The sequence below is a fragment of the Triturus cristatus genome, chromosome 1_1 (genome assembly GCF_964204655.1).
Source record: "Triturus cristatus chromosome 1_1, aTriCri1.1, whole genome shotgun sequence".
In the NCBI taxonomy this organism is placed as follows: domain Eukaryota; kingdom Metazoa; phylum Chordata; class Amphibia; order Caudata; family Salamandridae; genus Triturus; species Triturus cristatus.
In genome coordinates, this window is record NC_140579.1 from 1103520846 (window position 1) to 1103665024 (window position 144179).

A 144179-nucleotide genomic window follows, 5' to 3' on the forward strand; every position below is an offset into this window, starting at 1 on the left:
CTTCCGAACCATAGCCAGGCCAGGGAGAGCCTCCCAGGGCCCCGGTGGACCCCCGTCACCAGCACCCGCACCCTCAGCTGGCTTCCAGGACGGGGGGCTCCCGCACCCTGGGACGCAGCACGAGCCCCGGGCCCGGTCCCAGCTTCCAAACCCTAGCCAGGCCAGGGAGAGCCTCCCAGGGCCCGATGGACCCCCGTCCCCAGGCGCCCGGACCCTCTGCTGGCTTGCAGGACGGGAGGCTTCCGCACCCCGGGGCCCGTCGGACAGAGCACAAGCCCCGGGCCCAGGCCTAGCTTTCGAACCCTAGCCAGGCCGGGGAGATCCTCACCGGTGTACCCCGATCCCCAGCACTCAGATCCTCGGCTGGCTTACAGGACAGGGGGCTCCCGCAACCTGGGATGGAGCATGAGCCCCGGGCCCGGTCACAGCTTCCGAACCCTAGCCGGGCCGGGGGGAGCCTTCACGGGCCCCGATGGGATCCCCGGACCATCGGCTGGATTGCAGGATGCGGGGATCCGGCACCCCGGGGCCTGCCGGAAGGAGATTAAACCCCAGGCCCTGTCCCATCTTCAGAACCCTACCCAGATTGGGGAAAGCCTCCCCAGGCCCCAGTGGACCCCAGTCCCCAGTGCCCGGACCCTCTGATGGCTTGCAGGATGGGGGCTCCCACACACCGGGGCCTGTTAGATGGAGCTCAAGCCCCAGGCCCGGACCCAGCTTCCAAACCCTAGCCAGCCCAGGGAGAGCATCCCTGGGGCCTGGGGGACCCCCTGCTCCCCAGCACCCAGACCCTTGGCTGGAACCAAGGAGGTTTAAGCCCAGGCCACGTCCTCGCCCCGACGGGCTGCCCGGGGAGCCCATTTTTCTCGCTTACAGAACTTTGGGGAAGGACAAAAGTTGGAGTTTGCCCGGCCGGCCTGCAGGCCGGCTATCTGGTCACCCAGCCTGCAGGGCCAATTGGTCACCCGGCCCGCAGGCCCATCTGGTAACCTGGCCCGCAGGGCCATCTGGTCACCCGGCCCGCAGGGCCATCTGGTCACTCAGCCAGGCGACCAGATGGCCCGGGACGACCCAGCGCCCAGATGGCCTGGGAGGGTGTCGTACCCAGTCGCCCTTGCAGTCCGGCGAGGGGTGGCCAGGCGCACCGAGGTAGCCACTCGGGAGGCTCCTTCCCCGGGGCTGCTGCTCGCCTCCCTGACCAGCCGGCCCAGGCCATCTGGTCACCCTGCCGACCCACAAGGGATGGTGGCCCCCATCCCTGTACCCCGGTGGGGCAGGGACAGGAGGGGTTGGCCCCCGTGACGGAGAGCACGTGGTGGAGGCAGCCTCCCACGTACCCAAGTTACCCCCTCCGCGTCCCTCCCACCAGCCTGGTGGCAGAGGGTCCCACCCCTGGGTGTGGTGTAGGAAGGCATCCGCGGGCACCCGCACTCGGAGAGACAAAAGTTTGGCTCAAAGGATGACTTTCAATAGATCGCAGCAAGGTAGCTGCTCTGCTACTTACGAAACCCTGACCCACAATCAGGTCGTCTACGAATGATTTAGCACCGGGTGCCCCACGAACATGCGGTGCGCTAAGGGCGATGGAGGCGGCCCCCTTCCATCCGCGCTCCGGTCCCCAAGCGAGCGGCTCTACGCACCGGCCCCCCGAGAGAGGCTGGCTATCCCAGGCCAACCGTGGTTCCACGGCATTGCGGTATCGTTACGGTTTAGATTTAATGAAATTGAGTACTTTTAGAAAAGGGCTTTAAGCCCTGCCCCTCTTTTCCATTGGCTGGCATCACCGTTTATGCTAAACGGTGGCCAGCCATTGGAAAAGAGCTTTGTATGTTGCCTCCCTTTGGCTTTTTTCAGACGGGCCACTTGGACGGGCTTGCCTGCTTTCCTTTTGTCGCAAACGTTTTCTTATCTTTATGGGGCCATGTGTTTAAACACATGGCCCCATAAAGACAAGACATTGGCTGCAGCGCAGTCCTCTTTCACTTTCGGGACTGCACTTGCTGCCTACGATGCTCTGTGTGCTTAATGAAGGAGTTATTTTCATATTGGGGATTTTTCCCAGTGTGTTTCAAAGGGTTAGCAATTCACACTCAGCACCCTTCAAGGGTATAATTTTTTCTCCCTGCGTACGCTCTTTCTATTTATTTTCTCCAATCTCCCTGGTGTCCACAAAGGCCACCTTATATTTATTTTTTAGAATCTAATTTCAAAGTGAGTAGGTTTCCCTTCTCCTAGAAGCGTGCACCTGCGGCGGGTGACCGACCCTCGGAGGGGGTGCTTGGCTGGTGCCACCCCCCCCTGCCAATAGTATTCACAGGGGAGGAGAAGGCGAGAAGGACTCGTTTACGCGACCAACTCTTGTTTCAAAACTTCCTCTGGTGCCACTAACGCCGGCTGCTGCGTTTTCAGCCAGTTCACCTGCGAGGACAAAGAGGCACAGAGCGCTAGGGAGTCGTTGCACCCGCCTCAGGGTAAGTCTTAGTGGTGGGCGCGGAACTACGCTCTATCTATTTATTTTCTCCAATCTCTCTGGTGAACACAAAGGCCACCTTACGTTTAATTTTTAGAATCTAATTTCAAAGCGAGTCGGTTTCCCTTCTCCTAGAAGCGTGCGCCTGCAGCGGGTGACCGCCCTGTAGTGTTGGGGGCCCTAGGCCCTCATGCTGGGAATGACTGACGCGGACACATCGTTAGATGGTGGGTTAACTGGCCACGAGCACGTGCGCTCGGCCCTTTTATTAGCCTCGTCACCTGACCCAGTGACGTAGGTGGTGGGTGGGTGTAAAGTGTAGAGCATACACTTATGAACACTAGAACGTGTCCATGCTAGGACACTACATTCCTCCCAATCTTTAATAACAAAAACCCGGAGTCAAATGTCCAACCTAGGGGAGAAAAGACATATATATACAGATGTAATACAGTGACTAAACTTCTGCAGAGTCGCTCACGCTTCAGCAGCCTGGAGTCACAGACGATGTTCTTCCTGTCGCGGACGATGTTCTTCCTGTCGCGGGCGATCACCAGTTCACTGTGGCACCAGTCATGGGTGCTCGATGGAGTTAGTCTGTTTGACGGCTCTGCCTTGAAGTTGCTCTCACAGTCTTTCTTCACGTTACTTTCTTGGCGACAAACGCAGTTGTTGAGTTCTTTTGGTTCAGCGCTAGATGTTGCCATTTATCTTTTTAGTCCAGTCCTTTTCTTTATCTGTGGCGTGTGTTCTGTTTTGCAGAAAGACGGGTTATTCGCAAGACACCCCTCTCACCAGGATGCCCCTCTCACAGGTGTTCCCCTGCCACGGGATATCCTTGAGGCCCTCTTCCTCAGATCTGGCCTGGGTTCAGTGTCCTGTATCGTGTTACTCCCATGCCGATAAGTACGGGTGCGGAGGAGACGGCAGGTCTCACCTCAGATGCCGCAGTCAGACCTGGAGGGTGGCTGTTGGCTCCTGTCTTTAGCACGCGAAGTCTTCATCCTCCTGAGACCTTTGCTGAAGGGCGGCTGATGACCATCTCTCGTCGCGGGGATACTCTCTCTCACCGGCATCCCTGAGGCCTTTGCCCCTGAGTCACCACGGCTGGCATTGACCAGTGTCCGTGTAACCCCAAAGGTGGGTGTTTCGAATGGTCCGGCCTGCTCACCTCTGCAGATCCCAGGTGTGCTGAAAGCATCATCAAACAGATGGTCTTTTCTCCGTGCCACGGGTGTTCTTTAGGACTTGCGCACTGTGTTCTGACGCTTGTCACCTTCCTTGTCTTTGAGGTGTGAGTAGTCTTGCCACACTCTTCTCCTTGTCCTCTATTTCTTTCTCCGTGAGGCTGTCATGTCACTCTGACTTCTTCTCCTTCTTACAGTGGCAACCGTGCCACTCAGATCTTTCTTTCCCCTTTTCCTATTAGTGGCAGACGTGCCACTCTGATGTCATCTTCCTTCTTGTAGTGGCAAACGTGCCACTCAGATATCTTCTTTTCTTGTAGTGGCAAACGTGCCACTGCGATATCTTCTTTCTTCTTAGTGGCGGACATGCCACTCTGGTCTCTTCATCACTTCGCTTCACGACCTACTCTGGACCGTTTCTGTTCTCCTCTTATCAGGCCAGGCTTCTCCATGCAGCGCGCGCACTCTGCACGTGTTCCCCCTGGTCTTGTCCTCGTCCGAGAACACTCTCTTCATCTTCCTCAGCATTCCGAGTTAGGGTCGTGACCTTCTCTTCATCTTCTCCTTTTCACCAGTTACTTTGGTTGAAGTTCGTGGGGCCAAACTCTTGGTCCGCTTCGTTCTTCTCCTGTTCACCAGTTACTTTGGTTCTTCTTGAGCTTCTTGGACCACTTGACGGTCCGCGCTGCCGATCGCTGGCAGGATATCTTCGGTCTTGTCGTCAGACCTCTTGCTTTGTAGCTTCACTGACCCGTGCGTCGGTCACCTCCTTGTGCAACTCCTGGCGAGTCGGCTTCTGTGGTGCGACCATTTGGCTGGTCGGCTTGACCTTTGTGGTGCGACCGTTTGGCAGGTCGGCTTGGCCTTTGTGGTGCGACCATTTGGCTGGTCGGCTTGGCCATTTGTGGTGCGACCGTTTGGCAGGTCGGCTTGGCCTTTGTGGTGCGACCGTTTGGCAGGTCGGCTTGGCCTTTGTGGTGCGACCATCTGGCTGGTCGGCTTCACGAGGTGCGTCACGTCGTGTGACCCCCGGTGTCTTCTGACTTATCGGGCGCTGGTGCAAGCTTCTCTTCGTACCGTCGTGGTACATCTTCAGTGTCGCGTTGCTCCTTGCGCCGTGTGATCTCTGGTTATCGTGCACCCACTCTTTTCCTTCTGTAACTGAGGCGGTGCTTTAGACTGCTGCCTTTTGGTCGCTTCCGTGGACGCACTTGCTGCGCACTTCCTTCTGATCCTCTTTTGAGACTTGCTGCCTGGACGAGTCTCTTCAAACCCTTGCCACCCAAGGCTGGTGCACTCTGGTGTCTTCACTCCTGCAGCGACTACCCCTGGCCAGTAGGCGTCACCGCACTCCACGCCACCTTGTCAGCAGGCTCCTTCCTGGAGGATCCCTTGTGTGTGCACTTGTTGGCGTTTGCCACTCCAGTGTGGGCGGTCGTGCATACTCCACTAGGCTTTGCTGTGTTACAGCGTTCCCCTTTTCGGTTGTGCCGTTCAGCTGCAACAGTGCTTATGCGCTTTATTTTCCCTGCACGTTTGGGCTGTAAGAGCTCCCTCTGTGCTGCCTTATTTTCTTCTTGGCATGCTGTTGCCTCCCAGCACACTATTATATGTCTGTTTGTGTTGTTTTTTTCTTGTTTTGTGGTAGAAAACCTTGCTGCCACCGTCTTTTACCTAGTGGGTGCAATGATGCACTTTGGCCACTAGATGGCAGTGTGCTTCATTTCAACGTGTTCTCAGCCGGTCTTTTCTTCCCGACCCTGAGGCCTCACGCTGTCTTTTCACAGTGGGACACCTTCCTGATCCCCAGCTGGCACACCTTCTTGGGACCCCCACGCATACAGGCACTGCAGCCAGGTAGGTGCCCTCGTTTGTCTTCTTTTATTTATTAATGTTTTGTTTGACTTTGTGCCTGTGCACACGCGATCAGGGCACTTTCCTGCTGTAATTATTTTCGCGCCCTGCAGCGCTCCAACCGGCCTCCAGCAGCTTCCTCCATGCTGCGGGCCTTGCTCTCCTGTCTCTCGATCGTTCCTGCCGCTTTCCTGATTACTCGTGTCCCTTGGCTGCACCGGGACCTCGCAGGACACTAAACGGCCTCATTTATCCAGTTCCCACCGGCCTGGCACGCTCTCTCCTCGCAGGTGGGACACGGACTCCGAGGCTGCGTTCTTGCTCCCCCGTCGCCGGAGTCTCTCATCGGCCGCTGGCGGCCAGGCACCCTATCTTCCCGGGCACACGCAGGCTGTTGGGCATGACTGGAGGACTCCGCTTCTGGACGGCGAGTCACGTAGATGGTTAGGACCTCCGCGCCCCTTGCAGCCGGCATTTCCTTCTCCCTGGCAGCACAGGGGTGGGGATGCTGGTGCCGCTCTGCTCGGCAGCAGTCTAGATGCTGCCTTCTCACCCTTCCACCCCGCAGCCTCACATTTCACATGCTGCGCGGGGGTGGGTAGGTGTTGGCGTTATTCTCGGGGCTGCCCACTTTGAGCTATGGGCTCAGTTCAGTTTGCTGGTGGAGCGCCTCACCGCAGAGTGGCACTTGACCGGTCGCTGCTGCTGCAGGGTGGGCACCCGCTGACTGTATGCCATTTGGGTCTCTCTTCGCCGCGCTGCGTTACGCTCACCGTCTGCTTGCTCTGCCTCAGGCTCTTCCGACGCGGGGTCTCCCACTCGGCTTGGCGCACCCCCGGGGCTCTTCTCACGCCCCGTGGGATCTCAAACGCAACGGGCGCTTCCTGGGGTCAGCCACATGCAGGCACTGCGGCCTCGGGTGGGCTCCCGACCTCGCTTTCTCAGGCCCAGGGCTTTTCACACGCCCTGCGGGCCATCGGGCTTGTTCTGCGCCGGCTTCTGGGGGTGCCCTCGAAACGGGCAGCTCTCTCCCCCTTAATTCCAATCAGCTGGACTGCTGCACGCACAGCCAGCTCTCCTCCTCACCACCTTACCAAAGGCGGCGGCACACGCGGAATTAGCCCACTCGTCGCCATTGTAGTGTTGGGGGCCCTAGGCCCTCATGCTGGGAATGACTGACGCGGACACATCGTTAGATGGTGGGTTAACTGGCCACGAGCACGTGCGCTCGGCCCTTTTATTAGCCTCGTCACCTGACCCAGTGACGTAGGTGGTGGGTGGGTGTAAAGTGTAGAGCATACACTTATGAACACTAGAACGTGTCCATGCTAGGACACTACACGCCCCTCGGAGGCGGTGCTTGGCTGGTGCCACCCCCCCGCCAATAGTATTCACAGGGGAGGAGAAGGCGAGAAGGACTCGTTTCCGCAACCGACTCTCCTGTTTCAAAACTTCCTCTGGTACCACTAACGCCTGCTGCTGCGTTTTCAACCAGTTCACCTGCGAGGACAAAGAGGCACAGAGCGATAGGGAGTCGGTGCACCGCCTCGGGGTAAGTCTTAGTGGTGGGCGCGGAAATCCTGCGGAGGAGGGATGGGGACCCCGGGCAGGGGTGGCTTGTTTCCCGCGCCTCCCTTTGCGTGCGCTGAACGGGCGCCTAACAGCTTATGCTTATTTCCTACCCGCTCCAATAAGTTGTAATGTTTACCTCCTTTGCCTCTGGTCAGTTTTAGCCTATTCCTACGTGGTTACAGCGGGAATTAACTTCAGCGTTCCTGGCTCGCGGGGTTGGCTACGTGGATCTCAAATTTTATATTTTCGATTTATTGATGATTCCTGAGTTTGAGACAGGGCCTAGATAGGGCTCTGCTCCCAGGTTGTTCCCATTCTTTCTTCTACTTGACCATAGTAATGAGATGGTGGTGAGAGGGGGGAGTTACGCCACTGCTTTGAGACTTTTATAGTGCGCGCGGGAGACACCACTCAAGCGCTCATAATTCCTTACACCTACGGGCGCCACTGTTTCTTTAGTAAAGTGTTTCATCATGTGTTGCACCTGACCAGCGCTCTGTCTGTGTTTACGTATGTGGTTTAGGCGTATAGCAGAGCGCCGTCTACGTCACGTTTGCAGTCCCCGCAGATTGTGGTGGTGTTGCTGCACCCTGCACAGTATTTCCCTAATCGAAAAAAGGGTTACAGAAAAAAAGTAAAAACTCCTAATTGAACATGAAAATGATCCTCTTTCTTTGGTCCCTGACGAATTGCTGATTAGTCCCTGCGAATGTGTAAACCAATTTGTGTGTAGCCGGGTATGCTTAGCCAGCTAAAGCTGGATTCGATTATTTACGGGGACAGTCGATTAAAGTGATCTCATGTTTTATCGCTGCAGGGGGAAGAGGTGTTGTACTCCAACGCTTCCAATATCTACCGTAGGAAGGAAAATCGCACCCCTGCAGTAGGGAGTATGCAACCGCGCAATCGGGAGGCGATGCTTGGAGAGATATAAAAAAAATATATGCGAGTATCCCCGTTGTCAGATTTCTAAGGCTAATCGCGCTCTGTCGCAGCTAGAGTCGTTGTATTTATTCTAAATTATTCCAAAGAATAGCGAGACAGGTTCACTTTATATGTGGCAGTGGTCGTACAGCTGCATTTTGGATATGTGTAATAATGCAGTTGCAGTTTAATGGTCCTGGGGCCACAGATACAATGTTTACATGCACTGTTTCTGTAATGTTTTCTATTGCTGGAACTGAAAGTAGAGAAAAACGGAAAACTTTCCTAATATGGGAATCTGGATTTAGTTTGTCTTTGAACTTAAGACCTGGCTCTTCTCCTTGACCTAGCCCACTCTTTTTCCCCCGGACATCACTGAACCTCACTAGATGTTGTCTTCAGCGCCGGGACACCCCCGTTGGGGGTAGCTGAGCGCTTAACAAACTTCTAAATAATAATAATAAGTCTGTTTGCGTGTCTTGGCTTAACTATGTAGGATGTGGGTTCTGCGTGTTGCCGCCTCACATAGCGCCACCCTAGGCTCTCACTGTGCTTGTTTATTTTTTATCTGTGCTTTTCATTAAAATGCTCTTTTCAGGCCTGCCACCTAAGATCGCTCTACAGTGTTTACCACGATATCAACACTTCACAATGTTTAGTTGTGAAGAGGCGATATCACAGTAAGCTAGAAACCCTTGCGGGGAGCAGGTTCCATCTCATTACATGGCATCTGTGGCGACCAGGGCCGGACTGGAACCCAAAACCGGCCCTGGCAAAGTGCTCCCCAGACCCCAGCCCTTGAGGCACCGGCTGTTATTTATTTATTAATTTGATATAGCACTACGTGTGGCCTTGAGGGGGCGCAACACAGGCCCGCAACCTTCAGGGGGCCCCCATTCAACCGAAGACCAATTCATAAATGTAATCTATGGGATACTAGGACCCCTCACAAGATATGGGATTCCCAGACCCTTCTTCATATTCTGCAGGGGGCTCGCATCATCATACATGCCAACATTGTGGAAGAGGAAAAGGGGACATTTAAAAACAAGCATTAAAAATGCAATAGGTCTCGCCTTTCATTAAGTTAAAGCCATTTGCTTTGCTATACAATACCATTAGCAAAGCAAATGGGTTTAACTTAATCAAAGGCGAGACTTATTGCATTTTCAATGCTTATTGGTATTGTCTTAAAGTACATACAAATTTTGGCTATTTTTCTAAACTGGTGTGGTATCCTTTTGTAGTGCTTACACTGTATTACTGTTATGTACAAATGCTTTACACACTGTCTCTAAGATAAGCCTGACTGCTCGTGCCAAGCTACCAAGGGGTTGAGCAGGGGTTATTTTAGGAGTGTAACTCCCTTATCCTGACTAGGAAGAAGGGTCCCTATTTGGACAAAGGTGCAAGCCCTTGCCAACTAGAGACCCCCAGTTGTACCATTGGTTGTCAGCGGTGAGGATAGGTCTTGCGTTTGCACTTAACTAACAGTGATTGGTGTGCACTACTACCATATTGCAGACCATTACGTGCCACATACTAGTTCTTTTTCTTTTTGGCCTATTTTTGATCTCGCCAGTTTGAACTTGCTACTTCATCATGCCGGAATCAAGAGCATCATCGGTTGCATCCCTGCAAATTGCCTTTAAGGAGGATAGGTTGGAAGCCTACAATGTTAGGGATTTGAAATCATTTTGCAAGAACCTAAAAGTCCAAGTCAGAGGCCTCACTGGGAAGGACGAGCTACAAAGGGCGCTGAGGGCCTCGGTAGCTGCCAGAGATGCAAGTGGGCAATCTGGTGATCTCAGTGGTGAGGCGGAGGAGCCTATTCCTAGGATGGATGTGCTTTTGGGAGGGGGGAACCCTCCAGGCCAGGCAGCAGTAGCCTGTCCCCAGAGAAGCTGTAGGACAGGCGGGAAGCACGGAAGTTTGAGTTGGAAAAACTCAGGATAGAAAGTGACTGGGAAGATAAAAGAATAGTCATGGAGGAAAGGAAGATACTCTTAGACCATGAGCGAGGTCTTAAGGAGCTTGAGCTAAGAAGTAGGCCCAGCTCAGATGGTGGCAGCAATTAGTCAAGTCACGCAGACAGAATTGTACACATCCCTAAGAATGTATGCAAGAATTCAAAAAGGAGGAGGACATACAAAGATGGTTTCAAGGGTACGAGGTAGCAATCCACATGAATGGGGTCCCTGAGGAGCAGGATTGTGGCCTCTCTTCCCAGAAGAAGCAAGGGATACTTTAATAGCTTTGGGTAAGGGGTATCACCTCACCTATCCCAACAAGAAGGACGCCCTTTTCACTAAGTTTGGTCTTACTCCTGAAAAGTACAGGGATCAGTTCAGGTCCAGTAAGAAGAATGATGCCAACACTTGGTTGGAATGTGTGGATGTGTTTTGCCGGTTACTGGATGGCTGGGTGAAGGGCAGTAATGTGACAGATTTTCAGGGGCTCTACAATTTGATTGCATGGGAGCACTTGTCTAGTCTATGTTTTGCAGATCTGCACCAGCACCTAGTTGATAGTAAGCTGACTGACCTCAGGAAGCTTGCTATGGAGGCAGACCGCGGGGTGAGTACCAGGGTCCACAAGAATGCGTTTTGGGGAGACTCAGCCAAAGGTGGGCAGGGTCCCCAGCAGAAAAGTGGGGGGGGACAAGGGTTAATCACAGGAGTTCTCTAAATGGCCCCAAACTAACACCCAGGGTAAAGTTTCCCATTCCCCTGGAGATAAGAAACAAGGGATCTTGTAAGGAAAGCCTGCTGAGACCGTCCCCTGCAAATGTTTTGCATGTGACCAGGTGGGGCAGATGAAGGGGGACCCCAGGTGCTCAAAGGGGGCTCAGCCACTGACCAGTGGGCAGTCCAAAGTGTTGGCTAGTGTAGCGCTGGGGGAGGAGGAGTAGTACCAACAGGAGGGTGGGGACCCCGCAGAAACAACCCTCGTCTCACTAGGGGACAGCGAGATGGTCCCAGGAAACCAGGTGCCACCTAACACAAAGAAATACAGCACAGCACCTGGGTGACCATCAATGGGAAAAGGGTAGAGGCTCTCAGAGATACTGGAGCCATTGTGACCTCAGTCCGGTGTCACCTGGTCTCTGAGAAGCATGTAGTCGCAGGGGCATTCCACCAAGTAATTGTGGTAGACAATTCAGAGCGCCAGTGTCTGGCGGTGCAGGTTCCCTTCGAGTGGGGGGGGTCTAAGGTCCCTTGAGGGTGGTTGTGAACCCTTCCATGCCTGTAGATTGTCTGCTAGGTAACGACCTGGAGCAGTCCTTGTGGAAGGATGTTGAGCTCAGGTCTCACTTGGAGATGCTTGGGTTGCCAGAGTGGGCATACGTGTCCACTCGGTAAATGGCGGCTAGAGAGGGTGGTCAAGAGGACTTGGAGCCTGAAACAGTGGCCCAAGTCCCTGCCAAGAGAAAGGGCAAGGGTCGCGGGAAACCGGCCCCTGAAGTTCCCATGGACCGGAAGGAGGCGGACCTTGAGGGGTACGCCCCGGTGCCGACAGGAGAGCAGGTAGCTGAACTGGGGGACATCTCTGAGCTGACCCATTGGCAGCAAGAAGGGGGTCCCACCAGGGAGGAATTCTGCATGGAGCAGAAAGAGTGCCCTTCTCTAGAGGGTCTGCGGTGGCAGGCTGTAGACCAAGCAACTGGTGATCAGTCCGGATCACACTGGATCTACTGGGAGAATGATCTCCTGTATAGTGAGCCTGAGGTCGCTTAGCCTGGGTCAGCCCGTGTGCTGGTGGTACCCCAGCGTTTCAGGACCTTCCTACGGGGTCTGGCTCATAACGTGCCTTTGGCAGGACATTTGGGGCAGGACAAGACCTTTGACAGGCTTGTCACCCACTTCTTCTGGTCCCAAATGCGCAGGCAGTCAGATGGACATTGCCGGTCTTGCAAACTTACCAGGCAAGTGGTAAGAGTGGGAGGAAGGTCAAAGCTCCTCTCCAACCGTTTCTAGTAGTTGGAACACCCTTTGAAAGGGTAGGGATGGACATTGTGGGGCAACTGGATCCCAAGACCGCCATGGGGAACAGGTACCTCCGGGACCATGCCACCCAGTACCCAGAGGCAATGCCTCTCAGGACAATGGCGGCGCCAGTGGTGGGCCAGGCGTTAATGGGGAAATTTTCCCGAGTGTGGTTCTCCAGAGAGGTGGTTTCTGACAGGGGCACCAACTTCATATCTAAGTATATGACATCCCTGTGGAATGAGTGTGGTGTGACTTACAAGTTCACCACTCCTTACCACCCACAAGGTAACTGTCTGGTAGAGAGATTCAACCAGACCTTGAAGGGCGTGCTTAAGGGTCTAACGGAACCCATGAGGCATAAGTGGGACGTCCTCTTGCCGTGCCTTCTCTTTGCATACAGGGAGGTACCACAGAAGTCTCTTGGGTTCAGTCCCTTTGAGCTCCTATATGGTCACCCTTTGAGAGAACCTCTAAGTTTGGTGAAGGATGGCTGGGAGGCAGCTCCCAGGAAAACTCCCCAGGAGGTGTTTAGTTACATGCTGGCCTCCCGAAACCAAACTGCCCGCTTCAGGAAACTCACTCAGGCGAACCTGGAAGCAAGCCAGGAAATAATGAAGAAGTGGTAGGACCAGAATGCCACTCTGGTCGAATTTCAACCTGGACAAAACATATGGGTTATGGCCCCAGAGGAGCCTTGTGCCTTGCAGGACAAGTGGACTGGGCCGTGTGAGATGGTGGAGCGCAAAAGTGATGTCACCTACCTGGTGGATTTGCAGGCTCCCAGGAACCCTCTGAGGGTCCTCCACGTGAACCGCCTCAAACCCCACTTCGAGAGGTCCGAAGTGAGCATGCTCTTGGCGACATATGACGGGGTGGAAGAGAAGAGTGAGCCTCTCCCTGACCTCCTGTCTGCCAAGGAAGGTGATGGGTCAGTGGAAGGTGTGATCCTCTCCCCTACACTGACCGCAGAGCAGCAGAGCAACTGTCACCGGTTGTTGGGACAGTTTGCCCCACTGTTCTCCCTAACCCCCGGTGTTACTTACTGGTGTACCTATGACGTGGACACCGGTGACAGCCCGCCTGTGAAGCACAAGATTTACAGGTTGACTGACCGGGTCAAGGCCAGCATCAAAGAGGAGGTCTCTAAGATGTTGGCGTTAGGGGTGATCGAGCCTTTCAGCAGACCTTGGGCCAGCCCAGTGGTCTTGGTCCAGAAGGCTGCTGCACCCGGTGCTACTCTAGAACTGCGGTTTTGTGTGGACTACCGTGGGCTCAATGCCATCACCAGGACTGGCACACACCCCATCCCCAGAGCTGATGAGCTCATTGATCGGTTGGGAGCTGCCAAGTTCCTCAGCACGTTTGATTTAACATCTGGGTACTGGCAGATTGCCTTAACCCATGGGGCCAAGGAGAGGTCAGCATTTTCAACACCAGGAGGACATTACCAGTTCCGGGTGATGCCCTTTGGGTTGAAGAATGCCCCTGCCACCTTTCAGAGGTTGGTCAAACATGTGTTGGCTGGGCTGGAGGATTTCAGCGCCGCCTACCTGGATGACATCGCAGTGTTCAGTTCCAGCTGGGAAGAACACTTGCAGCACCTCAGTGAAGTGTTAAAGGCGCTGCAGAGGGCAGGCCTCACGATCAAGGCCAGTAAGTGCCAGATCAGGAAGGGTTCTGTGGTGTACTTGGGACACCAGGAAGGAAGCGGCCAGGTGGCACCTCTACAACCCAAGATTGACACCATTCTGGCTTGGGAGCCCCCTAAGACCAATGTAGGAGAGTAGGATCTGCTTCACATGGGTACCCCCACTTTTTGCTGGTGTTTCACTGTTTTTCGGCCTCAGTCTGGCTGTAGGCCTCTAATCAGGATCACAGCCTAGCTGCTTCCTCTCTAAAATGGGTTCCATGTACATTAGGCACATATCTAATTGGATTCTGGAGTGCCTTATAAGCCCCTAGTATATGGTATACTATGTACCTAGGGCATAGGTACCTCAGAGGCCTACCAGGGGCTGCATCATGTATTATGCCACCCCTGGGAAGCACTCCAAAGTGACACCACAGGTCTGCTACTGCAGCCTGGGTAAGGGTGTGCTTGCACCCCTTTCTGTGGTATAGGCTACCTAGATCACTACCTTATACAGAAACATATAAACCTATAAGCCACTCCTATGGCAGGCCTTGACAATCCTGAAGGCAGAGTGCTTGGTTTTATGTGAGAGGGTTGTAGGAGAGTAGGATCTGCACTTATGTTGCCCCCACTTTTTTTCTGATGTATACACTGGTTTCTGACTATAGTCTGGCTGGGTCCCTGCTAATCAGGGCCCCAGTCTCACTGATCTCTCTAAACAACTTGGTGTGCATATTAGATGCACTAGTGATTGGATACTGTGGTACCTTATGAGCCCCTAGTATATGGTACCTTAGGTACCTAGGGCATTGGTACTTGACAGGCCTACCAGGGGCTGCAGCATGTATTATGCCACCCCTGGGAAGCACTCACAATCTGACACCACAGGCCTGCTACTGCAGCCTGTGTGAGGTAGTGTTAGCACTCCTCACTGAGGTATAGGTTCCTATATCTCACCATACACACACATATAAACCTATCAGTCACCCCTATGGTAGGCCCTATCAATCCCAAGGGCAGGGTGCAGGGTTTACTATGTGAGGGGGTGCTTCTGCCTGAGCAGGGCCCCTCTGCAGCTGGCAGAGTCTATTCTCTGCTGCTGTTTGTGGATGCGGTTCAACCATATACTCTTAAGTGCATTATAACCTCGCGGTAAATGCTAACTTTGGAATGTCTGCATCAAAACATGTCGTGTTTGGTGTCAAACAACTGTGAATCCTACCCCCACACCAGTAACTGGTGTGGGAGTAGGATCCCACCCTTCTAGAGGGGACGGCATGTACCCACTGTACTACACGGTAGAAATCATCTAGAGCCCTGGCATCACAAAATGGATGCCACCAGCACAGACACCGGGCTGCCTTCCTGCTGCTGACCGAAACTCGCAGTGGAGGGAGCCCAACAAAGGGTTTCCTGTCACAAGGAGGTGTCACCACCTCCCAGACAGGATTTAGTGTATTGGAGCTGGGTGGGTGCACTCTTAGAGTGCTTTGAAGTCCTGCACTGGGGAAGCAGTAGGCTCCTCTGTGCATATGCCAGCTCAAACCGGTTCAGGGGCTACCTGCCCCTGCTCTGGCGTGAAACTGGACAAAGGGAAGTGGGTGTAACCACCCACTACCCTGACCCTCCTAGAGGAGTGGTCATAGAGCTAGTCCCTCCCATCTTTTCACTATAAAATACCACACATTGCCAATGCAATTTAGATTACACCTGGACGACGCTCCACTAAGAAGAATCCTGGCCCTTCGATGTTCCACTATCTCTGGAAGACTGAAGAATCTCCCTTGGAGTCAAGGAGTGACTCCCCTGCTTGGCAGGCACCAAAACTCTTTACAACGGTTGCAAACTTTACCACTCCCGCCGGAGCCCAAAGTCCCTGCGTCCCCTGAAGCAGATTTCCTTACCTCTCGACGGCCATTTTGAGTCCCCAGTGAAGCTGTGGCATCTGGACCCCACGAGTGACGAGGAACAGCAATACCAGGGAACCGTGCACTGATTTCGAGTGCAAGCCCTAAACTACATCCAACGAAGTTGTGCTTTGGACCACTTGTTGTCCAAGTCCCTAGCAGGTCTAGTACCGAATTTCAGCAGCCTACCCCATCCCGAGTGACCGTGGGCTGTTGTTAAACTTTTCCTGCAAAGGCGTCTTTGCAGTTGCTTGCCCGTTGGCTAGTAACTCACCTGAAGACTTGGGCTCGCCTGGTTGCTCTGGGCCTGTCCTCACTTACCCTTGCTGGGTAAGTCCATCAGACCTTGCTGGTCTGCACCATTGCCAATCTTCACTCCACACAAGACTTGCAGCTGCCAAGGTTTATTGACTCCAATCCGGGTGCCAACACCGTCGACATCTGCAGACGTTGTGGGACCTCCCGAATCCAGCTGCTGGTCATCGTCGAGCCTTCCTGGACCTCGTGAGTGAAGAGACAAAACACCATCACCAACCTGAAGAGACGCGACAGCTGTGGTCATCCATCTTGCTGGCCACCGGTCACTGGCAAGTGACTCTGAACTCTGTCCCCTCAATTTCTAGGTCTTCTGCAACTCCAATCCATCGTCGGATTCGAACGGACACCTCTCCAGTCGTCACAAGCAGCAAGTATCCAGTGATCTCCATTCGAAACAGCATCGCGACCCGACACCAAAGGACACCTATGCACCCGGCTTCCCTGGGTGAGGTAACTCGTGCACTCCGGTGCCCAAGTGTGTGTTGGCTCTCGAAATACTTACCCTGTAAGTAGCTTGCCTGTTGACTTTTGCGAAGTGCCCTAAAACTGTAAAATACAAACCGCGACATTTGCCATTGAAACGCATTGAAAACCTGCGTGTGTGTTTAGACACTGCACGCGTCTCCTGTGGGCTGATTACTTACCTGCTAACACTGCAGAAGTGAAGCCCCAGCGATTCCCAAGGCCCTAGGCCTCTTACTTTTGCAAGTCGAGTTTGTTAACCCATTATTTTAGTATATGGTCTGGTACGCCCCTAGGGCTACAGCCATATTTGTGCTTAATTTATTGAGAACTGTTGATCTTTTGAATGTTTACCTGGCTCTAATCTCATAAAGAGATTAGTAGAGTATATTTAGAAATAAATACATATATATTTGATATATATACCTGTGTGGTATCTTTTCATTTGGTAATTCAAGAGATTATAAGGTAAAACAGGCTGCTTTACATTCCTCAGAGACTTAGCCTGAAGGCTGCTCTCCACAGCTACCAATAGGATAGCTTTCTTTAAAAGGTTGTCTTTAAACCTATCTACCAAGAGTCGAATTGGACTGGTGCAAGGTGGCCACTATAACTAGTGACCAGCATATGCCAGGCCAACTTCTCACAAGGGTGCCCAAGCATGAGCTGAGCCCCTCTGCAGCATTCGTAAATACTTCCTTATGGCTGTTCTGTGATACAGCCATAGCATATACTCTTAAGTGCATTATAACCTCGCGGTAAATGCTAACTATGGGATGGCTCTATCAAAACATGTCCCCACCTCCCCAGATAGGCTGATGTGTATTGGGGCTGGGCGGGAGCACTCTCTGGTGCTTGAAGTCCTGCACTGGGGGCACATTTGGTGTCCCTGTGCATACTCCACTTCTACCTGCATGTGCTACCTGCCCCTGCTCTGGCACGAAACTGGACAAAGGAAATGGGTGTAGCCACCCATCTTTCCTGGCCCACCCATAGGTGCGGCCTTAGAGTTAGTCCATCCCCTAAACTTAGTATAAGTATAGGAATCCAGTCCCTAGGACTTTAGAGTACCCTGGACGAAACTCTGCAACATACATCCTGGACCTTCGACTTTCTATCTCGACTAGAAGACGGAAGAAATCTCCCTTGGGGTCAAGGAGTGACTCCCCTGCTTGGCAGGCAACAAAGAAGCAACTGACCAGTCTGCAATTCTGAAGCTCCCGCCGGACGCCGAAGTCTCTGCATCCCCAGAGGTGGATTTCCATACTTCCCCAAGGCTACCCTGAGTCCACAGCAAAGCTGAGGCCCGTAGCTATCGTGGGTGACGTGGAACCGTGACCCCTGGACACTGAACTTTTGCAGCAACACTACCTTCCTGGTCATCCTCGAAGTTGTGTTTTGGGCTCCGAGTAGCCCCAGCCTTGAGCATCTCCTGCACCGAAGATTGTTGGCATCCACTCCACGAGTGCCCTGTGGGCCAGCTTCAAGTGCGAATGCTCGAGGCTCCTTCGCCATCACTAGCCCATTGGCTAGCAGGTCCCCACGAAGGTGACTCCTTTTCTGATTGGGCTTACCTGGTTGCTCCAGACGTGCCCTGACTTACCCTTGCTGGGTGAGTCCCTCAGACCTTGCTGGTCTGCACCGCAGTCTTTTCTCTGCATTCCTGTGACTTGCCATTGCCCAGGCTTGTTGGGTCCTTTCTGGTCGCCGACACCGCAGCACTTGACAGACTTTGTGGGACAGCTCGAATCCGGCTCGTGCACTTCGTCGACGCCTCCTGGATCTCGTGGCTGAAGAGTCAAGACACCCATCAACTCACCTGAAGCACCCGACATCTGTGAGCATTGGTCCATCCTGCCCTAGGTCACTGGCAAGTGACCCAGACTCTGTCCCCTCTGCTTTCAGGTTCCTTACATCCTAGATCCAGGCTTGGATCTCTCCGGACACTTCTCCTCTTCACGGCAGCAGCAGTTCTTTGCAGGCTTCCATTGAAATGGACGACGCGACCCGACACCAAAAGACACCTATGCACCCGGCTTTCCTGGGTGAGGTAACTCGAGTACTCCGGTGCTCTTGTGGGTGCTAGCCCTAGAACTTCTTAAGTCCAAAAGGGTTTGGTCCAGACTCGATTAGAAGTGTCCCTAATCTTTAAAATTCCAACCGCGACATTGCCCATAGAAGATAATAGGAACACGCGGTTGTGTTTCCACACTGCATACAGCTCCCGTGGGTCCCCTGTGTCACTACCTTGGGTGGTTCCTTGGGGTCCCAGTGATTCTAGAGGCAATAGGCCTAGTGCCTATCTCAGTCGTGGTTCTTATACCCCTTTTTTAGTATATGATTTGGCGCGCCCGTAGGGTCCAAACATGTATTTGTGCTTTTACTGATGCTTTATCACTTGAAACTTTAGTACTTCGAACTCCAGTCTCATAAAGAGACTAGAGGGGTGTGTTTAATATACCTGGTGTGGTTGTCTTTTTATTTGACCATTCAAGAGATTATAGACTGGTAAAACAAGCTGCTTTACATTCCGTCAAGCCTGAAGGCTGCTCTCCATAGCTACCACTAGGATAGCTTTCAATAAAGGTTGTCTTTAACCTATCACCATAAGGGGTTGTTTGGACTGATACAAGGTGCCCACTAGAACTAGTGGACACCTTGGACAACATATATCAGGCCACCTTCTCACAACCAAGACAGAGGTGAGGGCCTTTTTAGGACTCACTGGGTACCACCGGAGATTTGTTAAGGGTTATGGCACCCTTGTTGCCCCCTTAACCGGGCTGACTTCTAGGAAGCAGCCCAAGAAGGTGATCTGGACTGAGTCCTGCCAGAAGGCTTTTGATGCCCTGAAGGCCGCCATGTGCATGGCACCCGTGCTCAAGGCACCCGACTTCTCCAAGGAATTTGTCGTGTAGACTGATGCATCAGAGCATGGGGTGGGAGCTGTGCTCTCGCAGCTGAACGAAGAGGTCCTAGACCAACCTGTAGTCTTCCTTAGCAGGAGACTATTCCCCAGGGAACAGAGGTGGAATGCCATAGAAAAGGAAGCTTTCGCTGTGGTCTGGGCACTGAAGAAGCTGAGGCCCTATCTGTTTGGGACTCACTTCTGGGTTCAGACAGACCACAGGCCCCTCAGGTGGTTAATGCAAATGAGGGGTGAGAATCCAAAACTGCTGAGGTGGTCCATCTCCCTACAGGCAATGGACTTTACGGTGGAACACCGTCCTGGCACAGAACACGCCAATGCAGATGGTCTGTCCAGGTTCTTCCGCCGTAGGGAAGAGAACTCCCAGGAGGTTGGGTAGTTCTCCCTACTTTCAGTTGGAGGGGACATGTGTTAGACTTGGCATCATTTGGCGTGTTTTCCCTGTGTTTTTGCTTTCTGCCCTCCCGGTTTTGACTCTGTTTTTGCTGGCGTAGTGTTTCTGCTCACTTTTCTCACTGCTGATCAGTGGTAAAGTGCAAGTGCTCCTGTGGTAAAATGTGTTATGAATTGGTGTTTCCATGATTTGATATTTGATTTACTTGTTAGTCCCTAGTAAAGTGCACTGCATGTGCCAGGGCCTGTAAATCAAACGCTACTAGTGGGCCTGTAGCACTGATTGTGCCACCCACGTGAGTAGCCCTAAAAAGGTAACTCAGACCTGCCATTGCAGGGTCTGCGCGCAGTTTGTAACTGCCATGTCGACTTGGCAAGTGCACCCACTTGCCAGGCCCTAAACCTTCCCTTTTCTACATGTTTGTCACACCTAAGGTAGGCCCAAGGTGTCCCTGTGGGCAGGGTGCTGTGTATGTGAAAGGTAGGACATACCCTGGTGTGTGTGGCATGTACTGATAGTGCATTACAGCCCATTTTGTTTTTCACTATTGCGAGGCTACCTGTTCCCCATAGGACAGAATGGGAAGTTTGTTTATAACATCTTATAAACATAACTGGCCCTGGGAACTAGGTGGGAAAATAAAGTTTAGTACGCCTGAACTCAGAATCTAAACATGCAACTTTTAGTGAAGGTGATTTTTACATTCAGTGTTTGAAAGTACCACTTTTAGAAAGTAGGTATTTTCTTGCTCAGTCATCCTGTGTGCCTCTGCTGGAATGTGGATTGCCTGTCTGGGTTTTGGATGACAGAAGGCTGGGGAGCAGGAGTGGCTCCAGATAGTCTAGGTAGGGTCAGGAAAGGGCTGAATAGACCTGGGCTGCAAAGGGGGGGAAGGGCGGGGAGATTTCCTTGCACCTCAAAGGGCCTGGTCTGCCTCTGACAATGCTGTCTCCACCTCCTGCCAGGAAATCACACCATAGAAGGCAGGACTGGTTCTGGCTGGGCACAGACACTCTCTGCCTAAGGAACAAAGGAATTTGGGATATAATTATTGGGGCCCAGACCCCGGAACTTTAGAACCCTTTTGCATCAAGGAGACTGCCAAGAAGAAGAGCTGGAGAAACTGTGAGAAGGACCTACCACTTTGCTGTGTGCTTTGCTGTGTTGGCCTGCAGTGGCTGCTTCTGTCTTGGGCAGTGAAAGGACTGGACTGTACTTTCTGCAATCTGCTTTGTGAGTTTCTCCAAGGACTGGAGGTAGAGCTTGCCCCCTGTTCAAGAAGTCTCAGGAACTACAAAGACTTCAAACTTTTCTGCCCGCAGCACTGGGGACTGTGTGTTTTGTGCTGCAACAGAGGAAAAGCAACTTGATGACGTCTATGACGCCACTGCCGACTCCGTGTCCAGACAGCACCGCAGAGGGCACCGCCGCAACGCCGCACCATGACCTGTGGGCACCACACTCCGCACCGCCTCACTTCACGACGACGCCTTGGTATACCCGATGACGCCGCTCCACGCTGAAATCGACGCCGCTGCTTGCAGCGTGGTTCGAGCGCACCGCTCGTAAAGTTACACGACACACCGCCCTCATCCCACAGCCTTGGCCTACAAATGCTGGCCCCATCGACTCCTGTCCGTCAGTCGACAACAGCGTTTCAGCAACGACGACGCCACGGCTTGCACCGTGACCTGCTAGCACCGTGACGAGCACCGCCTTCATCTCGCACCGCAACCCTGGTCTCACCGGCGACTCCATCTGACGCCGCCACCGAACCACTGCTCGCACCGCGCCCTGAGGGCACCGCATGCCGCACCGCTGCACTTTGCAGCACAGCACCCAACGCCTGCGATGCCAGCGCTCCTGATTCCAACAGAGAGGAGATCGGCCTGCAACGTGTGTGACTTCGAGGGCCCCGACGACTCCTACACCTACCTCCGGAACCGACGCCTGCCGACGCCTTGTTTTCGGGAAACTCAACAAAGAGGTCGCCTGCGCCCTGCATTTCTAAAAGGTACTGTTTGCGGGTCTTCCCGACACCGTAGCTGGCCCGCAACGCCGTGGTGAGCAAAAACTGTTTGGATTTGTTTGCTCGCGACGCCGTGATAGCCCCGGACGGAGCTATCGACATCAAGGGACTGTTTTTAATGCTTATTTTGACACCTGTCGATTTTTAGGTACTGTATTGTGGATTTTTATCGTTTTTGGTCTTGTCTTAAAGTATATAAAAATATTGGCTATTTTTCTAAACTGGTGTGGTGTCCTTTTGTAGTGCTTGCACTGTATTACTGTGGGTTATGTGCAAATGCTTTACACACTGCCTCTAAGATAAGCCTGACTGCTCGTGCCAAGCTACCAAGGGGGTGAGCAGGGGTTATTTTAGGAGTGTAACTCCCTTATCCTGACTAGGAAGAAGGCTCCCTATTTGGACAAAGGTGCAAGCCCTTGCCAAGTAGAGACCCCCATTTCTAACAGATGGTGATTGCCTGAGGTGCAGAAGCAAGGAGTTCCAGCAGAAGGATCTTCCTCCAGCTGTGGTCTTATAGATCTGTGGGATGGAGTCCAGGGCCAGTTGGGCGGAGCAGAGATGTCTGGTGGGAGTGTAGAAGGAGAGGCAGTGGTTGAGGTATGCTGGTCCAGCATTGTGGAAGGCTTTGTATGAGTGCATGAGGAGCCTGAAGGAAATATTTTTGTTGATAGGAAGCCAGTGAAGTTCTCTCAGGTGGTCGGTGATGTTACTGCAGCATGGGATGTTCAGGATGAGTCTGGCGGAGGCGTTCTGGATGTTCTGCAGTTTCTTTAGGTGTTTCTGGGTGGTGCCGATGTGCATTCCTATAGTTGAGTCTGCTGCTGACAAGTGCATAAGTGACCGTTTCCTGTACTCGGTGGGGATCCACTTGAAGATCTTATGAAGCAGGCGGAGGGTGTGGAAGCAGGAGGACAAGATGGCATTGATTTGGCGGTTCATTGAGAGCGAGGAGTCCAGGATGACGCTGAGGTTTTGTGCGTGATCCGTGGGTGTTGGGGGGGTAGGATTCCAAGCGCTGCAGGCCACCAGAAGTCATCCCAGGCGGAGGGGGTGGAGCCCAAGATGAGCATCTCGGCCTTAACTGAGTTGTGCTTCAAAGTGCCCAGTCAGAGGACAGTAGATACCAATGGCTACTAGAGCGTTAAGCCCTTTCCTCTAACAGAGGGTTTTGTGTGGTTTCTAGCACAGGTCCCTGCCCGGTGGTTGGTGTTGTTTGTTTGAGCTGTAGATGCTTAATCCATGTGGCCCATTTGCGATGGATGACATTTCTGTTATGATCTAAGTTTCAATTTACAGTCCAGCCATCTGGCATGGTATCAACACTTCATCTCCACTAAAGGTTGTTGTTGGTGTTTATTTTTTTTGTGGTTCATGTATGCCCTGTGTTTATAGCTTGGATTTTGGTGGTACACTGGCTGTGCTGTGTTGCTTTCTCAAACATGGTTATCTTTTCACACCAGTTAGGGGTGTTAGTAACCCTTGTCGTAGCCTTACCATCAGCTTATGCTGCTTACCTCTTGCCTGTGAGAGGATTAAGTGAGTGTATCAAAGGTATTTTTTCATCCTCCACTGGAGGACTGGTGCGTTAAGACGCCTTCCAAAGCCAACGCGATTTTAAGCAAACGTTCGGATCTTTGAATATGTGGATTTGGGACTGGTTGGCAGGTCCTGTGGGTATGAATCCTAGAGATGTAGTTGAAATGTGGGCACAGCCCATTTACTAGTTTTCGCCATCATATTTTTACCTGCTTCTGGAGGAGGTCTTTTTTATTCTGCCATTAGTTTCCCTCTGGTGCTGTCAACTGTTAAATGTACATGAAAAAAATGACTATTACCTACCACCCAAGCCATTCTTATAGCTTTGGGGGCTTGAAATAGTCCGAATTGTCACACTTGTAGGAATGTCATGTTAGTAGTTGTGTGGTTACTATCATTGACGGCATATTAGGGACAATGTGTGGTGCAAGCTGCAGTAGCCTTCTGAGGAGAGCCCTGGCACTTATTTATTTATTTTTTAATTAAGCACTGCCTTAAGGTCATCCTAGATGCTGCAGCAGGACCTGAAGAAATATGATTACAACACCACTATCCTGATGGAGCTCTGCTAGCCCCTGTGCTGACCCCCACCATCTTCAAAATCAGTTACATCATTTACAAAACCCTCACAACCTGCACCATCACCTATCTGACTGACAAACTCACCATCTTTGTTGCCTGTTGGCCAGTGGCGGCTCCTTCACACTGGCGGAGGAGCGTCACCCCCTTGCCAGCACTTTCAAAAATGTGAAAAATGAATACTCTAATGGGCAAAAGAACGATGGATTTAACCCAGATCTCTTGACTGGGGAGAATGTCTGCATTGTCAGCATTCCGTCCATCATTTGTTTGTTGTAACGCTTTTCGCCCTAAGTGGGATGGGTATTCCCAGACGTGGGACCCGTGCTCACTACGCCACTGGAGTCAAGCTATCCTGGCTGATGACGGCTGATAGCCAGAAACCGGTCCTAGGATGCTTGATTCTGGTCCAGGGAAGACATGGCTTGGCAGTTCGGGCTGGACTGTTCCCATGAGGCACGGGGTCAAGACTGATTTGCATATGGCCATGTCTAAACTGGGGTGGCGGAGTGGGCAAAAGAACGATGGATTTAACCCAGATCTCTTGACTGGGGGAGAATGTCTGCATTGTCAGCATTCCGTCCATCATTTGTTTGTTGTAACGCTTTCCGGTGGTAAGGGCCACTCCATTTATCTTGGAGGGCCCTTGGTGCCACTGGCTCCAAAACCCACACCTGTTGCCCAGGTTGAAATTCAACCAGTGCAGCTTTTTGGTCATACCAGTGCTTCTGGAGCTCCTGGCTGGCCTCAAGGTTCTTGGATGCTTTCTCCATGTACTCAGCCATTCTGGACCTTAGGCCAGGCACATAGTCCACTATGTCTTGTTTGGGCTGTTGAAGAGGCCTCTCTCAGCCCTCTTTTACAAGACAAAGTGGTCCCCTTACAGGATGACCAAACAGAAGTTCAAACGGTGAGAAACCTACTCCCTTCTGTGGCACTTCCCTGTAAGCGAAAATCAGGCATGGTAACAGGACATTCCATCTCCTTTTGAGTTTTTCAGGGAGACCCATGATCATACCTTTCAATGTCTTGTTGAATCTCTCAACAAGGCCATTGGTTTGTGGGTGGTAGGGTGTAGTAAACTTATACTGCACTCCACACTCTTTCCACTTGTGTGTTAGGTAAGCAGACATGAAGTTGGAACCTCTGTCTGAAACCACCTCCTTAGGAAACCCTACCCTGGTGAAGACACCCAGGAGGGCCTTGGCTACTGCAGGAGCTATAGTAGTCCTAAGTGGAATTGCTTCAGGGTACCTAGTAGCATGATCCACTACTACTAGAATAAATTTGTTCCCTGAGGCTGTGGGAGGTTCAAGTGGACCCACAATGTCCACTCCTACCCTTTCAAAGGGTACCCCCACCACTGGTAGTGGGATGAGGGGGGCCTTTGGGTGGCCACCTGTCTTGCCACTGGCTTGACGGGTAACACAGGAGCTGACAAACCCCTTCACCTTTTGGTGCAGCTGGGGCCAGTAAAAGTGACTCACTAGCCTTTCCCAAGTTTTGGATTGCCCCAGATGTCCAGCTAGGGGGATGTCATGAGCCAAAGTTAGGAGGAACTCCCTGTATTTCTGTGGCACTACCACCTTCCTGGTGGCTCCAGGAGTGGGGTTTCTTGCCTCAGCATACAATAATCCCTCTTCCCAATAAGCTCTGTGGGTACCACTGACATCTCCCTGTGCTTCCGAAACAGCTTGCTGCCTTAGGCTTTCAAGAGTGGGACAGTCTCGCTGACCCTGGCACAGCTCTTCCCTAGAGGGTCCCCCTGGGCCCAAGAGTTCAACCTGGTAAGGGTCAAGCTCCATGGGCTCAGTTCCCTCAGGGGTATCCAAATCCTCTCCCTGTGGAGAGGGGTCCTGAATGTTTTTCTGTACAAAAGCTGGTTCCCCAGTCTTCTTACCTTTTCTCTTGGTTGGTTGGGCCATTATTTCAGGCTCCAGACCTACTTTTTCACCCTTCCTCTTGCTCTGTGCTCTGGTTTGCACACACACCAATTCAGGGATGCCCAGCATGGCTGCATGGGCCTTTAGCTCAACCTCAGCCCAGGCTGAGGTTTCCAGATCATTTCCAAGCAGACATGCAGCTGGCAACTTTGGAGAGACCACTACCTGTTTCAGGCCAGTACACCCCCCCCAGCCTAATGTCACCATGGCCATGGGATGACTAGTGGTGACACTGTCAGCGTTGGTGACTGGGTAAGACTTCCCAATCAAATATTGCTCAGGGGAAACCAGTGTGTCTTTCACCATAGTGACACTGGAACCTGTATCCCTCAGAGCTTCTACCCTAGTTCCATTTACCCAGGGTACTGTAAATATTTCTTCAATTTGGGTGGCCACACAGCTACAGTGGCAAACTCCACTTCTCCCAGGGAGACTAGACTTGCTTCAGTGTGTTCCCAGATTTGCTCAGGGTACACTTCTGATCCCATCTGTATACTTGCTGCCCCAGGAGTAGCTGTACTGGGTGCCTTTGGGGCTTTGTTGTGGGGGCAAGATTTATCTACAGTTAGGTGTCCTGACCTCTTACAGTTATTACACCAGGCCTTTAAGGGATCAAAGGTCTTCCCCCTATAGGGTTGAGGAACATAGGGAGTACTTGGGGTCCCACCCACCTGAACAGGTTTTTGGGGCCCTTTGGAAGACTCAGACTTTTTATCTTGGGGATTCTCACCACCTTTCCCCTGGCGAGGCTTTGTGACCACCTTCTTCTGGTCACCCCCTTTGGCTGTCCTTGTCACCCTAGTCTTGACCCAGTGGTCTGCCTTCTTTCCCAATTCTTGGGGAGAAATTAGACCTAGGTCTACCACATGCTGATGCAACTTTTCATTTGTGCAGTTACTTAATATATGTTCCTTCAGGAATAAATTGTACAATCCAGTAAAATCTTGCACACCATGGGCAGCTAACCAACCATCCAGTGTCTTTACTGAGAAGTCTACAAAGTCAATCCAGGACTGGGTCTGGGTTTTGTGAGCCCCCCTGAATCTAATTCTATACTCCTCAGTAGTGAATCCAAATCCCTCAATCAGAGCTTTCCTCATGAGGTCATAACTAAGATCCTGCTTCTGGCCCAGAGAGTGTCAGAAGCCTGTCTCTGCAGTTACCAGAGAACAGTTCCCACAGGAGTGCCCCCCAGAGAGTTTTCTTTACTCTTCTGATTTCACAAGCCCTCTCAAAGGCTGTGAACCATTTGGTGATGTCATCACCTTCCTCAAATTTAGGGACAATCCCTTTGGGGATCTTAAGGTCCGAAGTTTCCTCCCTATCCTTGTTTTTATTATTGCTGCCACCATTGATGGGTGCTAAACTCATCTCTCTCCTTTCTTTTTCTAGAGCCAGGAGCCTGGGCTCTAGCTCTAATCTTTTGGCCAGCCTTACAAGGCTGTCCTCTTCACTGGTGGGTCCCCCAGTGATCTCTCTGGTAGCAGAGTCACCTGTGTGATCTCTAGGTCCCCAGATGGTAATTCTTGGGTTGAAGGGTATGGGGGCTCTCTCCTCCCTAGGGAATAGATTGTGGGGGGTTATTATCCACCTCCTCTTCTTCCCCTTCCTCATTTGACTGGCCATCACCATGTTCAGATGGGTGGTCCTTAGCATACTCAGCCAAGAGCTCCGGGAGCCCCAGTTTGGTTGGATGCAGGCCCATTGGTATATTTTTAGTTTGCATAGGGATCTCAATTCCTTGAAAGACAAGTGCAAGTAAGGTGTGAGGTCGAGCTCCTCCACCAGGTCCATGTTATTATTTTCACTAATAGCTGGGTTTGTTTGAGTCATTCTAACCTGACAGTTCTAATCCTCTACCCTGATTATAGTGACTTTTATTTTTCTAAAATTCCAATGGGACTTAAGCAAGGCCCTAGCAAGACTTTTAGTATTTTTGGAAAAGACCAATCAGAATTCTAAAGGCAATTTTAAGAGTTCTGTCATGTGATCAGATGGTAACCAAGTAGTCCAACAAATGCAAGTTTGTATCCCACCGCTGATCCACCAATGTGAGAAATTGGCTCTGTATATACTGTTCCCAAATAGGTACTGTGAGAAGTTGGCCTGGTATATGATGCTCACTAGTTAAAGTGATCACCTTGTACCATGCCAAGCAACCCTTATGGTGTGGTTGTAAGTCAACCTTTTCGGACTAGCTGCCCTAGTGGTAGCGTAGGCTAAGCAGTCTTTGAGGCTAAACTCGTGAAGCGTGTTAAGCCAGCTGTTTTACCAAATGTAACCCCCTTTTATACCAATGAAAGGACACCACACAGATATATATTCAAAATATATATGTATTTATTTCTCAAAGTAACCCCTAGTCTCTTTATGAGCACAGGAAAACAAATCGTCAAACAAGATTACAGTAGAATACACAGAAGTTGCACTTTATATGGATAGGCCCTGGTGGCCGCTCAAACCATATACTAAAATAGTGGTATAAGTACCACGAACAGAAAAGGGAAAAGGCCTAGGGCCTCTAGAATCGCTGGGCCTACAAGGAGCTAACGTCAGTTAGTGACCAGGAGGTCCACAGGTGGCGTGTGCAGAGCAAATAGTCACACGCGTGCTCCCATAGATTTCAATGGGTGCGTAAAAAGTACAAAGTTACTGCAAAGAGGATCTTCCGGATGGACTAGGAACTCAAGATTTGGAACACAGACACTAGAGATGTAATACTACACTTGGGCACAGGTGTGCCAGCTTTACCTCACCCACAGGAAGCGGGTGCATAGGCCTCGAAGTGCGTCGGGTTTCTTCTATCTGTTCCGTGGAGCTTGAAGACAAAGATGCTGCAGGCGGTCGGTCCGGGAGAGATGCAGTGGATCCAAGAGTGGATCGGAGATGTTGAAGACCTGTAAGCAGAGGGGGCAGTGTTCACAGTCACTAGCCAGTGACCAGCGTGGCACCAGGTGGGTACCAGGCAATGTCGGGTGCAAACAGGAAGAAAGGTGTAGCTTGTCTCTGCAGCCACGTGGTCCCTGGAGGTCGACGACGTCCAGGAGTCGGTTCACGAGCTGTCCCACGCAGGCTCTCGCTGTCGGCGGTGTCGGCGACTTGATCGATGCAAACAAGCCTTGGCAAAAGCAATTGTTGTAGGAGGTGAAATAAGCTGATGGTTCTGACCAGCAAGGTCAGAAGGACTGCTCCTTTGGAGGGGAGCAAGGGCCAGTCTGGAGCAACCAGACCAGCGGTGTATTTCGTAAAGTTCGTCGCCAAGATGGCTACTAGCCAGCGGGCCAGCAACCGGTTAGGCGCGTCGAGTGGCAAAATGCAGAAGGGCCCCACGCAGATCGTGGAGATGCTGGAGGGCTCACCTTTGGTGCAGATGCTGCTCGAGGGTTGGGCTTCTCAGGTCCCAAAGCACAACTTGGAGGGAGCCTCGGTTGTTGCACTTGTCAGCTTGTCGTGGTCGTTTCAAGATGGCTGGCTCCACGTGTCTCGGTGCCTCCACGGGTCTCCTCTTTTCAGGGACTGTGGATCGGGCGGTGAGAGGTCTGGAGGTCCAGGTCTTGTCAGTCTCTGGGCTCGGGCTCCGGCGGGAGGCGGCGGCAAAGCAGACGTTGATTCGCTGGATGGTGCTTGCGTTAGCAAGGTGGTCACTCCCTGACCACAGGGGAGATTGGCTTCAGTCCTCTGTGCAGCAGAGCGTCGAAGTTCCCGTCTTCTTCTTAGTGTTAAGTTGATTCCAGGATGTCTGAAGTCTTAGGACACAGCTCCTACCTTTAAGCGGATTCTAGGGGCCGGACTACCTGCTAGGTCCCTCCCTAAGGGTGGGACCAGGAAGGGGGGTGGTTACACCCCCAATCCTTTGTCCAGCTCGCCCCAGGCCCGGGACTGGTGTGCCCTAGGACCGGTTTGAACTGGCATATGCACCGAGGCTCCTTGTGAGCCACAGGCATGTCTGGTTTCTTTCAAGCCCTACCTGACCAATACACAAAATCCTGTCTGGGGTGGTGCACGCACCTCCCCTGGCAGGAAACCCTTTGTCCACACCTCCCAAGCTGGAAGGACTCCCAGCAGTAGGTGGGCAGACTTGTGTCTGTGGTGGCAGCATCCATTTTGTGGAGCTGAGGCTATGTCTGATTTTACCCGGGTTTCAGGTACTGTACATGTCGTGTCCCTCTAGAAGGGTGGAATGCTAACCCCGTCGCCAGAATTGGCGAGGGGTTAGTATTCCAATTCGTATGACACCTTACTCGACATGTTTTGATAAAGCCAAACCAAAGATAGCATTTAACCGCGAGGTTCATAATGCACTTAGGAGTATATGGTATGACGATATCTGGAAACAGTAGAAGGAAGTTGTTCCGACCACTGCAGACAGGCTCAGCTCATGCCAGAGCACCATCTCACATGGAACCAAGCACTCTGCCTTCAGGATTGTTAAGGCCTGTCATAGGAGTGACTTATAGGTTACCAGGTGTCCCATTTAAGGTTAGGTATAGGTATACTACACCTAAGTAAGAGGTGGTTACACCAACTTACCCCAGCTGAGTGATCAGCCAGTTGTGTCAAATTGTTAGGCCAAGCCTGGGGTGGCATAATACATGCCTCAGCCCCTGGCAGGCCTTGGGTACACCAATGCCCTGGGTACCTAGTGTACACTGGTACAGGGGCTGACAGGGTGATCCAACCAATTGGGTATGTACCTAGGGTACATGGAGTCCATTTTAAAGAGAGAACAGCCAGGCTGAGATCCTGAATAGCAGGATCTCAGGCCAACTAAGTCGAAAAACCAGCTAGACACTAGGCAAAAATTTTGGGGTAACCATAGTCAGATATCCACCTTCCTACAGGTACAGAGTCCACAGTCCCCAGAGGTTTGGCAGAGGCTAAAGTTAAATATAACCTTACTCTCTAAAGTGGTAGCTTGGTCGAGCAGTAAGGCAGTATTAGAGGACAGTGCAAAGCATTTGTTGCACACACTCAGTCAGCAAATGGACTCACACACTCAATAACTGAACTCTAGGCCAATGGTTTATATATAAAAAATATATGCTTGTTTTATTTTAGAACCAACAATAGGTATTAAAATATACTTTCTCAGGATGGGATGCTTTATATAAATACTTTTGCGATATGCAATTGGCTTTTGTAGAAAGTTACAAGTGGTTGCAATAGGCAACACAGTTTTAAACACAATAATGCATTGAGTTCAATGAAAGTTTCAAGTTATTTGCAATAGATTACTTTTTGGATTACTTTGGGAATTCCAGGACTGGATCCTAGATTCAGTCCTGGGACAGTACTTAGAACAACTGATAAAAGTAGACTTAATTACTGTGATAATTTTTAGACAATATTTAGCTATTTTAAAAGTTGACACTTCGAAAATATTTCATAGAAAACAGTCAATGATTCCCTATGGCAGAAAATTCAAGTTGCAGGTATAGTATGTTCTCGTTACTTTTTTAATCCAGTACTGGGTGCCTAGACTCAGTACTGGGACCTTTATCTAAAACAGGAAAGTAATTACGTTTTCAGAAATTATACGATATTTAAAGAATATTTAAAGTTTGCAGAAAGTCAGTGCTGGGCACCAAGACCCAGCACTGGGAGCTCACCTAATAGCAGGTGAGTATTTTCGTTTTCGTTACTTGGCTGATTTTTGGTGAATATTTTAAGTTTTGAGAAGTCCACACTTCGAAGAAATTTCAGGAAAAACCAGTCAATGTTACCCTATGGAGAAAATTGAGGTATCGGTTTAAAGGTAAGTATTCGACTGGCAGAGTTAAGGTTCTGGGCATAGACTCAGGGGTCTCCCAGGGTCAGGCAGGTACAGTTGGTTCACCCTCAACGGCACAAGGGCGGCCGGTGCAGAGAGAGTTGGGCCCAATGTTATCCTATGAGAGGTAGGGGGGCCTTGGTTGGTGGCTGCTGACTAGCAGGCCACCGGCTGTGGGAGCTGGGCTCCTGGTCACTTACTCAGGGCAAGTGGGGAAGTAGATAGGTGTAGAGGTTGCACTGTCAGGGCCACTCGGGCGGCTGGGTGCAGGGTGCTTTTGAGCCTTCGGGTGCTCAATTGGTTTCAATGGGAAAACTCCGGTTTAGAAAAAGACTGCAAGCTCTGGGACGAAGATTCTTCAGGTGCCACCACCACTTCGAGAGGTAAGTTGGGTAGTTGGAGGATAGGTAGTTACCCCGGGATTGGGCACAGGGGGCCGTGGGGAGCCGGGTGCAGGGGTGCCTTTAGGTGTCGGGAAATCTTACCCTCTGTTTATCGCGGTTGGGGGGCACCTGGTTCTGATGCTGCAGGCTTCTTCAGGAGTGTCGAGGGAGGTCCTTGGGTGCCGGACTCGAGGTCACAGTCGCCGTGGGGTCGTCCTCGTGGTCTTTGTTCACTCCGGCACATGCCAGGCTTGGCGGGTGCAGAGTGTGCTGGGTTCACGGTTCCGGGCTGCTGCCAGGGATTAGAAGTAGATTTTGAGGAGAGCCTCTACTCATGGGAGTCCCAGTGGGCTTAGAGTCAAAAGGTAGCCAGGTCCTCCGGGGTTTGTGAGGTTGCTGGCCACAAGAGATGCCGGGTTGGAGCAGGAGCAAGTTCGAGGGTCGACAGGCCGGTAGGGCTGGGGCCAAAGCAGTTGGTGTCTTCCTTTTTCTTTGCAGCTGCAGGGCAGGTCTTCTTTCTTCTAGCTCTTCTTCGGATTTCGGAATCTGGAATCTGGTGAAGGAAGGTTCAGGGTGCCCCTAAATACTAGATTTAGTGGCGTTACAGGTAGGTGAAGGGCAGGGACAAAAGGGTCCCTGTCCTGGGGTGGGTACACCCCCTATCCTGCCTCTCTCCTGTGGGAGGGGGGCAGTAGCCTAATCCTGAGTGGGCAAGGCTTCCCATCTTCAAGATGGCGAGAGCCCGGAGATGTGCTTCACCTCGCCTCCCCCACCTGAGGGGTGGGGTTGGCAGGCTGGCACATCCCTTGTCCTTATTTGGGGTTTCCGTCAGAGTGGGGGGTTGCAGTGGCCTGGGGAAGCTCACAGAGGCGGATTGCCTTTGAAGCTTCCCCCTGCCCATCCTGGGGGAGGAGATTTAGCACCTCGCCCAGGATGTGCATTGTTGCAGGCCCAGGAGAGCAGGGGCTCTCCTACCCAGGGGTCCAGAAACATGTCTGCTGTGTGGCAGCCTAGGCAGCCTCAAAACAAACGTGGATTGAAGGTTAGGTGTTAGGGGGCATCTCTAAGATGCCCTCTGGGGTGCTTGGTACATTAAATCCCATACTGGCATCAGTGCGGGTTTAATGTGCTGAGAAGTTTGATACCAAACTTCTTAGTCTTCAGTGTTGCCATTATGGTGCTGTGGAGTTCGTGTTTGACGAGCTCTCAGCACCATGTGCTCTTAAATGGCAGCACTGCACTTACAGTGCCCAGGAATGGACCTGGGTACTGTAGGGGCACAGGGCCCCTGCTCCTGTGCCCACACCACTGGCATAGGGCACCCTGCTAGAGGGGTGGCTAATGTATGCCATGGCAGTGTAGGTGGTGGGCATGGCACACAAGGATGTGTGCCATGTCGAATATTTGTTTTGTCTTGTACCCAGACATCCAGCCTGCAAGGGCAGTGTGTGTGTAAGGTTACAGCGCCTCTAAGGGTGGCACAATGAGTGCTGCAGCCCTTAGAGGCCTTCCCTGGTCACAAGGCCCTGGGTACCTAGGGTACCATTTACCAGGAGCTGACATGTGGCCAGGGTTTGCCAATTTGTGTTTTGTGTTTTAGGGAAGGAATATAGGCCCTGGGCACCTGATTGGCAGGAGTCGAGGGCACACTCAGTCAAAGTACATTCAACAATTCAGCAAAAAGTGGGGGCATACCATGCAAGAAAGATGGCACTTTCTCACACAACCCCCCTCCCCCCCAAACAAAAGGTGATGAGACTAACCTTGCCCTATGGAGTCTTCATTGTCTAAGTGGAAGAACCTGGAAAGTCCATCTGCATTGGCATGGGCAGTCCCTGGTCTGTGTTCCACTTCAAAGTCCATACCCTGTAGGGAGATGGACCACCTTAGTAGTTTTGGATTTTCCCCTTTCATTTGCCTTAGCCATCCGAGAGGTCTGTGGTCAGTTTGAACCAGGAAGTGAGTACCAAACAAGTATGGCCTCAACTTCTTCAGGGACCAAACCACAGCAAAGGCCTCCCTCTCAATGGCACTCCAACGCTGCTCTCTGGGGAGTAGCCTCCTGCTTATAAAAGCAACAGGTTGGTCTTGGACTTCATCATTGGTCTGGGATAGGATCGCTCCTATCCCTAGCTCAGAGGCATCAGTCTGCACTATGAACTGCTTGGCATAATCTGGAGCTTTTAGAATTGGTGCTGAGCACATTGCTTCTTTCAGGGTGTCAAAAGCCTTTTGGCAACTAACTGTCCAGTTAACCTTCTTGGGCATCTTCTTGGAGGTGAGTTCTGTGAGGGGGGTCACAATGGACCCATATCCCTTCACAAACCTCCTGTAGTACCCAGTCATGCCAAGGAATGCCCTGACTTGGGTCTGGGTTGTTGGAGCTATCCAGTCCATGATGGCCTGGATTTTGGGTTGTAAGGGTTGTACTTGGCCTCCACCTACAAGGTGGCCCAAGTACACCACAGTGCCCTGCCCTATCTGGCATTTGGATGCCTTGATAGTGAGACCTGCATTTTGCAGAACCTCTAAAACCTTCCCAAGGTGGATCAGGTGATCCTGCCAGGTGGAGCTAAAGACAGCAATATCATCAAGATAAGCTGCACTAAAGGATTCCAGCCCAGCTAGGACGTGGTTCACCTACCTCTGGAAGGTAGCAGGGGCATTCTTTAGCCCAAAGGGCATTACAGTAAACTGATAATGCCCATCAGGGGTGGAGAATGCTGTCTTTTCTTTTGCTCCTGGGGCCATGCCAATCTGCCAGCACCCTGCAGTTAAGTCAAAGGTACTGAGGAATTGGGCTGCCCCTAATTTATCTATCAGCTCATCTGCTCTTGGAATAGGGTGAGCATCTGTCTTGGTGACAGAGTTGAGCCCTCTATAGCCCTCACAGAACCTCATCTCTCACTTTTCACCTTGTTGATGAGGTTTGGGGACCAGAACCACTGGGCTAGCCCAGGGGCTCTCAGAGGGTTCAATGACCCCTAACTCCAGCATCTTGCTGACCTCAGCTTTGATGCTTTCCTTGACTTGGTCTGACTGTCGATAGATTTTGTTCTTGACAGGTGCAATGTCACCAGTGTCCACATCATGGATACACCAGTTTGTCAGACCAGGGGTCAGGGAAAAGAGGATCGCATACTGTTGCAAGACTTGCTTGCAGTCAGTCTGCTGTTGGGCAGAGAGGGTGTCTGAAAAGATCACACCATCTACTGACCCATCTTGTGGGCTTTAGGAGAGGAGGTCAGGGAAAGGTTCACACTCTGCTTCCTGTTTCTCATCAGTCACCATCAGCATGGTGATGTCAGCCCAGTCATTGTAGAGCTTAAGGCGGTTCACATGGATAACCCTTTTGGGTGTCCTGCTAGTGCCCAGGTCAACTAAGTAGGTGACCTCACTCTTAATTGAATTATATGAAATTAATTATACATTTTTAGGAATTATTAATTAATTTTAATACATTTTTGTGTTTAAGTTCTGTAGCGGGTTGTGGGTTTATAGGGGAATAGGGTGGGAAGTAATTTAATTGTAATTAGGTAATCATTTATTTTCTTTTATTGGTATTGATAATTATGTTATTGTTAATTATTAACTGGTAATTCATTTGTATTAATTGGTAACCAGTTTTTATTAATTGATTAATTGATCATTATGTTAAGTGTATTAATTTATTATTGGAGTGTGTTGTGCGTTTATAGGGGAATAGTGTTGGAAGTAATTGAAATCTAATTAAGTAATTATTAAATTTGTTGTTGGGTATTGATAATTAATTTATTGGACATTAATTATTAATTGGTAATTTTTTGAAATTATAATGTGTTGGTTATGAAAAATAATGTATTGCTTATTAATCATTAATTGGTAATTTAATATGATTAAATATTATTTATTGAAATTTCTAATCAATGTATTAATAAGTAATCATTAATTGGTAATTCATGTTTAATTATTAATATTTTTGAGTATAAAAATATTTATTTGTTCAATATTTTTTAATTGGTAATTCATGTTTAATAATTAATATTTTTGGGTATGACAAATATTTAATTCAATATATTTTAATTGGTAATTACTTTTTAATAATTCATATGTTTTTTGTTATGGAAAATATTTTATTGTTCAATATTTATGTTGTAATTAAGGTTTATTAATTTATTATTTATTGGTATTTATTATTAATTTATTGCTAATTAATTATTCATTGGTAGTTGTGTTTGTAATTATTTATTGGTATTTTTAAATAATTTAGAGTTATCTTATAATTAAATCAATAATTATTTTAAATAATTATTTTATTCATAAGTATGTTATTTTTAACTTCTACGCTATCCAACACTTTCCCTACTGTTGCACTCTCTGGAGTTGGAATAGTAATTTTTACCCCTACGCTATCCAACACTTTCCCTACTGTTGCACTCTCTGGAGTTGGAATAGTAATTTTGACCCTTACGCTATCCAACACTTTCCCTACTGTTGCACTCTCTGGAGTTGGAATAGTAATTTTTACCCGTACGCCATCCAACACTTTCCCTACTGTTGCACTCTCTTGAGTGGGAATAGTAATTTTTATCCCTACGCTATCCAACACTTCCTCTACTGTTGCACTCTCTGGAGTTGGAATAGTAATTTTTACCCCTACGCTATCCAACACTTTCCCTACTGTTGCACTGTCTGGAGTGGGAATAGTAATTTTTACCCCTACGATATCAATCACTTTCCCTACTGTTGCACTCTCTGGAGTGGGAATAGTAATTTTTATCCCTACGCTATCCAACACTTTCCCTACTGTTGCACTCTCTGGAGTTGGAATAGTAATTTTTACCCCTACGCTATCCAACACTTTCCCTACTGTTGCACTCTCTGGAGTTGGAATAGTAATTTTGACCCTTACGCTATCCAACACTTTCCCTACTGTTGCACTCTCTGGAGTTGGAATAGTAATTTTTACCCGTACGCCATCCAACACTTTCCCTACTGTTGCACTCTCTTGAGTGGGAATAGTAATTTTTATCCCTACGCTATCCAACACTTCCTCTACTGTTGCACTCTCTGGAGTTGGAATAGTAATTTTTACCCCTACGCTATCCAACACTTTCCCTACTGTTGCACTGTCTGGAGTGGGAATAGTAATTTTTACCCCTACGATATCAATCACTTTCCCTACTGTTGCACTCTCTGGAGTGGGAATAGTAATTTTTATCCCTACGCTATCCAACACTTTCCCTACTGTTGCACTCTCTGGAGTTGGAATAGTAATTTTTACCCCTACGCTATCCAACACTTTCCCTACTGTTGCACTCTCTGGAGTGAGAATAGTAATTTTTACCCCTACGCTATCCAACACTTCCTCTACTGTTGCACTCTCTGGAGTTGGAATAGTAATTTTTACCCCTACGCTATCCAACACTTTCCCTACTGTTGCACTGTCTGGAGTGGGAATAGTAATTTTTACCCCTACGATATCCAGCACTTTCCCTACTGTTGCACTCTCTGGAGTGGGAATAGTAATTTTTACCCTTACGCTATCCAACACTTTCCCTACTGTTGCACTCTCTGGAGTTGGAATAGTAATTTTTACCCCTACGCTATCCAACACTTTCCCTGCTGTTGCACTCTCTGGAGTTGGAATAGTCATTTTTACCCCTACGCTATCCAAAATTTTCCTTACTGTTGTTTTTGTTGGAGTTAGAGTAGTAGTTTTATTCTCTCTGATATTTAATATTTTTTGTATTATTTTAGCTAATGTAATATATAATTAATAATTAAAAATATTCAAATTAAATGTAATTTTTTTAATTTGTTATTCGTAATTATTTAATTTTTATTCATGTTATTGTGTTATGTGTATAGATGTATTGGTAATTTATAATATTTTTTAATAATGTATAAGTTATTAAAATAAATATTAAAACTAATTATTAAGGTGCCGATTCCAATCCGGTAAAAATAATTTGCGTACGACCCGTATCCGTATTTTTTTCCGTACGAGTCGTAGAAGCACCGTACAAACGGCCAAGTACGATTCGTCCGTGAAAAATAACTACGAATAGCATCGGGAATAGTCTACGAGAGTGCGTCGGAAAGTTTTCACGTCCGATTATCGTCGGGAAAAGTGTACGAGAGTGAGCCGGACATTTTTACGCGCAAATCGTAAAACACAAGTCCGAGCGCGTAAGTACGATCCCGACCGTCCGACCGAATACACAATCGCACGTAAAAAGGCCCGTACGGAGCCAACGAAGTAGCACACATGTACACGGGTAAACTCATGCCCGTGTACGAGCCGTACAGCCCCCCACACCCCTAAAAATGTCAGCACCGTACACCACCCTGTCCGCACTGTACCCCAGCCCCGCAACTGTACGCGCCGTACCCCCCATGTACGTGCCGTACCCCCCCATGTACGTGCCTTACCCCCCTGTCCGCACTGTACCCCAGCCCCGCACCTGTACGTGCCGTACCCCCCATGTACGTGACGTAACCCCCCCTTGTAGGTGCATCACCCCCGCATATATGCGCCGTACCCCCGAATGTATGCACTGTACCCCAGGTCCACACATGTACGCACCGTACCCCCGCCTGTAGGCGCATCACCCCCGCATGTACGCGCCGTACCCCCGCATGTGCGCGCTGTACCCCAGGTCCGCACGTGTACGCACCGTACCCCCACCGCATGTACGCGCCTTACCCCCCCGCATGTACGCGCCGTACCTCCGCATGTACGCGCTGTACCCCAGGGCCGCACCTGTACGCACCGTACCCCCACCGCATGTACGCGCCCTCCCCCCATGTACGTGCCCCCCATGTACGCGCCTTCCCCCCATGTACGCGCCGTACCTCCGCATGTACGCGCCATACCCCAGGGCCGCACGTGTACGCACCGAACCCCCACCGCATGTACGCGCCGCACTCCAACACCGTACCCCAGCACCCTCACCCAGCATCGCGTATGTACGGATCGTACCTACGCGAAAAATACTCTTACAGAACCAGGACACTGTAAAACAGCACAAGGAGGGTCAATTCGACTCGCACAACACCACAAAACACGTCTACATGACAAAATACATCCCAATGACTGACCTGGCACATCCAAACAGGCAAACAGAGGCCCCAAATCACAACCACCACTTATAACACACCCACCAAAATTCAAACACAACCACACCCAAAAATGGACCAATAAAAAGGACCCACACACACAACCCATGAGCCTTTGCAACAGACCCACTGCTGCCAGACCCCACTGAGAAACAACTCCACATAGAAACTACTCCACATCACTCATACCTCCACTACACCTTCACTCACACACCTTCACACAACCTCCTCCACAAACATCCCCCTCTTCACATTCACACACACACCGTCACATTCACACCCACACACCCACACCATGCCCACAGACAAGAATCGAAAGTTCACAACTGCGGAGCTGGACCTCCTTGTCAACGAAGTCATCAGAGTCGAGCCACAGCTGTTTGGAACATTGGTCAGACAGACCAGCATAGCTGAAAAATCTGCCATGTGGCAGAGGATTGTCGATAAGGTGAATGCTGTTGCGCCCATCCGAAGGACCAGGCATGAATGCCAAGCCAGGTGGTACGATCTACGCAGGGCGGTCAAGAGGAAAATGAATGAAGAATATGCCCAGACTAACATCACTGGAGGTGGGCCGCCCCGCAGACCCGTACACTACCATCCCTGGGAGGAGAAGGTGATGGCCCTGCTACCGCCGGTGGGAGTACACGGAGTCGAAGGAGTCGCAGAGCCTGGTGAGTACACAAACAACTTACGTAACATGGGGGCAATGGGGTCCACACCACATATACACCAAATGCACGCAACTTCCCACAAGCACTCACCGCAAGCAACCACACTCAAAAACCACGCTCATGCCACTAACTTCTCCATGCACCCTTCACAAATCAAGGCAAGCCCATGTCCAAGCCTACAACAACCACAAACACAAGACTGGATGTCCGGGAGGCTGGGAGTGTGGGCCCCACACAACACATTGTGAAAATGAGACGCAGACACCAATGCCCTTAGCCCATATGGCATAGGTACATAACCATGCACAATGCACAGGGACTGGCAAAGTAATGACAAGGTAGATGACACTTGGCCCTGCTGTATGCAGCACAAGGCCCTTCTGGGACCACTGTACACTCAAACACCAACTCCACAAGCACAGGTATCTAGCACAGGAACTCACACTCACTGTCATGCCAGCATGCACCATGAGGGAACAGACACATCACCTGGGAGACCCAATGACAACTCACACTACACACAACAGCAGGCCCGGTCACAACCCCCCCCTAACACAAGCAGACACACCCGGGGCAGGCAACGGATTTACGCACTCCCACAATGGACATGTGACACAACAAGACCGATCCCGAGCCAAATAAGCATCAGAGCAAACAATCTACAGGTCAAACACTCAGGAGAACATCCCAATCTGTCCCCCGCAACATACCCATCCCCAAGTTGACATTGAGAGGAATGCTAGGCACATCCAACTACCTGGAAGAAATGTGTCAACTTGAATATGTATGAAACATAGATGTCGCATGAAACACCATTAACATTGTCTCTCTCTCACACACAGGGCAACGTCGTCGATCTCCCCCCAACACTGGGGGGGAAGAATCACAGTCCCAGGCACCGCGTGAAGACGATCCCACCGGCAGCGACGACTCTCACCACTCCGTGGATGACCCCGACCAACCTGGACCCTCTGGTGCCCAAGCCCCTGCAGCACCTGCGTCAGGTACATCTGTGCCAACCACCACCCCCATTCCTGCCACATCCCAGGACACACCCAGGAGCCCTGCTCACACTGAACAACAGAGCCAGTCTGACCAGGAGGGACAAGGTTCTCCGGGCACCCAGGAGGAGGCAGGCAACCCTGCAAATGCCATTCCTCAGGGGTCCCGTAGACCCGATGTGCCCACAAGGACAGGGCAGGCCAGGGTCAAGTGGGCAGGGGTGTTGGGAGTGGAGGCAGGCGGAGGCACAAACCTGACCAGCCAGCTCAGGACACCGGTATGTCACACATATGCAACATCCTGGAATCATACCGGCGTGACACCAGAGGCATCAACCAGGTCGTGTCAAGACTCTCCGAGATGCAGGGGACCCTCGATGACATTAAGAACCTGCAGGTCGAGCATCATGCCAGTCATCAACAACACCAAGGACGGATGGAGGCAAGACTGGCTGAGCTCCTGGCGGTGCACAGGGACGTGAGCCAATCACTCCGTCAGATCGCCCAAAGCCTGGCAAACCCTCCCTGTGCCACCAGGCGTAGACCAGCACCAGACACAGGGAGGGAGGAGGAGGAGGAGGAGGAGGAGGAGGAGGAGGAGGATTCATCTGACGGAGCGTCCCCAGCATCGTCAAGTCCTGCATCTGAGGGTCCCCGGAGGAAGGTGGGTCGTCCACGGAAAAGACCGTGAGAGTCAGCGGACCATCCCCATCTCCCAGGTCACCTGGCCTGGCACCTGGCCCTTTGGCGCAACAGCAGCACCTCATCCAATGACATTCTCTGCCACATGGACTTGCTGGTCACAGTCTGACCAATGATGACCAACACTGTGGTCTGGACTCTGATGACTTCCAATGCCAAGGATACCATCTCCCCCTGTGAACTTTGGATTCTATTCCCCCGGTACAGCACCTAATTGCATCTACCAAACCACTTACCCCACAGTAAATAAATATTTCACTTTGGACATGAGACGTTCCTGTCATTTTGCATTATTCAACGACATATGTGTGTGGAAATGTCAAACTATGCCTGAGTGTTGAACCTACTCCAGCCATCCATACCTTGGGATCAGAGTCTGGTACAGGACACACATGGGTAACAAGGTATCATTCAATGTAGGCATGGAGCACAACACTCACCTGTGATGGCCTCTGGCTGCTGAGGGGGGGCTTGCTAAACTGTGCGGAGAGACCTATTAGGGAGATCATCATCAAGGCGTAGAGGGCATGGCTCATGTGAAGGTTCCCGGGGAGGGAGTCCCAGGTATGTGTGGCCAGGTGGGAGAACAATGTCCTGTATGCTGGAGTACAGTGGATGTGAAGAACGGTGGCCAGGGCAAGGTTGGATGCACGGAGATGGCCCAACGGGATCTAGGATGACAGACGTACAAGGTTGGTTGGGGTTGTGGACTGCCTCCTGAGTGTGGGTGGGGAGTGTGGAGGTCACCCTGCAGCAGACAGTGATCCATTGCAGCTATCCATGGTGGACGGTGAGGTGGCTGTGGCGCAGGGTGTTGAAGCTGAGGTGTGCAGATGCCCCCTGGAAGTGGACCAGTTTCCTGGGAGTTTGGATGTACTTGCTCCGTAGAGGGCAGGGCAGTATTTGACACGGATGTTGTCATGGACCTGGGGGATGGTCTGTCTTTTCTTGGAGTGGATCTATCTGTGGATCATGTGCATAATGCAGAGGGCGTTGCAGCATGAGGTACAGATGCTGTGGACTAGCATGGCATATGTGAGCGAGCCAAACATGATGCACACCATCTTGTGTGTGTGGCCACTGGGTGCTTGTGCAGGGCTCTTGCGGGTGGGACACAAGCACTTGACCCAGCTGAAAGGGGACAATCCTCAGATGTTCACCTCAGTCCTGTACAAGTCCAGCCTCAGGTGGCTCGTGTGCTGCCATTCATCAATAGATCTCATGCATACTTGAATGATGGAACTGCCAATGTCTGTGTCTTTGTTGAGGGTGAGGAGCACCTGGCTGTCAATGGCATACGAGCTGATGATGAGGTGCTGTGCGCATGTGATGGTGGAGAGGGGGGGTCCTGGACACTCTGTAGATTGACATGCTGAGAGATGATACCTGTGCCATGTCCCAGACGATGACACCATACTACATGCTGAAGCCTTGAGTCCCACTCCCATAACCTTGCTGGGCTACAGAGCCCGTGGGGAGTATTAGGGACATGACCTGGTTGATGTGACAGGGCCTGGAAGGCGGGGCAGCGCAGTGTAGGCAGTTGGAGTTGCACACTCCGCATGCAAAGGTGTCGTGTGTGTGCCCAGGGTATGTCTGACAGCAGGCGTTAGATGTGCGGATGGACATAGCTTGGAGTGTGGCTGATACATCAGACTGTAGTGTGATGTGGGTAATGCAAGGACAGGATGGTGGTGCAATGTGCACCTTGCATGTGCTGATGGTCCAGCCTTTGGCACCGCGTGGCGGCAACAGTGGCACAGACAAGCTGAGGACAGCAAAATGAATGGGTGGAGGGAGGAAGTGAGGAGCATCCTGGAGGCGTGTGTGTTGCCAAATCTGGATACTCTGTTGGCCCTTGCTGCAGAGGCCGCAGCAGCAGGCGGCATCTCCTTGCAAAATGACAGAATTTGCACACATAGACTAGGATGTCAGAAGGACAACTGCAACAGGCGCGTGTGTAAAGTAAGGAGTGTCCAGTGTCACATGGCACACCCAGAGACAATGCATGCACAATCACCAAAGAAGCATGGCACCGGATCAGGAAACTGAAGGCCTACCTGCGCACAGGAGACACACCCTCAGCAGTTGTTGATGGCCCATTGCGTGGACCAACATGCCAAAAAACATACACGACCATGTACTCCATGCCCAATAGGGAGCCTAAACCATGAGCAACTGCATGCATGTTGCTAAACTACACATGGACTCCTATGCATAATCTTCCACAACTATGCCAGATATGCCGCATGAAAAGTGGCAAGAGACCTGCATTGACAGAGATGAGGCACCTTGGAGTGTGACGAACACCTTTATTACTCAGCCTCACACTAAGGGAAATGCATCAATTGGAACAGACTCACGGGTCATTTGGCTGACCATGTGTGACCTACACTGGACACCCCCTTCAACACACAGATGTGTAAATCCTACTGAGCTGGCACACAAGTGAAGGGGTTGAGCCTAACACCTCTTGCTGCACACGGAGAGTCTTCAATTCCCCATTGAGCCTCATATGGGGATGTCCCACACTATGTCCACCATTAGTATCCCGTATGTTCCTTGGAGACGTCATACACACATTGATGCCTTCATCAGAATCCACACACCATTACAGATGACTGTCAGGAAGGGTGACCATCAATTCATGGGAGCCATGCAACACGTCATGTGGCCCATGGTGAGTCGACATGTATGCATGGTAACACAACATGCATAGGAGCAGTCCCCACATATCACAAACACGTACCACCCACAAAATGCCTTGCTGCACTCCTTATCCAAAATGACTTTTCACCATGTCTGTGCATGTAACTCTGATCCAGCACACGTTGCAATACTCATGAGGAATAGCAGGAGGGCAATGATGACATGAGCAGACGACAGCCGCAAGAACCTGGGGAGGACAGACACACAACAATTCAGCCAAGAGCTAGTAATCCGCAAACATGTACATGTACTCTACAGGAATGATGTTGTCACCATGCCCTTAACAAATTTAGTGTCCCAGCTAATATGTGTGGAATGACATCATCACTTGAATGACACATCAGAACACACCTCCAAGTCACTTAGCACACAGTCAGCACGACACACACATTGCAACACATGCCACACAAGGCTCAAAGCGTGCACACTCAGACACAGGGACTCACCATTATGAGAAGAAGTTGCGGATAAGCTGACTCCGGATGTCCTCATCCTCATCCTCCTCCTCATCCTCACTTGCCCCGTGCCCGAGCCCTTCATCCTCCACGGGTGGATGATCCTTCTCATCCGGATCAAGGATGAGTGGCACGGCCTTCTCCACTGCCATGTTGTGCAGCATGCAGCACACAATGAAGATTTTGCAGACCTTCACCGGGGCATATGGGAGGGCGCCGCCGGTCTTGTGGAGGCACCGGAATCTGCTCTTCAGGAGTCCAAACGTCCTCTCAATCACGCGCCTCGTCTGCTCATGGGTGTCGCTGTACCGGTGTTCTGCAGCTGTTCTGGGGTTGTGGAGAGGCGTCATCAGCCATGGCATGTTGGGATAGCCAGAGTCCCCTACATAGAAACATCATGTGAAGAAGTGGGTCAGGAGATGCCGTAAGATACAAAGATAGCGCTGAACACAGGACTAACAGAGTATACCCACCAACAAGACATGCTCATTCCGCGTGCAGCTGCAGCATCATTTCTGGCACCCTGCTACACCTCATGATGTATGCATCATGTGCGGACCCTGGAAAATGTGCACAGACATGGGAAATCAGCATGTTAGCAAGACACACCACAAGGGCATTAACGGAGTGGTAATGTTTTCTGTTTCTATAGGCTACCTCCTGTGCCTGTGGTGGTACCAAAGCCACATGTGTCCCATCAATGGCCCCAATTACATGGGGCATCCCTCCCAGGGCATAGAACTCACCCTTGACACCTGTCAACTGCTCACGAGTGGGAACATGGATGAATTCATCCAGGTGCACCAACATGGCCTGTATAACATCATGCAGGACACGGCTGAACATTGTCTGGGACATGCCACCGACATCAGCTATGGTCAATTGAAACGTGCCGGTGGCAAAAAAATGTAGGGCTGCCATCACCTTCACCTTGGGGGTCAGAGCTGTAGGATACCTGTGCTGTGGTTGGAGGTGTGGTGTAAGCCGGCGGGTCAAATCCTCTATCAACTCTTGCGAGAAGCGGTATCTGCGTATGCAGTCATGTTCACGCATGGCATCCAGGTCAGGGATTCGTCTGGGCAGAGGTGGTGCCCTGCAGAGATTTGGAAGGAATAACGAAGAGTGAGTACATTACCACACCAATGTCACTGAGGTGAGCACATGTTCAACAGCTAATACACATCTGCTTAATACAGAGTCTGTGCTGTGCAATACATCCAGGACACGTGGGCTAGCCAGGTGATACTCCTACGAAGAGCCAGCCACAATAGTTGCATGGCAATGTTGACGTGACATGCCATGAAATAGCTGTTGTCCAGTGTAAGTGACAAGCCAGACACATTACATGAGTGACAGACATCCACATATCAGCATTTGAAGGATGTCATCTCATACAGACAGCTGGCGGGAGTCTAGACGCACAGGTCTCATGTTAGCTGGAAATGGACAGATGACACACATTTCCATTAAGGGGTCCATGTCAAAAACTGATGTCACAGACATTGAGACAACGCAGATCTTGCCTCATGTCAGGAAGTCATCTTCGAACCATCATGACACATGTAACATGTGAGTCCATGTGGCATGGTGTGCGTATATGTGTGTCATGCACATATGCACACAGACACATGTTGGATGCTGCAACAGCAGATGGAGTTGACGGAACACCAACGGAAAGCTCATGGGAACACATGACACACACATGACATAGTCACATCGTGGCACACTGGGAGTCACATGTGAGGTGTAATTATCCGTGTACCTGCCATCAGGGGACAGTTGCGGGTGTTGCTGACTGTGCCATACCAGTGAGGCAGTGCTTGACACGTGTGTCGCACATGCACACATGTGTGAAGGGGAAGTGTGCCACGTAGTGCCCCATCACACATGACATGTGTATACAGCTCATCACACATCTATTGTGCCACAACATGAGGAGACATGTGCCACATCACTGCCTGACACACCTAGGCCCTGCACATGAAGGACTGAACTGACAATGACTTGGTGTACAGCCTTGTGCGATTCTGACACCTCCATTCCTTTCGTGTGCACCTCCTTTCACCAGTGTAAGCAGTGAAACGCAGTACACACGCTCTGAGGGCGTGTGTAGGGTCCGTACTCACACGTGTACGGGCCGTACATGCGTGAGTACGTGCCTATCACTAGGCCCTACGGTACCCCCAACGATAGTGATACGGGCCATACTCACGCGTGTACGACCCGTACACGCGTGAGTACGTGCCTATCACTATAGTTGGGGGTACCGTAGGGCCCAGTGATACGGCACGTACTCACGCGTGTACAGGCCGTACACGCATGAGTACGGCCTGTATCACTATCGTTGGGGGTACCGTAGGGCCTAGTGATAGGCACGTACTCACGCGTGTACGGGCCGTACACGCGTGAGTACGTGCCTATCACTATAGTTGGGGGTACCGTAGGGCCCAGTGATACGGCACGTACTCACGCGTGTACAGGCCGTACACGCGTGAGTACGGCCTGTATCACTATCGTTGGGGGTACCGTAGGGCCTAGTGATGGGCACGTACTCACGCGTGTACGGGCCGTACACGCGTGAGTACGTGCCTATCACTATAGTTGGGGGTACCGTAGGGCCTAGTGATACGGCACGTACTCACGCGTGTACGGCCCGTACACGCGTGAGTACGGCCCGTATCACTGTAGTGATGGTGCCCTAGGGGTACGTGTGAAAAGCGCCGTACCTGTGTGGGGATTTAAGAATTACAATGGGGACACATGAGGGACAAGTATTAGGGCCTAAATGTATGCTGGTTGTCATGGATACCGAGTTTCAAGTTCAACATTTTACATCATGTGATCTGGAAAAATCAGTTGGCCACATTTAATATTGTTGCAAAGTGGTTGTTGACTTGACATGAGGCTGCAAAATTGAAAGATGCAAAGGCTGTCACTGGCGTATGTTTAAAGGGATTGGAGGAAACGTAGGATGCAAATGAGTCTGACCAATCACTCTGTACTCCTGTAAATGAAATAGGCCAGCAAGGCAGATATAAGGCAGGCTGAACCCATGAGAGGGCACTTGCCTGCACAACATGTCAGTCGATACCACTGCTGCTGTATTGTCTCCCTCTGGCACCATGTCAAGGACTGTGGAGAGGGCCCAGCCTTTCACCCACGAGGAGAACGAGGCCCTGCTGGATGTGATCCTCCCACAGTACCCCATGCTGTATGGTCGACCAGGGGAGCAGGTGAGTGCTGACTCCAGTACCTTTGCCTGTGCACCTTTATAGTGTCTGTCACTTCTGGCATTGTGGCCAGGTGTGACAGACATGCAATGTTGGGTGGAGTGGGTTCCGGGGGGGGGGGGGGTGGCTTATGTCTCTCATGTAGGGCTTGATGTAGTTCATGTGTGCACTCCTCACTTGCATTGTGCTCACTGTGACATTCACTGCATAGTGCATGGCACATTCCATCAGTCAAATCCTCTTGGGCATTCTTGTTCTATTGTCCTGCGGTGATTCAGTGGTCACCCCGGTGTGACAGGTGACTGCGCCCACAGATGTGTGTGAGAGTTGAGTGGAGCTGTGGTGAGAGTGGTGAGAGTGTCCAAATGATGTGTACGCCCCCTGGACATTGATGTGTGTGAATGTTTCTTGTCATGTGGATGAGTGTCTATGTGGAGTGTTGCACCACAGCTGCATGGAGGAGGCAACTGCTCAATCCATCTGTTGTGTGAAGTAAGCCGTGCTGTGTGTCTGACTTGCTGAGCTCGCCCCACACCTGTGACCCCCCCCCCCTGGCAAGTGGCACATGTGCAGAGTGAGGTTTGCATCCGCTGTTGCCAATGGCAGGTGATTGATGTGTGCCTGTGTGTGTCTGTGTACTCTGCTGAGGTTTCGTCTGGGGCATGTGACTGCTTTGCGGTGCTGTCCATCAGCCTTGTGTTGCTTGGGATGCACAGTGTGTGCCATGATCAGGGATTGTTTCGCACCCCTCATGCCACCTGTGTACTTACTATGCCATGTAGTGCATTGGTGCGTCCCCAGTGGAAAAAGTCCCTATGACTAAGGTGCTATTACTTGCCAGCATACTATGCCCTGTTCTACAAATCTAAGATGTTCAACTGTGTGTCTCTGTGACATGGTGCAGGTGTAGTGATGTTGTCCCACTTTGTCATCCACACAGGTATCCCCCTACCACAGTGAACAAGAGGTGGCATGCCTTCATAGTCTTGCTGTGCTCAACTGATCCCAGACACTAGCTTCTCATGATCTTGTGATTTCAAGTTATTTGCTGTTGTGTCCTAATTTTCATTGTTTGCAAGTGGCATGGTGCGTCAACCAACTGGGGATTGTAGGGCTTACATATGTGGGGAGTATCCTAGATGTTACTCCTGATGCCTTTCCTGATATGCACTGTTGCCTATTTTGTTTGGACTCATGTGTCAGATGTATACAGGTGACTGATTTTGTCCTGTCTCATCACCTTGCCCACAGCATCATCGGAGGACACCGAGGGAGACACCGGCACGGCCGTGGAGGAGGGATCGAGCAGTGGTGCCACCACTGCTGTGGAGTCGGTGGAATCTAGTGGCACGGAGGGCGAGGGGAGTGAGGCGGAGGACCTGCCCAGTACCAACACAGACTACGAGGCAGACGGGTCCGAGGCTGAGCTCCCAGAGGGGGCGGAGGCTGCTCCCACAGCTACAAGCAGCAGTACATCTCTCGCCGCCCCCTCCATTCCCATCACCGCCCTCCCACTTGCTCGGGTCCCTTCTGTCCGTGCTAGGCCACACCGTGTCTCCTTTGTGCCAGGCACCGCACCCCTTGCCCCTGTCCCCCCTGCTGCCCTCACTGCCGAGTCTGTGGACATTCAGCGGCAGTTGCAAGTTGGGCAGACATCGATCCTGACTGTCCTCCATGGCCAGACCAGACTGCTGACCCAGATAGTGTCGTACATGGAGGGCATGTCATCAGTGATGTCTGACCAACGGATGTTGCTGAGGTCCCTGGACTCGTCACTGACGGCAGTAGCGAGTCACCTGCAGTGCTGCCTCCCCCCCCTACCCCTGGCCCATCCACAAGTCCAACACCCATGCCTGTCCCAAGCACACCCAGACATCCACACACACGCACCCCACCAGACACAAGCAGCACACCACCACGTAAGGGCAAGCGCACACCTCCTGACACGCACACTCAGGGGGTAGCAGGCACACCCACTGGGTCTGGGGCACACAGGCAGGCACGCAGCCACAGTCCTCATCCACATGACTCACTCCCCAGTCCCTCCGATGTCACTCCCCTTGGCTCCCCCGCCCCAGATTCGGAGAAGGAGGCCTACTTTGCTGGGCTGGGCCTCAGCCCCACTAGTTCACCTGGACGCAAACGGTCACGGCACTCTACCGGTAGGGGAGTTAAGTCCCCCAGCCCGTCCACCACCTCCCCCAGTAGCGCTGCAACCCATCCCTCCGACCCCCACCCCCCCGCCTTGGGGCCTGTTGCTTCTCCGGGTGCAGGGGAGACGCTTGAAGAACTGGCAGAAGTGTGCAGCGCCGAGCTCGCCTCCACCTTTGGCGCTGCCCCACCCCCTGTGGTGGAGTCGTCCGTCCCTGCACCCACAACACCTACCCTTCCCCCTCTTGCCCCTGTGGTGCCTGGTCCTTCCCCACATGATGCCCCCCCCCCCCCCCCCCCCAGTCGACGACACAGTCTTGTGATGTGCAGGCAAGCTAGGGGAGACGCATGGCCATGTGTCCCCGCCCAAGGACTGATGATATGGACTGGCCATTGGCCTTCGTGAATAGTCTTGTTTACACATTATTATATAAGTATTAATGTTGATGCTGATGCTACAGGAGTTGGGGTTGTGGGCATGTGTTATGTTTCAGGAAAATGTTGTAGTCTGCTGCTCATGGAGTGGAACCTGGTATCTGCGTGCCATCACACGATCTCTGCAAAGATTCTTTGTCGTGTCTGCTCTTTGTGTTTGGAGACATTGTCCCAAGGTGTGTTCCTTCCTCTGTGGCACCTGACATCTCCCCTGCAGAGAGTTGCACAATTGTTGTGTTGCCCTGTGTCTGCATGTCCTTTGTTGGTGATGGATCCCTTCAACTCTGGCCATGCCTGCTCAGCAATGTGTCCGGCTGCATCGTCTGTGCCATCCTTGGTACTCACTGTACTGGTGTATAGAGTATTTTGCCATGCCTTCATGGATAAATGGTCCCTTTTCCGCACAATGCATGTGTGTAATCCCAGCCTAGTACACATATGGTACTTGTTCTGCTGGGTATTTGAACACCTGACTCACAATTGTGGCCATTGTATCTGTGTGAACTCCACCCTATTCCTTCCATGACAGACAACATTTTGGTGGCTAGCCCAGCACCTGAACGTTCCTATCAGTCCTGGGATGTGCGTGACAGTGTGTGTTCTCTTTGGCTCTCTTAGTTTGTTAGGCAGTGACATGACTATACAGTCGTGTGGCATGATCTCAGTGTGTGTATTGTGCTGCATCTGCCAGGGGTGGGTATGCATGTGTTATTTGTCCTCACACCCACATGTGGTGTGTCATGCAGTGGGGGTAAGACCTCCTTCCTCCTGGGAGTGGGACACTGCTGTCAGTGATGTGTTGTTATGGCACTATCATCATTGTCCTAAGTTAGGAATACGTACATTCACCCATGGAGCTGTGGTCATCTGATAATGATGTACACCCCCCCCCATGTCTCTGTCCACTGCTGGGGGTCCTCTGCACCCACCCCTCATATGTCTGGGCACTGCTGGGAGTGATAGGCACCCACCCCTCATATGTCTGGGCACTGCTGGGAGTGATAGGCACCCACCCCTCATATGTCTGGGCACTGCTGGGGGTCCTCTGCACCCACCCCTCATATGTCTGGGCACTGCTGGGAGTGATAGGCACCCACCCCTCATATGTCTGGGCACTGCTGGGAGAGATAGGCACCCACCCCTCATATGTCTGTCCACTGCTGGGGGTGATAGGCACCCACCCCTCATATGTCTGGGCACTGCTGGGAGTGATAGGCACCCACCCCTCATATGTCTGTCCACTGCTGGGAGTCCTCTGCACCCACCCCTCATATGTCTGGGCACTGCTGGGGGTGATAGGCACCCACCCCTCATATGTCTGTCCACTGCTGGGGGTGATAGGCACCCACCCCTCATATGTCTGGGCACTGCTGGGAGTGATAGGCACCCACCCCTCATATGTCTGTCCACTGCTGGGAGTCCTCTGCACCCACCCCTCATATGTCTGGGCACTGCTGGGGTCCACTGCACCCACCCCTCATATGTCTGGGCACTGCTGGGAGTGATAGGCGCCCAACCCTCATATGTCTGGGCACTGAAGGGGGTCCTCTGCACCCACCCCTCATATGTCTGGGCACTGCTGGGAGTGATAGGCACCCACCCCTCATATGTCTGTCCACTGCTGGGGGTGATAGGCACCCACCCCTCATATGTCTGGGCACTGCTGGGAGTGATAGGCACCCACCCCTCATATGTCTGTCCACTGCTGGGAGTCCTCTGCACCCACCCCTCGTATGTCTGGGTACTGCTGGGGGTCCTCTGCACCCACCCCTCATATGTCTGGGCACTGCTGGGAGTGATAGGCACCCACCCCTCATATGTCTGGGCACTGCTGGGGTCCTCTGCACCCACCCCTCATATGTCTGGGCACTGCTGGGAGTGATAGGCACCCACCCCTCATATGTCTGGGCACTGCAGGGGGTCCTCTGCACCCACCCCTCATATGTCTGGGCACTGCTGGGAGTGATAGGCACCCACCCCTCATATGTCTGGGCACTGCTGGGAGTGATAGGCACCCACCCCTCATATGTTTGGGCACTGCTGGGAGTGATAGGCACCCACCCCTCATATGTCTGTCCACTGCTGGGAGTGATAGGCACCCACCCCTCTTATGTCTGGGCACTGCTGGGAGTGATAGGCACCCACCCCTCATATGTCAGGGCACTGCTGGGAGTGATAGGCACCCACCCCTCATATGTCTGGGCACTGCTGGGGGTCCTCTGCACCCACCCACCCACCCACCCACCCACCCACTTGCGCCCTTGCTGTGGTACACTGCTGTCCTGGGCATACACCACCCCCAATTTACAGCTGATGTGCTGCACCAAGCCGTACACCTACATCCGTGGCGTGTGTACGCCTTGTATCCATCATGTATTGGAGCTGTAGGGGTAAGCGTGTACGGACCGTACCCACGCTCTGGGGGCGTGGGTATGGTCCGTACACGCGTACCCCTACATCACCACTGCAATTGTGGTGCGGCCCGTACCCACGCTCTGGAGAGCGTGGGTACGGGCCGTACCACCATTGTGGCGGTGACGTAGGGGTCCGCGTGGTACGGCCCGTACCCACGCTCTGGGGAGCATGGGTACGGGCCGTACCACCATTGTAGTGGTGATGTAGGGGTACGCGTGTACGGACCGTACCCACGCCCTGGGGGCGTGGGTACGGTCCGTACACGCGTACCCCTACATCACCACTGCAATGGTGGTACGCCCGTACCCACGCTCTGGAGAGCGTGGGTACGGGCCATACCACCATAGTGGCGGTGACGTAGGGGTACGATTGGTACGGCCCGTACCCATGCTCTGGGGGCGTGGGTACGGGCTGTACCACTATTGTGGTGGTGACGTGGGGGTACGCGTGGTACGGCCCGTACCCACGCTCTGGGGCGTGGGTACAGGCTGTACCACCATTGTGGCGATGACGTAGGGGTACGCGTGGTACGGCCCGTACCCACGCTCTGGGGCGTGGGTACGGGCTGTACCACCATTGTGGCGGTGACGTAGGGGTACGCGTGGTACGGCCCGTACCCACGCTCTGGGGAGCGTGGGTACTGGGCGTTCCACCATTGTGGTGGTGATGTAGGGGTGCGCGTGTACAGACCGTACCCACGCTCTGGGGGCGTGGGTACGGTCTGTACACGCGTACCCCTACATCACCACTGCAATGGTGGTACGGCCCGTACCCACGCTCCCCAGAGCGTGGGTATGGGCCGTACCACCTTAGTGGCGGTGACATAGGGGTACGCGTGGTACGGCCCGTACCCATGCTCTGGGGGTGTGGGTACGGGCCGTACCACCATAGTGGCGGTGACGTAGGGGTACGTGTGGTACGGCCCGTACCCACGCTCTGGGGGCGTGGGTACGGTCCGTACACATGTTCCCCTACATCACCACTACAATGGTGGTACGGGCTGTACCCACGCTCTGGGGGGCGTGGGTACGGTCCGTACCCACGCTCTGAGGGGCGTGGGTACGTTCCGTACCACCATTGTGGTGGTGACGGGTACGCGTCCACGTCCACTTCCGTTGTGGCGGGACGTGGGATTGGTGGACACGCCCCCCGAAGTGACCAGACCATGGAGGTAATTAATGTGCAGGATGTATTAGTATTTTGTGGGGTGTGGGTTATGTTTCCATCCCCTTGCACACCCCTTCCACCCTTGGCCCCTGGGGGTTGTTCTGACCTTCTGCGGCGTCTGCGTCGGTTTCTGAACACGAGGTCGTAGGCTATGAGGGCCGGGATGACACGTAGGTTGGGGTCCATCGCTGTCCGTCGCGTACCGGTGCTCCTTGATCGCGTCGTCCTCAATTTCCCGGCAGATTTTGGATCCCGTAAAAAATGCTACGTGCGGAGTGGCGTCGGCACGATTCGTACTAGCTGGTCCGTAAAACGCTGCCTGACTCCGTCCGGACGTCGCATATGCGCCGTCCAGAATCAGATTTGTATGTATTTTTTGGCCGGTCATGTTTTTTACGACTCGTACGGAAATGGTATTTCTGTGCGAATCGTTCTTGCGAGTTTGTAAGGTGTTTTTCCCGGGTATGAGTCGGATGGAAAAAACGCTCCGTACGACCATTTGCACCCGGGTTTTACCGGACCGGATCGGAATCGGCACCTAAGTAAGTATATATATTATATTATATATTATATGTATATGTTTAATTAATGTTTTATTCAATTATATATATTAAGTATTAATTTTAAACATTATAAAATAAATTTAATTATGTTTATTTTATTTATAAGTATTATTTGGTTTATTTTAAATATTTTTTTAAACTAAAGAAACTGGCAACTTTGTTTCAGGCCAGTAACCCCCCCCCCCCCCCCCCCCAGCCTAATGTCACCATGGCCATGGGATGACTACTTTTCCCCTTCCTCATCTGACTGGCCATCACCATGTTCAGATGGGTGGTCCTTAGCATACTCAGCCAAGAGCTCCTGGAGCCCTAGTTTGGTTGGATGCAGGCCCATTGGAATATTTTTAAGTTTGCATACGGACCTCAATTCGTTGAAAGACAAGTGCAAGTAAGGTGTGAGGTCGAGCTCCTCCACCAGGTCCTTGTTAATATTTTCACTAATAGCAGGGTTTGTTTGTCATTCTAACCTGACAGTACTAATCCTCTACCCTGACTATAGTGACTTTTATTTTTCTAAAATTCTAATGGGACTTAAGCAAGGCCCTAGCAAGACTTTTAGTATTTTTGGAAAAGACCAATCAGAATTCTAAAGGCAATTTTAAGAGTTCTGTCGTGTGATCAGATGGTAACCAAGTAGTCCAACAAATGCAAGTTTGTATCCCACCGCTGATCCACCAATGTGAGAAAGTGGCTCTGTATATACTGTTCCCAAATAGGTACAGGGTGTACAGAGTCCACAGTCCCCAGAGGTTTGGCAGAGGCTAAAGTTAGATATAACCTTACTCTCTAAAGTGGTAGCTTGGTCGAGCAGTAAGGCAGTATTAGAGGCCAGTGTAAAGCATTTGTTGCACACACTCAGTCAGCAAATGGACTCACACACTCAATAACTGAACTCTAGGCCAATGGTTTATATATAAAAAATATATGCTTTTTTTATTTTAGAACCAACAATAAGGGGCCGATTCCGATCCTGTATTTTTTTTTCCTGTACGACTCGTATCCGTATTTTTTTCCGTACGAATCGTACAAGTCACGTCCAACCCGTGAAGTACGATTCGTACTGGAAAAAGTACATACGGATTGGCCCGATCCGTACGAATCGTAGAGGGAAAAGTTTTACGAGACGGACCCGGACACTTTTACGGACGAATCGTAAAAACACAGTCCGAGCGTACAAGTACGATCCGGACCGGCTTACCGATTTACGATTTGTACGGAAAACATCCGTCCCGTACACGTGGAATGACTTGTACAAATGCAATGTCTGTGTACGCACTGTACAGTAGCAATGTCGGTGTACGCACCGTACATAAGCGATGGCGGTGTACGCACCGTTCATAGCGATGGTGGTGTACGCACCGTACATAGCAATGTCGGTGTACGCACCGTACATAAGCGATGGCGGTGTACGCACCGTACATAGCGATGGCGGTGTACGCACCGTACATAAGCGATGGCGGTGTACGCACCGTACATAAGCGATGGCGGTGTACGCACCGTACATAGCGATGGCAGTGTACGCACCGTACATAGCAATGTCGGTGTCCACAACGTACATAAGCGATGGCGGTGAACGCACCATACATAGCGATGGCGGTGTACGCACCGTACATAGCAATGGCGGCCTATGCCCCGTACATACACAATGCATGGGGCCGTGTGTCTGTACGACTCGTACCCCTGTACCGTACTGAACCACGGACACTGGAAAACAGCACAAGGAGGGCCTATTCGACTCGCACAACACCACAAAACACGTCTACACTGCACAAAAAATGGAAAGGACTCACCTGGACACATCCAAACAGGCAAACTCACAACCACCTCTTATGACACACCCACCAAAAATTCAAACTGATCCACACCCACAAATGGACCAATAAAAAGGTCCCACACACACAAACCATGAGCCTTTGCAACAGACTCACTGCAGCTACAGAGCACACACCAACAACTGCACCCATCCACCTTACCATATACACCTTCACACAACCTCCTTCACACATACCCCCTCTACACATTCACACCCACAACCATCCACACCCTCACCCCACACCATGCCCACAGACAAGAATCCAAAGTTCAAAAGGGAGGAGCTGGACATCCTTGTCAATGAAGTCATCAGAGTTGAGCCACAGCTGTTTGGAACATTGGTCAGACGGACCAGCATAGCTGAAAAATCACACCTGTGGCAGAGGAACGTCGATAGGGTGAATGCTGTTGCACCCATCAGAAGGATCAGGAATGAATGCCAAGCCAGGTGGTACGATCTGCGGAGGGCGGTCAAGCGCAAAATGAATGAGGACTGCGCCCAGATCAACATCACTGGAGGTGGTGCGCCCCGCAGACCAGTACATTACCATCCCTGGGAGGAGAAGGTGATGGCCATGCCTCCGACGGTGGGAGTACATGGACTCCAAGGAGTTGCAGAGCCTGGTGAGTACACAAACAACTTGCGTAACATGGGGGTAATGCCATCCACACCCCAACTACACCAAATGCACCCAACTACCCCCAAGCCATCGCCGGCTAGAACCACACTCAAAACTACGCTAATGCCAATAACATGTATATGCCCCATTGACAAAGCAAGGCCATGCTACGTCCCATGCTACATGAAGCACCAACCCAAGAATGGATGTCCGGTATGCTGGGAGGGTGGGCGGCACACAACACATTGTTGAACTCCAAATCAGACACAATTGCCCTCATCCCATATGGCCCAGCTACATACCCATGCACCATGCGCAATGCACAGGGATTGGGAAAGTACTCACACTCTGCCTGGGTGTAGGCAGCACAAGGCCCTCCTGTGACCAGTGCCAACACAAACACCAAGACAACAAGGTCAGATATCTAGGACAGGAACTCACACTCACTGTCATGGCAGCATGCTCCATGGGGGGACAGCTACATCACCTGGGAGCCCCACTGCCAAATCACACTACACCCACCAGCAGGCCCTGTCACACACACCCCTTACACAAGCAGACACCACCAGGACAGGCAATGAATTTACCCACTGTCACAATGGACATGAACACAACAAGACCAATACATAGCCCAAGAAGCATTCAAGCCACAAATCGACATGTCAAAGACTCAGGAGAACATATCAATCTGTCACCCGCAACATACCCATCCACAAGTGAACATTGAGGAGAATGCTAGGCACATACAACTACCTGGAGGAACAGTGCCAACTTGAATGTGTATGAAACATGCATGTTGCATGAAACAGCATTAACATTGTCTGTCTCACACACACAGGGCAACGTGAGGAATATCCCCCCAACAATGGGGGGGAAGAATCACAGTCAGAGGCTCGGGAGGACCCTGATCCCACCGGCAGCGACGCCTCTCAACACTCCGCGGATGACCCCGACCGACCTGGACCCTCTGGTGTCCAAGCCCCTGCAGAACCTGGTTCAGGAACATCTGTGCCAACCACAACCCCCATTCCTGCCACATCCCAGGAGACACCGAGGAGCCCTGCCCGCAGTGAACAACTGAGCCAGTCTGACCAGGAGGGACAAGGTGCGGCGGGCACCCAGGAGGAGGCAGACAACACTGACACTGCCATCCCTCAGGGGTCCCGTCGACCCGATGTGCCCACAACAGCAGGCCAGGCTCGTGTGGGCAGGGGTAGTGGGAGTGGAGGACGGCGGAGGCGAGAACCTAACCAGCCAGCTGAAGGGACCGGTATGTCACACATCCACAACATCATGGAGGCATACCGGCGTGACACCAGGGAGTTCAGCCAGGTAGTGGTGACCCTCAGAGAGATCAAGAACCAGCAGGCCGAGCAACACGCTAGTCAACAAGAACACCAAGGACGGATGGAGGCAAGACTGGCTGAGCTCCTGGCGGTGCAAAGGGACATAAGCCATTCACTCCGTCGGATCGCCGACAACATGGGCAACCCTCCCTGTGCCACCAGGCGAAGACCACCACCAGCCACAGGGAGGGAGGAGGAGGAGGATTCGTCCGACGGAGCATCCCAAGCATCGTCAAGGCCTGCATCTGAGGGTCCCGCGAGGAAGGTGGGTTGTCCACGGAAAAGACCATGAGAGGCAGCGGCCCATCCACATCTCCCAGGTCACCTGGCCTGGCACCTGGCCTTCATGTGCGACAGCATCACCTCATTGACTGACATTCTCTGCCACATGGACTTGCTGGTTACAGTTTGACCAGTGATGCCAAACACTGTGGTCTTGACTCTGATGACTTCAAATGCCAAGGATCCCATCTCCCCCTGTGAACTTTGGATTCTATGGTCCCTGCATAGCACCTTTTCCTGTGCACAAAATCACGCCCCAGAGCTATAAATAAAAAATTAAGACATGAAATTTTATGTTGCAGTCATTTAGCATGATTACACAACATACGTGTGGGGATATGTCGAAGTATGCCTGAGTGTGGAACAAACTCCAGCCATCCCCACACTTGGATCTGAGTCCAGTCGAGGACACACATGGGTCACAATGTATCACTAAATACAGACATGGAGCCCAATCCTCACACGTGATGGCCTCAAGATGCTGAGGGGGTGGTTGCAATTCTGCTCAGACAGACCAATTTGGTAGAGTATCATGAAGGTGTAGAGGTCATGGGTCATGTTGATGTGCCCGGGGAGGGAGTCCCAGGTCTGTTTTGCGAGGTGGGAGAACTATCTCCTGCATGCAGTTTTTATGTGGATGTGATGAATGGTGGCCAGGGCAAGGTGGGCTGCATGGATTTGGGCCAATGGGGTGTTGGATGACAGACATACAAGGTCGGTGTTGGGTCTGGGGTTGTAGACTGCCTCCTGAGTGTGGTTGAGGAGTCTGAAGGTGATCCTGCAGCACACAGTGAGCCATTGTACCTATCTCAGGTGGACGGTGATGGGGCTGGGGTGGGGGATGTTGCAGATGAGGTGTGCGGATGCACCCAGGATGTGGACAACTTCTTCTGCAGTTTTGTCGTTGTTCTCCGTAGAGGCCGGTGCTGTAGTTGAGCCGGCTCGTGTCGTGGACCAGGGGGATGGTCTGTCTTGCCTTGGAGTGGATCCATCTGTGGGTCATTTGCAACATGTGGAGGGTGTTGCAGCATGAGGTACAGATGGTGGTGAGTTGCATGGTAATTGTCAGCGATGGGTCCATGATGAACACCAGCTTGCGTGCGTGGCCACTGGGTGCTGGTGCGGTGCACAGACCAGTGGGACACAAGGAGTGGAGCCAGCTGTAAGGGGACAATCATCAGATGATGACCTCTGTCCTGTCCAAGTCCAGCCTCAGGTGGCTGATGTTCAGCCATTCCTCTACAGATCTCATGCCTTCTTGAAGTTTTGATCTGGCAATGGCTGGGTCTTTGGTGAGTTGGAGGAGCATCTGGGTGTCAATGGCATACGAGATGATGATGAGGTCGTGTATGCATGTGATGGTGGAGAGGGGGGTCATGGAGACATTGAAGATTGTCACGCTGAGAGAAGAGCCCTGGGGCATGGGCCAGATGACCCCAGTGTACTACATGTTGCAGGGTGGAGGCAGACTCCCTAGGCCTTGCTGGTGAGCGACTTTCTGATTTAACTCTGGGCCCTCCTCTGGATACCAGTGTTGGAGATGTGTGAGCTGACAGTGTGGTAGCACATGGTGTAGAATGCCATTGAGAGGTCAAGGGTGGTGGCCTCACCATTGTTGAGCATGGCAAAGTTGTCGTTGGTGGTGGCAATGCTGACGGTTGCAGTGGTGTGATTACTGTGGAAGATGGTCTGGTGCCGATTGCCTGGAGAAGGTTGCATGGAGGAAAATTGTCATTTGCTTGTTGAGTGTCTTCCTGATGACATTTCCTGGGTAGGGAAGCAGGGTGATGTACCAGGAGATCCTGCGGTACTGCCGTCCGTTCTCTGAGAAGGTCTTGGGTCTCTGCATGCCTCCTGCACCCATGGAATGTGGCAAACTCAAAGGAGAAATTCAGGACACACTGGACGTGGGCTTCAAGGATGTGGAATGATGTGGTTTAGATATTGTGTGGGAAGGGGCCTGATGGAGAGCCAGAGTGTATGTTGCAATGAGCAAGGTTGTGTCATTACTGCTGATTAGAGTCCATAACCTGATGGGGGTTTGTCCTGCGGATAATAGTGCTGTCTGCGTCTGTGTGCCAAGGCTGTCGTGTATGCCCATGAGCTTGCAGTGGTACAAAGTTGCAAGGGATGTTTTCTGCCTTGCAAGGCTGGGGTGTCTTGGATGGAGATCTGCTGTCAGTTCACTCACAATGCTGATGAGCCCCTTGATGTCGTGTGTTTGGGTGTCTCGGCACTATCTGAAGGATCTTCACTTGTCCTTGCTGATGATATGGTGATGGCTGTGTGTGGTGTCTTCCAGGGCTGTAAGGCAAATGATGGCTCTTTGTGTTGCAAGGTTTGCACAAGAGTCCAGCTAAGTCTGTAGGAGTCCAGTAGGTCTGCCTTGTCCCAGGTGCCTTAACTGTTGTTGTGCTTCACAGGAAAGTCAGTCAATGTGGCAAGATTGTTGGATCAGTTGCTGATCCAGTGCGTGAGGTTGCAGGGTGTGGCAGGGGTGTTGTTTTGAGTGTCCCACACAGTTTGTCTGTGGTGACTTACATCAAGCATCTTTGGGGGATCGGGAGTGGCGTGTGGGGCAGTGTGTTGCTTGTGGGAGACGTGGAGTCAAATGTTGATGGACGAATGATGGATGGTGGTGTTGTTCCCCTCCAGCAAGAAGTTACTGGCACACAGCCACCTGTAGCCCGTGGAGGTTAGGGCTACATGTGTGTGGATTTGTGACTCTGAGGGTGTACTTGTGAATAAATAGAAATTCATACCCCGGGACTGGTGTTGCCGTCCCTGCGGGTGGTCTTGTATCCGTGTGAGATGGCAATGAAGACGTCATGTGCTGAGGATGCTTTTGTCTAGGTTACTGTCATGAAGGTGATGTGTGGGGCTGTCGTGTTGAGGAGGTAACAGAGTCCAATGGCGTGCTGGTGGACGGAGCGAGTGTGGAGTAGGAGGCACATTACCTGGTCGTTCTGACAGGGTCTTGTAGGCTGGGCAGCGCTGTGTAGGCAGTTGGAGTAGCACACTCAGCATGCGAAGGTGTTGTGTGTGTGCTTAGGGGTTGCCTGATAGCAGGAGGATGATTGTCACGATGACATTGCTTCGAGAGTGGCTGCAGCATGAGCCTGTTGGGTGACGTGGGTCATGCAAAGACTAGAGGGTCGTGCACTGTGCATGTTGCAGGCGCAGACGTACCTGCCTTTGGCACGGCGCTGGGGCTACAGTGGCACAGAAAAGTTGCTGCCTGCATTTCGAATGGGTGGAGGGGGAAGGGCAGAGCATTTCGGAGGGGTTAGAAATTAGCCAAAAAGTAGCACACAAAGACAAGGTCTGAAAGGCACAGTGCAGCAGGTGTATGTAAAGGAAGGAGTGTCAGGTTACTCATGGGTCACTACGAGAAAATGTATGAACAATCACCATAAATTACAGCCACTGGATCAGGCAACAAAATGCGGAGATGCGCAAAGGAGACACACCATCAGCAGGCGTTCACGTCCCGTTGTGGGGAGCAACCTGCACAAATACATACCCCACCAGGTACTTCATGCACAATAGAGATCATTAGCCATAAAGCACTGCATGCATGTTGTCAAAGTACACATACACACAGATGCTCAATCTTTGACTATTATGCCATAGATGACGCATGTAAACTGTCAAGAAGGCTGCAGTGACAGAGATTAGGCACTTTGGATTGTGCTGAACACCTTTATTCCACATACACACACAAAGAGATATGCATTCATATAAACAGACTCACAGGTCAGTTGACAGAACATGTGGGACATACGTTGGACACCCCCTTCACAACACGGATGATGTCAATCCCAATGAACTGGCACACAAGTTAAGGGGATGAGCCAAACCCATCCTGCTGCACACGGAGAGGCTGCAATTCCCCATGGAGCCTGTTGTTGTGATGTCCCCCACTATGTCCACCCGTAGCATCTGCATTGTTTCAGAGGCAAGGTTTACACACATTGATGCCTTCATCAGACGCCACACTTCACTACAGATGACTGTCAAGAAGGGTGACTATCATGTCATGGGAGTGATGCTACATGTCATATGCTCCATGGTGAGAAGACATGTATGCATGGTATCACAACATGCACAGAAGCAGTCCCCATACATTCCAAACCCGTACCACCACAAAAAATCCTTGCTGCAAACCTTACCAAGACTGACCTTTCCACATGTCCGTGCATGGAACGCTGATTCAGCACACGTTGCAATCCTCATGAGGAATAGCAGGAGGACAACGATGACACGAGCAGACAACAGGTGCTAAATACCTGGGAATGACAGACACACATGAAGTCACCTAAAACAATTCTCACCGCACACATGGACATTTACCAAACATGAACTATGTTTGACACATGTAAATTGCAAAGAAAGTCTCCCTGCAAAACTGTGTGGCATGACATCATCACTCGAGTGACACATCAGAACACACATCCAAGTCACTTTGCATTCAGTCAGCTGGACACACACATTGCAACACATGCCACTCAATGCTACAAGCTTGCACACTCATACCCAGTGACTCACCATTATGAGAAGAAGTTGCGTATGAGCTGACTCCGGATATCATCCCCCTCCTCATCACTAGCTTTGTGAGCAAGCCCTTGATCCTCCACGGGTGGATATTCCTGCTCATCCGGATCCAAGATGAGTGACACTGCCTTCTCTACTGCCATGTTGTGCAGCATGCAGTACACGAGGAAGATACGGCAGACCTTCTCCGGGGCATAAGGGAGGGACCCGCCTGTCTTGTCCAGGCACCGGAATCGGCTCTTCAGGAGGCCAAACGTCCTCTCAATCACTCACCTGGTCTGCCCGTGTGCATCGTTGTACCTGTGATCTGCAGCTGTTCTTGGGTTGCGGAGAGGTGTCATTAGCCATGGCATGTTGGGATATCCAGTGTCCCCTACATGGAAACATCATGTAAAAAAGTGGGTCAGGAGATGCCGTAAGAGCCAAAGATACCGCAACACACAGGACAAACCGAGTATACCCACCAACAAGACATGCTCGTTCGTTGTGCAGCCGCAGCATTATTTGTGGCACCCTGCTATGCCTCATGATGTAGGCATTGTGTGCTGATCCTGGAAAACGTGCACAGACATGGGAAATCAGCATGTTAGCAAGACACACCACAAGGGTATTTATCGAGCGGTAAGGTTTTCTATTGCGATAGACTTGTTCCTGTGCCTGTGGTGGTACCAAAGCCACATGTGTACCATCAATGGACCCAATGAAATGGAGCATTCCTCCCAGGGCATAGAAATCACCCTTGACATCTGTCAACTCCTCAGGAGTAGGAAATGTGATGAATTCATCAAGGTGCTCCAACATGGCTGCTAAAACATCACGCAGGGCATGGCTGAACATTGTCAGTGACATGTCACCAACATCAGCTATGGTGAATTGAAACGTACCTGTGGCAAAAAAATGTAGGGCTGCCATCACCTTCATCTTTACTGTCAGCTTAGTAGGATACCTGTGTCGTGGTTGGAGGTGTGGTGCCAGCCTGTCGGTCAAGTCCTCAATCAACTGTTGAGTGAATCTGTAACGTCGGATGCAGGCATGTTCCCTCATGGCACCCAAGTCTGGCATTGGTCTTGGGACAGGCGGTGCCCTGCAAGACATTGTTTGTAAGAATGAAGATTGAGAGTCTGCCAATATCAATGTCAATGAACATAGCACATGCTACACTGCTAATACACATCAGGTAACTATGGAGTCGGGTGTGTGCAATACATACAGGACACATATGCCAGCTTGCTGGCACTCCTACAAAAAGCCAGATACACCTGTTGATTGTCAAGTCAACATGGCATGCCCTGAAATGATTTGGGGGCCAGTCTGAGTGAAGAGCCACAGATATCACCGGAGTGACACACAACCACATAGCTGCATTGGAAGGACGTCATCTCATCCAGACAGCTGACTGGAAGGCACACGCACAGGTCACCTGGAATGTCAAATGTACATATCAAACACAGTGCGATGAAGGGGTACACGTGACAACTAAAAAACATAGTCATTGAGACAACGCACACATGTCTGACTGGGAAAATATGATGTCCGATGCACACAGACCCTACAGCCGTGGGAATCCACATGTGGCATGGTGTGCGTAGACGTGTTCCATGCCCATCTCCACACAGACCCCTGTTGGATGCACCAACAGCAGATGCAGTTGACGGGAAACTGACATCAAGCTCATGGGAACACATGACACACACCTGACAAAGTCCCAAAGGGGCACGGTGATCGAGACCTGTCAGTTGAGAGAGTGTCCCTGGCATCAGGAGACAGGTGCGGATGTTGATGACTGTGCCATCCCACTGCTGCTGTGCATGACCCAGTTGGACTACAGACACACATGTGACAAGTGGCAAGGGGATGTGTGCCACATAGTGCCCCATCACACATGACATGTGTCCACAGGTCATCACACATCAATTGTGCAACTAGATGAGATGACCTGTGCAATATCACTGGCTAACACACCTAGGGCCTGCACATGTAAGTATGCAAAGACAAGTACTTGATGGACATCCATGTGCGACTCGTAGCCCTCCATTCCTGGCATGTGTACGCCTGTATTACCATTGTAAGCGTGTGAAATGAGTACATGTACGGGTACGCACTGTACTACTAGTGCATGCACCGTACGTATACTACTAGTGAGTGCCCGTACGTGTACGCACTAGTAGTACACGTACGGGTACGTGTACTACTAGTGCGTACACGTACGTGTACTACCTTAGTACACGTACCTGTACGCACTAGTAGTACACGTACGGGTACGTGTACTACTAGTGCGTACGGGTACGTCTACTACTAGTGCGTACATGTACTACCTTAGTACACGTACGTGTATGCACTAGTAGTACACGTACGGGTACGTGTACTACTAGTGCGTACGGGTACGTGTACTACTAGTGCGTACACGCACATGTACTACCTTAGTACACGTACGTGTATGCACTAGTAGTACACGTACCTGTACGTGTACTACTAGTACGTACGGGTATGTCTACTACTAGTGCGTATACGTACGTGTACTACCTTAGTACACATACGGGTACGTGTACTACTCATGCGTACACGTACGTGTACGCACTAGTAGTACACGTACCTGTCAAACGTACTGTACAACTGGTGCCGTAGGGGTACGTGTGAAACACACCGTACACCCGCTATTATCGCGTGTGTACGCTTCATTTCACCATTGTACCTGTGCCGTAGGGGTATGTGTGAAACGCACCGTACACCCGCTATAATCGCGTGTGTACGCTTCGTTTCACCATTGTACTTGTGCCGTAGGGGTACGTGTGAAACGCAGCGTACACCCGCTATCATCGCATGTGTACGCTTCATTTCACCATTGTACTTGTGCCGTAGGGGTACGTGTGAAACGCACCGTACCGGTGTGTGGAGTTCAAAATTACATAGGGGACACATAAGGGACAAGTATTAGGCCCTAAATGCATGCTGGTTGTCACGGAGACAGAGTTTTCAGTTGGAAAGTGTCGATCAGGTATCCTGGAACAGTTGGCCACAAAATACAATGTTGCAAAGTGGTTGTTGACTTGACATGATGCTCAAAATTTGAACGATGTGAATGCTGTCATTGGTGTATGTTAAAAGTCATTGGTGTATGTTTAAAAGGATTGGAGTAAACGTAGGATGCTAATGAGTCTGACCAATCACTATGTGCTCCTCTAAATGAATGCCCCTCAGCAAGACAGATATAAGGCAGCCAGAACCCATGAGTGGGCACTTGCCTGCACAACTTTCCTTTCGACAACATTGCTGCTGTCTCTGCTTCCTCTGGACCATGTCGCGTACTGTGGAGAGGGCCCAGCCATTCACCCAGGAGGAGAATCAGGCCTTGCTGGACGCCCTCCTCCCACAGTACACCAGCCTGTATGGGAGACCAGGGGAGCAGGTGAGTGCTGAGTCCACTACCTTTGCCTAAGCACCTGTTGTGTGACTGTCAATATTGTGTCCAGGTGGGACAGACATGCTATGTTGTTTAGAGTGGGTCCCAGGGTGGGGGACATGCTGATGTCTCTCATGCAGAGCCTGATGTAGTCCCTGTGTGCACTCCTCACTTGCATATTGCTTACAGTGACTTTCACTGCATAGTGCATGACACATGCAGCCTGTGAAATCCTTGGTGGCTTTTTTTTCCTATTGTGCTGAGGTGATTCAGTGCTCCCCCCTGTGTGACAGGTGACTGTAGCCACAGATGTGTATTGTTAGTATCCGGGTTCTCTGGTTGGCACAGGTAGGTACTTGTGACAAGCAGGGAACCTTTCCTCTAGTCAGGGTAAGGGGTTACACTACTAAAACAACCCCATGCTCACCCTCTAGGTAGCTTGGCGCGAGCAGACAAGGCTTATCTCAGAGCGTTATAGGTTAAGCATTTGTGAACACATACAGTAACCAAGTGACAACACTACAAATGGACACCACACAGGTATTTATATTAAAAAATAAGGATTCTTTATATAGGATTATCACAAGACCATTAAACAATTAAAAATACACAATACGGTTGCTTAGTTGGTAGAAGATTGCTTAGTTTCTCTTAAGTGCGACACTTTAAGTCAATGTACCTTAGATGCGACACACAGGGCAACGAAAGTGTTGCAGCGATGCAGATGCGTTGAAGTTCTTGGTGCAAAAGAAATAAAGACGGGATCTTCCAGATGCGTTACGCTTCTCCGATGTTGCAAGAAGGCTCGACTCGATGCGTCAGCTACAGCGGCGTCACGCTTGACGAGATGCGACGACAGCGGCCTTGGCAGCGGCACTCTTCTCCGACGTTGCAAGACGCTTCCGCTCGATGCGATGCTGCAGCGGCGACACCCCTTCTGCGAGATGCGAGGACAGCGGCTCCGACGGCAGCACGCTTCTCCGTGAATGCGAGGCGCTTTTCTGGATGCGGTGCAATGCGACAACTACGATGGCTGCGATGGCGACACGCTTCCTCCTCAATGCGAGACTGTGAGAAGTTGGCCTGGTATATGATGTTCACTAGTTAAAGTGACCACCTTGTACCATGCCAAGCAACCCTTATGGTGTGGTTGTAAGTCAACCTTTTCGGACTAGCTGCCCTAGTGGTAGCATAGGCTAAGCAGTCTTTGAGGCTAAACTCGTAAAGCGTGTTAAGCAGGCTGTTTTACCAAATGTAACCCCCCTTTATACCAATGAAAGGACACCACACAGATATATATTCAAAATATATATGTATTTATTTCTCAAAGTATCCCCTAGACTCTTTATGAGCACAGGTGCACAAATCGTTAAACAAGACAATGTTATAATATACAGAAGTTGCACTTTATACGGATTGGCCCCGGTGGCCACTCAAACCATATACTAAAATAGTGGTATAAGTACCACGAACAGGAAAGGGAAAAGGCCTAGGGCCTCTAGAATCGCTGGGCCTACAAGGAGCTAACTTCAGTTAGTGACCAGGAGGTCCACAGGTTGCGTGTGCAGTGAGGAAAGTCACACGCGTGCTCTCATAGGTTTTCAATGGGTGCGTAAAAGTTATAAAGTTACTGCAGAAAGGGTCTTCTGGTTGGACTACGATCTCAAGATTTGAAACACAGACACTAGAGATGATTCTCTACACTTTGGCACCGGAGTGCCAGCTTTACCTCACCCACAGGAAGCGGGTGCATAGGTCTCGAAGTGCGTCGGGTTTCTTCTATCGATTCAATGGAGCCTGATGACAAAGATGCTGCAGGCGGTCGGTCCAGAAGAGCTGCGTTGGATCCAAGGGTGGATCGGAGTTGTAGAAGACCTGAAAGCAGAGGGGACAGTGTTCACAGTCACTAGCCAGTGACCGGCGTGGCACCAGGTAGGTACCAGGCGATGTCGGGTGCAAACAGGTGGTGAAGTGTAGCTTGTCTCTGCAGCCACGTGGTCCCTGAAGGTCGACGACGTCCAGGAGTCAAGTCACGAGCTGTCCCACGCAGGCTCTCGCTGTCGGCGGTGTCGGCGGCTCGAAAGAAGCAAACAAGCCTTTTCAAAGGCAGGAGTCGTGGAAGTTCAAGAAAGCTGATTGTTCTGACCAGCAAGGTCAGAGGGGCTGCTCTTTTGGAGAGCAGCTAGGGCCAGTCTGGAGCAACCAGACCAGTGTCGTTGATTTTCAAATAGGTCGCCAAAATGGCCACTAGCCAACGGGCCAGGGACCGGGCAGGCGCGTCGAGATGCAAAGTGCAGAGGGGCCCCACGCAGATCGTAGAGATGCTGGAGGGCTCACCTTTGGTGCAGATGCTGCTCGGGTGTTGGGCTTCTCAGGACCCAAAGCACAACTTGGAGGGAGCCTCTGTCGTTGCGCTTGCAGCTTGTCGTCAGTCTTTCAAGATGGCTGGCTCCACGTGTCTCGGTGCCTCCACGGGTTCCTTCTTTGCAGGGACTGTGGATCGGGCGGTGAGAGGTCTGGAGGTCCAGGTCTTGTCGGGCTCTGGGCTCGGGCTCCGGCAGGAGGCGGCGGCAAAGCAGACGTTCAAAAGCTGGTTGGTGCTTGCGTTAGCAAGATGGTCACTCCCTGACCATAGGGGAGATTTCCTTCAGTCCTCTGTGCAGCAGAGCGTCGAAGTTCCCGTCTTCTTCTTGTTGATAAGTTGATTCCAGGATGTCTGAAGTCTTAGGACACAGCTCCTACCTTTAAGCGGATTCTAGGGGCCGGACTACCTGCTAGGTCCCTCCCTTTGGGTGGGACCAGGAAGGGGGGTGGTTACACCCCCAATCCTTTGTCCAGCTCGCCCCAGGTCCAGGGCTGGTGTGCCCCAGGACCGGATTGAACTGGCATATGCACCGAGGCTCCTTGTGAGCCTCAGGCATGTCTGGTTTCTTTCAAGCCCTACCTGACCAATACACAAAATCCTGTCTGGGGTGGTGCTCGCACCTCCCCTGGCAGGAAACCCTTTGTCCACGTCTCCCAAGCTGGAAGGACTCCCAGCAGCAGGAGGGCAGACTTGTGTCTGTGGTGGCAGCATCCATTTTGTGGAGCTGAGGCTATGTCTGATTTTACCCGGGTTTCAGGTACTGTACATGTCGTGTCCCTCTAGAAGGGTGGAATGCTAACCCAGTCGCCAGAATTGGCGAGGGGTTAGTATTCCAATTCGTATGACACCTTACTCGACATGTTTTGATCAAGCCAAACCAAAGATAGCATTTAACCGCGAGGTTCATAATGCACTTAAGAGTATATGGTATGACGATATCTAGAAACAGTAGAAGGAAGTGGTTCCGACCACTGCACACAGGCTCAGCTCATGCCAGAGCACCATCTCACATGGAACCAAGCACTCTGCCTTCAGGATTGTCAAGGCCTGCCATAGGAGTGACTTATAGGTTAACATGTGTCCCATTTAAGGTTAGGTATAGGTATACTACACCTAAGTAAGAGGTGGTTACACCAACTTACCCCAGCTGAGTGATCAGCCAGTTGTGTCAAATTTGTTAGGCCAAGCCTGGGGTGGCATAATACACGCTTCAGCCCCTGGCAGGCCTTAGATACACCAATGCCCTGGGTACCTAGTGTACACTGGTACAGGGGCTCACAGGGGGATCCACTTCCAATTGGTTATGCACCTAGAGTGCATAGTGTTAATTTAGTTAGAGAGAACAGCAGGCTGGGGGTCTGATTAGCAGGCCCACAGCCTCAATATGTCAAAAACCAGTGAAGCAAAAAGCAAAAATTTGGGGTGACCATAGGATAGCAGACCCTACTCTCCTACACAACCCCCCCCCCCAAACGCAGGGACATTAAACTAGCCTTGACCAGTCTTGTCTTCATGTCCTAAGTGGAAGTACCTGGAGAGACCATCTGCATTCCAATGGTCTGTACCTGGCCGGTGCTCCACTGTAAAGTCCATCCCCTGTAGGGAATTGGACCACCTAAGCAGTTTGGGGTTTTCACCCTTCATCTGATTTAGCCACAAGAGGGGCTTATGGTCGGTCTGAATCTTGAAGTGAGTGCCAAACAAGTATGGCCTCAGCTTCTTCAGGGCCCACACCACAGCAAAGGCCTCCCTCTCAATAGCTGACCAATTCTTCTCTCTGGGGGTCAACCTTCTGCTAATAAAAGCAATGGGTTGGTCTTGACCATCTACATTAAGTTGTGACAGCACAGCTCCCACACCCAACTCAGAAGCATCTGTTTGGACAATAAACTCTTTGGAGTAGTCAGGACTTTTCAGGATAGGTGCAGAGCACATGGCCTTCCTCAGGTCTTCAAATGCCTTTTGACAGGTTACTGTCCACTGAACCTTTTTGGGCATCTTCTTGGATGTCAGATCATTAAGAGGAGTCACAATGGACCCATAGTTCTTAACAAACTTCCTGTAGTACCCAGCCAAGCCCAAGAAAGCTCGAACTTGAGTCTGGGTGGTTGGAGGGGACCAGTCCTTGATGGATTGTATCTTACTCTCCAGTGGTTGAACTTGGCCTCCACCTACAAGGTGGCCCAAATACACAACCTTACTCTGCCCTATCTGGCACTTAGTAGCCTTGATAGTGAGGCCTGCCTTTTGCAGAGCCTCAAGTACCTTCTTCAGGTGGATCAGGTGATCCTCCCAGGTGGAGCTAAAGACAGCAATGTCATCAAGATATGCTGCACAAAAGTCAGCCAACCCAGTAAGGACTTGATTCACCAACCTTTGGAAGGTGGCAGGTGCATTCTTCAGACCAAAGGGCATCACCAAAAATTGATAATGCCCACCTGGGGTTGAGAATGCTGTTTTGACCTTAGACTCCTCAGCTAATCTGATTTGCCAATAGCCAGCTGTCAAGTCAAATGTGCTCAAAAACTTAGCAGAAGCTAGTTTGTCTATGAGCTCATCTGCCCTTGGAATAGGATGTGCATCTGTCCTAGTGACAGCATTGAGTCCTCTGTAATCCACACAGAACCTCATCTCTCTCTTGCCATCTTTGGTGTGAGGTTTGGGGACCAGAACCACTGGGCTAGCCCAGGGGCTCTCTGAGGGTTCAATGACACCCAGTTCCAGCATTTTGTGTACCTCAGCCTTTATACAGTCCCTGACGTGGTCAGGTTGTCTGTAAAGCTTGTTCTTTACAGGCAGACTGTCACCAGTGTCCACCACATGGGTACACCAGTCAGTTTGACTAGGTATCAAGGAAAACATGTGTTGAAATGATTGTAGAACCTGTCTACATTCAATCTGCTGATGCTCAGTGAGGTTGCCTCCAAGGGTCACTCCTTCAACTGAGCCATCTTCAGGGTTCTGAGACAACAGGTCTGGGAGAGGGTCACTCTCTTCCTCCTGTCCCTCATCTGTAGCCATGAGCAAGCCCATGTCTGCCCTGTCAACATATGCTTTTAACCTACTAACATGGAGTACCCTGTGGGGACTCCTGGGAGTTCCTAGGTCCACCAGGTAGGTGACCTCTCCCTTCTTTTCCAGGATTGTATGGGGTCCAGACCATTTGTCTTGGAGTGCTGCTGGGGCCACTGGCTCCAACACCCATACCTTCTGTCCTGGCTGAAACTCAACCAAGACAGCCTTTTGGTCATGCCAAGCTTTCTGTAATGCCTGGCTTGTCTCAAGGTTTTTGGATGCCTTCTCCATATACTCAGCCATCCTGGAGCGGAGACCAAGTACATAGTCCACTATGTCTTGTTTAGGCTTTTTGAGAGGTAACTCCCATCCTTCCTTCACTAAACACAGTGGGCCTCTTACAGGGTGCCCAAACAACAATTCAAAGGGGCTGTAGCCAACCCCCTTTTGTGGGACCTCTCTGTAAGCAAACAGAAGGCAGGGTAGAAGGATGTCCCATCTTCGCCTAAGCTTTTCAGGTAATCCTTTGATCATACCCTTTAGTGTCTTGTTGAATCTCTCAACAAGCCCATTGCATTGTGGGTGATAAGGGGTGGTGAACTTGTAGTTGACACCACATTCCTTCCACATAGCTGTCAAGTATCCTGACATAAAGTTGGTACCTCTGTCAGAAACCACCTCCTTAGGAAACCCCACTCTGGAGAATACTCCTAGCAGGGCCCTGGCCAAAACAGGAGCTGTAGTGGTCCTAAGGGGAATTGCCTCTGGATACCTGGTGGCATGATCCACTACCCCCAGTATAAATCTGTGCCCAGATGCAGTGGGAGGATCCATGGGACCCACTATATCTATTCCCACTCTTTCAAAGGGGACCCCCACCACAGGTAGTGGTATTAGGGGGGGCTTTGTTGTGCCACCTGATTTGCCACTGGCTTGGCAGGTCACACAGGAGGGACAAAACTCCTTTGTATCTTCATTCATGTGAGGCCAGTGAAAGTGAGGGACACGCCTGTCCCAAGTCTTGTTCTGGCCTAAGTGTCCTGCTAGAGGAATATCATGGGCCAAGGTAAGAAGGAAGCCCCTAAATTGCAGAGGTATAACCAACCTCCTGGTTGCACCAGGTTTTGGGTCTCTAGCCTCTGAATAAAGGAGCCCTTCATCCCAATACACTTTATGGGTACCTTGAGCATTCCCAGCAGCCTCAGCAGCAGCCAGCTGTCTGAGGGGTTCAAGAGAGGGACAGGATAACTGAGCCTGCCCCAAGTCACCCCTGGAAGGTCCCCCTGTCCCCAGAAACTCAACCGGATCAGGTTCAAGCTCTTCAGGGACAGTTCCTTCAGGGTCCTCTAGATCATCTTCCTGGGAAGGCTGATCATCACCTTGAGGCAGGGGGGAAGGCACAGCCTTAACCCTCCTGTTCTTCTTCTTGGTAGGTGCTTGGTCCATTGTTCCAGGATCCAAGACCTGAGGTTCAGTGAGGCACTTTTTGGCCTGTGACCTGGTCACAGCAAGGACATGTGGTGATATACCTAACATCTCTGCATGTGTCCTGTACTCCACTTCAGACCATAGAGAACTCTCTAGGTCATTGCCCAACAAACATTCTACTGGGAGGTCTGCACTAACCACAACCCTTTTGAGGCCAGTTACCCCTCCCCATGAGAAGTTCACAACTGCCACACTATGTGAAGTAGTGGCATTGCTGGCATTGGTCACCAGGTAATTCTCACCTGGTATGTACTGTCCAGGATCCACAAAGCCTGGTGTCACCATAGTGACACTGGCACATGTGTCCCTGTAGGCTTGAGCCACTTTTTCATTAATTAAAGGAGTCTGTCTGTACTTGCCCAGGTTACTGGGGCTCACAGTCAGGGACAAATCCATGTCCCCATCACAGATCAAGACTGCCTGTGTCAGGGTTCTGTCTAAGTCAGAATCTCCTTCAGTTCCCATAGTGATTCCCACTACACCCTTTGTCTGGGGACCAACACCGCTAACAGTAGTACTGGGAGCAGGTGCCTAAGGGGCAACAGTGTTGGGGGCTCCACCCTTCCTACAATCACTAGTCCAGTGAGTTGTATTCTTGCAATGTTTGCACCAGGGTTTCTTTGGACCTTCTTTCTTCTTCCCTTTTGGCTGGGACCCACCCTCGTTAGTACTAGTTTGGGGCCCTGTTGAAGACTTCTGGTCTTTAGATTTCTGATCTCCACCCTTTTGGTCTGTTTTCTTCTGATCACCCCCTTGGCCCTGGTTCTGGTTCTTTTGCTTAACCCTGGTTCTGACCCATTTGTCTGCCTTCTTTCCCAATTCTTGGGGAGAGGTCAGATCTGAGTCAACCAAGTGTTGATGCAGTTGCTGGTTCTGACAGTTATTTAAAATCTGTTCTCTCATCATCAAATTGTACAATCCTGTATAATCAGATACCTTACTTTCCAGCAACCAACCCTCCAAAGCCTTAGTGGCACATTCAATGTATTCAGACCAGTCCTGAGTCTGTGTCTTTTGGGTGTCTCTGAACATTAACCTGTACTGTTCAGTGGTTAAGCCTAACCCATCAACTAGGACACTCTTCAGGACTCTGTAGTTTCTGACATGCTCCTCCCTAACAGTGAGGAGTCTGTCTCTGCCTCTTCCTTCGAAGGAGAGCCAGAGGATTGCAGCCCACTGGTCTTCAGGAACCTGCTGCACTTTGCAGGCTCTCTCAAGAGCAGTCATCCATTTGTGGATGTCATCCCCACTTTTGTAGGGGGGCACAACCTTGGACAGGTTCCTATTGTCAAAGACCCTATCCTTGTCCTTAGGGACAATGCTGCCACCAGTGGGTATAGACCCACTCTCTTTAGGTTGCCTAGCCTTACTCAGTTTCTCTTCCATCAGAGCTACTTCTAGCTCCTGTTTCCTGATTCTCAGCTGAGCTTCCTGCATTCTGGCCTCATGTTCCCTCCTCTGAGGGGTGGTCATCCTTCTCCTGGAGTGACCTTGAGAGCCTCTAGAGGAATGAGAAGCATTAGATTCACCTGAGTGATTCCTTTGCCTCCCAAGCCCCTGGTTAAGTCCACTGGGGAGATCCAATGGGATGATCCCATTGTCAGTCCCCAGTAGCCTTAGGTTAGCTGGGCCACGTATAACACTTGGCACTGGGCTGTTTCTCCCTTCATCCTCACTACCATCTGTATCCGTACCCTTCTCACTTTCATCCTCTGTAGTATGAATCTCATCTAAGGGGTGACTATTGGAAAGAGGTACCTCAGTAGCATCTTCAGAAGGGGGGCCTCCTGTTCCAGTCCCTAAGGGGCCTAACTGGGAGGCTTTCTTGAGAGCTTTCTGATCTTCATCAGCTTGTAAAAGCTCTCTGAGTTCAGCAGAAGTAGGATTCTTGGGCTGTTTAAGGGCCCTGATATTTGCCAACTGCCTGAGCTCATTTTGATTTAGGGTAGCAAAGAGAGTTGGTGCCCTCTGGGGGTCACTCTCGACAGAGATGGGTACCTTGGACCCCTCTGCCCCCTCCATTGCTCTTAAGTGTGGGTGGATGTGTTGCAATCTACCTACACTTGGGTTTACCTACTAAACCTATCTAGTAGTTATAGTCAGGGTGTGCTACTCCCTTTGCTCTACAACAACTAAGTTCAGTAGAACTTAAGTATACCTATCTTGTTTTATATGTACCTACAGGTACCTATGTGATCTTTCAATTGGTAACCAAGAGATTACAATGGTAAAACACAGCAAGCTCAAATCCAACCGCTGCTCACCAATGTGAGAAGTTGGCCTGGTATATGATGCTCACTAGTTAAAGTGACCACCTTGTACCATGCCAAGCAACCCTTATGGTGTGGTTGTAAGTCAACCTTTTCGGACTAGCTGCCCTAGTGGTAGCGTAGGCTAAGCAGTCTTTGAGGCTAAACTCGTAAAGCGTGTTAAGCAGGCTGTTTTACCAAATGTAACCCCCCTTTATACCAATGAAAGGACACCACACAGATATATATTCAAAATATATATGTATTTATTTCTCAAAGTATCCCCTAGACTCTTTATGAGCACAGGAGCACAAATCGTTAAACAAGACAATGTTATAATATACAGAAGTTGCACTTTATATGGATGGGCCCTGGTGGCCACTCAAACCATATACCATAATAGTGGTATAAGTACCACGAACAGGAAAGGGAAAAGGCCTAGGGCCTCTAGAATCGCTGGGCCTACAAGGAGCTAACTTCAGTTAGTGACCAGGAGGTCCACGGGTTGCGTGTGCAGTGAGGAAAGTCACACGCGTGCTCCCATAGGTTTTCAATGGGTGCGTAAAAGTTATAAAGTTACTGCAGAAAGGGTCTTCTGGTTGGACTACGATCTCAAGATTTGAAACACAGACACTAGAGATGATTCTCTACACTTGGGCACCGGAGTGCCAGCTTTACCTCACCCACAGGAAGCGGGTGCATAGGTCTCGAAGTGCGTCGGGTTTCTTCTATCGATTCAATGGAGCCTGATGACAAAGATGCTGCAGGCGGTCGGTCCAGAAGAGCTGCGTTCGATCCAAGGGTGGATCGGAGTTGTAGAAGACCTGAAAGCAGAGGGGACAGTGTTCACAGTCACTAGCCAGTGACCGGCGTGGCACCAGGTAGGTACCAGGCGATGTCGGGTGCAAACAGGTGGTGAAGTGTAGCTTGTCTCCGCAGCCACATGGTCCCTGAAGGTCGACGATGTCCAGGAGTCGAGTCACGAGCTGTCCCACGCAGGCTCTCGCTGTCGGCGACTCGAAAGAAGCAAACAAGCCTTGGCAAAGGCAGGAGTTGTGGAAGTTCAAGAAAGCTGATTGTTCTGACCAGCAAGGTCAGAGGGGCTGCTCTTTTGGAGAGCAGCTAGGGCCAGTCTGGAGCAACCAGACCAGCATCGTTGATTTTCAAATAGGTCACCAAAATGGCCACTAGCCAACGGGCCAGGGACCGGGCAGGCGCGTCGAGATGCAAAGTGCAGAGGGACCCCACGCAGATCGTGGAGATGCTGGAGGGCTCACCTTTGGTGCAGATGCTGCTTGGGTGTTGGGCTTCTCAGGACCCAAAGCACAACTTGGAGGGAGCCTCTGTTCTTGCGCTTGCAGCTTGTCGTCGGTCTTTCAAGATGGCTGGCTCCACGTGTCTCGGTGCCTCCACGGGTTCCTTCTTTGCAGGGACTGTGGATCGGGCGGTGAGAGGTCTGGAGGTCCAGGTCTTGTTGGGCACTGGGCTCGGGCTCCGGCAGGAGGCGGCGGCAAAGCAGACGTTCAATAGCTGGTTGGTGCTTGCGTTAGCAAGATGGTCACTCCCTGACCATAGGGGAGATTTCCTTCAGTCCTCTGTGCAGCAGAGCGTCGAAGTTCCCGTCTTCTTCTTGTTGATAAGTTGATTCCAGGATGTCTGAAGTCTTAGGACACAGCTCCTACCTTTAAGCGGATTCTAGGGGCCGGACTACCTGCTAGGTCCCTCCCTATGGGTGGGACCAGGAAGGGGGGTGGTTACACCCCCAATCCATTGTCCAGCTCGCCCCAGGTCCAGGGCTGGTGTGCCCCAGGACCGGATTGAACTGGCATATGCACCGAGGCTCCTTGTGAGCCTCAGGCATGTCTGGTTTCTTTCAAGCCCTACCTGACCAATACACAAAATCCTGTCTGGGGTGGTGCTCGCACCTCCCCTGGCAGGAAACCCTTTGTCCACATCTCCCAAGCTGGAAGGACTCCCAGCAGCAGGAGGACAGACTTGTGTCTGTGGTGGCAGCATCCATTTTGTGGAGCTGAGGCTATGTCTGATTTTACCCGGGTTTCAGGTACTGTACATGTCGTGTCCCTCTAGAAGGGTGGAATGCTAACCCCGTCGCCAGAATTGGCGAGGGGTTAGTATTCCAATTCGTATGACACCTTACTCGACATGTTTTGATAAAGCCAAACCAAAGATAGCATTTAACCGCGAGGTTCATAATGCACTTAAGAGTATATGGTATGACGATATCTGGAAACAGTAGAAGGAAGTGGTTCCGACCACTGCAGACAGGCTCAGCTCATGCCAGAGCACCATCTCACATGGAACCAAGCACTCTGCCTTCAGGATTGTCAAGGCCTGCCATAGGAGTGACTTATAGGTTAACATGTGTCCCATTTAAGGTTAGGTATAGGTATACTACACCTAAGTAAGAGGTGGTTACACCAACTTACCCCAGCTGAGTGATCAGCCAGTTGTGTCAAATTTGTTAGGCCAAGCCTGGGGTGGCATAATACATGCTTCAGCCCCTGGCAGGCCTTAGATACACCAATGCCCTGGGTACCTAGTGTACACTGGTACAGGGGCTCACAGGGTGATCCACTTCCAATTGGTTATGCACCTAGAGTGCATAGTGTTAATTTAGTTAGAGAGAACAGCAGGCTGGGGGTCTGATTAGCAGGCCCACAGCCTCAATATGTCAAAAACCAGTGAAGCAAAAAGCAAAAATTTGGGGTGACCATAGGATAGCAGACCCTACTCTCCTACAGAGACTCTCCTCTCGATGCGGTGTAATGCGACAGCTACGATGGCTGTGATGGCGACACGCTTCTTCGGCGTTGCGAGACACTTCCGGAATGATGCGAGACGCTTCCGCTCGATGCGATGCTGCAGCAGCGACACTCTCTGCGAGATGCAACGACAGCGGCTCCTACGGCGGCACGCTTCTCTCCCTTGCGTCGCGCTTCCAGCTCCTTGCGACACGCAGTCCCTCAGAAGGCCTAACAACAGCAGCAGGCACTTCCAAAAGACTTTGGGGAGCTGGGGATGAAGTCCACTGGTCCTGGGGGCAAGCTCAGTTCAAGCCCTTGGAGATCTTTAACAAAATATAAACAATGGTTCCATAGGGAAACAATTACTTTCAATCATAATAAATCAAGAATCACAGCATATATAAATCAATCGAATAATCAATATCAAACAAAATTATACAATTTTAGATATAGCAATTTATTCTTTATATTTTGAATTGGGGTAAGCAAAATCCGAAAATTGAAAAAGATAAAGCTAAGGCTGTATATACAATATTTTTAGAAAACGACGCAGTGAACAAGTGAATAAAGTGACTTGGTGCAATAAGTGACAGTGCAGATAATTACAGTATATGTACGTATTTACACAATGTAACAAAAATATGTACAAAGGTCCTTATTTTGAAAAAGTCCTTAGTTTCCTCATGGGTATGCGATAAACCTTGTAAGGCACATGTCCTATCTTTTTATTGTCAACAAGGAAATCAGATTAATAAGGGACTGGAGAACCGTCAACGTTTCGACCCTACATCAACCGCTAGTTGTAAGTAGTCATATTGAGTCTTCTTCAGGACACAGGAATTGTATACCAGCCTAAAGAAAATAAATTGGTATCAATGCTGTGATAAAAAAATATTTTTTTTAACAAAAAAGAAGGGAAATAATCCCAAAAGAACTCCTCTAGGATATAGGTGATTGAACAGATGTAACCAATAGTGTTGCAGTTGCCACCTCTTGTAGTCAATCAAAGGGGGACTGCCAGATGACACATATACAAAATAATGAGAATGTATCAAAAAGATAAAATTAATTTAGCCATTGGGTCAATATGAAAATACTCTTTATAGAGATTTAGAGATTTACCGGGCTTGTAACGAGTTTAATCTGCACAAGGGGCCTCTTATTTTGCCGGGTTGGCTTCTTCTGATTCCCTCTCTCCTTATTCTTGCTGCTTTCGTTAACAAAACTTGAGTATTTCAACTACAAACCCAAATGGGGATAGTCAATAGAAAGTTTGCACCATACAATAGACAAATCAAGCCATTTTAGGTTAAAAATAGCCCAAAATGATGGCTCACCTGACTTCAGAGTTGAAAAGGAATTGCTTAAGGAATTGAATGATAATTTAGTAGGGAGCACGTCGAGGCAACATGGGTAGTTCCATTTTATATCTATAGGCTTTTCATTAAAGCGAGTGCCACACTACATACTTAGTGGTACTAATTAGATTGCCATCATTTTGGGCTATTTTTAACCTAAAATGGCTTGATTTGTCTATTGTATGGTGCAAACTTTCTATTGGCTCCGCAGGAGGTGGAGCCAGCATTGTGGTAGCAGAGCACAACCCTATTCAGAGCCCAGGTGTACTCCCAGGTGTACTCCTCCCACCCATCTGACTGCCAATCTTCCTATTCACCACCAGGCTGCCTAGGCCTGCCCCTCAGGGTTTCCCCAGCCCTGTCACTCACACAACCAGACAGGCAGATACACATCACAGCAGAGGCGGGCTGAATTGGTCAAGCAAGCAAATACCAACTTTCTAAAAGTGGTATTTGCAAACACAGAATATTAAAATAAACTTTACTAAAAGATGTATTTTATTATTCTGAGTTCAGGCATACTAAACTCGAATTTCTACCATGTTCCCTGGGTCTGTTAGGATCATAGGATGTAACAATTCTAACAGCCCATTCTAGCCTATGGAGAACAGGTAGCCTTACAATAGTGAAAAACGAAAATGGCTGTAATTCACTATTAGGACATGCCACCCACATCAGGTCTTGTCCTACCTTATGCTTACAATGCACCCTGCTCTTGGGCCTACCATAGGGGTGACTGATATGAAGTTAAGGGAAGGTTTAGGGACTGGGAAGTGTGTGCACCTACCCAGTCAGCATGACAGTACCAGACTGCACGCAGGTTCTGCAATGGCAAACCTTAGATACATTTTACCAGGCCGCTTCTGTGGGTGGCACAACCAGTGCTGCAAGCCCACCAGCAGCATTTGTATTTACAAGCCCTGGGCACTCCTGGTGCACTTTACTGGGGTCTGACAGTAAACCAAATAAACCGATCATGGAATCCAACCAACATATACATTTTAAATAGGGAGCACTTGCACTGTGGCACTGGTTGGCAGTGGCACAGTGCTCTGAGCAGCTAACACCAGCAAAACACACGAGGCACAGCGACAAAAAGTGGAAGGGAGACTCACGCCAAGGTGCCAGATCTAACACGTATGAGTTGAGTGGACCTGTGGTGAGAGTGTCCAAATGATTTGTACGACCTCATGAAGAACCAGAACCTTTTGGACCTGGCGGCGCAGGGTACGCCCTCCGTCTTCTGGGTTCACCTGCTTCGTTACACAGAGACACGGGACACTCTGTCGGCGTTAGAAGATTGGATTTATTAAGCTGCAGCTAGTACAGTTATCCTAGAAGTACACAAAGTAGGTTCTCAGGAGACTGCCACTTCACTCTGTGGCACATCAGATTAAATACTATACAATACAGAATTATTAACAGAACACATGCCCCAAGTAAAGAAGAAAAGAGCCAATAGGGTAAGTGGAAAACAAAGCAGAACCAGTAAGAAAGGTTCGAAAACAAAAAGATCAGATGACTCGAAGAGACCTCTCCTCCAACTATGTTTGTCATCCCGCCCCCGAACTGATTCATTAACAGAATACAACTGACTTGCAGGTGGTGAGATACGTTTGTATGTATTGGAGGACGGGCATGACACAAGAGAATGCTAGCAGGAGACAGTGAAGGCCAGTCGATAAGATATGATCAGGAAAGAATGGTGTGGGCCTACAGATGGTTGAAACAGGGATTAGGAAAGCCAGACATGGATTAGTGTACTCAGCTAGTCCAAACACCAGCCTCGCAAACAAGGCCGAGGATGTATTTTGACACCAAGCTACGGGAAAGGCAGAATAGACTTCGTTCGCCGTGCTGCCTGAGTGATGGCAACACAAAATGGCGGCGGGTTACAAAAGGCGGGTCGATTCGATAGTGATCAAAAATCGAAGTTCCTCAGACCCTCCTTTTGCTAGAACTCAGGCAAGATAGACTCACGTTAATCTGAGTCCACATCAATAGCCATGAGATCATCAAGCTGTTGTTGTAACATCATCCTTATGTTTTCTGTTACTTGAGGTTTGGGTCTTGAAATGCACATGGTAGCACAAAGATCACAGATAGCGGGACCACAGTGCATACAAAGGCAACAGGAAAATACGATTGTCAAGATTATTCCAAGGAATGTCAATGCTTTCCAACCCCATTTGGACAGTAGTCCCCAAAACCATTCCGTTAAGGGCCAATCTCCTTCGTCCTGATGAATAGACTCGGAGATTATATGCAACTTGGAAATAGCTTGGTATACTGTCGGAGCGTCATTAGGAATGAAAATACAGCAGCTTGACCCGATCAATTTACATACTCCACCACGATCGGCAAGAATAAAGTCTAAGGCAACTCGATTCTGTAAGGTCATAAGACGATCCGCCTGTAGTTCCGCCGTGATATTACTCAAGGCTCCTACAGTGATGTCTATTGTAGTTTCTACGACATGGACCAGTTGCCTTATATTTCTGCTGTTGGCCATTGGACCCCAGAAAGGAAGAAAACCTTTAAGGAAATCTCCTCCTTCTTGTCCCGTGGTGTCTTTGGAGTCAATAATTCCTCGGCTGAGACGGGTTCGGTGATAATTGGCAGAAGCAGTGTAAGTAGGAGGAAGAAGGAAAGCTATGTAGCAGGTACCAGAGAAACCTGTTGGCAACCAGGTATAAGCTCTATCATAGCAAATGAAATAGGTGCCTTGGGACGGTACTAGAGGAGGTGAGTTCAGAGAGGAATAAATGTATGTGTAGGAGCAGTTACTCTTTGGTGCAGTGTCAGAAGAACGATCGTTTATTTTTAAACAGAAGTTACCTTGATGCGGTATAGTCCAGATTGGTGAGGATTTCTCCTTTCCCATTTTATTACTAAGACTCGACATATATTGGGTGACGTTCCAATTGGTGTAGGCTTTTCTTTCATCGATAGAAATCTTGCTATTCTCCATAATTTTAGCCATAACTACCATACCCTTAATCAAAGAACTATGACTAAAATCCGGATAATTAATTTGTGAAGCAACAGACCGTCTGAATTTACTTTGATATGCATTTGAGAAAATAACAAAGAATGCCCAAGCGGAACCCTCATAGGAGAAAGGGAGAACTAAATATGGTATTCCTTTCTCAGTAGTATGCGGCATAAGACCACATACCCAACAATCAGTTGTGTTGACCACTAATTGATGCTGGTGCAATAGCTGGACAAAGGAATTGTTGTAATACTCGGTTCTTCTGACAAGTTCATGTGAAGAAAAAGTATGAAAAAGGTGTGGAGAGATAGTAGAAGAAGGCAAAGAGGAGGAAGGGAAGGTGTTTTTTGGCTGCAAAGCATAAACTATCCAACCAATAATCGCCAAAGCAATACATAATGATATCAAAATACATGGGGTTATACTGTAACGACTGTACATTATTTTACAAGATGCTTTCTTTATTTCATTTCTTCTCTCTTCAATACTTGGTGTAGTCTCCATTTTCACTAGTGGATGCTCACGGCAATCTTCCTCAATCACTAAAGTCACGATTCTCAACCATCCTATGACACTGAAAGATCCTGCAGACCTATTGTCACTACTCAGGTCGTGACCTAGACTCCTACCGTGACCCTGCAACCTAAACAGAACACTATACAAGGGAGAAGAAAGTCTCAAATGTTCTTTTGTCTGGGCCTAAGATTGTAGTGCTCCTTTCCCAGGAACACCCTGATCTTGAAACAATGTTCTTGGTTCAGTCGTATTTAAGCGACGATGCAATGGAATAGCTTCCTGTAAGATGTCATCGTCCTCTTTCTCAGACAATGTCCCATTCAGGTGTGCATCGCTAAAGGGTACAAATCGTGGAACTGTTTCGCCTTCACAGTCACCAACCCCTCTACGAACCCACTGATCAAAAGGCAAGGGCAAAGGTACTTTCTTGCAGTGCACACCGTGAATCCAATTTTTCTTTCCTTCAACTTTAATTGCTGTCCTTGTCGTGAGAAGGACCATTCGGGGCTTCCGCCATCTGGGCTCCAAATTCTTCTTCCTCTGAAAATTGCGGATGCAGACCCAGTCACCTGGACGGATGGAGTGACCTGGATCTGTGGAAGCCTCCGGTAAAGCACTCTGAACCTGTCGATGAAGGACATGCAATTTAGTTGTAAGGTCATGCAAATAGTCAATCAACATTGGGTAGGGCAAATCTGAGAACTTTTTAGGACGAGGTATTCCCCATATGTTGGCCGGACGGCCAAACACCACTTTGTAAGGGCTAAGTCCCAGACGAGAGTGTACTGCAGTTCTGGTGGATAGCAAAGCTAACGGCAAAGCATCAGGCCAATTAAGTCCCGTACTTGCTTGAATTTTTGCTAACTTTAACTTCAAGGTCCCATTGTAACATTCTACTAAACCTGCTGATTGGGGATGATTTGCCGCATGGAACTTTTGCTTGATTCCAAGACCCGCACAAACTTTCTGCATGACTTGGCCAACAAACTCGCTCCCATTGTCACTCCAGACAATGCGCGGCAATCCAAACCTGGGAAAGAACTCTTTTAGAAGGATTTTGGCTGTGGATAAAGCTGTGTTGTCTTTCAAATGGTATGCTTCTATCTATCTCGAAAAGGCACATACTACCACCAGAACATATTTGAGGTTGTTGCATCGATCCATGTGAATGTAATCGATTTGCAACACTTCAAATGGGTATGTCGGAGGAGCAAAGTGACCTGCTGGAGTGGGGGTTCCCTTTCCTGGATTATACATCAGACAAACAATACAATGCTTTACTACGTTGTCTGCACATTTCGGGATATTCTCATTTTGCCAAACTGGAGCTAGAAGTTTACAAATGCCTTTTGCACTAAGGTGGGCTGGACCATGAGCCATAGTAAGCACTGGGAGTACATAAGCATCTGGTAACAACCAACGTTGATGTTCGGATAATTCTACCCAACAACCCATCTCATCTAACATTCCCGTACTTTCTCTCCACTTGCTCAGCTCTCTTTCTGAATCGTTTTCACGCTTTCCACTGTATTCTCACACATTCCTCTCTCTCTGACCCAATTCGCAGGACCTGCCATATACATTCGACTCATTGAATCTTTCGCTGTTTTCTTTGCTGTTTCATCAGCTAATGCATTTCCCCGTCCAATATCATCCGAAATCTTCTTGTGAGCACTACAATTCACTATCGCTATTTGGACAGGTAAAGTAAGTGATTCAAGGAGATCAGTCACTAACTGACCATGCTGTATCTTAGTGCCAGTGAAGTTAGGTAACCCCTCTCTTTCCAGAGACGCCCAAAATTGAACGCGACACCAAAAGCATACTGACTGTCAGTGTACACGTTCACTCTTTTCCCTTTTGATAGTACACAAGCTCTCGTCAGTGCTATCAACTCTGCTGCTTGCGCTGAATTGTGTCTAACACGCGCAGTTTCCACAATCGTATGTAAGGTAGTTACAGCATAGGCTGAAACCGTATCCCCATTGGGCATCTTAAAACAAGAACCATCTACCCATAGAGTTCTATCTGGATTCTCTAACGGTGTGTCTCTCAAATCAATTCTTCCTTTTGTCTCTTCCTCAGTACGGAAGAAACAGTCATGTTGATTCTCAACGCTCTCCTCATTAGGAAGGGGCAACAAAGTAGCTGGATTCAGAGTATTGCATCGTTTGATGTGTACGTGACTAGCCAATAGCGTCAGCTCGTAACCAGTTAAACGTGCACTAGTGAGATGTTGTGTCTTTGTTCTATTTAGTAAGGTATCCACTGCATGTGGTACCATGACAATAAGAGTGTTATCTAACACTATCCCAGCGGACTGTCGGATGGAAATCGCTGCGGCTGCTGTGGCTTTGAGACAACTAGGCAATGCTTTAGCTACGGGATCTAACGTAGCCGAAAAATAAGCACATGGTCGCTGTCTATCTCCAAATTGCTGTGATAAGACGGATAATGCACAACCTTCTTTCTCGTGAACATACAGCGTAAAAGGCTTAGTGTAATCTGGGGTACCTAGTACAGGCGCAGAACACAGAGCAGTGCGTAAATCAGTGAAGCTCTTTTGGCATTCTTTAGTCCAAGGAAGGGGCTGAGGCGTATCTTTTAATGTGAGTGCCAACAAGGGTTTGGCGATCAAAGAGAAGTTAGGGATCCACTGTCTACAATAAGAAGTGATTCCCAGAAAAGCACGTACTTCCCTTTGTGTGGATCCTTTGTGTGGATGGCACAGACATTCGAGCAATCGCCTGAATTCGCTCTGGTGTCAATCGTCGTCCCTCCTTTGATAGGAGATGACCCAAGTAGGTAACCTCTCGACAAACATACTGTAGTTTGGAAGGTGAAACCTTGTGATTCAGCTTGAACAAGTGACGCAACAGTGCTATAGTGACATCCTTGCAGATATCTTCTGAATCGGCGGCGACTAACAAGTCGTCCATGTATTGGATAAGGGCGGCACCAGACGGCAAATGAAAAGTATCAAGATGACATTTCAAAGCTTGGCTGTAAATGGAGGGACTTTCACAGTACCCTTGGGGTGCGCGCCTAAATCGGAAGCTTCGGCCTTCAAGAGAAAAACCAAAAATGTCCCTACTCTCTTCTGCAATTGGAATACTAAAGAAGGCATTCTTTAGATCAATAACAGAAAACCAAGTCGCTGTGGAAGGTATCATAGTCAACAAGGCAGTGATGTCTGGAACAACAGGAAATTGTGGAATCACAATTTTGTTTACTTCTCGCAGATCAATTACAAACCGGTACACAGGAGGTTGAGAAGGATCAGTACGTTTAAGAACAGGAAGAATAGGACTATTGCATGTGTTACCTCTCGTTTCTTCGACCACACCCTTCCGAATAAGATCATGAATGATTTCCAAAAGCGCTTTTTCACTCTCTCTGCAGAGATTCGGTATTGTGGGATGCGTGGTAATTCAACATTGGGCTTAAGAGTAACAACATATGGCGGTATCTCAAGGCAACCCACATCATTCGGACCCGTGGCCCAAAGTGCTGTCGGAAGAGAAAGCAACTCGGGAGGGAACTGATCTTTAGACAGATACATTGGGGAGATCAACTTCTGACCTAAGGTGAGATGTACGCCTGAAGGAGAACAATATATTGTAGCATGCATTCTTTTCAATAGGTCTAGACCCAACAGATTTTCACCACAACCATTCGTTAACAAAAGTGAAGCTTCCAAATCATAAGGACCAACTGAAATTGGCAAAGGGCAAGAAACCGGATTGCAAACAGGGGCGCCAGAAAATCCTACGGAAATATTCGTTAAGCCAGACAAAGGTGCCCCAGGGAGTTTAGAATGAATAATAGAACTTCTCATTGCTCCAGTATCTAGAAGGAATGGCTCTGATACACCCATTGTAGTGATGTTGACATAAGGGCCATTTTGATCTACTGGGATTGGCACAACTGCTCTACTTTGTCCATGGCTGTCCTAGTTGGCATGAAGACTCTCATTTTCGCCTTCAACATAATGGTCCTCATTATAATATTGAGTGGATCTCACATTCTGCTGATCAAAGTAGTTCATGGAATTAGGAGAAGGAAGGGCACGCTGTTCTTGAGTTAACATACCTCGACCTCTACCTCTGTTTGCTGACTGGAGGCCAGCACGACCTCGTGGAGCAGATGACGCTCCATTGCGCTGCAAAAAAACCGGACAACTATTCTTAAAATGACCTTCCTCTTTACAATAGGCACATTGATTAGGACCTAACAAAGGTCGCGGAATGTATAGCTCAGGTTTCTGATACAATCTCTGAAACTGCGGTGGCTGTTGAGTCTGAGGCTGAACATAACGTGACGGATAAGCTTGCTGCAAGAGAACCTTCGTTTTTAAATCTTTCGTTTTCTTCTCTTGCTTTTCCTTTTCTTCTTTGTCCCTATTCTCGTAATATTGTGCAGTAGCCAATATCTGGGCAGAAGAAGAAACAGCCCAAGAACTTTCTGAATCCTTTAATTTGTGTGACAGCTCGGGAAGCAGGTTGAATACAAATTTGTCCACGAATAGTCGCTGTCCACCCTCGGTAGCCATGTCCTGACCACTATGATCAATAAATGTCTCCACGAAACGAGTAAAGAAATCAGAGACACTTTCATCTTTCTTTTGTTTACATGCTGCTAGCTTATCCCAATTCACTCTCAATGCAGGCATCATAGTTTTCATTAACGTAATGATCCTACCAGGAAGTTCCGAGATCAAAGCGTCAGGCTTTGCACCACCCACTTGGTCTCTATCTGTATCAGCTATGGCATCCCAAGTTGCACCCAGTTCCTGTGCATGATCCTCTCTACGAATCTTAGCCCATATTATCTGTGGGACTACATTACCCATTAACATATCGATATCTGCCAGATTCATAATACAAGCATCGATTGTCTGCGATAATTCTTTATAATAACCTGCAGGGTTCTTACGAGGATCTGGTAGAGTCTGCTTAAGGGCCAAAACTTCAGATCTCTTCCATGGCACATGTACCCATATACACTGAAAGTGAGCTGGAATATCTGGATTAGCACCTGCGGCTGCAACTTCCTCTTTCCAAACTGGAGGAACCTCTCTCATAGGGTAATTTTTCGATGTCAGTTTAACCGACGGATCAGAATCAAGAAAAATCCGAGAGAACAATAAGGTTCTATAAGAGATGAGTGTCCTTACAGCTTCCTCAACTTTGGAACCTACAATAAGTCCTTTTTCAAAATCGGCTTGGACATCTAATAAATCTTGTGAGATCGGACTCGAACTCACATCTTCCCATTCTTTAATGAGAATATCGCACATTACATTAAAAACATACCTTTGTGTAGGTGCATTCCATTGCAAAAAGGTAGGCATAATATCAGACATACTATATTGTGGACCCTTCTTGATCCATCTTCGTGCCAGAGAATCTAGCTTCTCTCGTTCCTCGAAATCTGGGAACTGACTACGAGATTGTCTTCGAGCAAAAGCCGGAGACACATTAAGAGCTCCAAAGAAAGGAGATAAAATACTAGTGACAGAATCTGTGAGACGCTTACGCATAAACGGTGAATTAGACATTAGAACTGGAGACAGAATATTAGGAGAATTATCAATAGGAGAACTAGAAATCACAGGAGGAGCAGAAGGCAAAGGTGAGCTAAGATCAGGAGATGAAGGTTGAGAAGCTGAGACTAATGGTGAGACCGGCAAGGGCGGTAGTACTGAAGGAGGCAAATGCTGAAGGGCCGGAACCGGCGGAGGTACTACCAGCATCTGAGCAGGCTGTAACGGCTGAGGCACATTTGTATTTTGCACATAAGGCGGAGGCAATCTTAATAAATGAGACATTAGGGAATCTTCTTCTATATCTTTCGTATTGTCAGAAGGAGAAACAGGCAACACCGGATAGCATTTATCTATCGCCATACGATGTTGTCTTTCTGAGATTTCAGTCGCATTGTCAATTTCATCATTTTTGAACTGTTGTGCAGCCTGTATAATCGTCATACCCTGTGTTTTCCTAGCTCGTTTTGCTTGTTTAATTTCTTTCTGTTTGGCTTCCTTACGCCAAAGGCGGAAAGAGTCAAACATTGCCGGCCGGGCTTTTCTTTTGAACAGTTTCTAAATTATCTAGCACATCGGGATCAAAACTACAATTTTCTGGCCATTTAAGAACACCATCCTTCTTCGTATATCGAGTCCATGTCTCGTTAAAGGCAATGGGGCCGATACCGTGTTTTGAGTAGAGCTCATATGTGGGAGTTCCAACCGAAGGAATCGGACAAGAGTCCTCAAGTCGGGAGTCCCTATTACAACCAAGACAACAAATTCTTCCAAACTTAGTCAGACCAGGCATTTCACAATGTCTCTGAACTGTTCACAAACTTCAAGGGAGTAAAACTCGGTTTACGCAGCACAAATGCACTTACCCTCGGCTTTAGTCTTTGCAAAAACTAAATCTAAGTAACCTAAGGACATCAAACAAAGAACCAAAATTTGTGGGCGCGACCCATGAAAATACTTAACTTAACTAAGGACGTCTTCTTCCACCAACAGAGGCCCGTCTATTGTCTCGCTTTACCATACATCACCAAAGGAATGGGCCAAAGCAGGGCAGCAGTCAGGGCAGCGGTCGCCAGTAGCCGTCAGGAAGGAGTAACCGTGCTGAAAAAGACCTTCGGACCACTTTCGACATACAGGGGTCGCTTAGTGTGGCTCGCGAACCCTCCGGAATTTTCTTGCGAGGTTCCTCATGACCTTCGAGCAGAACAGGTACCACTGAAGCCGCCCCACTATGGGCGCCAATTGAAGAATCAGAACCTTTTGGACCTGGCGACGCAGGGTACGCCCTCCGTCTTCTGGGTTCACCTGCTTCATTACACAGAGACACGGGACACTCTGTCGGCGTTAGAAGATTGGATTTATTTAGCTGCAGCTAGTACAGTTATCCTAGAAGTACACAAAGTAGGTTCTCAGGAGACTGCCACTTCACTCTGTGGCGCATCAGATTAAATACTATACAATACAGAATTATTAACAGAACACATGCCCCAAGTAAAGAAGAAAAGAGCCAATAGGGTAAGTGGAAAATAAAGCAGAACCAGTAAGAAAGGTTCGAAAACAAAAAGATCAGATGACTCGAAGAGACCTCTCCTCCAACTATGTTTGTCATCCCGCCCCCGAACTGATTCATTAACAGAATACAACTGACTTGCAGGTGGTGAGATACGTTTGTATGTATTGGAGGACGGGCATGACACAAGAGAATGCTAGCAGGAGACAGTGAAGGCCAGTCGATAAGATATGATCAGGAAAGAATGGTGTGGGCCTACAGATGGTTGAAACAGGGATTAGGAAAGCCGGACATGGATTAGTGTACTCGGCTAGTCCAAACACCAGCCTCGCAAACAAGGCAGAGGATGTATTTTGACACCAAGCTACGGGAAAGGCAGAATAGACTTCGTTCGCCGTGCTGCCTGAGTGATGGCAACACAAAATGGCGGCGGGTTACAAAATGGCGGGTCGATTCGATCGTGATCGAAAATCGAAGTTCCTCACTAATGGACATTGATTTGTGTGAATCTTCCTTTACATGTGGGTGAGTGTCTATGTGAAGTGTTGCGCCACACCTGCATGGAGGTGGCAACATACCTACCCATCTGATGTGACAAGTAGGCCGTGCTGTGTGTCTGACTTGCATAGCTAGCATGACACCTGTGACACCCCACTGGCAAGTGGCACATGTGCAGAGTGAGGGTTGTAGCTGCTGTTGGCAATGACAGGCGAGTGATCTGTGCTTGGGTGTGTCTGTCTAGTATGCTAAGGGTGCGTCAGTGGAGTGGGACATGTGACTGCTTGGCACGTGCTGGCCATCAGCCTGCTGTTGCATGTGCTGCACAGTGTGTGGCATGATCAGTGAGTGTGTCGCAACCCTCATGCCAACCGGTTGACTTTCAATACCATGTATTGCATTGGGGCTTGCACACAGGCCAATTTCTTATTGTGTATGATGTAATTCCTGTCTGCATCCTATGCCCTGTTCAACATTTCTAAGAGGTTCAAATGTGTGTCTCGGGGACATGGAGCAGGTATATTGATGGTGTGTCACTTTGTCATCCTGACAGGTAACTGCCTATGAGAAGGGGGTGATTTGGAACCACATCGTCAGGGCCGTGAGATCTGAGGGGGAGCGTAGTCGCCGGCTGCCACAGGTCCGCAAGAGGTGGCAGGACATCCGGTGCTGGACCCGGCGGATCGCCCGGGTCCAGCTGGGGCTGGACCCTCCTCGCCCCCACGGCGGACGCCGATGGCTGACCCCCCAAATGAGACGTGTCCTGGCGGTGGTCTTCCCAGACCTCGATAGGCAGTTACAGGAGAGACTGCAGCAAGGAGGGGGTAGGTACATGGCTGTTTGTCGTGTTATGTGTCGCAAGCTTTTGTAAGCGCTCTGTAGCCTGGATACACTCCCAGAGTTGATATGTGCAGTGCATTTTCTGTTCCCCAATGTCACCTGTTGCTCTTTTTCATCCCTTCCCCTCCTTAACATGTGTCCCCTGGTCTGTGTGTAATCACATTTGCACATGGTCATCTAGGGTGCCAGTAAATCTAAGTGCACATTGCTTTCTGCATCATGTGGGAGGGTGGTCTGTGACTTGTGTTGGTACCTTGCCTGTGCCATGACCTGTTCACTATGTTGGGGATCCATAGTTGTTGTCACTGATGCTGCTCTCCACATAGGAGTGTGAGCTTTCAACTGGACACCCTTGCAGCATGCATGACCAATGTTGTGGCCTCAGACATGATTTGCATGAGTGTGAGATATGCATAGTGCCATGACAGTTGAAGATGGTACAGTCAGCTCATTCCAGGACCACGGAGCAGTGTGCCCACTACAGTCCCCTGAGACACCCTGGCCTCCTAATCATGTGTGTCATCCAACATTGTGCACTTTCTCTGTGTGTTCTGCATAGGTCTGCCTCTGTGGCATTGTTCCCTGGCCTAGTTTGTATTTTGCTAATGTGTGCTACCTGTGTCCACTGCACAGGGATACACCATTTTGCTAGTGCATACTCACACTGGGCAGTGCCTGTGTGGCTATTCACAACAATCTGTTGATGGTTGTTTGTCACAAATATGTGTTTGCAGCCCCATGACGTGATGTTGTGTAAATGAAGCTATTTTTCAAGCACAGTTGTTGTAACCCAGAATAAGAGGTGTCCGTTCTTGATATGTATCATTCATTTTGACTCAGGTATTGGGAGGGGGTGCGGGAGAGGCATACATGTGCAACCCTGCTTTTTCATTGCCAGGCCTGACTTGTGTGTGAGAATTGCCTGTACAAAAATACACTGTGCAGTGCCACTGTGATTGTGGCCAGTGCTCAATGTTCGTGATTTGCAGCCTGTGTAATTTTTTTACCAACATGATTCCTGATCATACCTTTTTTGCACCTGTGTGTGGTTCAGATGCAATGCATTTTGGACTTTGTGTGCTGACATCTGTGTGTCCATTCTGGCTTGCCATGAGGGTGTCCCCACAGTACAGCTGTGCCACTCCAGATGACAGGCAGTAGGTCATATGTGTAGCCAACTGTGTAATCAGGTGACGGATGGCCTGGTGACAACGGACATAATTAAAGTTGTTACTCTGAAATAATTGTACCTTGGCACTCACAGCACTTGTCAACAGTTGTTCATGTTTTAAATGTGGAAATTGGATGATTTGTGTTAAGTACACTGATGTGCCTGCATGAAAAAAGTCTAACAAGGAAGCGCACACCAAACGAGATTTCAACTTTCATGGAACACACTGGCACCTATTCAAAGAAGCCACTGTTCAAATTAAATGGTGTTGCAGATTCTCCATATACATGTTCCCACAGTGGTCTTGATTTTGTGAGACTCCTTTGTTGTTGGTGATACACACTAATGAGTCACAAGACATCAAGACCTCCGTGGGCCCATGTATATCTACTTTCTGCAACACCATTTATTTCTAACAGTGGCTTCTCAGAAAAGGTGCCAGCTTCTTCAATGACAGTGTACATTTACTTTTGTGTGCACTGCCTTGTGCGACATATTGCATGCAGCCACATGAGTGTTGTTTTCACGAAATGGCCAATTGGCACATTCAAAACATGTAGATTGTGTAAAGTATTGTGAGTCCCAAGGTAGCTACATCTGTTCGTTTTGTGTTCCAAAGGACTTACAGGTCTCTGAGTGTGGTGACACCTTGAGTATTGAGGTGTGTTAGTTTACCTTGAGTGCATCACTACTGTTTCTTTCAGGCTAAACAAGAGGTGTCGTGACTTCATTGTATTGCTGTGCTCACCGGTTCACAGCCAATAGCTACTCAGTGTATTTCTCATTGAAGTTGTGGCCTTTTGTGTATGTATTTTCCTGGTGTCAAAGTGGCATGGTGGGTCTAACAACTGGACAGTACAGGGCTTACATATGTGCGGAGTAAGCTAGCTGTTACTCATGATGCATTGCCTGATATGCACTGTGACCAATTGTTCTTGTGCTCATGTGTCAGATGTATACAGGTGACTGATTCTTTTTGGTTTCTTCTCCTTACCCACAGCATCATCATCCGCAAGCGAGGGAGACACCTGCATGGACCTTGAGGAGGGACCCAGCGCCAGTGCCGCCAGTGCTGTGGAGTCAGCAGGAGCCAGTGGCACGGAGGGCAAGGGGAGTCAGTCGGAGGACCTGTCTGGAGGCGAGAGCATCTACGACGCCGACGGGTCCGAGGCTGAACTTCCTGAGGAGGCGGAGGATGCCCCAACAACTGCCAGCATCCCACCATCTGTACCCGCCTCCTCCATTGACATCTCCGCCCTCCCAGTTGCTCCCGTCCCTTCTGTCCGTGCAGGGTCCCACCGTGTCTCCTTCGGACCAGGCACCGCACCCCCTGCCCCTGTCACCCCTGCTTCCCTCAGTGAAGAGTCTGTGGACACACTGCGCCAGTTGCAGGTTGGTCAGGCATCAATGCTGCATGTCCTCCATGGACACACTCAACTGCTCACACAGTTGGTGTCGTTCGTGGAGGGCATGTCATCAATGATATCTGAGCAACGCAGGATTCTGCGGTCCATGGACTCTTCACTGACGGAAGCAGTTTCTCTCCTGTGGCGCTCCATCCCCCCCTACCCCGGACCCATCCCTCTCCCATGCCTGCCCAACGCACACACAGACAGTCACGGGCACGCAGCCCAACAGACACATCCAGAACACCCCCAAGTAAGGCACTGCACACACCTCCTGGCACGCACACTCAGGGGGATGTAGGCACACCCACAGGGTCTGGGGGCAAACGACAGACACGCAGCCACAGTCAGAGTCCACAGTCCTCACAACCCAGTCCCTCCAAAACAACTCCCCTTAGCTCCCCTGCAAACTGTGACCCAAAGAGCTCTACATGGATGGGCTGGCCCTCACCCCCACTGTGACACCACCCCACAAGCGAGCGAGGAAGTCCCCGGGCAGGGGAGTTGAGTCCCCCCATGTCCACCCCCTCCCCCATGAGTGCTGCACCCCATCCCTCGGCCACCCCCCCTCCGTTGGCCCTGGGGTCTCTTCAGGTGCAGGGGATACTCTGGACGCCCTGGCAGCAGTGTACAGTGCCGAGCTCACCTCCACCTTTGGCGCTGCCCCACCCCCTGTGGTGGCGACGTCCAGCCCTGCACCCACCACACCTACCCAACCCCCTCCTGTCCCTGTGGTGCCTGGTCCTGCCACAGATGATGCCCCCCCCCCCGATCGACAAACCTTAGGGTTACTTTGTGCAGGCAAGGGAGGGGTGGACACAATCCCCTACGTCCATCCTTGGACTATAACAAAGGACTGGCCATTGGCCTTTGTAGATAGTGTATTCTTAATTTATTATTTTAGTGTGCTGAATAAAGCCTTTTCTTTTACTTTCAACACTATTGCATTTCAGGTACTTGATGTTGGTGATGGGGCTCCTGGAGTTGTTGTTCGGGTAATGAGTTAGGCTTCTGAGAAATGTTTTTGTATGATGGTCATGAGGTGGACCATGGTATCTGTGTGCCATCACAATGTCTCTGCAAAGAAGCATTGGTAGTGTGTGTTCCTTTTCTTTGGATACATTGTCCCAAGGAGTGTTCCTTCCACTGTGGCACATGACATCTTCCCTGCAAACAGTTGCACAATTGTTGTGCTGACCTGTGTCAACATTTCCTTTGTTGGTGACGGATCCCTTCAACAATGGCCATGCCTGCTCACCTATGTCTCCTGCTGAATCGTCTGTGCCATCCTTGCTAGTCACTGTACTTGTGTTTTGGATATGTAGGAATGCCTTCAGGGACAAATTGTCCCTTTTCAGCACTATGCATGTGTGTATTCACGGCCTACCACACAAATGGTACTTGTTATGCAGGGTATTTGGGCACCTGACTCACAATTGTGGGCATTGTATCTGGTGGAATTGAAGCCTATTCCTTCCATGAGAGACAACATCTTGGTGGCTGGACCAGCACCTGGACATTCCTATCAGTCCTGGGATGTGCGTGACAGTGTGTGTTCCCTTTGGCTATCTTAGTTTTGTATGCAGTTACATGACTATACAGTCTGTTGGCATGAAATCTGGGTGTGTATTGTGCTGCATCCGCCATGGGTGGGTATGCATGTGTTATATGTCCTCACACCCACATGTGGTGTGTCATGCAGTGTGTGTAAGACATCCATCCTCCTGGGAGTGGGACACTGCTGGGAGTCCTCTCTACCCACCCCGCATATGTCTGTCCACTGCTGGGAGTCCTCTGCACCCACCCCTCATATGTCTGGACGCTGCTGGGAGTCCTCTGCACCCACCCCGCATATGTCTGTCCACTGCTGGTAGTGATATGCACCCACCCCTCATATGTCTGTCCACTGCTGGGAGTCCTCTGCACCCACCCCTCATATGTCTGGACGCTGCTGGTAGTGATATGCACCCACCCCTCATATGTCTGGATGCTGCTGGGAGTCCTCTGCACCCACCCCTCATATGTCTGTCCACTGCTGGGAGTCATCTGCACCCACCCCTCATATGTCTGTCCACTGCGGGGAGTCCTCTGCACCCACCCCTCATATGTCTGTACGCTGCTGGTAGTGATATACACCCACCCCGCATATGTCTGTCCACTGCTGGGAGTCATCTGCACCCACCCCTCATATGTCTGTCCACTGCTGGGAGTCCTCTGCACCCACCCCTCATATGTCTGTACGCTGCTGGTAGTGATATACACCCACACCGCATATGTCTGTCCACTGCTGGGAGTCCTCTGCACCCACCCCGCATATGTCTGTCCACTGCTGGGAGTCCTCTGCACCCACACCGCATATGTCTGTCCACTGCTGGTAGTGATATGCACCCACTCCTCATATGTCTGTCCACTGCTGGGAGTCCTCTGCACCCACCCCTCATATGTCTGGACGCTGCTGGGAGTCCTCTGCACCCACCCCTCATATGTCTGTCCACTGCTTGTAGTGATATGCACCCACCCCGCATATGTCTGTCCACTGCTGGGAGTTCTCTGCACCCACCCCTCATATGTCTGTCCACTGCTGGGAGTCCTCTGCACCCACCCCTCATATGTCTGGACGCTGCTGGGAGTCCTCTGCACCCACCCTGCATATGTCTGTCCACTGCTGATAGTGATATGCACCCACCCCTCATATGTCTGTCCACTGCTGGGAGACCTCTGCACCTACCCCTCATATGTCTGGACGCTGCTGGTAGTGATATGCACCCACCCCTCATATGTCTGGACGCTGCTGGGAGTCCTCTGCACCCACCCCTCATATGTCTGTCCACTGCTGGTAGTGATGTGCACCCACCCCGCATATATCTGTCCACTGCTGGGAGTCCTCTGCACCCACCCCTCATATGTCTGTCCACTGCTGGGAGACCTCTGCACCCACCCCTCATATGTCTGTACGCTGTTGGTAGTGATATACACCCACACCGCATATGTCTGTCTACTGCTGGGAGTCCTCTGCACCCACCCCACATATGTCTGTCCACTGCTGGTTGTGATATGCACCCACCCCTCATATGTCTGTCCACTGCTGGGAGTCCTCTGCACCCACCCCTCATGTGTCTGGACGCTGCTGGTAGTGATATGCACCCACCCCTCATATGTCTGGACGCTGCTGGGAGTCCTCTGCACCCACCCCTCATATGTCTGGACGCTGCTGGGAGTCCTCTGCACCCACCCCTCATATGTCTGTCCACTGCTGAGAGTCCTCTGCACCCACCCCTCATATGTCTGTCCACTGCTGGGAGTGCTCTGCACCCACCCCTCATATGTCTGGATGCTGCTGGTAATGATATGTACCCACCCCGCATATGTCTGTCCACTGCTGGGAGTCCTCTGCACCCACCCCGCATATGTCTGTCCACTGCTGGGAGTCCTCTGCACCCACCCCTCATATGTCTGGACGCTGCTGGTAGTGATATGCACCCACCCTTCATATGTCTGGACGCTGCTGGTAGTGATATGCACCCACCCCGCATATGTCTGTCCACTGCTGGTAGTGATATGCACCCACCCCTCATATGTCTGTCCACTGCTGGGAGTCCTCTGCACCCACCCCTCATATGTCTGGACGCTGCTGGTAGTGATATGCACCCACCCCTCATATGTCTAGACGCTGCTGGTAGTGATATGCACCCACCCCGCATATGTCTGTCCACTGCTAGGAGTCCTCTGCACCCACCCCTCATATGTCTGTCCACTGCTGGGAGTCCTCTGCACCCACCCCTCATATGTCTGTACGCTGCTGGTAGTGATATACACCCACGCCGCATATGTCTGTCCACTGCTGGGAGTCCTCTGCACCCACCCCGCATATGTCTGTCCACTGCTGGTAGTGATATGCACCCACCCCTCATATGTCTGTCCACTGCTGAGAGTCCTCTGCACCCACCCTGCATATGTCTGTCCACTGCTGGTAGTGATATGCACCCACCCCTCATATGTCTGTCCATTGCTGGGAGTCCTCTGCACCCACCCCTCATATGTCTGGACGCTGCTGGTAGTGATATGCACCCACCCCTCATATGTCTGGACGCGGCTGGGAGTCCTCTGCACCCACCCCTCATATGTCTGTCCACTGCTGGTAGTGATATGCACCCACCCCACATATGTCTGTCCACTGCTGGGAGTTCTCTGCACCCACCCCTCATATGTATGTCCACTGCTGGGAGTCCTCTGCACCCACCCCTCATATGTCTGTCCACTGCTGGGAGTCCTCTGCACCCACCCCTCATATGTCTGGACGCTGCTGGTAGTGATATGCACACACCCCGCATATGTCTGTCCACTGCTGGGAGTCCTCTGCACCCACCCCTCATATGTCTGGACGCTGCTGGGAGACCTCTGCACCCACCCTGCATATGTCTGTCCACTGCTGGGAGTGATATGCACCCACCCCTCATATGTCTGTCCACTGCTGGGAGTCCTCTGCACCCACCCCTCATATGTCTGTCCACTGCTGGTAGTGATGTGCACCCACCCCGCATATGTCTGTCCACTGCTGGGAGTCCTCTGCACCCACCCCTCATATGTCTGTCCACTGCTGGGAGTCCTCTGCACCCACCCCTCATATGCCTGTACGCTGCTGGTAGTGATATACACCCACACCGCATATGTCTGTCCACTGCTGGGAGTCCTCTGCACCCACCCCGCATATGTCTGTCCACTGCTGGTAGTGATATGCACCCACCCCTCATATGTCTGTCCACTGCTGGGAGTCCTCTGCACCCACCCCTCATATGTCTGGACGCTGCTGGTAGTGATATGCACCCACCCCTCATATGTCTGGACGCTGCTGGGAGTCCTTTGCACCCACCCATCATATGTCTGTCCACTGCTGGTAGTGATATGCACCCACCTCGCATATGTCTGTCCACTGCTGGGAGTTCTCTGCACTCACCCCTCATATGTCTGTCCACTGCTGGGAGTCCTCTGCACCCACCCCTCATATGTCTGTCCACTGCTGGGAGTCCTCTGCACCCACCCCTCATATGTCTGGACGCTGCTGGTAGTGATATGCACCCACCCTTCATATGTCTGGACGCTGCTGGTAGTGATATGCACCCACCCCGCATATGTCTGTCCACTGCTGGTAGTGATATGCACCCACCCCTCATATGTCTGTCCACTGCTGGGACTCCTCTGCACCCATCCCTCATATGTCTGTACGCTGCTGGTAGTGATATGCACCCACCCCTCATATGTCTGGACGCTGCTGGTAGTGATATGCACCCACCCCGCATATGTCTGTCCACTGCTGGGAGTCCTCTGCACCCACCCCTCATATGTCTGTCCACTGCTGGGAGTCCTCTGCACCCACCCCTCATATGTCTGTACGCTGCTGGTAGTGATATACACCCACACCGCATATGTCTGTCCACTGCTGGGAGTCCTCTGCACCCACCCCGCATATGTCTGGACGCTGCTGGTAGTGATATGCACCCACCCCTCATATGTCTGGATGCTGCTGGGAGTCCTCTGCTTCCACCCCTCATATGTCTGTCCACTGCTGGTAGTGATATGCACCCACCCCACATATGTCTGTCCACTGGTGGGAGTTCTCTGCACCCACCCCTCATATGTCTGTCCACTGCTGGGAGTCCTCTGCACCCACCCCTCATATGTCTGGACGCTGCTGGTAGTGATATGCACCCACCCCTCATATGTCTGGATGCTGCTGGGAGTCCTCTGCTTCCACCCCTCATATGTCTGTCCACTGCTGGTAGTGATATGCACCCACCCTTCATATGTCTGGACGCTGCTGGTAGTGATATGCACCCACCCCGCATATGTCTGTCCACTGCTGGTAGTGATATGCACCCACCCCGCATATGTCTGTCCACTGCTGGGAGTCCTCTGCACCCACCCCTCATATGTCTGGATGCTGCTGGGAGTCCTCTGCACCCACCCCGCATTTGTCTGTCCACTGCTGGTAGTGATATGCACCCACCCCTCATATGTCTGTCCACTGCTGGGAGTCCTCTGCACCCACCCCTCATATGTCTGGACGCTGCTGGGAGTCATATACTCCCACCCACGCACCCCCTTGGGGCTGTACACTGCTGGCCTGGACCTACACACACCAATATGAAGGTAACATGTTGGGCCAGTCCTCTAGGCCCACATTCCTGACGTGTGTACGCATCCTATCCCAAATTTACTGCTGCCGTAACGGGGTACGTATGGTATGCACCGTACCCACGCATTCATGCATACCTGAGTTGGCATGGTGCCGTAGGGGTACATGTGGTACGCACCGTACCCACGCATGAATGCATGGGTACAGTCCGTACCTGAGTTGGCATGGTGCCGTAGGGGTACATGTGGTACGCACCGTACCCACACATGAATCGTGCCTGAGTTGGCATGGTGCCGTAGGGGTACGTGTGGTACACACCGTACGCACGCATTCATGCGTGGGTACGGTCCGTACCTGAGTTGGCATGGTGCCGTAGGGGTACGTGTGGTACGCACCGTACTCATGCATTCATGCGTGGGTACGGTCCGTACCTGCGTTGTAATGGTGCCGTAGGGGTACGTGTGGTATGCACCGTACCCACGCATTCATGCATGGGTACGGTCCGTACCTGAGTTGGCATGGTGCCGTAGGGGTACGTGTGGTACACACAGTACTCACGCATTCATTTGTGGGTACGGTCCGTACCTGAGTTGGCATGGTGCCGTAGGGGTACATGTGGTACGCACCGTACACGTCCACTTCCGTTGCTGGACACGCCCCCCAAGGTGACCAGACCGTAATGGTAATGTATGGCCTCCATGTTATAGGTTTGGGTTTGGTAATGGGGTATGATTCGTGCCCCTCACCCCCCCGGCCCCTGGGTGTTGTTCTCACCTTCTGCGGCATGTGCGTCGGGTGCAGTTCACCAGGTCGTAGGCCAAGAGGACCGTGATGACACGTACGATGGGGTTCATGGCGTATACGTCGCGTACCGGGGCTCCGTTGCGTGGCGGTTCGTGTCGAACTCTGCTTTTCCGGCTGGGTTTGACTCCAGTAGAAAAAGAGCCGTACAGAGTGACGTAGGGACGAATCGTACTTGCTGGGCCGGAAACCGCTGCCTGAATACGTCCGGACGTCGCGTACAAGCTGTTCCGGATCACAATCGTAGGTATTTTTTCCACGTACGGTCTTTTGTACGATTCGTATGGCAATAGGCTTTCTGTACGAATCGTACTTCCTAGGTTGTAGGGACAGTTTACCGGGTGCGAGTCATACGGAGAAAACGCTCCGTACGACGATTCGTAGGGCCTTTTTACAGGATCGGAATCGACCCCTAGGTATTAAAATATACTTTCTCAGGATGAGATGCTTTATATAAATACTTTTGCAATATGCAATTGGCTTTTGTAGAAAGTTACAAGTGGTTGCAATAGGCAACACAGTTTTAAACACAATAATGCATTGAGTTCAATGGAAGTTTCAAGTTATTTGCAATAGATTACTTTTTGGATTACTTTTGGAATTCCAGGACTGGATCCTAGATTCAGTCCTGGGACAGTACTTAGAAACAAGTGATAAAAGTCGACTTAATTACTGTGATGATTTTTAGACAATATTTTGCTATTTTAAAAGTTGACACAGAAAATATTTCATAGAAAAAGGTCAATGATTCCCTATGGCAGAAAATTCAAGTTGCAGGTATAGTATGTTCTCGTTACTTTTGTAATCCAGTACTGGGTGCCTAGACTCAGTACTGGGACCTTTATCCAAAACAGGTAAGTAATTACGTTTTCAGAAATTATACGATTTTTAAAGAATATTTAAAGTTTGCAGAAATTGACACAAGAAATTTCACAGAAAAACAGTCAACGGTTTCCTATGGGAGTTAATTGGGTTACTGGTAAGTACAGTTGTACGTATTTTTCAGAGTCAGTGCTGGGCACCAAGATCCAGCACTGGGAGTTCACCTAATAGCAGGTGAGTATTTTCGTTTTCGTTATTCGGCTGATTTTTGGTGAATATTTTAAGATTTGAGAAGTCCTCACTTCGAAGAAACTTCAGGAAAAACCAGTCAATGTTACCCTATGGAGCAAATTGAGGTATCGGTTTAAAGGTAAGTACTCGACTGGCAGAGTTAAGGTTCTGGGCATAGACTCAGGGGTCTCCCAGGGTCAGGTAGGTACAGTTGGTTCACCCTCAGCGGCACAAGGGCGGCCGGGTGCAGAGAGAGTTAGGCCCAATGTTATCCTATGAGAGGTAGGGGGGCCTTGGTTGCTGGCTCCTGGTCACTTACTTAGGGCAAGTGGGGAAGTAGATAGATGTAGAGGTTGCCTTTTGGTGTCGGGAAATCTTACCATCTGTTGATCGCGGTTGGGGGGGCACCTGGTTCTAAGGATGCAGGCTTCTTCAGGAGTGTCGAGGGAGGTCCTTGGGTGCCGGACTCGAGGTCACAGTCGCCGTGGGGTCGTCCTCGTGGTCTTTGTTCACTCCGGCACAGGCCAGGCTTGGCGGGTGCAGAGTGTTCTGGGTTCACGATTCCGGGCTTCTGCCAGGGATTAGAAGTAGATTTTGAGCAGAGCCTCTACTCATGGGAATCCCAGTGGGCTTAGAGTCAAAAGGTAGCCAGGTCCTCTGGTGTTTGTGAGGTTGCTGGCCACAAGAGATGCCGGGTTGGAGCAGGTTCGAGGTTCGAGGGTCGACAGGCCGGTAAGGCTTGGGCCAAAGCAGTTGGTGTCTTCCTCTTCTTAGCAGCTGCAGGGCAGGTCTTCTTTCTTCTAGCTCTTCTTCGGATTTCGGAATCTGGAATCTGGGAAAGGAAGGTTCAGGGTGCCCCTAAATACTAGATTTAGGGGCGTTACAGGTAGGTGAAGGACAGGGACCAATGGGTCCCTGTCCTGGGGTGGGTATCCCCCTATCCTGCCTCTCTCCTGTGGGAGGGGGGCAGTAGCCTAATCCTGATTGGGCAAGGCTTCCCATCTTCAAGATGGCGAGAGCCCGGAGATGTGCTTCACCTCGCCTCCCCCACCTGAGGGGTGGGGTTGGCAGGCTGGCACATCCCTTGTCCTTATTGGGGTTTCCGGCCAAGCTTCCCGTCAGAGTGGGGGGTTGCAGGGGCCTGGGGAAGCTCACAGAGGCGGCATGCCTTTGAAGCTTCCCCCTGCCCATCCTGGGGGAGGAGATTTAGCACCTCGCCCAGGATGTGCATTGTTGCAGGCCCAGGAGAGCAGGGGCTCTCCTACCCAGGGGTCCAGCAACATGTCTGCTGTGTGACAGCCTAGGGAGCCTCAGAACAGACGTGGATTGAAGGTTAGGTTTTAGAGGGCATCTCTAAGATGCCCTCTGGGGTGCTTGGTACATTAAATCCCATACTGGCATCAGTGCGGGTTTAATGTGCTGAGAAGTTAGATACCAAACTTCTCAGTCTTCAGTGTTGCCATTATGGTGCTGTGGAGTTTGTGTTCGACGAGCTCTCAGCACCATGTGCTCTTAAATGGCAGCACTGCACCTACAGTGCCCAGGAATGGACCTGAGTACTGTAGGGGCACAGGGTTCCTGCTCCTGTGCCCACACCACTGGCATAGGGCACCCAGCTAGAGGGGTGGCTGATGTATGCCATGGCAGTGTAGGTGGTGGGCATGGCACACAAGGATGTGTGCCATGTCGATTCTTTGTTTTGTCTTGTACCCAGACACCCAGCCTGCAAGGGCAGTGTGTGAGTGTAAGGGTACAGGGCCTCTAAGGATGGCACAATGAGTGATGCAGTCCTTAGAGGCCTTCCTTGGTCACAAGGCCCTGGGTACCTAGGGCACCATTTACCAGGGGCTGACATGTGGCCAGGGTTTGCCAATTTGGGTTTTGTGTTTTAGGGAAGGAACATAGGCCCTTGGCACCTGATTGGCAGGAGTCCAGGGCACACTCAGTCAAAGTACATTCAGCAATTCAGCAAAAAGTGGGGGCATACCATGCAAGAAAGATCGCACTTTCTCACACAATCCCCCCCCGAACGAAAGGTGATGAGACTAACCTTGCCATATGGAGTCTTCATTGTCTAAGTGGAAGAACCTGGAAAGTCCATCTGCATTGGCATGGGCAGTCCCTGGTCTGTGTTCCACTTCAAAGTCCATTCCCTGTAGGGGGATGGACCACCTTAGTAGTTTTGGATTTTCCTCTTTCATCTGCATTAGCCATCTGAGAGGTCTGTGGTCAGTTTGAACCAGGAAGTGAGTACCAAACAAGTATGGCCTCAACTTCTTCAGGGACCAAACCACAGCAAAGGCCTCCCTCTCAATGGCTCTCCAATGCTGCTCTCTGGGGAGTAGCCTCCTGCTTATAAAAGCAACAGGTTGGTCTTGGCCTTCATCATTGGTCTGGGATAGGACCGCTCCTATCCCTAACTCAGAGGCATCAGTCTGCACAATGAACTGCTTGGCATAATCTGGAGCTTTTAGAATTGGTGCTGAGCACATTGCTTCTTTCAGGGTGTCAAAAGCCTTTTGGCAACTAACTGTCCAGTTAACCTTCTTGGGCATCTTCTTGGAGGTGAGTTCTGTGAGGGGGGTCACAATGGACCCATATCCCTTCACAAACCTCCTGTAGTACCCAGTCAAATCAAGGAACGCCATGACTTGTGTCTGGGTTGTTGGAGCTATCCAGTCCATGATGGCCTGGATCTTGGGTTGTAAGGGTTGTACTTGTCCTCCACCTACAAGGTGGCCCAAGTACACCACAGTGCCCTGCCCTATCTGGCATTTGGATGCCTTGATAGTGAGACCTGCATTTTGCAGAGCCTCTAAAACCTTCCCAAGGTGGATCAGGTGATCCTGCCAGGTGGAGCTAAAGACAGCAATATCATCAAGATAAGCTGCACTAAAGGATTCCAGCCCGGCCAGGACATGGTTCACCAACCTCTGGAAGGTGGCAGGGGCATTCTTTAGCTCAAAGGGCATTACAGTAAACTGATAATGCCCACCAGGGGTGGAGAATGCTGTCTTTTCTTTTGCTCCTGGGGCCATTGCCAATCTGCCAGTACCCTGCAGTTAAGTCAAAAGTACTGAGGTAGTGGGCTGCCCCTAATTTATCTATCAGCTCATCTGCTCTTGAAATAGGGTGAGCATCTGTCTTGGTGACAGAGTTGAGCCCTCTATAGTCCACACAGAACCTCATCTCTCTCTTTTCATCTTGTTGATGAGGTTTGGGGACCAGAACCACTGGGCTAGCCCAGGGGCTCTCAGTGGGTTCAATGACCCCTAACTCCAGCATCTTGCTGACCTCAGATTTGATGCTTTTCTTGACTTGGTCTGACTGTCACCAGTGTCCACATCATGGGTACACCAGTTTGTCAGACCAGGGGTCAGGGAAAAGAGGCTCGCATACTGTTGCAAGACTTGCTTGCAGTCAGTCTGCTGTTGGGCAGAGAGGGTGTCTGAAAAGATCGCACCATCTACTGACCCATCTTGTGGGCTGTAGGAGAGGAGGCCCGGGAAAGGTTCACTCTCTGCTTCCTGTTCCTCACCAGTCAAAATCAGCATGGTGGTGTCAGCCCTGTTATTGTAGAGCTTAAGGCGGTTCACATGGATAACCCTTTTGGGTGTCCTGCTAGTGCCCAGGTCAACTAAGTAGGTGACCTCACTCTTTCTTTCTAGGATAGGGTAAGGGCCACTCCATTTATCTTGGAGGGCCCTTGGTGCCACTGGCTCCAAAACCCACACCTGTTGACAAGGTTGAATTTCAACCAGTGCAGCTTTTTGGTCATACCAGTGCTTCTGGAGCTCCTTTCTAGCCTCAAAGGTTCTTGGATGCTTTCTCCATGTACTCAGCCATTCTGGACCTTAGGGCAAGCACATAGTCCACTATGTCTTGGTTGGGCTCTTGAAGAGGCCTCTCTCAGCCCTCTTTTACAAGACAAAGTGGTCCCCTTACAGGATGACCAACAGAAGTTCAAAGGGTGAGAAACCTACTCCCTTCTGTGGCACTTCCGTGTAAGCGAAAAGCAGGCATGGTAACAGGACATCCCATCTCATTTTGAGTTTTTCAGGGAGACCCATGATCATACCTTTCAATGTCTTGTTGAATCTCTCAACAAGGCCATTGGTTTGTGGGTGGTAGGGTGTAGTAAACTTATTCTGCACTCCACACTCATTCCACATGTGTGTTAGGTAAGCAGACATGAAGTTGGAACCTCTGTCTGAAACCACCCTGGTGAAGACACCCAGGATGGCCTTGGCTACTGCAGGAGCTGTAGTAGTCCTAAGTGGAATTGCTTCAGAGTACCTAGTAGCATGATCCACTACTACTAGAATACATTTGTTCCCTGAGGCTGTGGGAGGTTCAAGTGAACCCACAATGTCCACTCCTACCCATTCAAAGGGTACCCCCACCACTGGTAGTGGGATGAGGGGGGCCTTTGGGTGGCCACCTGTCTTGCCACTGGCTTGACAGGTAACACAGGAGCTGACAAACTCCTTCACCTTTTGGTGCATCTGGGGCCAGTAAAAGTGACTCACTAGCCTTTCTCAAGTTTTGGATTGCCCCAGATGTCCAGCTAGGGGGATGTCCTGAGCCAAAGTTAGGAGGAACTCCCTGTATTTCTGTGGCACTACCACCCTCCTGGTGGCTCCAGGAGTGGGGTTTCTTGCCTCAGCATACAGTAATCCTCTACCCAATAAGCTCTGTGGGTACCACTGACATCTCCCTGTGCTTCTGAAACAGCTTGCTGCCTCGGGCTTTCAAGAGTGGGACAGTCTCGCTGACCCTGGCACAGCTCTTCCCTAGAGGGTCCCCCTGGGCCCAAGAGTTCAACCTGGTAAGGGTCAAGCTCCATGGGCTCAGTTCCCTCAGGGGTATCCAAATCCTCTCCCTGTGGAGAGGGGTCCTGAATGTTTTGCTGTACAGAAGCTGGTTCCCCAGTCTTCTTACCTTTTCTCTTGGTTTGTTGGGCCATTATTTCAGGCTCCAGACCTACTTTTTCACCCTTCCTCTTGCTCTGTGCTCTGGTTTGCACACACACCAATTCAGGGATGCCCAGCATGGCTGCATGGGCCTTTAGCTGGGCTGAGGTTTCCAGATAATTTCCAAGCAGACATGCAGCTGGCAACTTTGGAGAGACCACAACCTGTTTCAGGCCAGTAACCTCCCCCCCCAGCCTAATGTCACCATGGCCATGGGATGACTAGTGGTGACACTGTCAGCGTTGGTGACTGGGTAAGACTTCCCAATCAAATATTGCTCTGGGGAAACCAATGTGTCTTTCACCATAGTGACACTGGCACCTGTATCCCTCAGAGCTTCTACCCTAGTTCCATTCACCCAGGGGTACTGTAAATATTTCTTCAAGTTGGGTGGCCACACAGCTACAGTGGCAAACTCCACTTCTCCCAGGGAGACTAGACTTGCTTCTATGTGTTCCCAGATTTGCTCAGGGTACACTTCTGATCCCATCTGTATACTTGCTGCCCCAGGAGTAGCTGTACTGGGTGCCTTAGGGGCTTTTTTGTGGGGGCAAGATTTATCTACAGTTAGGTGTCCTGACTTCTTACAGTTATTACTCCAGGCCTTTAAGAGATCAAAGTTCTTCCCCCTATAGGGTTGAGGCACATAGGGAGTAGTTGGGGTCTCACCCACCTGAACAGGTTTTTGGGGCCCTTTGGAAGACTCAGACTTTTTATCTTGAGGTTTCTCACCACCTTTTCCCTGGGGAGGCTTTGTGACCACCATCTTCTGGTCACCCCCAGTGGTTGTCCTTGTAACCCTAGTCTTGGCCCAGTGATCTGCCTTCTTTACCAATTCTTGGGGAGAAATTAGACCTAGGTCTACCAAATGCTGATGCAACTTTTCATTTGTGCAGTTACTTAATATATGTTAATCATGAATAAATTGTACAATCCAGTAAAATCATGCACACCATGACCAGCTAAATAACCATCCAGTGTCTTTACTGAGAAGTCTACAAAGTCAATCCAGGACTGGGTCTGGGTTTTGTGAACCCCCCTGAATCAAATTCTATACTCCTCAGTAGTGATTCCAAATCCCTCAATCAGAGCTTTCCTCATGAGGTCATAAGATCCTGCTTCTGGCCCAGAGAGGGTCAGAAACCTGTCTCTGCAGTTACCAGAGAACAGTTCCCACAGGAGTGCCCCCCAGAGAGGTTTCTTTACTCTTCTTATTTCACAAGCCCTCTCAAAGGCTGTGAACCATTTGGTGATGTCATCACCTTCCTCAAATTTAGGGACAATCCCTTTGGGGATTTTAAGGTCAGAAGTTTCCTCCCTATCCTTGTTTTTACTATTGCTGCCACCATTGATGGGTGCTAAACCCACCTCTCTCCTTTCTTTTTCTAGAGCCAGGAGCCTGGACTCTAGCTCTAATCTTTTGGCCAGCCTTACAAGGCTGTCCTCTTCACTGGTGGGTCCCCCAGTGATCTCTCTGGTACCAGAGTCACCTGTGTGATCTCTAGGTCCCCAGATGGTAATTCTTGGGTTGAAGGGTATGGGGGCTCTCTCCTCCCTAGGGAATAGTGTGTGGGGGGGTTATTATCTACCTCCTCTTCTTCCCCTTCCTCATCTGACTGGCCATCACCATGTTCAGATGGGTGGAACATAGCATACTCAGCCAAGAGCTCCTGGAGCCCTAGTTTGGTTGGATGCAGGCCCATTGGAATATATTTAAGTTTGCAAAGGGACCTCAATTCCTTGAAAGACAAGTGCAAGTAAGGTGTGTGCTCGAGCTCCTCCACCAGGTCCATGTTATTATTTTCACTAATAGCTGGGTTTATTGAGTCATTCTAACCTGACAGTTCTAATCCTCTACCCTGATTATAGTGACTTTTATTTTTCTAAAATTCTAATGGGACTTAAGCAAGGCCCTAGCAAGACTTTTAGTATTTTTGCAAAAGACCAATCAGTATTCTAAAGGCAATTTTAAGAGTTCTGTCGTGTGATCAGATGGTAACCAAGTAGTCCAACGAATGCAAGTTTGTATCCCACCGCTGATCCACCAATGTGAGAAAGTGGCTCTGTATATACTGTTCCCAAATAGCTACAGGGTGTACAGAGTCCACAGTCCCCAGAGGTTTGGCAGAGGCTAAAGTTAGATATAACCTTACTCTCTAAAGTGGTAGCTTGGTTGAGCAGTAAGGCAGTATTAGAGGACAGTGTAAAGCATTTGTTGCACACACTCAGTCAGCAAATGGACTCACACACTCAATAACAGAACTCTAGGACAATAGTTTATATATAAAAAATATATGCTTGTTTTATTTTAGAACGAACAATAGGTATTAAAATCTAATTTCTCAGGATGAGATGCTTTATATAAATACTTTTGCAACATGCAATTGGCTTTTGTAGAAAGTTACAAGTGGTTGCAACAGGCAACACAGTTTTAAACACAATAATGCATTGAGTTCAATGGAAGTTTCAAGTTATTTGCAATAGATTACTTTTTGGATTACTTTTGGAATTCCAGAACTGGATCCTAGATTCAGTCCTGGGACAGTACTTAGAAACAAGTGATAAAAGTCGACTTAATTACTGTGATGATTTTTAGACAATATTTTGCTATTTTAAAAGTTGACACTTAGAAAATATTAGATAGACAACAGTCAATGATTCCCTGTGGCAGAAAATTCAGGTTGCAGGTAAAGTATGTTCTCGTTACTTTTGTAATCCAGTACTGGGTGCCTAGACTCAGTACTGGGACCTTTATCCAAAACAGGTAAGTAATTACGTTTTCAGAAATTATAAGATTTTTAAAGAATATTTAAAGTTTGCAAAAATTGACGCAAGAAATTTCACAGAAAAACAGTCAATGGTTTCCTATGGGAGAAAATTGGGTTACTGGTAAGTACAGTTGCAAGTATTCTTCAGAGTGAGTGCTGGGCACCAAGATCCAGCACTGGGAGCTCACCTAATAGCAGGTGAGTATTTTCGTTTTCGTTACTCGGCTGATTTTTGGTGAATATTTTAAGTTTTGAGAAGTCCTCACTTCGAAGAAACTTCAGGAAAAACCAGTCAATGTTACCCTATGGAGAAAATTGAGGTATCGGTTTAAAGGTAAGTACTCGAGTGGCAGATTTAAGGTTCTGGGCATAGACTCAGGGGTCTCCCAGGGTCAGGTGGGTACAGTTGGTTCACCCTCAGCGGCACAAGGGCGGCCGGGTGCAGAGAGAGTTAGGCCCAATGTTATCCTATGAGAGGTAGGGGGGCCTTGATTGGTGGCTGCTGACTAGCAGGCCACGCGGCTGTGGGAGCTGGGGTCCTGGTCACTTACTCAGGGCAAGTGGGGAAGTAGATAGGTGCAGACGTTGCACTGCCAGGGCCACTCGGGCGGCTGGGTGCAGGGTTAATTTGGGCCTTCGGGTGCTCATTTGGTTTCAATGGGAAAGCTCCGGTTTCGAAAAAGACTGCAAGCTCGGGGACGAAGATTTTTCAGGTGCCACCACCACTTCGAGAGGTAAGTTGGGTAGTTGGAGGATAGGTTGGTACCCCGGGATTGGGCACAGGGGGCCGTGGGGCGCCGGGTGCAGGGGTGCCTTTTGGTGTCGGGAAATCTTACCCTCTGTTGATCGCGGTTGGGGGGGCACCTGGTTCTGAGGCTGCAGGCTTCTTCAGGAGTGTCAAGGGAGATCCTTGGGTGCCGGACTCGAGGTCACAGTTGCCGTGGGGTCGTCCTCGTGGTCTTTGTTCACTCCGGCACAGGCCAGGCTTGGCGGGTGCAGAGTGTGCTGGGTTCACGGTTCCGGGCTGCTGTCAGGGATTAGAAGTAGATTTTGAGCAGAGCCTCTACTCATGGGAGTCCCAGTGGGCTTAGATTCAAAAGGTAGCCAGGTCCTCCGTGGTTTGTGAGGTTGCTGGCCACAAGAGATGCCGGGTTGGAGCAGGAGCAGGTTCGAGGGTCGACAGGCGGGTAAGGCTGGGGCCAAAGCAGTTGGTGTCTTCCTCTTCTTAACAGCTGCAGGGCAGGTCTTCTTTCTTCTAGCTCTTCTTCGGATTTCGGAATCTGGAATCTGGGGAAGGAAGGTTCAGGGTGCCCCTAAATACTAGATTTAGGGGCGTTACAGGTAGGTGAAGTGTCGTAAATAAAGTATTACGCACTCATAATTTATATATGTATCAATATGATCATGCATAAAGCAAGAGGCTGAGTCAGTGGTATCGGGTTCAAAAGGGCTTTATTCCAATAACTCGAGTTATAGGGAGAATGGTTCCATCACCACAAGGGATCAGGAAGGGTCTTCTGCTCAGAATATTCTCAAACTTTATTCACAGAGTACAGTATATATACATTCAATAATATACGTAAGCAGGAGTGCTTCAGGCAGAGAAGAGAGAATGAGATAAGAGCATGTGGGCGTGTAAGTAGGCGTGAAGGTGGGCGTCCATGTGGGCGTCCACTTGATGAGTCATAGGTGAGTGTCATAGGTGGGTGGATACCTGGAGGGGGTTGCGTGATCAGCTGGAACTTTACTGGAACTTTGCCTTACTTGTGCTCAACTCGAGCATGACGTGTAACTGACGTGTAACTGGGGGAAGGCTGCTGTGCAGTCGGGGAGTCTGGAAGAGAGGCCTTCAGTGTCAGGACGACCAGTACATTTTGTATTATCTGATATCTAAAGTCCGGAGCAGGGACTGATCTGTGACATAGGTTGCCCATCACCAAGAGCCGATGTGGCACCTATTTCTTCATTCACTGCGTAGGCCTTACATGGGGGCTATGAGTTTTTCACTGACGTGAGCTTTGCAATCACACAAAAAGAGACAGAAAGGCTAGGCTCTCTCCTTTGCAGACGGGTGGTGTTTATTCCTCCTTCTCCAGGCAGGAATGTGGTTCAGTAGGAGTAAGCAGATAACCGTGCTCAATACTGTCTCGGCACCCCGGACTGGGCCCCTTTGGCTGAGGCCCAAGTGTGCGAGGCCAAGGATACGCAGCTGCAGCTCTCAGAGCGTCTGAGGCCTGAAACCTCTTTTCGGCTCTGGCTGAGCCACAAAAATGGGCTTTCATGAAAATGACACAAGTGCAGGAAAACATGATGCAAAACATGTAGGCCTCAATGCAGATTTGTCGTTTCTCTCATGGGAGACTGGATGATGGCAGGCCACGTTATAGCATAAGCATCATGATAGACAGGCCATGGAGGGGAAATGCATGGGATACATGCATGTGTACATAAAGCGTTGGGGGGCACATAGGGGACACATAGGTCTCATAATTTTTATTTCCTCAGAAGGGCAGGGACCAATGGGTCCCTGTCCTGGGGTGGGTAAACCCCCTATCCTGCCTCTCTCCTGTGGGAGGGGGGCAGTAGCCTAATCCTGATTGGGCAAGGCTTCCCATCTTCAAGATGGCGAGAGCCCGGAGATGTGCTTCACCTCGCCTCCCCCACCTTAGGGGTGGGGTTGGCAGGCTGGCACATCCCTTGTCCTTATTTGGGGTTTCCGGCCAAGCTTCCCGTCAGAGTGGGGGGTTGCAGTGGCCTGGGGAAGCTCACAGAGGCGGCATGCTATTGAAGCTTCCCCCTGCCCATCCTGGGGGAGGAGATTTAGCACCTCACCCAGGATGTGCATTGTTGCAGGCCCAGGAGAGCAGGGGCTCTCCTACCCAGGGGTCCAGCAACATGTCTGCTGTATGGCTGCCTTGAGAGCCTCAGAACAGACGTGGATTGAAGGTTTGGTTTTAGAGATGCCCTCTGGGGTGCTTGGTACATTAAATCCCATACTGGCATCAGTGCGGGTTGAATGTGCTGAGAAGTTTGATACCAAACTTCTCAGTCTTCAGTGTTGCCTTATGGTGCTGTGGAGTTTGTGTTCGACGAGCTCTCAGCACCATGTGCTCTTAAATGGCAGCACTGCACTTAAAGTGCCCAGGAATGGACCTGGGTACTGTAGGGGCACAGGGCTCCTGCTCCTGTGCCCACACCACTGGCATAGGAAACCCAGCTAGAGGGGTGGCTGATGTATGCCATGGCAGTGTAGGTGGTGGGCATGGCACACAAGGATGTGTGCCATGTCGATTCTTTGTTTTGTCTTGTACCCAGACACCCAGCCTGCAAGTGCAGTGTGTGTGTAAGGGTACTGGGCCTCTAAGGGTGGCACAATGAGTGCTGCAGCCCTTAGAGGCCTTCCCTGGTCACAAGGCCCTGGGTACCAAGGTTACCATTTACCAGGGGCTGACATGTGGCCAGGGTTTGCCAATTTGGGTTTTTTGTTTTAGGGAAGGAACATAGGCCCTGGGCACCTGATTGGCAGGAGTCATGGGCCCACTCAGTCAAAGTACATTCAGAAATTCAGCAAAAAGTGGGGGCATACCATGCAAGAAAGATGGCACTTGCTCATACAACCAACCCCCCCCCCCCCTTCCCCAAACGAAAGGTGATGAGACTAACCTTGCCCTATGGAGTCTTCATTGTCTAAGTGGAAGAACCTGGAAAGTCCATCTGCATTGGCATGGGCAGTCCCTGGTCTGTGTTCCACTTCAAAGTCCATTCCCTGTAGGGAGATGGACCACCTTAGTAGTTTTGGATTTTCCCCTTTCATCTGCATTAGCCATCTGAAAGGTCTCTGGTCAGTTTGAACCAGGAAGTGAGTACCAAACAAGTATGGCCTCAACTTCTTCAGGAACCAAACCACAGCAAAGGCCTCCCTCTCAATGGCACTCTAACTCTGCTCTCTGGGGAGTAGCCTCCTGCTTATAAAAGCAACAGGTTGGCCTTGGCCTTCATCATTGGTCTGGGATAGGACCGCTCCTATATCTAGCTCAGAGGCATCAGTCTGCACTATAAACTGCTTGGCATAATCTGGAGCTTTTCGAATTGGTGCTGAGCACATTGCTTCTTTCATGGTGTTAAAAGCCTTTTGGCAACTAACTGTCCAGTTAACCTTCTTGGGCATCTTCTTGGAGGTGAGTTCTGTGAGGGGGGTCACAATGGACCCATATCACTTCACAAACCTCCTGTAGTACCCAGTCAAGCCAAGGAATGCCATGACTTGGGTCTGGGTTGTTGTAGCTATCCAGTCCATGATGGCCTGGATCTTGGGTTGAAAGGGTTGTACTTGGCCTCCACCTACAAGGTGGCCCAAGTACACCAGAGTGCCCTGCCCTATCTGGCATTTGGATGCCTTGATAGTGAGACCTGCATTTTGCAGAGCCTCTAAAACCTTCCCAAGGTGGATCAGGTGATCCTGCCAGGTGGAGCTAAAGACAGCAATATCATCAAGATAAGCTGCACTAAAGGATTCCAGCCAGGCCAGGACATGGTTCACCAACCTCTGGAAGGTGGCAGGGGCATTCTTTAGCCCAAAGGGCATTACAGTAAACTGATAATGCCCATCAGGGGTGGAGAATGCTGTCTTTTTTTTTGCTCCTGGGGCCATGCCAATCTGCCAGTACCCTGCAGTTAAGTCAAAGGTACTGAGGAATTGGGATGACCTAATTTATCTATCAGCTCATCTGCTCTTGGAATAGGGTGAGCATCTGTCTTGGTGACAGAGTTGAGCCCTCTATAGTCCACACAGAACCTCATCTCTCTCTTTTCACCATGTTGATGAGGTTTGGGGACCAGAACCACTGGGCTAGCCCAGGGGCTCTCAGATGGTTCAATGACCCCTAACTCCAGCATCTTGCTGACCTCGGCTTTGATGCTTTCCTTGACTTGGTCTGACTGTCGATAGATTTTGTTCTTTACAGGTGCACTGTCACCAGTGTCCACATCATGGGTACACCAGTTTGTCAGACCAGGGGACAGGGAAAAGAGGCTTGCATACTGTTGCAAGACTTGTTTGCGGTCAGTCTGCAGAGAGGGTGTCTGAAAAGATCACACCATCTACTGACCCATCTTGTGGGCTGTAGGAGAGGAGGTCAGGCAGAGGTTCACTCTCTGCTTCCTGTTCCTCATCAGTCACCATCAGCATAGTGATGTCAGCCCAGTCATTGTAGAGCTTAAGGCGGTTCACATGGATAACCCTTTTGGGTGTCCTGCTAGTGCCCAGGTCAACTAAGTAGGTGAACTCACTCTTTCTTTCTAGGATAGGGTAAGGGCCACTCCATTTAACTTGGATGGCCCTTGGTGCCACTGGGTCCAAACCCCACACCTGTTGCCCAGGTTGAAATTCAACAAGTGCAGCTTTTTGGTCATACCAGTGCTTCTGGAGCTCCTGGCTGGCCTCAAGGTTCTTGGATGCTTTCTCCATGTACTCAGCCATTCTGGACCTTAGGCCAAGCACATAGTCCACTATGTCTTGTTTGGGCTCTTGAAGAGGCCTCTCTCAGCCCTCTTTTACAAGACAAAGTGGTCCCCTTACAGGATGACCAAACAGAAGTTCAAAGGGTGAGAAACCTACTCCCTTCTGTGGCACTTCCTGTATGCGAAAAGCAGGCATGGTAACAGGACATCCCATCTCCTTTTGAGTTTTTCAGGGAGACCCATGATCATACCTTTCAATGTCTTGTAGAATCTCTCAACAATGCCATTGGTTTGTGGGTGGTAGGGTGTAGTAAACTTATACTGCACTCCACACTCTTTCCACATGTGTGTTAGGTAAGCAGACATGAAGTTGGAACCTCTGTCTGAAACCACCTCCTTAGGAAACCCTACCCTGGTGAAGACACCCAGGAGGGCCTTGGCTACTGCAGGAGCTGTAGTAGTGCTAAGTGGAATTGCTTCAGTGTACCTAGTAGCATGATCCACTACTACTAGAATAAATGTGTTCCCTGATGTTGTGGGATGTTCAAGTGGACCCACAATGTCCACTCCTTCCCTTTCAAAGGGTACCCCCAGCACTGGTAGTGGGATGTGGGGGGCCTTTGGGTGGCCACCTGTCTTGCCACTGGCTTGACAGGTAACACAGGAGCTGACAAACTCCTTCACCTTTTGGTGCATCTGGGGCCAGTAAAAGTGACTCACTAGCCTTTTCCAAGTTTTGGATTGCCCCAGATGTCCAGCTAGGGGGATGTCATGAGCCAAAGTTAGGAGGAACTCCCTGTATTTCTGTGGCACTACCACCCTCCTGGTGGCTCCAGGAGTGGGGTTTCGTGCCTCAGCATACAGTAATCCCTCTTCCCAATAAGCTCTGTGGGTACCACTAACATCTCCCTGTGCTTCTGAAACAGCTTGCTGCCTCAGGCTTTCAAGAGTGGGACAGTCTCGCTGACCCTGGCACAGCTCTTCCCTAGAATGTCCCCCTGGGCCCAAGAGTTCAACCTGGTAAGGGTCAAGCTCCATGGGCTCCGTTCCCTCAGGGGTATCCAAATCCTCTCCCTGTGGAGAGGGGTCCTGAATGTTTTGCTGTACAGAAGCTGGTTCCCCAGTCGTCTTACCTTTTCCCTTGGTTGGTTGGGCAATTATTTCAGGCTCCAGACCTACTTTTTCACCCTTCCTCTTGCTCTGTGCTCTGGTTTGCACATACACCAATTCAGGGATGCCCAGCATGGCTGCATGGGCATTTAGCTCAACCTCAGCCCAGGCTGAGGTATACAGATCATTTCCAAGCAGACATGCAGCTGGCAACTTTGGAGAGACCACTACCTGTTTCAGGCCAGTAACCCCCCCCCCCCCAGCCTAATGTCACCATGGCCATGGGATGACTAGTGGTGACACTGTCAGCGTTGGTGACTGGGTAAGACTTCCCAATCAAATATTGCTCAGGGGAAACCAGTGTGTCTTTCACCATAGTGACACTGGCACCTGTATCCCTCAGAGCTACTACCCTAGTTCCATTCACCCAGGGGTACTGTAAATATTTCTTCAAGTTGGGTGGCCACACAGCTACAGTGGCAAACTCCACTTCTCCCAGGGAGACTAGACTTGCTTCAGTGTGTTCCCTGATTTGCTCAGGGTACACTTCTGATCCCATCTGTATACTTGCTGCCCCAGGAGTAGCTGTACTGGGTGCCTTAGGGGCTTTGTTGTGGGGCAAGATTTATCTACAGTTAGGTGTCCTGACCTCTTACAGTTATTACACCAGGCCTTTAAGGGATCAAAGTTCTTCCCCCTATAGGGTTGAGGCACATAGGGAGTAGTTGGGGTCTCACCCACCTGAACAGGTTTTTGGGGCCCTTTGGTGTGAGAAGTTGGCCTGGCATATGCTGGTCACTAGTTATAGTGGCCTCCTTGCACCAGTCCAATTCGACTCTTATGGTAGATAGGTTTAAGACAACCTTTTAAAGAAAGCTATCCTAGTGGTAGCTGTGGAGAGCAGCCTTCAGGGTAAGTCTCTGAGGAATGTAAAGCAGCTTGTTTTTCGTTATAATCTCTTGAATTACCAAATGAAAAGGACACCACACAGGTATATATATCAAATATATATGTATTTATTTCTAGATACACTCTACTAATCTCTTTATGAGATTAGAACCCAGATACACATTCAAATGTCAACAGTTCTCAATAAATTAAGCACATATATGGCTGTAGCCCTAGGGGCGTACCAGACCATATACTAAGAAAATGGTTTAACAAACTCTACTTGCAAAATGACAAAGCCTAGGGCCTTGGGAATCGCTGGGGCTTCACTACTGCAGTGTTAGCAGGTAAGTAACAAGCCCACGGGAGACGCGTGCAGTGTCTAAACACAGCCGCGGGTTTCCTATAGGTTACAATGGAGCAAGGCGCGGTTTGTATTTTAAAGTTTTAGGGCACGAAGAAGTCAACAAGCAAGCCACTTACAGGGTAAGTATTTCGAGGGCCAACACACACTTGGGCACCGGAGTGCACGAGTTACCTCACCCACGGAAGCCGGGTACATAGGTGTCTTTTGGTGTCGGGTCGCGATGCTGTTTTCAATGGAGACCAATGAAGACTAGCTGCTTGAGACGACTGAAGAGGTGTCCGCTGGAATCCGAAGATGGATTGAAGATGAAGAGGACCTGAAAATTGAGGGGACAGTGTTCAAAGTCACTTGCCAGTGACCGGTGGCCAGCAGGAGGGATGACCACTGATGTCGCGTCGTTTCAGGTCGTCAATGGTGATTTGGCTCTTCGCTCACGAGGTCCAGGAGGGATCGACGATGACCAGCAGCTGGATTCTGAGTGTCCCACAACGTCTGCAGCTGATGGCGGTGTCAGCAACCAGATTGGTGCCAACAAGCCTTGGCAACTGCAAGTCTCGTGTGGACTGAAGATTGAGGATGATGCAGACCAGCAAGGTCTGATGGACTTACCCAGCAAGGGTAAGTGAGGGCAGGCCCGGAGCAACCAGGAGAACCCTTGAAGCTGATGAGAAAGTGTTCGGGTGAGTCACTAGCCAATAGGCAAGTAACCGCAAAGACGCCTTTGCAGGAAAAGTTCCACAGGAGCCCACGGTCACTCGGGATGGGGTAGGCTGCTGATTTTGGGTACCAGACCTGCTAGGGACTTGGACTACAGGTGGTCCAAAGCACAAGTTTGTAAAACGTTGTTTAGGGTTTGCACTCGAAATCAGTGCATGGTTCCCTGGTATTGCTGTTCCTCATCACTCGTGGGGTCGAAGATGCCACAGCTTTGCTGGGGACTCAAAATGGCCATCAATAGGTCAGGAAATTTACTTCAGGGGATGCAGGGACCTCGGACTCCGGCGGGAGCGGTGACGTTTGCAACCATTGAGTAAAGTTACTGGTGCCACCCAAGCAGGGGAGTCACTCCTTGACTCCAAGGGAGATTCTTCAGTCTTCCAGAGATGGTGGAACATCGAAGGGCCAGGATTCTTCTTTATAGAGCATCGTCCAGGGTAATCTGAATTGCATTGGCAATGCTTGCTATCTTATAGTGGAGGTAGGGGAGGGACTAGCTCTATGACCACTCCTCTAGGAGGGTCAGGGTAGTGGGTGGTTACACCCACTTCCCTTTGTCCAGTTTCACGCCAGAGCAGGGGCAGGTAGCCCCTGAACCAGTTTGAGCTGGCATATGCACAGAGGAGCCTACTGCTCCCCCAGTGCAGGACTTCAAAGCACTCTAAGAGTGCACCCACCCAGCTCCAATACACTAAATCCTGTCTGGGAGGTGGTGACACATCCCTGTGACAGGATACCTTTTGTTGGGCTTCCTCCACTGCGAGTTTCGGTCAGCAGCAAGAGGGCAGCCCAGTGTCTGTGCTGGTGGCATCCATTTTGTGATGCCAGGGCTCTAGAAGATTGCTACCGTTTAGTACAGTGGGTACATGTCATCCCCTCTAGAAGGGTGAGATCATACTCCCACACCAGTTACTGGTGTGGGGGTATGATTCCAAGTTGTTTGACACCAAACACAACATGTTTTGATGCAGTCATTCCAAAGTTATCATTTACCGCGAGGTTATAATGCACTTAAGAGTATATGGTTTAACCGCATCCACAAACAGCAGCAGAGTATAGACTCTGCCAGCTGCAGAGGGGTCCTGCTCATGCAGAAGCACCCCCTCACATAGTAAACCAAGCACCCTGCCCTCAGGATTGTTAGGGCCTGCAATAGGGGTGACTGATAGGTTTATATGTGTGTGTATGGTGAGATATAGGAACCTATACCTCAGTGAGGAGTGCTAACACTACCTCACACAGGCTGCAGTAGCAGGCCTGTGGTGTCAGATTGCGAATGCTTCCCAGGGGTATCATAATACATGCTGCAGCCCCTGGTAGGCCTGTGAAGTACCAATGCCCTAGGTACCATATACTAGGGGCTCATAAGGTACCACAGTATCCAATCACTAGTGCATCTAATATGCACACCAATCATTTAAGGGAGTAAGCAGATACGCTGGGGTCCTGGATAGCAGAATCATCCCAGCCAGACTAGTCAAAAACCATTCAAACACCAGGAAAAAAGTGGGGGCAACCATATAGTCAGATTCCACCTTCCTACATAACCCCCCCCCCCCCCCCCCCAAACGAAAGGAGATAAGGCTAACCTTGCCCAGTTAAGCCTTTATTTCCTGAGTGGCCATATAAGGAAGAACCTGCACTAGCATGATTGCTCCCTGTCTCATGGTCCACTTGGGAAATCCTACCCCAAGGGGTTTTGGAGATTCTCCAAAGTCTAGGGAAATTACCTGTTTTGTTTTCTGGTACAGAAGTAGGCTGGTGGGGTGTCTGAGTCTAAAAGTGAGGCCCTATTTGGGGTGGTCTCAACCTCCTCAGCACACTGGTCACCGTGGAAGCCTTTCTGTCCATGACTGTGTCATATCTGGCCCTAAGGGTCAACCTCTGGTTGCCTACAGCTGGGGGTTGGGTCCCTCTGGTTGGAATAGTGGAGGGCATTGGAATGTTTGGGGCAACTATGCCCCTGGTTTCCCTGTGCCCAACAAAGTCCATCTGGGGGGTACCTGTACCTAGGGGTAAGGGGGATCCCTCAGTGTGTAGAGGAATATTCACCTGGCTAGAACTACTCTGCTAGGTGTCCCTAATCTGCTGATGAGGGGGTTCCTCTGAACAGGGGCCCACTAAGGGTCCACTGACCTCCCTGACCTCTGCAGCCCTGGGCTGACTGAGGCAGGGTAGAGAGGGGCAGGATACCTGCTCCAGACTGGGTGCCACCTTGGAAGGTTCCCCTGCCATCAGAGTTGTGGCCAGGACAGACCTGACCACTTCTGGGGCAGTTACTTCACAAGGGGCAGGGGCAGTTCCCTTAGAAAGCTGACCCTTACCTTTAGTCTGGTGGGGGGTGGACTGTTCCTCACCCCCTATGCTCTCCGTTTGTGTGGAGTGATCCATAGTTTCAGGCTTCACTCCCCCATATTTCTCCTGGGGTGGAGGTGAGACCCTCAGGGTCTCATCCACTCTCTCAGGGATGCCTAACATTCTTAAATGGGCATTGTGGTCTACCTCAGCCCAGGCTGAGATTTCCACATCATTCTCCAGTAGACAATCCACAGGCAAGGTTGGGGACACTGCTACTCTCTTTGGGCCAGTGACCCCTCCCCAGTTGAGATTTACCACTGCCATGGGATGGTCTGTCCTAATTCCATCAATATTGGTCACCTGGTAGCTAAACTCAGGTAAAAGCTGTTCTAGGGGCACTAGTTTCTTTGTCACTATGGTGACACTAGCCCTTGTGTCCCTGTAGGCCACAGCCTTCTGACCATTGATCATGGTCTCTTGTCTGTACCTGCCCAAGATATTGGGACACATGGTAAAGTTGGCAAACCCCATGCCACCATCACAGACTAGAGTTGCTAGTGTAGGGGACCTGGTTAGGCCAGAGTCCCCCTGAGTTCCCCAAGAAAACCCAACTAAGTTTTGGGTGCACTCCTACCACCTGGGGGATTACTACTGGTAGTAACAGGAGGTGTTGGAGCTACAGTGGGAGGAACATTTTCTTTATTGCCATTCTTTGGACAGCTGGAGTCAGTTTTCCAGTGTCCAGGTTGCTTGCACACATGGTAATATGGTTTCTTATTGGAAGAGGAAGGATTTTGGGACCCACCCCCAGAACTGGGTTTTTGGGGCCCTTCAGAGGACCTTTCTGTTTTATTATCCCCACCTTTCTCTTTGGGCTTAGTGGAATCTTTCTTCTGGTCACCACCTTGGTTCTTGGGCCTAACCCTGGTTCTGACCCATTTGTCTGCCTTCTTTCCCAATTCTTGGGGAGAGGTCAGATCAGAGTCCACCAGGTACTGGCGTAAGAGTTGTTTTTGACAATTATTAAGGATCTGCTCTCTCATAATCAAATTATACAATCCTTTAAAGTCAGTGACTCTACTGCCAACTATCCAACCCTCCAGAGCCTTGGTAGCACAATCTACAAAGTCCACCCAATCCTGAGTCTGTGATTTCTGGGTGTCTCTGAACTTCAACCTGTACTGTTCAGTGGTTAAGCCAAACCCATCTATTAATGCACTCTTCAGGGATTCATAGTCATTAGCATCCTCTTCTCTAACAGTGAGGAGCTTGTCTCTACATTTATCTGAAAAGGAGAGCCACAAGATTGCTGCCCACTGTGTCTGGGGGACCTGTTGAACTTTACAGGCCCTCTCCATAGCAGTTATCCATTTGTGGATATCATCCCCACTCTGGTAGGGAGGAACAACCTTGGACAGGTTCCTATGGTCTGGAATGTAATCTCTGCCTCTAGGGGCACTGTTGCTGCCACCAGGGGTATCTAACCCCTCCTTCTTAGAAGCTCTTTGGAGCTCGAAGGATTCCCTATCTAAGGCCAACTGCTTGGTTCTGAGGGCAAGCCTAGCTTCCTCATACTGGAGCATCTTGAACCTTCTGTCAGAGGAGGTCTCCCTGGGATAGGTGGAGTTCCTCTGTTGAAGTCTCTTCCAGAGTGGTATGAATGGTCAGATTCCCTTGAAGGGGACCTGGTCCTATCTCCCACTTTGTCAGCACTCTTAAGGAGAATTCCACTGTTCTGTTCAGACCTTTCTGGGTCTGGCCCTTCAATCACAGACTCCAGGTCATCTTGATTTTCATCATCAGACCCAGAAACTATGGTTGACCCACTCCCTGATGCAGACCCACTAGCTCCTAGAGCTTGTTTCAGGTCATCTGCTACTAACAGATCTATCAGGTGTTGTGAGGAGTGACTCCTGCCCACCCTCAGTTGTCTTTCAAAGCATAAGGCCTTCAAGTCAGTGTAGGCTATGTCTTTGTACTGAGATGGGGTGGACCCACTGGCTCCACCTTGTGAGACATACTAGTGTTGTGCAGTGTTGTACTACCTACACAAGTTGAGGTCTACTGAACCTGGCTTGAGCTGTAGCAAGGGTGTGCTTATCCCTTCACAAACAGCTCTAAGTTCAGTAGAACTTATTGATACTAGCTTGACTTTATATGTACCTTGAGTACCTTTAGTGGTTTTCAGTTAGTAATTCAAATAGAGATTTTCTGGTAAAAAAATGGCAAGCTGGAATCCCACACGCTGCCCACCAATGTGAGAAGTTGGCCTGGCATATGCTGGTCACTAGTTATAGTGGCCACCTTGCACCAGTCCAATTCGACTCTTATGGTAGATAGGTTTAAGACAACCTTTTAAAGAAAGCTATCCTAGTGGTAGCTGTGGAGAGCAGCCTTCAGGGTAAGTCTCTGAGGAATGTAAAGCAGCTTGTTTTTCGTTATAATCTCTTGAATTACCAAATGAAAAGGACACCACACAGGTATATATATCAAATATATATGTATTTATTTCTAGATACACTCTACTAATCTCTTTATGAGATTAGAACCCAGATACACATTCAAATGTCAACAGTTCTCAATAAATTAAGCACATATATGGCTGTAGCCCTAGGGGCGTACCAGACCATATACTAAGAAAATGGTTTAACAAACTCTACTTGCAAAATGACAAAGCCTAGGGCCTTGGGAATCGCTGGGGCTTCACTACTGCAGTGTTAGCAGGTAAGTAACAAGCCCACGGGAGACGCGTGCAGTGTCTAAACACAGCTGCGGGTTTCCTATAGGTTACAATGGAGCAAGGCGCGGTTTGTATTTTAAAGTTTTAGGGCACTTCGAAGAAGTCAACAAGCAAGCCACTTACAGGGTAAGTATTTCGAGGGCCAACACACACTTGGGCACCGGAGTGCACGAGTTACCTCACCCACGGAAGCCGGGTACATAGGTGTCTTTTGGTGTTGGGTCGCGATGCTGTTTTCAATGGAGACCAATGAAGACTAGCTGCTTGAGACGACTGAAGAGGTGTCCGCTGGAATCCGAAGATGGATTGAAGATGAAGAGGACCTGAAAATTGAGGGGACAGTGTTCAAAGTCACTTGCCAGTGACCGGTGGCCAGCAGGAGGGATGACCACTGATGTCGCGTCGTTTCAGGTCGTCAATGGTGATTTGGCTCTTCGCTCACGAGGTCCAGGAGGGATCGACGATGACCAGCAGCTGGATTCTGAGTGTCCCACAACGTCTGCAGCTGATGGCGGTGTCAGCAACCAGATTGGTGCCAACAAGCCTTGGCAACTGCAAGTCTCGTGTGGACTGAAGATTGCGGATGATGCAGACCAGCAAGGTCTGATGGACTTACCCAGCAAGGGTAAGTGAGGGCAGGCCCGGAGCAACCAGGAGAACCCTTGAAGCTGATGAGAAAGTGTTCGGGTGAGTCACTAGCCAATAGGCAAGTAACCGCAAAGACGCCTTTGCAGGAAAAGTTCCACAGGAGCCCACGGTCACTCGGGATGGGGTAGGCTGCTGATTTTGGGTACCAGACCTGCTAGGGACTTGGACTACAGGTGGTCCAAAGCACAAGTTTGTAAAACGTTGTTTAGGGTTTGCACTCGAAATCAGTGCATGGTTCCCTGGTATTGCTGTTCCTTATCACTCGTGGGGTCGAAGATGCCACAGCTTTGCTGGGGACTCAAAATGGCCATCAATAGGTCAGGAAATTTACTTCAGGGGATGCAGGGACCTCGGACTCCGGCGGGAGCGGTGACGTTTGCAACCATTGAGTAAAGTTACTGGTGCCACCCAAGCAGGGGAGTCACTCCTTGACTCCAAGGGAGATTCTTCAGTCTTCCAGAGATGGTGGAACATCGAAGGGCCAGGATTCTTCTTTATAGAGCATCGTCCAGGGTAATCTGAATTGCATTGGCAATGCTTGCTATCTTATAGTGGAGGTAGGGGAGGGACTAGCTCTATGACCACTCCTCTAGGAGGGTCAGGGTAGTGGGTGGTTACACCCACTTCCCTTTGTCCAGTTTCACGCCAGAGCAGGGGCAGGTAGCCCCTGAACCAGTTTGAGCTGGCATATGCACAGAGGAGCCTACTGCTCCCCCAGTGCAGGACTTCAAAGCACTCTAAGAGTGCACCCACCCAGCTCCAATACACTAAATCCTGTCTGGGAGGTGGTGACACATCCCTGTGACAGGATACCTTTTGTTGGGCTTCCTCCACTGCGAGTTTCGGTCAGCAGCAAGAGGGCAGCCCAGTGTCTGTGCTGGTGGCATCCATTTTGTGATGCCAGGGCTCTAGAAGATTGCTACCGTTTAGTACAGTGGGTACATGTCATCCCCTCTAGAAGGGTGAGATCATACTCCCACACCAGTTACTGGTGTGGGGGTATGATTCCAAGTTGTTTGACACCAAACACAACATGTTTTGATGCAGTCATTCCAAAGTTATCATTTACCGCGAGGTTATAATGCACTTAAGAGTATATGGTTTAACCGCATCCACAAACAGCAGCAGAGTATAGACTCTGCCAGCTGCAGAGGGGTCCTGCTCATGCAGAAGCACCCCCTCACATAGTAAACCAAGCACCCTGCCCTCAGGATTGTTAGGGCCTGCAATAGGGGTGACTGATAGGTTTATATGTGTGTGTATGGTGAGATATAGGAACCTATACCTCAGTGAGGAGTGCTAACACTACCTCACACAGGCTGCAGTAGCAGGCCTGTGGTGTCAGATTGCGAATGCTTCCCAGGGGTATCATAATACATGCTGCAGCCCCTGGTAGGCCTGTGAAGTACCAATGCCCTAGGTACCTAAGGTACCATATACTAGGGGCTCATAAGGTACCACAGTATCCAATCACTAGTGCATCTAATATGCACACCAATCATTTAAGGGAGTAAGCAGATACGCTGGGGTCCTGGATAGCAGAATCATCCCAGCCAGACTAGTCAAAAACCATTCAAACACCAGGAAAAAAGTGGGGGCAACCATATAGTCAGATTCCACCTTCCTACATAACCCCCCCCCCCCCCCAAACGAAAGGAGATAAGGCTAACCATGCCCAGTTAAGCCTTTATTTCCTGAGTGGCCATATAAGGAAGAACCTGCACTAGCATGATTGCTCCCTGTCTCATGGTCCACTTGGGAAATCCTACCCCAAGGGGTTTTGGAGATTCTCCAAAGTCTAGGGAAATTACCTGTTTTGTTTTCTGGTACAGAAGTAGGCTGGTGGGGTGTCTGAGTCTAAAAGTGAGGCCCTATTTGGGGTGGTCTCAACCTCCTCAGCACACTGGTCACCGTGGAAGCCTTTCTGTCCATGACTGTGTCATATCTGGCCCTAAGGGTCAACCTCTGGTTGCCTACAGCTGGGGGTTGGGTCCCTCTGGTTGGAATAGTGGAGGGCATTGGAATGTTTGGGGCAACTATGCCCCTGGTTTCCCTGTGCCCAACAAAGTCCATCTGGGGGGTACCTGTACCTAGGGGTAAGGGGGATCCCTCAGTGTGTAGAGGAATATTCACCTGGCTAGAACTACTCTGCTAGGTGTCCCTAATCTGCTGATGAGGGGGTTCCTCTGAACAGGGGCCCACTAAGGGTCCACTGACCTCCCTGACCTCTGCAGCCCTGGGCTGACTGAGGCAGGGTAGAGAGGGGCAGGATACCTGCTCCAGACTGGGTGCCACCTTGGAAGGTTCCCCTGCCATCAGAGTTGTGGCCAGGACAGACCTGACCACTTCTGGGGCAGTTACTTCACAAGGGGCAGGGGCAGTTCCCTTAGAAAGCTGACCCTTACCTTTAGTCTGGTGGGGGGTGGACTGTTCCTCACCCCCTATGCTCTCCGTTTGTGTGGAGTGATCCATAGTTTCAGGCTTCACTCCCCCATATTTCTCCTGGGGTGGAGGTGAGACCCTCAGGGTCTCATCCACTCTCTCAGGGATGCCTAACATTCTTAAATGGGCATTGTGGTCTACCTCAGCCCAGGCTGAGATTTCCACATCATTCTCCAGTAGACAATCCACAGGCAAGGTTGGGGACACTGCTACTCTCTTTGGGCCAGTGACCCCTCCCCAGTTGAGATTTACCACTGCCATGGGATGGTCTGTCCTAATTCCATCAATATTGGTCACCTGGTAGCTAAACTCAGGTAAAAGCTGTTCTAGGGGCACTAGTTTCTTTGTCACTATGGTGACACTAGCCCTTGTGTCCCTGTAGGCCACAGCCTTCTGACCATTGATCATGGTCTCTTGTCTGTACCTGCCCAAGATATTGGGACACATGGTAAAGTTGGCAAACCCCATGCCACCATCACAGACTAGAGTTGCTAGTGTAGGGGACCTGGTTAGGCCAGAGTCCCCCTGAGTTCCCCAAGAAAACCCAACTAAGTTTTGGGTGCACTCCTACCACCTGGGGGATTACTACTGGTAGTAACAGGAGGTGTTGGAGCTACAGTGGGAGGAACATTTTCTTTATTGCCATTCTTTGGACAGCTGGAGTCAGTTTTCCAGTGTCCAGGTTGCTTGCACACATGGTAATATGGTTTCTTATTGGAAGAGGAAGGATTTTGGGACCCACCCCCAGAACTGGGTTTTTGGGGCCCTTCAGAGGACCTTTCTGTTTTATTATCCCCACCTTTCTCTTTGGGCTTAGTGGAATCTTTCTTCTGGTCACCACCTTGGTTCTTGGGCCTAACCCTGGTTCTGACCCATTTGTCTGCCTTCTTTCCCAATTCTTGGGGAGAGGTCAGATCAGAGTCCACCAGGTACTGGCGTAAGAGTTGTTTTTGACAATTATTAAGGATCTGCTCTCTCATAATCAAATTATACAATCCTTTAAAGTCAGTGACTCTACTGCCAACTATCCAACCCTCCAGAGCCTTGGTAGCACAATCTACAAAGTCCACCCAATCCTGAGTCTGTGATTTCTGGGTGTCTCTGAACTTCAACCTGTACTGTTCAGTGGTTAAGCCAAACCCATCTATTAATGCACTCTTCAGGGATTCATAGTCATTAGCATCCTCTTCTCTAACAGTGAGGAGCTTGTCTCTACATTTATCTGAAAAGGAGAGCCACAAGATTGCTGCCCACTGTGTCTGGGGGACCTGTTGAACTTTACAGGCCCTCTCCATAGCAGTTATCCATTTGTGGATATCATCCCCACTCTGGTAGGGAGGAACAACCTTGGACAGGTTCCTATGGTCTGGAATGTAATCTCTGCCTCTAGGGGCACTGTTGCTGCCACCAGGGGTATCTAACCCCTCCTTCTTAGAAGCTCTTTGGAGCTCGAAGGATTCCCTATCTAAGGCCAACTGCTTGGTTCTGAGGGCAAGCCTAGCTTCCTCATACTGGAGCATCTTGAACCTTCTGTCAGAGGAGGTCTCCCTGGGATAGGTGGAGTTCCTCTGTTGAAGTCTCTTCCAGAGTGGTATGAATGGTCAGATTCCCTTGAAGGGGACCTGGTCCTATCTCCCACTTTGTCAGCACTCTTAAGGAGAATTCCACTGTTCTGTTCAGACCTTTCTGGGTCTGGCCCTTCAATCACAGACTCCAGGTCATCTTGATTTTCATCATCAGACCCAGAAACTATGGTTGACCCACTCCCTGATGCAGACCCACTAGCTCCTAGAGCTTGTTTCAGGTCATCTGCTACTAACAGATCTATCAGGTGTTGTGAGGAGTGACTCCTGCCCACCCTCAGTTGTCTTTCAAAGCATAAGGCCTTCAAGTCAGTGTAGGCTATGTCTTTGTACTGAGATGGGGTGGACCCACTGGCTCCACCTTGTGAGACATACTAGTGTTGTGCAGTGTTGTACTACCTACACAAGTTGAGGTCTACTGAACCTGGCTTGAGCTGTAGCAAGGGTGTGCTTATCCCTTCACAAACAGCTCTAAGTTCAGTAGAACTTATTGATACTAGCTTGACTTTATATGTACCTTGAGTACCTTTAGTGGTTTTCAGTTAGTAATTCAAATAGAGATTTTCTGGTAAAACAATGGCAAGCTGGAATCCCACACGCTGCCCACCAATGTGAGAAGTTGGCCTGGCATATGCTGGTCACTAGTTATAGTGGCCACCTTGCACCAGTCCAATTCGACTCTTATGGTAGATAGGTTTAAGACAACCTTTTAAAGAAAGCTATCCTAGTGGTAGCTGTGGAGAGCAGCCTTCAGGCTAAGTCTCTGAGGAATGTAAAGCAGCTTGTTTTACCTTATAATCTGTTGAATTACCAAATGAAAAGGACACCACACAGGTATATATATCAAATATATATGTATTTATTTCTAGATACACTCTACTAATCTCTTTATGAGATTAGAACCCAGATACACATTCAAATGTCAACAGTTCTCAATAAATTAAGCAAAAATATGGCTGTAGCCCTAGGGGCGTACCAGACCATATACTAAGAAAATGGTTTAACAAACTCGACTTGCAAAATGACAAAGCCTAGGGCCTGGGGAATCGCTGGGGCTTCACTACTGCAGTGTTAGCAGGTAAGTAACAAGCCCACGGGAGACGCGTGCAGTGTCTAAACACAGCTGCGGGTTTCCTATAGGTTACAATGGAGCAAGGCGCGGTTTGTATTTTAAAGTTTTAGGGCACTTCGAAGAAGTCAACAAGCAAGCCACTTACAGGGTAAGTATTTTGAGGGCCAACACACACTTGGGCACCGGAGTGCACGAGTTACCTCACCCACGGAAGCCGGGTGCATAGGTGTCTTTTGGTGTCGGGTCGCGATGCTGTTTTCAATGGAGACCAATGAAGACTTGCTCCTTGAGACGACTGAAGAGGTGTCGCTGGAATCCGAAGATGGATTGATGATGACGAGGACCTGAAAATTGAGGGAACAGTGTTCAAAGTCACTTGCCAGTGACCGGTGGCCAGCAGGATGGATGACCACTGATGTCGCGTCGTTTCAGGTCGTCGATGGTGATTTGTCTCTTCGGTCACAAGGTCCAGGAGGGATCAAAGGTGACCAGCAGCTGGATTCGGAGTGTCCCACAACGTCTGCAGCTGATAAAGGTGTCGGCAACCGGATTGGTGCCAACAAGCCTTGGCAACTGCAAGTCTCTTGTGGACTGAAGATTGACGATGATGCAGACCAGCAAGGTCTGATGGACTTACCCAGCGAGGGTAAGTGAGGGCAGGCCCGGAGCAACCAGAAGAGCCCTTGAAGTCGATGAGAAAGTCTTCGGGTGAGACTAAAATAAAACAAGCATATATTTTTTATATATAAACCATTGGCCTAGAGTTCAGTTATTGAGTGTGTGAGTCCATTTGCTGACTGAGTGTGTGCAACAAATGCTTTACACTGTCCTGTAATACTGCCTTACTGCTCGACCAAGCTACCACTTTGCTTGTTTTATTTTAAAGCCAACAATAGGTATTAAAATATACTTTCTCAGGATGAGATGCTTTATATTAATACGTTTGCAATATGCAATTGGCTTTTGCAGAAAGTTACAAGTGGTTGCAATAGGCAACACAGTTTTAAACACAATAATGCATTGAGTTCAATGGAAGTTTCAAGTTATTTGCAATAGATTACTTTTTGGATTACTTTTGGAATTCCAGGACTGGATCCTAGATTCAGTCCTGGGACAGTACTTAGAAACAAGTGATAAAAGTCGACTTAATTACTGTGATGATTTTTAGACAATATTTTGCTATTTTAAAAGTTGACACTTCGAAAATATTTCATAGAAAACAGTCAATGATTCCCTATGGCAGAAAATTCAAGTTGCAGGTATAGTATGTTCTCGTTACTTTTGTAATCCAGTACTGGGTGCCTAGACTCAGTACTGGGACCTTTATCGAAACCAGGTAAGTAATTACTTCTTCAGAAATTATACGATTTTTAAAGAATATTTAAAGTTTGCAGAAATTGACACAGAAAAACAGTCAATGGTTTCCTATGGGAGAAAATTGGGTTACTGGTAAGTACAGTTGCAAGTATTCTTCAGAGTGAGTGCTGGGCACCAAGATCCAGCACTGGGAGCTCACCTAATAGCAGGTGAGTATTTTTGTTTTCGTTACTCGGCTGATTTTTGGTGAATATTTTAAGTTTTGAGAAGTCCACATTTCGAAGAAATTTCAGGAAAAACCAGTCAATGATACGCTATGGAGAAAATTGAGGTATCGGTTTAAAGGTAAGTACTCGACTGGCAGAGTTAAGGTTCTGAGCATAAACTCAGGGGTCTCCCAGGGTCAGGTAGGTACAGTTGGTTCACCCTCAGCGGCACAAGGGCGGCCGGGTGCCCAGAGAGTTAGGCCAAATGTTATCCTATGAGAGGTAGGGGGCCTTGGTTGGTGGCTGCTGACTAGCAGGCCACACGGCTGTGGGAGCTGGGCTCCTGGTCACTTACTCAGGGCAAGTGGGGAAGTAGATAGGTGTAGAGGTTGCACTGCCAGGGCCACTCGGGTGGCTGGGTGCAGGGTGCTTTTGAGCCTTCGGGCGCCCAATTGGTTTCAATGGGAAAGCACTGGTTTAGAAAAAGACTGCAAGCTCGGGGACGAAGATTCTTCAGGTGCCACCACCACTTCGAGAGGTAAGTTGGGTAGTTGGAGGATAGGTAGGTACCCCGGGATTGGGCACAGGGGGCCGTGGGGCACCGGGTGCAGGGGTGCCTTTTGGTGTCGGGAAATCTTACCCTCTGTTGATCGCGGTTGGGGTGGCACCTGGTTCTGAGGCTGCAGGCTTCTTCAGGAGTGTCGAGGGAGGTCCTTGGGTGCCGGACTCAAGGTCACAGTCGCCGTGGGGTCATCCTCGTGGTCTTTGTTCACTAGGGCACAGGCCAGGCTTGGCGGGTGCAGAGTGTGCTGGGTTCACGGTTCCGGGCTGTTGCCAGGGATTAGAAGTAGATTTTGAGCAGAGCCTCTACTCATGGGAGTCCCAGTGGGCTTAGAGTCAAAAGGTAGCCAGGTCCTCCGGGGTTTGTGAGGTTGCTGGCCACAAGAGATGCTGGGTTGGAGCAGGAGCAGGTTCGAGGGTCGGCAGGCCGGTAGTGCTGGGGCCAAAGCAGTAGGTGTCTTCCTCTTTTTAGCAGCTGCAGGGCAGGTCTTCTTTCTCCTAGCTCTTCTTTGGATTTTGGAATCTGGAATCTGGGGAACGAAGTTTCAGGGTGCCCCTAAATACTAGATTTAGGGGCGTTACAGGTAGGTGAAGGGCAGGGACCAATGGGTCCTTTTCCTGGGGTCGCTACACCCCCTATCCTGCCTCTCTCCTGTGGGAGGGGGGCAGTAGCCTAATCCTGATTGGGCAAGGCTTCCCATCTTCAAGATGGCGAGAGACCTGAGATGTGCTTCACCTCGTCTCCCCCGCCTGGGGCTCTCCTACCCAGGGGTCCAGTAACATGTCTGCTGTGTGGCAGCCTAGGCAGCCTCAGAACAGACATGGATTGAAGGTTAGGTTTTAGGGGGCATCTCTAAGATGCCCTCTTGGGTGCTTGGTACATTAAATCCCATACTGGCATCAGTGCGGGTTTAATGTGCTGAGTAGTGAAATACCAAACTTCTCAGTCTTCAGTGTTGTCATTATGGTGCTGTGGAGTTTGTGTGTGCCATGTCGACTCTTTGTTTTGTCTTGTACCCAGACACCCAGCCTGCAAGGGCAGTGTGTGTGTGTAAGGGTACAGGGCCTCTAAGGGTGGCACAATGAGTGCTTCAGCCCTTAGAGGCCTTCCCTGGTCACAAGGCCCTGGTACCTAGGGTATCATTTACCAGGGGCTGACATGTGGCCAGCGTTTGCCAATTTGTGTTTTATGTTTTAGGGAAGGAACATAGGCCCTGGGCACCTGATTGGCAGGAGTCCAGGGCACACTCAGTTAAAGTACATTCAGCAATTCAGCAAAAAGTGGGGGCATACCATGCAAGAAAGATGGCACTTTCTCACACCACGCTTTCTACCCATTGCTCTCCCTGCGAGAGTGTGACAGTTGATGCCGTTTCCCCAGCTCACACCCTCCTCGGCATATAGGGGAATACTTGTAGTAACCTGGACCGAGGGCCCTCCTTGCAATCGTTGAGGTCAGACCATGCTCTACCTTCTGGAGCCTTGCGTAGTTTACTTGACCCAGAGGTAGTAGTAGAACCAGGGGTGCCAACACATGCAAGGGATGCGCCCTACCACTGAGCTGCCTCCCCCATGCCCTTCCAGATTTGCGGATGCCTATCTGCTGCCGTGACCGGTGGCCTCCATGTGCCCGCACGGCAACATTACTTAACCTACTTTCCCTTGGCACCCTTCTGAACAACTCGCCTTCCCCCCCCGGCAAGGGCGTCGCCCACTCACCACGCACCGAGGCAGCATTGCTGTCTCCCCAACCCCCAGGTGGAATGGCGCTGCCAGAGGCATCCCCCGCCACGTATGCTGCATCCCGGCGAGCCAAGAGGCCTCCCAGCCTGGCCCACCGCACGGTGCACATGCCAGCACCGCCTGATGGAACCTCCTTGAAGTTGCAGGGGGTTGCCAATCAATGTCGCTTGGGGCTGACTATGCTCTCGCCTCGACCCGGAATACGCTGGGTCAGCATGGGCGTCCACCAGTGGGGGCCGCGAGCCAGCTGCATGGGGGCCGCGAGCCAGCTGCTTCTGAGCCGCGTCACGCGTTGAAGGCCTGTGTGTGGCCCTTCTAGAGTGTGAACTGCTTCCCAGAACCCATGCCCCTCCCAACTGGCACCCTCTGCAGCATGGTCCTTTCGGCCGGCATTGCCGCCGCGAGGGGGGGAGGGGGTGCTGCTTCGCCGGCTCTCCGCATCTTATGGGATCCCCCCGCCCGCTGCACCGAAAGAGTGTTGCCACAGGGGAGGGGGGATGAAACCCCGATCATGCATGGGGGACAAGCGCTACACCATAACGTGCTTAACGGCACCCTGCACGATGTGCAACCCTCAGGCTGAGGAGGGAAAGGCGAGCTGACCCGCACTGCCGCAACGTTTGCCAGTTCCCGATGGAGGGGGGGGCCGGGCGATCGGCCTTCCCTGCCAAGCTAGCGCCACAAACAAGACCCGGGACACTGTCAAGGGTCAGCGCTACCAACGGTAGGCCCACTCACGCACATAACGGGGAGCCGTGTGCCACACCACCCCGCAGCAGAGTCCCTGCAGCCCCCCACAAGGGGGCACTAGAAATAGGCCGCCACACGCCACTGCCTGCTGTGCAAATGCGCATGGTGCAGCGGCAAGCAGCTGAGGGTTGGACCCCCTCCCCGACAACTGAGGCCTCCAGCAACACCCACTCCAGGCCCCACCGTGCTGCCTTCGAAATGAACCCATAGCGGAGGGGAGGAGGAGGAGCACAAAGGGACACACGTGCTTCTCTCCTACCCTACCCTGGATCACCTAAGCCTACGATCGAGGCAAGAGAGGCGCGCGGCCGTCGGCGACCTCGCCAGCCCTTAATAACACAGCGGACTGGGGAGGAGCCTCTAGTATGTCACCCTAGGGCGGGTGGGGGGCCGAGATCGCTGATCAGCCCTCCGTGTCAGACTGGGCCACCAACAAGACCCGGGACTCTATCAAGTGGCTGGGACTCCAACGGCCGGCCCACTCGCGCCCATAACTGGGAGCCGTGGCCACGCCACCCAGCCGCAGTGCCCGTGCAGCCCACAGAGTGCCCCCTATATGGGGGAAAGCGTAAGTGGCAGCCAGGTGCCACTGTCTTCTGTGTACCGGATAAGCCATCGCGGATTGTGGCCGGGATGTGGACCCCCCCACGCCCCCGTCCCAGATGCCGACTACATCAGCCCCTAGCGGGACCAAGGCCCGGGACATGCAACTGGGGCGGGGTCCCACACTGTTCATCCCAGCATGGTGGGACCCAGATGAGGGGGTTGACGATTAGAGGTGTTGGGCATGGGCTCTCACCTCGACTCAACTCGCCGTCCGCACGACCTCCGAAATTTGGAGAATTGATCCGCCGCAGCTGCTCAGCACGACGCCTCAGACGGCGTGTCCAGCACGCAAAAGAGGACGTCCATCTGTGTGTCTTGTTTTTGTCTGTCAGATGCCATCTGACAGTGGTGAGTTTTTGGATACCGAGGCGATAGCCTCATTACTCCACATGTCACAGTTGAGGTTGCATCACAGGGTCAGCGCTGTGATAGGCCGTGGGTTACGGTCAATTGGGTCTGCAGTAGTGTCAGCAAGTTTTATCGCAGAGTCTTGTTTTAGTCTGTCAAATGTCTTCTGACGGTGATGAGATTTTGATGGCTGCCGCGGCGGTTGCCTTCAAACTGTGATGAGTTTTGGGTACCTGCCGGGGCGGTTTGCCCTCAGGCAGTGATGAGTTTTTGGATGCTGTGTTGCTGTTTCAGTTTCACAAGGTTAGCGCTTCGATGGGCCTCGGGTAGCGGTCAAATGGGTTTGTAGAAAAGTCTGCAAGTTTCCTGATCAGTGGGTTTTCTTTTTGATCCAATCCTTTGTAGAATGTCCTGTTGAGATTGCGGAGATGGTCGTCCAACATCTCAATGCCTAGGTCTCTGTGGAGGTCTGCTGTTCTTGTGAAGATAGGAGCACCTGCTGCAATCTGTAAGGCCCTGCTCTGTAGTCTCTGTATGTCTTTCCGATGCTGCGGGCGGCAGCCACTCCAAACTGGTGAAGCGTACGTCATAGTTGGTCGAATTATTGCGGTGATTGCTCGCACCTTGCTCTGCAAGGGCATCGACTTGGTCTTCAGGAGTGGGTATAATGCAGACAGTTTTGTTGCTGCTTTCTGGCAGGTCTTCTCTATGTGGTTTTTCCATGTGAGTTTAGAGTCCAGAGTCACCCCCAGGTAGGAGCTGCTGTTTTCCCATTTGATCTCATCCCCATTGAGGAGGATCTGTGGGTGTTTCCTGTTCAGCTTCCTGGTGAATAATGTTGCTATGGTTTTGCTTGTGTTCAGGGTGATATGCCAGTCGCTGTACCATTCGGAGAGTCTGCTGAGTGATGTCTCATGGTTCTTAGCCACTTCCTTTTCGCTGAAGGATTGGGAGATGACTGCAACATCATCGGCGTAAAGAGCCAGATCAGTCTTCTTTAGGCCCGTGGGGATGTCGTTTGTGAATATGTTAAAGAGGAATGGTCCTAGGATTGATCCCTGAGGCACTCCAAGAAGGATTGGGCATGACGTTTAGCATTCTTCTTGTACCGCCACGTGAAAGGTCCGTTTTGACAAGTAGCTAGACAGCAGTTTAACCAGGTAGCTTGGAAACTTGAGCTTGATAAGTTTGGAGAGTAGTCCCTCATTCCATACTCGGTCAAATGTTTTGGCTATATCCAGAAAGACTACTCCAGTAGGCTTGTTGATGTTGGATCCATGGCTGATGATGTCCACAACTCTGAGGAGTTGGTGATTGGTTGAGTGGTCTTTCCGGAACCCAAACTGTTCTTTGGCGAGGAGGTTTTCGCTTGTCGCAAAGTCCATGCGACGGGCAAGGATAACTTTTTCAAAGAGCTTTGATAGGCCAGATTGCAGGATCTCGTAGTGGTTTCCCAGCCTTGGGGAATACGACGACTCTTGCTTCTTTCCAGGCGTTAGGGAAATACTGGTGCTGCATACACGCGTTGAATATCTCAGCAAGGTAATCCACTGCGGCATCTGGGAGCATCTTGATGGCTTGGTTGGCTATTCTGTCCTTTCCTGGTGCCTTGCCGTTTTTCAGTGTCTTTACCAGGGCCAGTAACTCGCCCGTTGAGCATTCCTCAATGATTGCAGCTTCTGTTTCTGGTGGGTGCTCCCGGTGGTGCTTAGCGACCTCTTGCTCGACTTCTGCTGCCAGTTTGCTTGCCTGGTTAGGCCTGAAGGATGCCTCCAACGTGTCAGCGAAGACCTCAGCCTTGTCCCTGTTGCTGCATGCCAAGTGAGTCTTCCCTTGTATCGGTGGGTTTGGTTCCTTCTTCCCAGTCAAGCGTCGGGTCATTCTCCAGAGAGAGTTGTCCGAGTCCTTCCAGTTAGCTGTAGCTGCTTCCCACTTTTCACCTCTGTGCTGGCTTATTTGCATCTTCCGCTGTCTTGTCAGCTCATTGTACTTCTTCAGCAGGTCGTGGGTGCAATTCCTTTGCCACTCTCTCCGGACTCTGTTCTTGTCAGCTATCGACTGCTTGATGCCCTTCGGGAGGTCGTAGATAGAGCAGCATTGGAGTTTCTGCTCGGGAACGCTGCACTCGATGGCAGTGTGGACTGCAGCTGTGAAGTGGTGAACCGCCTAGTCAATGTCTTCAATGCAGCGTAGGGGGCCACGGACCAGTGTCTCCTCCAGATGGTGGGGGAGGCATATATACACCTCCCCCTGTCCTCACGCACAGGAAGTGACGCTCACCTTGCGCACCGCAACAAGGCTGGGTGGGGACTCCTCCCTGAGTCCCTCTTAGTGGCCTCCTGTGGGGGCCGCGGGCAGCCGCATATCCAGCCTGTGACCAGCCAGGCCTGAAAGTGCAGAGGCTGCCTTAGGAGGTAATCCCAAATTCTTCTGCGGCTTGCCATGCCGCCTGACATCCCAAGGCGAGCCGAGTCTAAGCAGCTCTATTCATACGTTCTTTGTCACCGGGTTGACTTTATTTTGTAGCGTGTTCTTGTATTTTCGCCACCACTCATATCTGCAACTTTTACCTGTTGCCCCAAACTGAACGTGAGTATCCATTGGTTCCCCATGGCTTCAAGCGCCCTTTTCTTGCCTCTGCGGCCCCGTTTGCAGGCCATGCCTCTGAATTAACCCTGCCTTTTTTGAGACCTTGACAGAGAGAGCAATCCCTTATCTTTTGTTCACACACAGAATAGAAACCACAAGAGCAGCAAGGAAAAAAGGTCCTTTCTCAATAGCAGCTACAACATGAGCACCAGCATTGGGGGTATACCCCACACACAGAGCAGATACAGCACATGCTTCCCTCACACACCCAACATAATTTCAATCTGGCTTCAATCTAGGCTGCAGCACAGAAACAGTGCTGCTACATGTTATCAACGATGCCCTCCGTGTACTTGACTTGGGTAGCTCTTGCCTCTTTATCCTGCTTGACCTCTCTGCAGCCTTTGACACTGTAAACCATGACACCCTTCTCAACACTCTAAAATATCGAATTGGTTTTGAATATGTAGTTCTTAAATGGTTTGAATCATAACTCACGGACCAATCTCAGATGATCAAAATTGAAAACTATCTCTCAACATCTAAGGCTGTTGATCATGGTGTTCCCCAAGGCTCTATCCTTGCTCCCACCCTCTTCAATCACTACATGCAACCTTTAGGAGAACTACTACAAAAGTCTGGGATCCCTTATCACCTCTATGCTGACGACACACCCAACTCTACCTCAAGGTGTCCTCCGCACATGACATTTCACTTCTCGCCACCACCCTCAACTCTATCCAAGAATGGATGACATCTCGCCACCTAAGACTAAATCCTTCAAACACTGAGTTCCTTTTTTATCTCAAACTCCCCACCTTCTGTACAATCTTGGATGGATAATCTGAACATTCTCAACTGCAAACCTACCATAGTTGATAGTCCTAAACCCCTAGGAGTCATCCTGGACAAGAGAGTTAAACTCCATTCCCAAATCAACACCATGGCCAAAAATGCAAAATACCAACTTTGCCTTCTCAGGGGTATCCAACGCTTCATTCCTGAACAAGACTTGAAAAACATTGTTCAATCGTTAATACTTTCCAGACTTGACTACTGCAACTCACTCCTTGTGGGCCTATCCAAGTTTCACCTTTCTCCTTTGAAATCCATCCTTCATTCAGCCGCATGCTTCATCTATGTGACCGAAAGAAACAACCACATCACACCTATCTTTCTAACTCATCGCTGGCTTCCTATTAAAGCCAGGTCAATAGTTAAGACTGCCTGTATCACCCATAAAGCCATTCATACTTTCACCCATCGCTATCTAGATAAAAAACTCAAAATTTCAGGTAGGTCAAGACCCTCACATAATGCTGAAACTTACTGCTCGAACCTCTGATTTTCAAACGGGAAAGACTTATTGCACAATCTTTCTCCGGTAGTGCGACTAGAATTTGGAATTCACTTCCTCCATACCTCCTCGCTACCACCTCTTTCAGCATCTTCAAAAAGGACCTTAAAGCCCTTCTCTTCCAAAGACAGTTACCAATAATTCTCTGACTGTTTCATGTTCCTCACTGGAGAACTAGTTCGTTCTTCCGCTTCAGCGGTGAAATGTGTACTTGTGAAACCCTAATCGCTCCAACTTTAGTTTGCAATATGTAATTTCTAGTGACTCTATATTTTGTAAATATGTAACCTTCACTCTGAGTAACTACAGTAATTATATGTCTTGTCACCTCTACCATGTTACCTGTAATTTCTGATCTTATGCACTTTTCTTTATTATAAAGTGCTTTGACACCACAGGGTAAAGTACGCACTATATAAAATCGCATAACTAAATAAAATAATGTACATGACAGAAAAACGCAGGGTAAGCTCCTCTCATATGCATGCCATGCAGTGCACCACAGGTAGCACTGCACACCAGTGCTTTAAATGGAAATATAGAATTGCGGGCACTCACTATTCAGAATACCTATTTATCCCTGAAAAATGCTTGTAGTCTCTCCATTAAATGTATTGCAGCAGTGCTGAGAAGTGTAGGTGCTATATGTTTCAAATTAAAGAAGTGCATGTACTCAGTACGAGACAGTAACTTCCAATTTGAAGCACTGCTGCGCACTACCTTCGGACACAGGCAGGTGGTGTACTGGCAGAGGCTGCACAAACCTTCCCACTCAGACTAGGGTAAACATGAGCAGCAGCAGTACAAGTTTACCTCGAACACATGCCCAGCGGATTTGTCCTTGTTTTTATGGAATTACCACATCACTTTGAGTCAGGAAAAATGTAACATGCGCAGTAATCTGTTTACTGCTTTTTAGGTCTCACCTGGCGAAAGCAGCGCATGCGCTGCACTCGCCATGCGAGTGCCTTTTGCGATCGATTCTCTGAAAGCTTTACATGCACGCGTAGGGATGGACAAAGATGGCTGCTCTCGCCATTCATCCAAATCCAACGACATGCGCGCGTACGTAGGGACTGTGGACAGTCCAACGCCATCTTGTGCCAAGCTTTCCATTGTCATGGCAACTAAGCTTCTTATCAGAAGCTTCGTCACGCTGCCTTGTTTTTATAGCGTGAACTTCACCCAAAGGTATCGGGTATCAGAACGCTTTACATGAACACCAGTTGCGCTACACAAGGACACATATTCTATTTTTTCTCCTGGATCTTCAAACTCGCTTCCATGGGAGTGTCTTCTCTCGCACTTATCTCTCTTTCTTTTTTGTGCCCCCCTTCAGCGCTTAGGATGAGCTTAAAATTGCGAAATAACTATATACAAGCAACAATCATGCAGCATCATGACATGAAAGAAATCCTGCGCCTAAGTCTGCTAGATAGGGGGCTGTTGCAGCCTGGCAGGGAATTACCGAATCCGCATTACCTGAGTTGCCCATGTTCTCAAAGACTGACATCCCTGCATTCCCATCTCCAGGTATTCTGCTCACTGCACCGCTGTCCCCCTACACCGGGTGTCCTCCCTCGCACCGGCCATGCAGGGACCGAGAGCGGACAGAGCCTCTCTCACTGGTACCCAGTTTGACCCAGCGGGATCCCAGCTGTGGCCCTTCAAGGAACACTCATCCGAGCACTTCCCTGGAGCTGTCAGATCTGCCCCTCCCGCGAGCTGCCGTCACTGCCCCTCCCTTGATATGCTCCGTTCTCCTTCCCACCTCAGCCTGCTTCACCGCCCCTAATTTTCGCTCGCTTTTCGATTTGTTGTTTCGCCTCAATTTCACATTTTCTTTCTGCAATTCCCACCACCCCTTTACCGAACGATTCTCCTGCGCCTCTACCGCTTCTTGTCTCCCTCCCTGCACGCTCGCTCCTATCCCCTTACTACCCCCATTCTCCGCCCCATCTCATTCTCTCCCTCCAGGTCCCTACCTTGTACCTATCCTCCTGTCCCCCCTTCCTGACCTTTTCTGTCTTCAAGCCTTAAGTCATTCACACTCCCCCCCCCCCCCCCCCATGCCGTTTTAAACAGAGAGCGTCCATGGGGCGTGCATGGCACTTCCTATATCACCTGTTCTCCTTTGTCTGTCCTTACTAACAGCCCTCCACTTTCTTTTTGCACTTTTATATAGCGTGCACTCGATCCGAAGTTTTCAGAGCGCTTGATATAAGCACCAGTTGAATTACAGACGGACACATTCATTGTATTATTTTTATGCATGCGGAGATTAAGTGTTTTGCCCAGCATCACAAGATGTTTGAGCCTCCCGCCAGACTCAAATCTGGCTCCCCAGCTTCAAAGTCGGCCACTCTGGCCTACTAACAGCCCTCCACTGCTCGTGAACTCCCCCGAGTCCTTTGCCCAGCACACCTGCTCTGTGCCTAAGGCCCTGTGTCATGAGGGCAACCCCCCAACTTGTCCTGTTTTAGTCAGCAGAGAAAGGCGCGCAATGACGCATACTTCTTGCGCCTTGACGCCCTTGGGCAAAGTAGCGCATTACAAATCTCCTATCAATCATCAATCAATCTTCTCTTTTCCAGTTATCTGTATTGTCATTAAAAATAATTTTGCAGTACTGCTCACTAGAAGTAGCGGTAGTTTGGTCCGAGCGCAGTGTGATAAGCATGTTGTCCAAGAGATGACGTTGCAGCCACTAAACATCGAAAACTGAGAGTGAAGCAGTGACGGTCGTGCTGGCCTGGATCACAGAGTGGCCTCAAACGGCCTCGGATTGTCTTTTTGCAAATGGGACGGGGCGGTAATCACTGAGTACGCCGAAGAAAAGCTGCTCACATAATTGGTTTCGGACCAAATATCTTGAGATGCATGTTTGGCCGCAGTTTAGCTTAATTATGGGAGGCCTAGATAGGGACAAGCCCAGATAAGACTTTCCAGCCGAGCTGGGCCCGGCCGCAAACAAGTCTGCGCGTTTTCCTATCCAGAGCCAGCAGGTCCATGTTACACCGCTCCTCAATACCTGAAGTCCTCAGTTTGCATGGGTGGTGGGCCTTGGCGCTCATCATTGGGGACCAGAGCTCATTTTTCAGCATAGGCTTTTATTTGACCCAGAACAAGAGAGAGAGAAAAGCAGAAAGGGAGAATTAAGAAGGAAGGCAAACATAGGAACATTGGTGCTGGAACAGTTTTCAGAGTGGGGGTGCTGCCATCGGTGTTATGTCACTGAAGTCATAGGGATTGGGAAAATCCAAGCTTCGCCCAAAGAACAAGTGAGAGGATGTGGTCTGACGGCTAGATTGCCGACTTTGGAGCTGGGAAACCAAGGTTCTGAGCCTTGGGGTCGCTTCCAAATCCTGTGATTCTGGGCAAATCACTTAATCTCCCTGTGCCTACCAAAACAAGCATTGAAAATGCAATAGGTCTTGCCTTTGATTAAGTTTAAGCCATTTGCTTTGCTAATGGTATTGTATTGCAAAGCAAATGGCTTTAACTTAATGAAATGCGAGACCTATTGCATTTTTAATGCTTGTTTAACATGGATCCAACTGCAGCCAAATCATGGCAAGGGTTAAAATGCTGGAATGAAGACCAGGGAGTACGTGCATGCTGCAGGAGTTGTACAAACATGGCTGATTATGGGCCAATCATTGCATCTTCTTGTGCCTGAAACAATACATTTGTATAATGTAAACACCTTCACAGAACAGAGCACTGTTTAATGCTGTCCCCATTACCTCCTCAGCCCATTTTGTCCCAGTCTTTTCTAAATGGGTTGTGTCAGCCTCTCCCCAGGCAACACATGACATAATTCACAAAAAGGCACCTATAACCCCTCCTCTGTGTTTCCCCTCAGGTCCTCTCCACCATGAGGGCTCATAATTGGCACTAGCCCAAGGCCCACATCCTGTTCTTTTGTTCCATCTGCAGATGGTGCATCTGCCCTGGCTGATCCATGGTTTGTCCTGGCCCCAGGTAAATATGCAGTAAGCTGTGCTTTCTTGTGGGGATGACAGATTTACTGCTTTGTACTGCGGTGGTTGCAGGGTTTAGGGCTGTGTGGGACACCTCTCATTCTCCTAAGTGCCTGGGAGTCTCTCAAGAGTCTTGTGGCAGAGCCGAAAGTGGTGCTGGGCTGAGCTCAGAGTCTTTCCGGGTGGAACGGATGCGGTGCAGGAGGCTAGCATCTGGAGCTTTTGAAGTTGGTGGCTCCAGCTCCAACCACTGTTTGGCCTCTGTGCCCCACAGTAGATCACCTCACCTCACCTCATCTGGCTCCCACCTAACAAGTCATGGCAGACTACCTAACTTTGGAGTGTGGGGGAATGCAAGGCTTTATTTCCTAGCCCATGCAATTAATTTCAAGAGCTGTGTCTAGCAGGGTTGTGTGACATGACACTGGGTCTTTTTGGTTGATGACGACTTTATCCGTACGGGCTGCCAAATTATAGGACTTCTTTCTTGCAAAAATAAAAGCCACCGACATTCACCTTGAATTCAGAAGAATGATTGAGGGCAGGATGTTCCCAACTAGACCTTAATGAACACCCTGATGCACTATCTTCATGAAGATAGGAAACACAAGGTGACTCCCACACATTCTGTCCACTTGACAGAATTATGATCCAAATTGATGAAGCCCCTATTTTACAGCAAAATCAGTCCTATCGGATGGCACTATGGTGCAAAGGTGTGTGCATGGTAGTACTCAGCCACAGAAAGTGTGCTGGTGGTTGGTAATAGAGCAGAGCAATAGCTCAGTAGATATGGTGCTCCCCTGCTCTTTCGCACAGATGCAATGCAGCGAGCAACTGAGGTTGCATTAGATATTAGTAAATCTGCCCCCAAGTCTCTAATTGCTCTTTGTTGTTTACATTTGAGTTTTCTTTTAACTTCTCTATCTGAATTTTCAGATTTAAGAAATGTTTAATTTAATATTTTCAGTGCCCCCGTGTGACTAGACAGGAAGCTTAAAAGACATGGCATTTTTAGTAAAACATCTTTGTTTCGCTATACAATAGCCTTATAGCCCACCATTGCGGGCTATACCGGCTATTAAAGGCCCGCTACCACGCTAAAGGCCAGAGCCGAAGGCGAGGGACTTTAACAAGGTAGCTAGACTTTAATAGCCGGTATAGCCATGCTACGAAGGGCTATAAGGCTATTAGAACATTCTGCCACTAGAGGGCAGAATGTTCTAACAAATAAAGCAAAGGCCTCTCGAAGCTCAAGGGTATTTAAATCCCCTCGAGCTCCAAGAGGCCTTTGTAAGACAGTGGAATGTTGCTCTGCGGGCCTTTACCGGCCCGCAGAAGCAGGGTGAACTCCATTGTTTTCAATGGAGCTCCCAACATTCCAATGTTCTAATAATGTTTTCAAATATATCTTCATTTGTCACAGTTTTCATTTTTACATCTGGCTAC

At 50.3% G+C, this 144179-nt stretch overlaps 1 protein-coding gene across 1 annotated transcript; it reads left to right on the plus strand.

Annotated features, from left to right (window-relative positions):
* Positions 1–6925: 6925 nt before the first annotated feature.
* LOC146871621 (uncharacterized) lies at positions 6926–94989 on the plus strand. The gene is made up of 3 exons (XM_085599766.1): positions 6926–7063; positions 91354–91624; positions 93812–94989. Exons 2-3 carry the CDS (start codon positions 91552–91554, stop codon positions 94516–94518), a joined length of 780 nt encoding a protein of 259 aa, XP_085455892.1. The 5' UTR covers positions 6926–7063; positions 91354–91551; the 3' UTR covers positions 94519–94989.
* Positions 94990–144179: the final 49190 nt, after the last annotated feature.

Coding starts and splice junctions, on each gene's coding strand:
- LOC146871621 (XM_085599766.1), top strand. CDS start 91,552: ATGAGACGTGTCCTGGCGGTGGTCTTCCCAGACCTCGATAGGCAGTTA. Junction 91,625..93,811: donor GAGACTGCAGCAAGGAGGGG/GTAGGTACATGG, acceptor CCTTACCCACAG/CATCATCATCCGCAAGCGAG.